Below are 121191 nucleotides of genomic sequence, written 5' to 3'. Positions count from 1 at the left end.
ATATCAACAAAAGTGGGATCAGCCCCCCCAGGAGGGAAAAAAGTCTCCAACAAAGGCTTATGTTTACATCTTGTCTTCTTCTTTATCCACAGATACAGCATTTATTAGGGACATTAATATGTACATCATTGCAGCTATTTGACATTTAACCTTCTGCTTATCAACAGTTTGTTTAACAATGCATAGAGTCACTCCTTTTTTTTCTAAAAGTGTCTAAATAAAAGGCTTGCTGCAAAAAAGAAACTATTCATGTCTGTTTTAGTCAAACTTTTTTGACCGTACTAAAAATGACCACATAAATTGAAATTCACCAATCAGAGTTTTAATCTAGCTGGAGTTTGTTTTGAACTCCTGCTTTAATATTAATCATAAAGTCACAAATATCTGCTTTGCTTATGTCTAGACATGCTTGATGATGATTGCCCCTTTTTTCCATGAGGTGATTTAGTTGCCCAGCAGTGGTACAACACTGCCACCTGCTGAACAAAGCAGTGCAACAAACTGGGAATAAGTCAACAGAGTGGGAAGGAAAAATAAACTATTCCCCCAAACAGTCAGATTAAATGTTTCCCCAACAGGCTTGTTTATCAGACTAAATGCATCTTTTAAAATCAACTTTGAAACAGTTGTTTAACACACCCTAAATTAAGACCAGATTTCTATCTTTAAAGTGTTTCTGTTTTCTTTTTGAAAGGAGGGGTCTGGTATCAGATTCTAATCTTACACAATATTTGACAAACAAACAAATTAAACATGTTTGTTTTTCATCCTTATCAAGTTAAAGAACCGAGTTAATAAAATAAATGAAGTTGGGTATAAAATTCAAATGTTTGAATGGTCTATACTGTATTGTACTGTAATGTAAGATTTTTTCATCTCTCAAACTTTTATATATTCTTTATTTAGATCAGTTTAATGTTCAACCAGGGTGCAATGAGTTTTTTTTTATGTGTTGTTTTAAAAAAATGTATAGTGTAATGATGTGATAGTTTAAAAAAAAAAAAAAAACATCTTTTGACAAGTTAAATATCAACAAAAGTGGGATCAGCCCCCCCAGGAGGGAAAAAAGTCTCCAACAAAGGCTTATGTTTACATCTTGTCTTCTTCTTTATCCACAGATACAGCATTTATTAGGGACTGGAAATATACTTTTTTGTTTGAAAAATGGAAGGTTGGTCATTCAGAGCTCACATGTTTAACTGGCTTTCTCTCCAAGTTAGAGACACAACAGGAATTAAAGTTCTCTTAGATCCCTGCTTTGTTGCTTTGTGTGTGTTTGTCTGCTGGAGCCAGTTCTTCTGAGGGTTTTTTCCTGATAAAGGGGAGTTTTTACCTCGACTGCTGGCAAAAAATTAAAACTTGGAAGAATTGGTTTATTAATAAAGAATAATGAGAAGAAGAAAGTTTCCCAATGAATCTGAGCAACTGAAATATGTTGAAAAGCTGCAGCTGGCGAAGATGTTTATGAGCAGAAACCTCAGGATTATTACGTAAGGACACAGATTAATATAATTTAAAACCATGCAGCTGGTGGTTGTTTTTTTTCATTCAGTCTCGTATATAAAATGTTTGTGACGGTAATATTCAGCTCTAAGGAAATCTGATTCCAGTATCTGTGAGGTTCTTTCCTGAGTTTACTGTGAGCCTGTTATTTATAAAAACAGATTGCCTTTTTATCATTTATACCCCTAGATTTCAATCCAGGAGTTAGAGTATCACCTTACATTCAACCAGACACCCATGCTGGCCTGTACTTCAGGCAGTGATGTGACATTTCCAGAGAACTTTGCAGGCTGTGAACCAATGGAAATAAGTGACTGATGCCAAAGAGAGATTGATTAAGCTCCTTTTGGCCCAGCAGGGAATGATTATAAGCACATATTTCTACCTAAACTATGGTTGGGAGTGTTAAAGAGAGAAATCAGGATAATATTCACCTGATGTCATCTTTGTTAACAGCATGATTACATTTTATTACAATTGAACTATCTACGTAAACAGTTGTCTATTAATAGAAATATTGTTTACTGCTGGAAAGAGACAGAAAAATGTTTTACGTCAAGCAGCTGACAGAGTTGAAAGGCAACTCATTGGTCCGGGAAGTTATGGTGAAATGGCGGAACCATTAAAAACAGAATAAATCCAGTGGAAAATAAATTTGTTCCCTTTTTCTGTATTTGCTTTTGCAGTCATCTGCTTTAGTAATAAAACTCAGAGAGAAATACTTTTTGATCTTGTTAATGTGTAAAAAAGTCACATTAAAATTGATAAATTATTGATTAGATGTAACATGTATTTTAAATCGAATGTAATTTTAAATGATTTAACTTTAAATTGACACAACATGAGTCAAATTATACAGTTATCCTTAAATACTTGTAATTTAAATATTGGCTCATAAAGATGTTTCAATTTTAAGTTGATCATCTGGAAAATCAGTAGGATGGCTGGATGGAGTGTTTTCAGAGGCTGAAGTTGAGATAACTAATGTCTGACTGGTGATTTCTTTCTAAGGGGAACATTTCTAGAAAGCTGAAAAACTGGAAAAACTTTTCCCTGGAGTCTTCTTAACACTTCGAAGTTGTATAGAATCCAGCATCTTAGCATGTGGACTATAAATCATACACCTGTGAAAGAATGGGTTGATTTCAAGATCTCAGTGAAATCCTAGTGTGGTATCTTAGTAGCATGTGACCTGTACTGTACAATGAGGTCAACAGATGATGAGCCATATAGGCCACAGTTTTATGCCACCAACTTTGTGGGAACAGTTTTGTAAAGGCTTCTTCCTTTTTAAATTCTGCACCAGAGAACAAAGAACGGACCTGATTATCCCAAATTTAAAAAGCACCTTTCAGAGACAAAGCTCTGTATAATATAAGCTGTTCAAAATAGTTCAACAAAATGCATTTACAACATAAATGCATAACATTATGAGAAAATAGAGGAAAAATTATTTTCGTTAGGTTTTTAAATCACTCCACAGATCAAGTTGCAGAGCTAAACAGTTCACTGGTGGAGGAGCCACATGATGAAGACCCCTTAGTTTTTAACACGGATATTCTTAGTTTTGTATGGAAGACTATGATTCTGTGTGTTTGGTTTAAAGCTGAGACACATAATCAGGAGCCGGGTCATATATTGAGATATAAAGGTGAGATAAGGTGCTAAGAATGCTGATATGAGTTTATTTTTTAGATTTAGTACGAAGTCAAGCCTCTGCGCTTTGAATAGCTTAAAGTTGGGAAGTAGATTCTTATTCCAGGATGGTAAAAATACGGAAGACCAAGAGTGTCCTTGAAAAAGAAAAACAGTAATTTCAAATGTAACATTTAAATCATGCAACTTGAAATCCAATTTCAAAGCATTTTCTTATTATGCATTTTAATTTGAATTCTTAAACAGGAGTTGTAAATTGTATTTATTAATCCAATATTAAATGCCAGAATTTAATATTGAATATTAAAAAACAAATACCTCTCCTAATCACACATTTAAAAATATTATTCCTCATTTCATTTCTTTTTATCTTCCATTTTCAAATCCTTTTGGAAATTGCATTCTCCTTTTGCCCTCCCCTCTCCATTTAACATTTCCATGACCCTCAGTGTGCTACAAATTCATAAATACAAAACGCGCAATTAGAAAATGCTTTTCAAATAGCATGATTTAAATGTTACATTTGAAGTGGCTGTTTTTCTGTTTTAATGACTCTCTAGGTCTTCCATATGAAAGGACATTAGAGAAGTCTTGATAATATGATAAAAAGAAAACAGAATAATAGAAAACATTTGTGGAAACCTATAGTTAGGTTACAAGAGTAACGAATTATCTGTTATTAAGTCAAGCTGAACTTTTTGTTTTATATTCTTGAAATAAACCAAAACAGACAGAGAAATCTGCTGATTGGAGTCGGGAAAGGTTTGAGTTTGCAAACAAAAGCATTCAGAGACCTGCTGTGCTTATGTTATACTAAAATGACTCAGAAAACTATTTTCCTTTTTCACTTTCTCCCCTAAAATCTGGCCAAAAATATGAGAGGCTTTTATGTGGTCTGCAGATTTATTAATGTTTCACTGCACACAGTGCAGCGATGACATGACAGCTACTTGAATCTAAGGCCGGCGTCTATCCAGAAGCCAATGTGCAACATCTGTGAGAAGAAATAAATGTCACCAATTGAAGTGTTTAGCAGATTCAGAACAAACAGAAATATTCAGCGTCTTTGACACATCATCTGTAGATATATACAAGTTAAACACAGAAATACTGCAGCTGTTTCAGCTAATTCCTTCAACTTTAGCTCCTCAACCACAGAAAGCAATAAAGGAAAGGCTAAAGGAGTTTGTTTTTCATCTGCCTCTTTGGGATTGCTTTATGAATGTTTTACAGACACCTCATGCAAAAACAGCAGAGTTTTTCCAGTCTGAGTAGACAAGGAAGCCAGTGAAAGTGCTGTCAGTCTTGGTGCTAGAATAAAACCCATTATACTCTGTAAGAGCCACCTGGACCCACACCTGATCGCTGGGGACGAGGTGCAGCAGTGAGCCGCCAGACAGAGATGCCGGTTTGGGCCAGTTGCCATAAAACTGAAAGTAAGACGCCACAGCATGACCGTTCTTCATCAGGTCAAACTGCAGGCTGGCGCGATACACAGTGGCGTGCACCGCAAAGTAGTAGACTCCAGGGACTTTGCAGGTAAAGCGTCCTGTCTCTGTGTTGTAATCCCCCTGTTCGTTGAGGAGGATTGTGTCAAAGATGACGGCATCGCCAACATTTTGAGGTAAAGACTGACCCTGAGACAGTTTGACACTGAAAGCTGATTTAGGAGCCACTGCACACTCTCCTGGCTGGCCCCTCTCCCCTTTTTCTCCAGTGTAACCTTTATCTCCAGTTAGGCCTCGCATCCCCGTCTCACCTGGAAATGAAAAGGAGTATAAACATGAGAGGCGAAACCTCACAGAAATCATCAACACTCCCCAAAAAAAACATTACCTAGCTAGCAGAAGTAGGGGAGACTGCAGATGGTTCAAGCTATTTTTATTTCTTTTCTCTTAATTCCTCTGAGTAAATTGGGCCTAAACAAACCATTTCTTTATATATGTATAAAATACACATCTGCTTGCTAACTGCCCATATTATTTAGATATCATTCATAAAAAACAAATATGTCACAAATAACCCCTTCCCTGTAGGCAATCTGGGATGGAGAGCTGTAGTGTTTATGCAACATGTCATAAATCTATTTAATAACACTAATCATTATTTGTCTTTTGTCTCAATGAGCGCTTTATTCTGAAAACTTGTATTGTTTATAAAACTTAGTTAACAAATAAACTGTCATTTTGGGCTCTCTGAAAAGTCCACATAAATAGACGAGCTAAAATGACACAAACTTTAAAGCTTTTAGAATATTATTATTTAACATCCCAACTGCACATATCAAACAGAAAAAAATACATTTAAAAAAAAATATATATTTTTTAAAGCTTAGATAGTCACGATTCTGCCCTTTGTGGACTTCTGTTTAAGTTTATTTTTGAGTTTTCAGTTACATTTTGATTTATGTCATTCTGCGTTTATTTTTTTTATTGGTTTCTTTTCGATTTTGTGTCTTTCTAGTTGCTTTCTAGTTCTATTTAAGCAGTGTTGTATTTCTTGTGTTACTCTCTGTTGCCCCCTTGTGCCAGTATCCTTTCCCCTTTGCTCCCTTCTAGTTACTTCTATCCACACCTGCACCCTATCAGCTCATTAGCCCATTATTTTCTGTCTCCCATATATACACCTCCTTTGCAGTTTCTTCTTCTTTGTGCTTCTGTTACCATTTACATCTAAATTAGAAAGGGGCGTGTTGGTTGCGCAGTGGTTAGCGCATACGACCCATGTACGGAGGCCTCGGTGCTCAATGTGGCCGACCCAGGTTTGAATCCGACCTGTGGTCCTTTGCTGCTCTCATACCCCCTTTTCCTAGTGTCGTAAAATCTCAAAAAATTAAATAAAATTGGCGAGAAATCATCCCTGCCTCCTCATCTCTGCATTTGTGTCCTCAACTAACTTTTACTAAACCTGACAAAGATATCTTAAATCTTTCTTAAACCTTTCAAACGTTAATACGTTTTAATGGAAGTCCTCATGAAAATAAGGACAGTTCCTTCCCAAACTTCCCTTCAACCAGAGTCTTATATGGTTTTCTTTTTTTAACTGGGATTTGTTGGCAGGATAACAATAGAGTATGCAAAATAAGAAAAGCTCAAAATCCCAAGCAAATGTCCATGTCCATACACACAAATGGACCGGGAATATTAAGTCTAAGAAAATGTATTGTATCTTATTTTAACTATAGAAAATGAGAAGAAAAGCATGTTGGGTAGCTGTCAAAAATAGTGTCTAAATTCTTTTTTACAAAAAATCACATATATTCACTGGGTAGAAAAATTCCTCACCTTTAACAAAAATTATTGCACTAATATCTAACTATAAAACCATTTTGTCTGAGCCTGCTTCTTTTTTTCTAGTTTGCATAGAGGCACCTATGAGCAGGAATCAAAGCCCAGGACCTTTGGACTTCCACACTTGTTTAGTTTTTCTTGGTTTTGCTTTAAAAACAGCATGTTTAGTTCACCCCAAAAAGATTTAGATAGGTGCATCCCCAGCACTGCCCATCACTGTGCTGTGGCGTGATTTAAAGGGTTTTGGTGCTTAAGATACACTATTTCTCTGTAGACACATCAGTATTTTAACCCCTTAGACTTTGTATTATAACATTTTTGTGGATATTCATAATTTAAGTTGGCATATTCTAATTACTACTGCATTGGAACTCTGCAAATAATCATTTCCGTTACAGCAAATGTATACAATAACCTATAGAGATTTTCAGACAGATGAACTTTGACCAGCATGCACATCATCTGCTGCTTTCCTCCATAAACAAAGGACACCTGTTTTCATACATGGTATGTTCTTACTGTGCAAACACCACACTGATGCTTTTTTTTGGCCACAACCTCTTTCGATCAATTTAATTACACTGAATACAAAGCAGGCTTTTCATAATGGCTGGGTCTGTTGGTTTTCTATTACTCTGTTGCCTCTTGTTAAAATTATGCACCATGTGGAAATATATATATAATACAAAGCAAATCAATATACAATTTTTTAAATTTCTGAGCAATCTGAAAAGTGTGATGATCATCTGTGGTTGTAATAGACAGAAAGGAGTACCTGGATCCCCCCTGTCTCCCTTCTGGCCTTTCTCTCCCGGAGCAGCGTCCCTCCCATCTCTTCCATCTCTTCCCGGCTGACCGGGACTGCCATGAACCCCAGGAGAGCCCGGGATGCCAGGGTGGCCAGTGCACAGACTGGGAGGGATTTTATTGTCTTCCAACTGGCTGGAAAAACAGACTTGTAGGGCGATGAGGGAATATAACAAGGCAAACAGGCGGAGTGAGGTCATTGCACTGGAGTGGCTAAAGAGTAAAGAAGTAGAGTTTTAATCACTAATATGAAAGCTATCAGACAGCTTTAAACATATTTAAACAAAATAACAGTAGAGCACAGAAAATATTGTATTGTAAATACAATTTTATGATAATAATAGCAGGAGGGAGCATGCTAGTATAGAAGAAATTCCATGAACATGTCAGGCAGTTTGAAATGGAAAACTTTATTGGCATGTCATTAATCATAGTTAAAACAACTACAATAAAACATGTAGAAGATTCTTCTAAGGAAATATGCTGAACTCCAGCTGTTAACTAAAACGAGTGCTGCTGGGGAGTTTTTCTTGGAAAACAAACAAATATTAAGCATTTGGTTATAAAAGGTCTTACTTTTTTTTTTTTTTTTTTAGATAAAAACTTTGTATTTGAGTGTATGGGTAGTATGATGTTGTGGGGTATGTGTTGTATCTGTGGCGGTAGAGCTTACAAACTAAAACATGACAAATAATTCTGAGGATGCAATCTTCCATCCTCTATAGAACCTCCTATTCCAGGTCTTTGGATCCAGTAGTTCCAGGTTATCAATAGACAACACCCTAAAAACACCACCAGCACTTTGCAGAACTAGCACTGAGACACCATGCATAGGAGAAATTTGAGAGAACCTCACACCGTAAATTCTGACCTGGATTTGAACCCATGAAATTATACAGTGCAGCTGCAGTCAAGTATAATTGACCAGATATTGAATTTATATATTTTATTTCCTTTGGTAGAACTAAGCACATCTAATTTAAAAAACAAACAAAAGAAAATCAATTATAATCATAAATCTAATACAGGTGATTTATGGGTCACAGGTTTTTATTCTTTTTAACGTGTTTTAATTATTACTTCTGGGGTGTTTAATACTGCATGCCTACAGACTATTAGGAAATGATTAAATTAAAGTTAGACTTCCTCTGTCCTACTTTTGCATGTGGATAGGTATTAACTCATTAGAGTTAAAAATGCTGCAGAGAAGATTTCACTATTCTTCTTGTTTTATTCAAATGTTCAGTAGGGAGTTTTGTTTAAGTGTTTCACTGTGTTTTTATATTATTATGTGGATTTCAGATATTTTAATAAACCTTTAAAGACAACATTTATAGGGCTTCCTATTATGTCACATTACAGCCACAAAGCTTTAACAAGTTTACTGGGATTTTGCACAGCTTTCCAAAGCAAAGCATTCTGCATAATTATTATTAGGTGGGAAATGATTCATGGTTTTTAACTTTTAATAGAGCTAAAACTGAGAGTGCATTTGCTTTCAGCCTTGCTGACACAATACCTTTCAGAACTATGTGTTCCAGCCATCACAGTCTTAGTGGGTTTATGTCTATGGCAGGTTTTTAATCTTGGCTCTTGACAACATCTTAATCTTAAAGGTCTTGGTTCTTGGTGGTCTTTTCTCTAGATAACTGTTTTTTAATGTAAACTGTTATTTTGTAGCTCTGTCTGTTGGTTTAGGGTTGTTGTCCTACTGGAATATGAACCTCTGTTCCAGTCTGAAGTCCTTTACAGCCTGAAATTTCTCTATCAGACCACTCAGGTCTTCTGGCTCCAGCCTGCTCTGCATAACTAGAACCAGAACTAAACATGGAGAAGCAGCATTTAGTTCCTTTGCTCCACTTATCTGGAACAAACTTCTAGAGAACTGTAAAAGTGCGAAAAGCCTGAGTTCCTTTAAATCAAGACTAAAAACAAATTTGTTTAGGATTGCCTTCGACTGTTCTAGTTAAACAGTTCAACTGAAACATCATTAGTTCAACTTTTTAATTTTCTTTAGTCTGTTCTATTTTGTTTCTGCAGTTTTATTTTTTTTCTACTTGTTTTGATTCTGTTTTATTTTTCTATATTTTAATCATGTAAATCACTTTGCATTGTCTTTGTACTGAATTGTGCTATACAAATAAATTTGCCTTGCCTTACCTTGCCTATTGTTTGCCCATTGTTTACCATTAATTCTGACCAGTTTCCCTTCTCCCCTATAAAGAAAAGTATCCCAGAGAATCACGTTGACCCCACCATGTTTGTCTGTCTCCTACACGCCCTACCCTGAGACCTTTAAAAAAACAATCTTTCCTCATTTTATTACTTAAGTACTCTGTTAACTACAGCTAAAATTGGATCGTTTACTTAACGACTGAACATTTACTTCGATTTACTGTTAGCAGTGTGCAAAATTTACAGGAAAAGTCCAAACTGCTAAATCAGCATCTTTACCGCCTAAAATATGGATGTTTCATTCAGAACATCTGCACACAAAGAAGCATGGAGGGAGACTAAACTGGAGAGAAACAGTGAGGAAAAAATGAGGGTGGGACGAAGAATCACACGTCAGCATTCCTGGCAGCAGTAGAGCTCAGACAAGAGGACAAACACTGGAGAGTTGGAGCAGCTGTAGACCCCAGATAATTAGAAAAGGGAATGTTTCTAATGAAATCATAAAAAAAGGGGATTTTAAAATGTATTGATCATAAATATAATGTTAATCACAGATGCATACAGCTCATTTAACTAATACAAATATCGATAAAGCATTAATGTTTCCAGAAAGAGGAGTAGATTTTAAACAACAGTAAAGTGAGAATCAGTGCAGCAGTAGGTGAGGGTGCATATAGAGAAAATTCTGCATTTGTGCTTGTTTGAATAGATAACTAAGCACCATTAAATCTCTTGAGACTAAAAAGAGAACCTACAGACCTGTTTGAGTGACTTCCTGTTACCTCCTTGCTACTTGCTTTTTTTCCCTACAGATAGTCAATATGTGTTATTGCTGCAAAGTTAAAGGGGAACACCGTTTTTTTTTTTACATTGGGCCCTTGATTTTAGGTTATTGCATCATGTTCTATTCACCCATATGAGTTTTGTGTCATTTGGAGCTGTTCTAAAGATATTCCATTAGGGTTATATCCAAGTAACGTCTTCCTATGGGCCACGAGTTGAAGGCACAAACTAAGCTGTTCATAATTTTTCATTTATGGTACCCCAGGATTCATAACATGTAGGCGAATCACTGTCCCCCAGACATCTGTGGTTATATTTTTCATATTTATATCTTTTAAAAACGAAGCGTCACATATGTTATCCAAGCGCGCCGGCGGTTCGCTAAACTGCTGCTAGTTTCACTCACATGCCTGGAAGATATCTAGTGCTACTACCACAGATGATCTCTCTCTCGTAATTGGAATTGAACGATTCAGATTAGCTCGTTGAATGAATAGAAGGGGTAGAGCGTAGCCGCCTGTGGCCAGGGCTGCCTGTCACAACTCCAGTCCAGCGCGCGGATGACTTCATACACACTCTGCTTTGTTTTATAAAAATATAAATATGAAAAATATAACCGCGGATGTCTGGGGGACAGTGATTCGCCTACATGTTATGAATGCTGGCGTACCATAAATGATAAATTATGAACAGTTTAGTTTGTGCCTTCAACTCGTTGCCCATAGGAAGACATTACTTGGATATAACCTAACGGAATATCTTCAGAACGGCTCCAAATGACACAAAACTCATATGGGTGAGTAGAACATGATGTAATAACGTAAAATCAAGGGCCTAATGTAAAAAAACGGTGTTTCCCTTTAAAGATTCCAACCAATCAATCATCCATGTTCGTTCAAGTGGAGGATAACAAACTGCTTTTGGTTTTTTAATTTTATAACTAGAATGTATGTAATTGCCTTCTCCTGGCATGAAAAGGAGCCACTTACCAAAGGAAGTTCTGTTCGGACTTTTTAACAAACCATACCTGCTCTGGTTACCACTATATGGGCTTTGACAGCTTATAAATTCAAGGATTTATCAGTAATCGGATTACAGTTTGCTCCTTAGAGATGTAAATATGTGAATTGGACTATTAACATAAACCAGAAGGTCATCTTTCATAGTTTAATTATTTCAGGGGTCATAATCTGACATTTTTAACAGAAGTGTACTATAACCATTGGGCATAAGGTGTAGTGCAAACTATTTAAAGTGTACTAAACAAAGAGATTTAATTTCATGTAACTTCTATGCTAATCAATTAAAATATTTAACTATCACACTGATAATAAATCTGATATGAAGTACATGGGTATAGAATGGTTTGTTTACTAGACCATAATAGAAATGAGGTGGCAAAGCGAAGCCCAGACATACTGGGAACATTTAACCCCAACATATGAGGAGCTGAAAATGACTCAGAATACTGTAAAATAATCTCAGCATTAATTAGGATAATTAAAAGTGATTCCCTGCAAATGGTTGTTATGAAATAGATAAAAGTAACAAAACATCACTGCTCTAAATGAAAGGTATATCTTAATATTTGTTTTTGTATTAAGGATAAAGAATACAGAATGGACATGGGGACTTATTATGATTATATGACCGTAATTACATCATTTGAGTTCTTTGTGCTAAAAATTAGCAAATAATTACATGTGTTTGCAAAACAGAAATCACACAGCAACAGCTATTGAAAAGGGTTTGGCAGAGAGCAATCATGTTTCCCGTTTGCTGCTGAATACTTAGAATATTTTACAGTTGTTCAGTTTATATCAGGAGGACAGACTTCTTTTCTCAAAGCACATCTAGGTTCATTCACCTTGCAGATGTGTTGCTAGTTTCAGCTCTTAACGGCCTGATGGAAGTAAAACAACTTACCAGGATTCAGTGCAATCTTGCTGCTTCAGATGGTGTTTGTGAGTTGAAGAGAAAAACACTAAAAAAATAAAAAAGCCCTTCTCTAGACCTGAGAGTTTGGCTGGGAAAAACTGAAAGGAAATGGTGATGAGATCCAATTAGAAAGCTGGGGTCAGTGGGAGAGGTGGAGCCACGGTGGGGAGGAGAGGGAGGAAAATATTTGATGTCTATTCAGGACAAACACATGAGAAAGCTACTCACAAGGGGATTCATACTTCTTCACATTTGAGCTCATTATTTAGCCAAAATTAATTTTATATATCATATATGAAAGACAAGGTTTGTCAAAATGTCTTTTTAGAAGTTAAAATCTATAAAGTTCCTCTGAGTAAATACTTCTCAGTTATAGCTGCAACACATTTGGGGCATGTCTGTAAGACTTTTGCACATATAGAAACTAAAATTTTGCCCACTTATTCGCTAAAGCACTGAAGTTCTGATAGTTTCGAACGACAGTGTGAATGAAAAGCATTTTTTTAAGTGTGTTTCACATTCCCATTTGAACTAAGACACTCTATTGCAGCTCTGCCTGTAGGATTAAGGTATCCTGCCGATATATTAGCAGGTTTTCCTTTAGGATTGCCCTGAATAAGCTTCCAGCTAACCCCTCCACACTGCAAAAATTTTTTATCTAAGTGAGTCACTTTTTCTTAAAATAAGAGGAATTTTTTCTTGAGTTAAGCAGCAAAGTGAGACTCTTTGCCAATGGAATAAAACTACTCACATATTAAATAAGCATTCCAAGTGCATAATATATCAATCATTAAAAATACTAACTTCATTGGCTGATAATCTTATTTACCTACTCAAATTAAGGGTGAATATCATTTTCTTATTTTTACTTTTCTCTTATTACAAGCAATTTCTACTAACTTTTAGATACTTTTTCCAGTGCACAAACTCTGGTCAGCTTCCATGATGCCATGTTTTATCAGAGGAACCCTTTGTTCTGGTTGTTGTGAATTGTAAATATTGTATGACACATAAAAAACATTTCCCTGTTGTTCAAAGAGCTTAGTTGTGGTCTTATCTGACCAGAGCAGCCTCAGCATGGTTTTGTTTGAAGATATTTGTAGAGTGTACAAATATAAGCTTTTCTGCTGATAGTCTCATTTGAGTTTTGGACCTCTGCAGCTCCTCCAGAGTTGTCTGGGACACATTGATTGCCTTTCTGAGTAATGCTCTCCTTGCAATATGTCAGTTTGGGTGAATAGTTGTGCTTTCATAGGTACGTCATTGTCCCATACTCTCCGTTTTCAGAAGAGCTGTCAGCTAAGGAGAGGGACCTCCTTTGTTCGTACTGCAAGGGTCAGAACCATACAGAATCCTCTCCTGGCCTGACCCTGGATCCTTGCTTCCCCGAGCAAAGCAGACCTCTGCTCTCAACCTGGACCTACAGAGAATGTTTTTTATCGAATATGCACCAGAAAGCCCTATACCACAGCTGCACGAAAGCAATTACCCAAAGACATCTTCAGAACCGGCCAGTCTGCATCTGAGCAGAAAAACTTTAAGAAAAAGCCCCCAAGTGGAGGACTTTATACAAACCTCCAATTAAAAAACAAACTGGTGATCTCCAGTGGAAGATTTTACACGGTGCCGTCACCAGAAACTCGTTTTTATTCCGTTATTAATCGAGGTGTTTTAAACGAGTGTCCTTTCCGGTCTATCTGAAAATGTGTTCCATGTTTTTATGGAATGCACAAGACTAAAGACAATATTTAGGCTTTTAATTAGTGTTTTTGGTCTTTTTGGGATGGTTTTTACAAACGCCCTTTTTATACGTAGGATGAGTTTGCCAAAATAGAAGAAACAAGCCAACGGCCCGACTTTTTGATTTTTTAATCAGTGAAGCAAAGATGCCCATTTACCTGTCCCGTAGAGACAGGGGACAGAGGGACCTCTCCTTGATGACGTGGCTCTGTGGAAGTACAACGTAAAAGCCAGAATAAGACTGGAGATTCACTTTCACAGAGCCACACAGAACATGGAGGATTTTATTCAGCTGTTCATAAAACAGCATTTTATGTACTGTGTCAGATGAAGGACAACTACAATTTAACAAGCTTCTCATTTAATGATTTTTAACTGACACTCGTTTTGCATCAATAATTGTTTATATGTTTTTTATATGTTTTGAATTGTGTAAATTAAGTGTTGTTAAAAGTCATTTTCAGAAGATGGTTTGATATACGCTCTATCAGATCTGTAAAGCTGGGTTTATGTCTGATGTTAGGATAATTATCATTGAAGATGTGTGAGTTTATTAAACCTTGGTATTGGCTGCAGGTTGCGTGTTAGAACTGATATTTTCCACAATAGTTAATCAAATTAAGACAGTTCCTCTGTCTGGATATACAGTTATAATCTTCTTTCTGTACGTGGCAAAGATTTGGAAATTAAAGGGAAACGGGGTCCTTCAGCAAAAATAAAATGTAATATTTTGATAAGGCTCGAGCCATGGATGTCTACTCATCTGCTAAAGTGTATGATGTAATGATGTGATGATGTGGCAGACTGGAGATGTATAAAATGCCTTTTTAACTGTTAATCGGGGCCACTTCCTTAGAGGTGAGCCCAGAGGTGAGCAGCTGCCATTCTGTAAACTTTAAGCAATATCTCTGATCTGAGTAAGATTAAAATTTCTATCAGAATCTGTTGTCATGTCTCCTGGTTATTTTATACATATAAGTTATGAAGTGTTATTTAAAGAGTTGTCCTGAGTGATCTCTTCGCAGGGAAAAGAACCGGAGAGATAGAGCGTCAAAGTGCATACGCAGAGCCTATTTTTAACACTGACATTGACTTCTCTGCTGCGATTCTTACTCTTCATGATGCTGATCAGAAAACTGAATTTTGCAGTTTTTATTTTTTATTATAAATTATTCAAAACCAAGTGTCCAACGTCCCATTTGTGTTAATTTTGCTCATAAAATCCTCTCCTAAATCGGGATACTTTGTGGTTGTGGCTGTAACAGAATAGAAAATATGGCGCAACACTGAATACTACCCAACTGTAAAACAAAATGTAGAAAAGAAGACATGGTTACTAGGAAGGGAAGGGTTAGGGAGGGATTAGGAGCTAAAGAGGGGAGGGTGATAAACAGAGGAATTGTTGAGATGTTGCATAATGAAGATGGGGAAAAGCATTCAGATCTTGACCACAGAGAATTCACAGGGCTGTGGTCAAAACAGATTTTTCCCACAATGCTCTGCTGCAGATGTTCTCAGTGTTTCATAAAAAACAAAGACAGTTCTATGAGAGAAAAAGATAGAGAGAGAAAAGAGGAGAGTATGAGACATACACACACTTTCCTCTTTGCTAGGCAATTTGTTTGGAACAGACGGTATCTCCCAAACTAAAATCCTTATCCTAGTCTTGCAGGACTTGGACTGCAATCCTCTTTTCCCCATGTAATCCTTCAGAGGTGGCGTGAAGTTGATAAAGAATGAGTCTATAATATACTTTTGGGGATGAAGCTGTAGTTTTGACTGGTTTTCAGTTTACGGGCCAATAAAAATATATTTTTTTTGCTCTTATCATCCAGCCCCAACTCCAAAAGAAAGCAGACTGATGCCAAATCTGGAGGCGCTGTGAAGCATAAGATGAAAGGATATTGAGCTAAAGAACAGGAGGGAGTCATCAGTTTGGGATATTTGTTTATTTAAGCATTCATTATTTTCTTTCCATTGCTGAACTGAACAGTTTCTTTAACCAAGGTCTGATTTACTGGTGATGCAATACAGTATGGATGTTTTAAAAAAAACTTAATTTCTTCATCCTTGTCAAGAAGTCAAATGTCCTTGTAAGCTTTTAAAGCTGTCATTTTTAACAGCTCTTAAAGCTTTCTAAAGTTACTCAAAAGTTCTGCTTTGGGCTTTTGATGGTTTTCTCTTTTTCCTTTCTGTCCCACTATTGTTCCCCTGTATGTACTCATAACTAAGAAATATGAATACAGTGAGCCAAAACTACATGTTCGGTCTAAATGTATTCAAAGTAAATAAACGTTTAATAATTATTTTTGAGTACCCGACATGAGAAATTCCTCCTGGTGCACCTCTACTCTAAACTATGCATTTAATTACCTAATCACTTCTTTAAATAATTACTCTAACAATGATAATCTCTGAGTTAATATGAATCACCAAACTGGTTTCTAGTTTGAAGGATGAGCCTTTAAATCAGGAAGGTCAAACTTAAGTCCTCAGGACCGCTATCCTGCAACTTTTAGATATATTCCTGCCCCAACACATTTTAATCAAATATAATAAGAATCCTGCAAAGGGCCTAATTGTTTAATTCAGGTGTTTTTAAAGCAGACATGACACCGGCCCTCAGGGACTGGATACCAACATCTCTGCTTTAGATGCTTTTTAAACTGGTATTGTAGCCTACTGGACTGGAAATAAAAGTTTCATATATTAAGGAATAGGAACAACAATGTTTTACTTCAGTCCACTCTTGAGAATATGTGTAACATAAATACCCTACCTTCTGATGTCATATTGTTAAAAATTTCAAACTGTGTGTTCAAAAATAAATGTAATGATTCAGAAGAGAGGGACCCAATATTATGGCAAGACAGACAGTGGGATAACTTAAAAAGCATTTATTTAGGCAACAATGGGCTGCGGGTCTGCAGCAGCAGTGGCTAGGGCGTCCGAGGCAAGTAACTCTGGGAAACACAGGTTAGTGACAGTGAAAACCTGATAGAAGATGATCTGAATGCATGAGTCACTAACCTGTTTTAGAATTCAGACTGTGCCCAGTGAATGAGGTTAATACCAGCCGGCCAGCTGACAAGACCCAGCGCTTGATACACAGAGTTCCAGACACCAAAGCCTTGAAGGACACAGAACTGACAGGAGATCAGAATTGAGCAGATGGCGAAGGAAGGACGGCTTATTCAGAGGGCGAGGTCAAGAGGCAGATCCAGGTTCAGTCTACAGTCGAATCCAATAGAATTCAAAGACAGGTCAGGCAAGCATATCAGATCAGGGGCAGGCAGGCTCAAAGGTCCAAAGACAGAAACGGGTCAGGATCAGGCAATCGGAAAACACTATTAGTAACGCTGGAAAATTCTCAACACCAAAGGCTCAAGAATAATCTGGCACTAATGACCAGGACCAAGCACCATAATAGAGGCAGGAGCAGGTGGATCATATGAGCAGTGATGGAAAAACAGGGCAGAGTTAGACAGGTGAATGAAATGAGCAATTAAGCCAGCCATCAGAGCTAAGATCATGACAATAAATTCATCCATTTAATCAGTTTAGGCATGTTTTGCTAACCTTAACCTTCATCCTATTTAATAAACCATCCTGAATCCTCAGTCTCCTTAGTCTATGCATTAGGAAGCTGCTCCTATTATAGTAATGGATCTTCATTGGAGAAGACTATGCTTTTGGTTTGGTTAGGCTCGTCACTCATTTCCATGTTGCCAAAATTTTATGTTTGATTTATTGCATGTTAACCAGAGTTGAACTGGCTATCAGGTGTACCTGGCAATGCCTGGAGGGCAGACACACAATTTTGGCTGTCGTAATGTAATAATGTAATTCAAAGATTTTTTTTAGGATATCTTAATAAAGCATTTAAGAATAAATGTAATCAGCCACAATGGTATATGAGGCAGAAAACATGTCCTTTCTTACCTCCTGCCCTTACTATAAGCTGAGCTGATCAATTTAGTTACAAAGCAACAGCAATTGGAGAGATTTCTCCGCATTTTCTCTTTGCGTCTCTGGAAATGCATGATAAACTGTGATGAGACAGGGGGCAAAAAAGCGCAGAGAAAAAAGGCTCAAAAGCCTTTAAAACGGACGCAACACAAAATGATAATATTTGCTTAACCTCAGTGCAACAGCTGGATTCAGAGGAGGAGGAGGAGAGAAACATGACCCAGCAATGACAGACTGAGGAACAAGGAACTAGGTACTGATGTACAGTAACAAAACATTTAATTTTATAACACTTGCAATATCAGAATGTAGCACTGTGGGAATTTTATAACAAAAGATAGACACAGAAGGTTGGAGCCAGAATTCACGCAGATAGACTTAAGTGATTTAATAAGTATTTGACTGCTAAGAAAGTCCGTAGTTCAGCAGCAAGGGCTAAATGGCTGGAACCTCTCTAGAGGGAAAAACACTGGTTATTGACCACGCAACCCTGATGGATGACGATAATGTGAGTCACTAAACTGGTTACAAAGATCAATCCGAGCCCAGAGGAAGGAGTGGTATTCATCCGGATGATTTTCCACACCGCACGGCATACGCCGCCCAAAGACTTCCAGCAGCCAGAGCCAGGAGGGCTGCAGAGCCAGCTGATGAGGAAGGGCAGGAAGGAGAAGCCAAAACCGGTGTTGATGAGATAGCAGAAGTCCAGGCCAGAAGATCAGAGATCCAAAGAGGTACCGTAGGGAAATCAAAGCCATGGTCAGGAGATAGATCCAAGGTCGTAGTAGGCAGAACTGAGAAGGACTCCGAAGACGGGTCAGGCAAACAGATCAGGACCGGGGCAGCGGTCACAGAGGTCTGAGAGCAGAAACTAGTCAGGATCAGGTTAAGAGAATAAACAAACTGGGTATGCTACAGAACTCTCAAACACAGCTCAAATAATCTGGCACTGATGGCTGTGACCAAATAGTTTAAGTAGAAGCTGGAAGAGGTGGTTCAGATGACAGGTAAAGAAAACTGGGTGGAGCTACGCAGGTGGATGGAATAAACCAATAAATTCATCAGTGCCAAGATCATGAACGTTTCATGTACAGAGCTGATGTGTTGTGTATGTTGGGGGCATTTATTTGCTTTGTAGATTTTATATCCAACTTAGTTATTTTATCTAGATATAAAGCTATTTATTTTATAATATAATGATGTAGTGTTAGTAATACATTGGTAACATTTATTTTGTTTCCTTATGTATTAATTACATTGATTTAACATCACATAACTTTTTTTTAAAAAGGTATTTTACTTTTCAGGACATTTTTATTTCACTTATCAATATAATCATTTAATTAAAGACATTGTTTCAGTAATATTCCTTTGAAGTGTTGCTACTCTACCTTCTCCAAATCATTTTACTAAACGAAGAACCAACTTTCCAGAAATGAACCACAGATAAACAATACCTTTATAATAAAGTGAAAACTATTGTTTGAGCACAAGCTTTGTTGTGTTAATGTTAATGTTTTCCTTCAAATATCCACTGGATATGCAGTAACAAATAAAAAAAATCTGCTCTTAATAAGACTTCATACATTTTTATTTTAAAAACTGATTTATAAATGTATTTATTCTACATTAACCTATTATTGTATTTTTTTGTCTTTTAAATACCAACATTTTAAACAGGTTTATATATTTGTCTATTTGACTACATCATTTTTCAAATATGAGATATGTTGAACCACTCACCAAATAAGTAGCCATTTTACCAAAATGTACTTTTCCCTTTACTCATTTCTTTAGAAAAAACACATCATAATCTATAGATTCGCAGTCATCCAGGTCATTGTGAATTTTAATTTTTTTGATTAATCATGTTAGTTTAATAATTCATTTTTATTTTCTCTGATTATTTGTGTTGCCTTTATGCCACCCAAATTTCTTTTCTTCTCATATAAATATTCCATTGAGTTGTGGTGCTACTGAAATGTGATATATAGATAAACTTGCCTTACCTATTGAAGATGCTTTACCTCTCATCCAAAAGGCTTCTAATAGTTCTGAATATGCTGGAAGAAGCTTATAAGTTTTAGTCAAAGTTGTCAGAGTAACTGATAATAGAGTATTTATGCTACTATTAGCCACTGCATTTTATTTAAAACATTTTCTGTAAGATTATGTGGCAACTTGGAAGAACTGAGCCAGAGGATCTCTGTTGGAGAGTCTGAGCAGTGGAAATCATCAGCCCTGGGTGATTAACTTTGCCTTATCTCTCAGCCTCCTCTTGTGTCTCTAAGTTATCGCTTATTTGTTTGATTCATTCCTTTTTTTATCACCCGAAGATTGAATTTTCCCTGTTGTCCCTCTCTGTATGATTCTGCACAAAGTTTAAGAAATTAAATCAGAATGTGCCAAACCCACATATTTTTGTAGAATTGATAACTTCAAAAGTGTCTTTATAGATTTGCCTAAAAAGTCCGCCCTAACCCCTCAATCGCTACATAGAGTGGGGACTATATAGTGGACTTTATAGTGAACTCAGTTAACTGGCCAGTCAGACAGATAAAAACTACTTTTTGCTCCCTGTTGGTCACGTGACTCCACTAGACATTCAGATAAAATCCTCCTATAAAATGGACTAACACCCATATTGTGCTCTACTAGTTAGGGAGGACTTTCATACAAATCAGACATTTGCAGTTGATTCTGAAGTCTTTACACTTTACACACTCTATAAACCACTGAATGGATCAGAACCTCCATACATAACAGATTCCTCCAACTTGGAGGAGACCCAGGAGGATAAACTAGAATCACTGTAGGGATTATATGCATCTCTGCTTGCCTATAATCCTCTTGGGATCCCCCAGAATGAGCTGGATAGTGTAAAAGTAAATGAACTAACATGGTGACTGAGTTATTTTGCCAGAGGTATCCTTTACATTGGGAAAATCCTTTAGGAACTGAGGACACACCTTCCAGCCTCTTAATAAAACACTTATGCTGTAACACATGCAAGCAGTAAGGAAAAGGACCTCATGAAACACATGGATCTGCTTAATGTTTCAACAGAAAGTGTGGTTTCCTGGGAATGTTGTGGGCTGGCAGCTCTATCACACATCAGCACAAAGTCCTTTGAATTCCCGTCACCAGGCTGCATTCAGGAGCCTTATTAGCAAGCCCCTGCTGAGGGCCTGAACTGCAACGCAAGTTAGGACATGGATTTAATTAGAACCACCAGCCTCAGCACTTTTAGACTCCAGACACTTTCTGGAAGACTCAGAGGATGTGCAGCTAATTTTAGCAAAAGAGATAGTTTAAGCTGCATTTAGTGGGTGTTTAGGAAATTGGCCCTAAACTTTTTCCTCGATTTTTAAGAGCGTGTAAAAACAATTTTCTAGATTGTTGGGGAAATCTTGGACCGTTTTCAGGACTTTTTGAAACTGTATAAGAACACCGTTCTTTACTACTTGTTTCTTAAGTTTTTCTTTATAACTATAGGAACTTTGTTTTTTCATCCATCCATTTTCTGACACACTTAACCTCAAGTGGTGCCCATCTCCAGCTGTCCACAGGCGAGAGGCGAGGTACACCCTGGACAGGTCGCCAGTCCTTCGCAGGGCAACACAGAGAAAAACAGGACAAACAACCATTCACACAGACCTAAGGAGAACTTAGAGAAGCTAATTAACCTAACCATCAGGTTTTTGGACTGTGGGAGGAAGCTGGAGTGCATGGAGAACATGCAAACCCCCATGCAGAAACCTTGGGCTGGGAATCGAACCCACAACCTTCTTGCTGCAAGGCAGCAGTGCTACCCATTTTCATACTTTACAATTATAATTTAAAATTTCCAGAATATCGTAACCCAATTTTTAAAATTTCTAGAAAGCATTGAAGCCTGGTTATCTGAACTCCAGCTCTATATCCAAACAGCTTGACATTAAAATGTACCGTTTTCCATAGCAGTTCTAATTTAGTAAATCATAAAAACAGATTGTATACCTTTCCTGGATGTATCAGACCGCATTACAACAGTTTTGCAGACTCTTTGCCTTGGAAACCTTTTAACGTTGTAGGAACCATGTTGCAGACTTATAGAGAGGACATAAAGACCAGTATAGTTGACTTTAACTACTGGTTTGAAAACCAGTCTTGTAGGGATTTTCAAATTTTGTAGACGTCCTTATTTGCCAGACTTGAAAACGTGCAAGGCAAGATTTATATTTTCTTATATTTTCTAGATGTATCTCTTACTTTCCAAGGTGGTGCAAAATTTTTTTTTTTTACTTTTTATGTTTATGCATTTAGCAAATGCTTTTATCCAAAGCGACTTACAAAGTAGACACAATTTTACAGGTGTCAATTTAACAAATTCTCTAGAGAAAAAAAATCCCTAGTCAGAATCAGTGGTGACAGCAAAGACAAAGAGTGCAAAAAGGGTAGTAGAGGGGTCCAGAGGTATGGGTAAGAGTTAGGATAGGAGATGCTCTTTGAAGAGGCAGGTCTTTAGGAGTTTCCTAAAGATAGACGGGGACGCTGCTGTTCTTGTAGCTCTTTGTAGGTCATTCCACCATCTTGGAACAACACAAGAAAACAGTCTGGATTGTTTTAAGCTTGGTGTAGACACTGCTAGACAATCCATTGCTGACCTAGTTGTGACATGAGCCTTTAAAGCAGACGGGAGTCGTACCCTTAAGCACTTTGTAGGATAATATCAGGGACTTGAATTTAACGCTGGCAGCCAGGGGTAACAAGTGAAGCTCAATGAACAGAGGGTTGACGTGAAACTTTTTGGGATGATTTACGGCCAGACGCACCGCCCCGTTCTGGATCAACAGTTTAATCGTACAGGCTAGGAGACCAGTCAGGAGGGCGTTACAATAGTCAAGGCTGGAGATAACCATAGACTGCACCAGGAGCTGGGTAGCATGTTAAATTAGGTATGGCCAGATATTTATGTTTAGTAGTGTGATGGAGGTAACATGATCTTTAAAGGTCAGCTGGTCATCAAATCATGACCAAGCAAAAAACTTGGGTGTCTTTTTAAGACTTTAAAGGCCTTTTAAAGACTACTAAGGGTGAGTTTTCCTAGTTTTCAGTGCTGTAGGAACAGTATGGTCAAATAAAAACAAAGGAAACTGTTCCAGACTTATAAAGACTGTGTAAATGCCATTTTTCATCTTTTATGAAACATTGAATCTCGGTTCTCTACTTTTAAACTGTAAACACATATTTCCCTGAACTCTTAATAGCCTAAAAACTGTGGTGACTCAACAGCAAAACACTGATATCTGGATGATTAGAAACATTGTAGAACCTTGCTTTGCTCACTTTACAGGCCTACTTGTGAAGAAAAAGTGCAAATAAATTAGTTTTTAAAACCTCACAGAAAGTCAATTGTCCAGATTAAAAACCTCAAGTTATACGGTAAAAAACTATTTAGCATATTTTTCAGTTTACTTGCCGTAGAAATGAGTGACCCAAAGGAAAGACACGGACAAAAAAAAGAGTAAAGGCGACATGTTTATTATTTAAACTATCACTTAAATAAAAAAAGTGCATAGAAAATAAACATGATTAGAAACTTTTTTTACATTATGTACAACTTTGTTACCTAATTATACATTCAACCAAGTAGTTTGTGGTTTATTTTTCACGGTGGTGGTTTTCCTTCACTTCACTTATGTGTAGAACACTGTTAAATGGGAGAACAAATGAATGCTGTAAGAAGACCCTTTTTTTTGTCATTTCTTTTTTAAATTACAAAAAGCAGGAAGATGTTGGTATAAGACAAAGGTATATTCAAGGCATAAGCAAACTGGCCCATTCATGATCCCTCTTTGTCCACATCCTACTGTAACCCCCATCCTGCCTTTTTCTTAACACTACATCCCATCTTAAGCCGTCTATACACAACAAAATTACAAATACAGGTTAAGTACTCATACGCCCTCTCCGAAACTGAAAGGAACGGTTCCACACGGATGCTGTGGAAAATAAATAAATTAAACTTTCTCAATGTCAGCATTTTGAGTTTTTATAAAAAAGTACATCCAAAGTAGAACCAAAGCTTCGGAGGAGAGAAAGGAAGAGGGCCAAAGGAGACAGGAAAGCTGTTCGAGGTCAAGAATTAAAAACATAAGAAGCCATTATGGTGGTTTCTTTAAACCCATGGTCTGTCTGCACAAACCGAACTCCAAATTTTACCACATCAAGTAAGCCGTCTGAAAAATCCCTGTTAAAAAAAAATCTGAGAAGCATTAAAAGAAAAAAAAAAAAAACATTCACTACAACAACCAGAAAAATAAACCCAAACGTCTGATCTCAAGAAGTTCACAACCACATTGACAGTTACATTTCTTATCACATGAAAAAATGTTTTATCCCAGAAAAATTTTTTTTTAAAGAAACTGCAGCGCTCCTTGCTGGTGAAGGATTCGCTCACAGGCACAGCAAAACTGGTACTGGATATCAATATACAAAAAGAATGATGCACGTTAGTTTTATCTGATAGTACTGTAACACAAAACCATTATAGAGTACACTGAAACATTGCTAATAACCGTTATAAATCCATTGTTTTGCTACTGTAACTAAGTTTGTCTGTCCATTCCATATATTTGTATAGATACAAGAACAAGAAAGTACTTTGCATGTTTCCATATACTGTTGAGTATTTATACTATAATTACAGATGATGAAGGAGAAGGGCCACTGCTGTGGCGTGGTAAAATGTCTGAGGAGACAACAGAAGTTGATGCCTTATTGTATATATATATCCTGTTGACAGCAAAAGAACCTCGACTTATTGTTTACTGAGAACTCTGACCCTGAAAATGGAGCTTGTATGAAGAGAAAGCCCTTAGCATCAGAAACCATTTCTACCAGCAGTACTGGAGGAAGCCACCTGAGCTGAACCAGTAAGAACCACCAAATAATTCCCAGTCCTTGAGAATAAACCACTGATGCCGTTTGAGGTCTTCAATAACAACCAAGAGACATAACTCGATTAAATAATAATGATAATTATGTTTTTTTTTTAAAGCAGCTGACCAAGTATCAACACCATCACAGTTCTGGTGATGTGAAGGAAGAACATACATTCATTGTTGACCTTAGCAGCAGAACCCAGCGAGCCCAGAGGCGGCATCATGGGATGCAAACGCACAGGGGGGGCCTGTTGGGAAGGTGAGGGCCGCCGGTGTGGTCCCTGCCTTCACTTTTTATTTAGCAGAGAGAATCAAGTGCACTTTGCTGGAGCTTCACAATGAGAAACACCCGTCAGAGCCAGGCTCACACAAACTCTGGGTTTATGTTCTGTGCTTCTGGTTTCTGCACTTCTGTCTGGAGAAAGAACTAAAGTTCTTTTTTTATTCCAGATGTCTAAACAGTGCCCGTTAAACAGTTCAAGTGCAAACCGTCTATGATTCGTATTCTATTTTCGATTCACCAGAACAAAAACAACAGGGCAGTTGCTGCTAACGGCCTGTAGGTAGGTCATATAAGAAAGTCAGCTCGAATAGAGGAGGGCGACAAGTTGGCAAAAAAGAAAACGAAACATGGAGACTGGCTTCAGGTTTTTAAATATTCACTCTGGGACACGAAGGCTTGCGAAACATAAAAAAAAGAGACCAAATGATAAAATTCTTATCTGAATGCTGGTGAGCAATGAATGCTTCTTAGTTTTTCCGTTATTGGCTCAATGGAAATGTGACGAGTGCTGCTGATAAGAGTTAAAATAAAGGCACCTCTTTATTATCGACCAAGTCTACAGAGGGACACGGTGCTTTGCAGAAGAGTTCACTTTTTCACTTTTTGTCAACAAACAACAAACCTAATGGTATTTGACTCATATTGCAGCCAAAATGAGGAGTTAACTAAGAAAGGTTTACAAATTAAAAAAATACCTTATCAGTAAAAAGGGCCCAGCTACAAACCTACCAACACATGGCTGTCCACCTTAACAGGCCACCTTGCATAGAAAGCATTGATTTGAGACGCAGCCAGAAAGCCCATAGTGTCTCGAGAGGAGGACCCATTCAGAAGAAGGTGCTCTGATTGGATCAGATGAAAAGCCTCAATAATTCAGTTAAAACGCAACAAACACCTTGAAACATGGCAGTGTTTGCATCACACTGCTGGGATTCGTTCCTCAGTAGGAACAGAGAATCTGGTGTTGATCATGTAACGTATAACGCCAACTAAAAGGCAAACCAATCAAACAGACTCTCCTCATGCAAAGCTGCTAGAGACTTGCCCCTAATGACACCAAGACTAAAAGTAAACTGTTTCCTTCTGACTTACGAACAGCATAGGAGGCTCAGCCATCACAGCTTGCTGTTAGGAGACAAAATGTGAAAAAGGAGTGAATCCGTTTGCAAAGCACTTTTGTTGAATTTTACAAACATGGATAGCTTATTTGTTAGTTTCCAATTAGCTGTGAGCCGGTCGGCCTCATGGCTGATCAAAGGAAAGCTTCAATAGCAGCAGCCTGCGAGGGGAACCGCCTCTCAGATCAACGTGGTGTAGAGACCATAAGGCTGGAGAGAGGAGATATAGATCCGCTGTAGATCCACAATCTAAGCTCTCTCAAGTGCATAATAATAGTTCACATGACGGCCATAACCAGTAGCTACAACTGGGACGTAAAAAAAAAAAAAAAGGGAACAAAGTAAAAAAACAACTAAAAACATCAGCTCTGGCCAAATGGCCTGATGAAGATAAAGAGCTACTGGTGGACTGAATTAAATGGGAACCAAACCACAGACCAGTATCAGTCTTTGGAATCAAAGAAAAACATTCAGGCTCCAAATTTAAAAACAAGCAAACAAAAAAAAAAAAAACTTTGTTTAGGCAGTGGAATACGAAACATATCAGCAAAGCATTAGTGTTTGTAAACCTCTATTTCCTACAAAAATGACAGTAAAATAAATATGAATTTTTAAAAATATAAATACCATCGTTAAGTGCTATTCACTAGTGAGTGCTTTAAATTTTTTTTTTTTTGTAAAAAAAATATACATTATTTACATCGTTTTGTTTTACCAAAAGCAAGCATGATATTTCCCTGTCTGTGGTAAAAAGACAGATAAACAACTAATAGTAATAAAACCTTTCTCCATAATTAAAGGTCACAAGAGGCCCGACAAGAGAGGGGAGGGGGGAGGAAGCTGCAGGAAACTTCAACTGAGAGGGGAGGGGGGGTTTGGTTCTCCTGCTGCTGTGATTTAGGAGGTTTAAACATGTCTGATAACAGCAGACTTGACACTTCTATCGGTTTCCTCCTGCATTATTCCAATGAATCCCTCCCCCCCCCCCTAAAATAATGAAAACAAATAAAATTTTAAGCACGTCTATTCAAGCACATCAGTAGGTTTCTCTGGTCCCTTTGGCTGTCAGTCCACCAGAATCTCTAGCTGCCTCGCTCTCTCAGGCCAGAGGCTTGTTCCAATCAAACTCAGATTCAGTTCAAACCAATCAGCTGATGCTGAATCAGAGGAAAACCTTTTACAGCAATGGTAAAAAATAAACGTTTCTCTTATGAACAGAACTCTTCTTCCCTGATGTCATGTTTTTTGTTTTTTTCCTGTGACCACTGCTCCCCCTAGTGTTTCCATTTGTACAGCTCCTATCAGGCTGTGCCTATTTACAGGGTCAAATATACACTTCACAAACTTTTACTGGGTGGGGCGGGGAGGGGGGGTAGCTCTGAAGGCATCAGGGCACACTGAGACAAGGAGATATGCATCAATAACACTGAAATAAACAAAAAAACAAACAGGGTCCTAATTTTAAACTCCAATAGAAACAAAAACAAAAATCTGTTTCAAGTCCCTTCAACAAATTGCACTTTGGTGTAAAAATGGATCCAAGTTCTTTGATTTTTTTTTTTAAATAATTTCCTTCAAAGTTCATATTAGTAGACCATAACATGTTTTAAAAAATTAAGGATTGGCCGATGTAGAAAATAAGAATATGAAGGGGTAACTATCATCCAAATATAACAAAGGGTAATATTGCAACGTCGTATCTCTTTACTCACCTATCGAGGTGAAACTTTCAATGCCGAATATAAATTAGACAAAAGGAGGCACAATATGTTTGGATTTCTACATATGGCCCTTTCTGCACACACGGTGCGACCTGCAGCTGCTATTTCCTGCCAACGCCTGCAGCAGCAGTTGTCATTTGTAGCTTAAAACGTAAACAAGCAGGAAGCTTGGAGAAGGAGAACGTCCCGATGCTCAGCAATCCCCCACCTGTCCTTCCGACGGGGGGGCGGAGCTGTCAGTTGAGGAACTTGCGGCATCTTTTGGTGCCGCAGTTGCAGGGCAGCTTATTGTTGGCGTCTTCGATAGGGAACTTGTAGTCGTACGTGAGCTCCTCCCCACAGCAGATGCGGCGAGAGGCGAAGATGACGATGTGCTTCTGGCCGTTCACGGCGATAACTCGGGAGTAGCAGTTAGGCTCACAGGAGTGGTTGATGAAGCGGGCGGCGTTGCCGTGTACTGTGGCGTCCACCACCTCGTACTCATCGATGCGAAACATGTAACAGCCTATCCCCTGATGAGAGGACACAGAGGACAGGTTTTGGGTATGCTTTATTCATCAGAAGACATGGAATGTGTTCCTGAGTCCTACCTTTCCGTCGTAGTATTTCTCACGTTTGTCGGTCAGCACGGATCGAATCACGTTTCCAGAGTATTCGATCACCATTTCTCCGGCCTCAATGGTTTTTTTGCAGAAAAGCCCACGGCCGTGAATAGGCGACCTGCAGGGGGAAATAAAACAATTGAAATTTTTGCCCCGTCACAGAGTCAAGGGACACATGTGCTCAGGATAACTTTAGAGCAAAATGAGAAAAGGTTGTTTTTCCAAGTCATTAAGAAGCCTTTCCACGTTTCAGACCGCAGTATGGTTATATTTAAAAGCGTAAACTTTAAGCTTGAAATAGGCTTGTTTTCATAGATTTCCCCGTATGCAGAGGGGGCGTGTCCTTGTGTGTTTGTATTTACATAATGGGTAAGCCATCTTTTGTTTCCTGTGTTATTGCCCCCGCCCTTCAAGCGAACAGCGTGGTAAGTTGGCTGTTATTAAGGCAGCACACTGACCGGTGTATCAATATTCACTGAAGATGGACACTGCAAAGATTGTAGGAGACGAGATGAACCGTGGGCATTACGCCGAGAATGTTCTGAAGTATTTCTTGAATACATGCAACTGGATTCTTTAGCAGCCAAGATACACATTGCAAACTTCCGAGATGACATCCAGAAAAAAGACTCGTGCAACATAGAACAGAGAAAAACGTGCTCGTTCTATTTACTTAATTGGAGGCAAAAAGATCTGCAAAAATACCTTTCTCTTTCATAATCTATATGTTGTGTTTATTCTAAAAACATTTGCATTAACTATTACAGTGGGTGTGGCTTCTCTGCGATGTAAGTGAGCCTCATTACCACACCCAGCAGCAGACGGTGGAGAGAAGGGCTACATTTTACCCCATTTACGCTACTCTCTGAAAACCGATCCCTGCCGAGCTTGGATCAGTTAACCGCCCCGCGCTTGGTCCTTTGCGACCATTTACACACGACGCTAGCACAGTTTCTCTCCTCCTAGTGATGATAATGGTACTACCGCTCCCTAGAGATAAACAAGCAAATTAAAAGGGTGACACCCGTAACATTCAGGAAGTTATATTTGTGTTCATTGTGATATTTTTCGTTTATGCTGAGAGACAGGCGAAGAAGGCAGCCTTTGGTGAATTTACTTGACAGTTGACTTTTGGGAATTGGATACGACTAACGATGGCCTAATCAGGGCTTACAGAGGCAGGAAAAAATGACGGATGTTGAGGTTTATGATACTGCTAAGTACATCACTGGAAATCGTGTGGTACGGCAGGGAAGCTAGTATTTTTATGAATGTCTGAAATTTCATGATTACGGAGGCTGACTGTAAGGAGATGACGCGGTCTGCTCATGCGCTCTTTGTTATCTGAGAACTGAGCCAGTGCTCAACCACAGAAAGCAATACTGATGAACTAGTTCCATTTTAGAGCGGTTCGGTTGAGTCTGGCGCAGTCCGGTTCAGTTGTGCGTGCCATTTATCTCGCTTACCGTGCACGGACAATCTCTGGGCGTTTCAAAAAGGTAGTGTAAATGGGGCTTCAGATTGAGATTTCTCTACTTGAGTCTCTTCAAAATGCCTTCTTTCAGATAGTGTGGACTCTACAAAATAATCTGATTTCCATGTCTGACATCATCGGAAGGGCTGCTCAGTGGTGCAGTGGGTAGCACTGCTGCCTTGCAGCAAGAAGGTTCTGGGTTCGATTTTCCAGCTTCCTCCCACAGTCCAAAAGCAGGACTGTTAGGTTAATTGGTTTCTCTAAATTGTCCTTAGGTGTGAGTGTGTACATGAATGGTTGTTTGTCCTGTGTGCCTCTGTGTTGCCCTGCGGTGGACTGGCGACCTATCCAGGGTGTACCCCGCCTCTCGCCCATTGACTGCTGGAGATAGGCACCAGCACCCTCGTGACCCCAATTGGAACAAGTGTGTCAGATAATGGATGGACATCATCGGAAGGCTTGGAAATCATACTTTCCTAAAGTAGTGAAAAGGCCAAAATGCCTCAGAATGTTGAGTTGTGAGTTTCCATGACTGGTTACATTTTGCATTGCACAATTCATTTAGAGTGAATTTAAGGCCTTTTATTGGGACTTATTGTGTCTTTCTTTATAAGCCCCATTATTAGACAATATGAGTCAATATGTGCATAATTCTTGCAAAGCTGTCCTCTAGTCCTGTTTAAATATGAATAGCAAATGGTAGTTTCTAACCTGTAGACTCCAACCGTTTCTTTGGAGGTTGCTTTGAGCTGTTTGAACCTCGCAGTAAGTGGCAGCTCCATGGAGGGCCGCCTGAAGGGGCAGCATGAGAAACAAATGTTAAGTTAGTATTCTTGTCCATTGCAGCATTATATCACTGAGAGCTAAACAGGGGCTTACCTGGCAGTCCTGAGCTGCCCTTCCTCTTCATCTTCCTCCTGAGGACAGTACTCAGGGGGCTGGCGATGTTTAGAGGCCAAGAAGTTGAACATATCAAATACAGACCTCCTGGTGGGTGAGGAGGGACACAGTGTTTGAAACAGTATCATAAAGACCACATGCATGGCATAATGTATTTCTTACAGTTAACTGCAATAGTCTGCAGAAAGGCAATTTCTGTGCATTTCTGTGTGGATTGCTTTTCCCACCCAAACATTTTGTAAAGTGAACGTTGCATATCAGTTCCTGTTCTAACCTGTGGTGGACTTCTGCGCGAGCTGAGCCGTGAGGGTTGAGAGGAGGTTCATCGGTTTCCTCTGGCTTGTGGAAGCGGAACCGGTAGCTTCGGCAGTGTCTGGATCCATAGAGCTGCTCCAGCAGGAAAACCACAGCTTCATGGACGACGCCGAGCATCTTGAGTCCGTTCACACCTGAGAGTAGAACAGAAAAGACCCTCACAGTAAAACAGCAGCCTTCAAGTGAGTGAGGAGATGTGTTTTCTAGAGCAATATATGAGTTTTGTGTTGCCAGCATCCTCAGTTACCTTCAAAAGAAAGCTCTTTAAGTTGTGCATTGGAGCGAGCCTCCTTCACCTTTTCTGTCACAGACTTCCAGGCTTCTGTAGAAAGAATTGTGAAATCTACATTTGTCAAAGCAAAATGGCAAACACGACACCCAAAGTAAGGGTGGGCTCCCTTGGCTGACCTTCAATACTTTCACAGCGAATGTGGAAGCCTTCCTCGCTGTAGATTTCAAAAATGATGCCTCTTTTGGGTTTGCCATCCAAGCCAGAGTCTGTGCTGTTGCCGTCCTCGTCGGGTGGTGAAGCCGCTGGAAAGGACCCAGCTTCTCCAGCTGCAGGGAGTTTGTCTTTTTCCACCTTTTTTCCTGGTACGGCATGTCCTTCAGGGGTCTTCTTCTTCCCAAACAGGCTGGAAATAGAAAAATAAGGTGTTAGACTGTATGTTAGTATTTACTTTACAATCTAGAATGAGGAACTATACTCACTTCTTATTGGTGGCCTTCTCCTGAGGCCTGCCAGTGTCCATTGGTTCGGGAGAGTCCAGTTCTCTAAAGCAAAGGTTTAAAAAACTTCATTTAATTATTTTCTTACTTCAATCTGTCATAATAATAAAAGCGGAGCACCTTAAATAAGTATTCACACCCTTCTGCATGGGACTTTCCACAGCTCTCTTTCAAAGGATGGCCTCTCACCAAACATCCATAAAGGTCAGAATTGTGGAGTACACGTAGGGCTGTCACGATAACCTCACAAATTAAATATCACGATATCAAGAAGCTCACCGCGCTACAAAACCATCCACCGCCATCACCGCATCTTGGGACAACAGTTGAGAAGGATAAAATGGCAGCTGCACTGATATCAAAACCAAATGTTACTTCGCCCCTTTGGGAGCATTTCGGTTTTCAGCCAAATGAAAAGGAGGAGCCTGACAATTTAAATGAGGCAATTTGTAACACAACGAATTTAAGGGCTCATCTAGCTAGCTACCACCCAGCTGTTACGGTGCGGCTACCGCCGCCTCCTGCCACACAGAGTCGTGGGTCGGCTCATGTCGGTGCCAGCCGACACTTTGGAGTTGGCAAAGCCTTTGCTGGAGTCGCTAAGTAAAGCAGAGACAGTGACAGACTTAAACGTCTCACAGCCGCTGTTACACAGTACCGGGTTGTAGAGATGGTGCCATTTTCCACTGAGGAGAAACCTGCATTCTGGTTGCTCCTCTAATGAGCGCATCGTCCAAGAGGGTTTTCAGTGTCGCTGGAAATGTTGTCACCCCTCTCAGATCCTCTCAAACCGCATAAGGTTAACAGGCTGGTTTTACTGGCCCGCAACAAGGACATAGCTGAGCTTTAAATCACCGTCTTGTTTGTTTGTGTGTGAATTAAGAATCATGGCACCTGTTACATTTAATTTTGTATAGGTGCACTTAAATAAAAAAATAACAAAACGGGCACCTGTTTTTCTTTTTTAATTAAAGATGCTGAAGTCAAATTTGCCTTTAAAAGTTCAGCCTTATTCTGAATTTTGTTAAGTTCACTCGGAGAAATGAGGCATATCTGTGCCATCACTGCCCTTTGATCTGCATTCAATAAAGTTTATAAAATTGCCATGTCTTTTTTAATAACCTTTTTTAATGTTTAAGTGCCATTTTTCAAAGGAAATGTTGCCATGTAGATGGTAATTTAACAATATAGAAACAGATTTGCAAAATAGATTAGAAAAAAGATGGTGCAATAATATCGCATATTGCAATATTTAGCGTCCCTGAATAATCGCAGGGGGAATTCCTCAACCGCGACAGCCCTAAGTACACGACTCCCACCTGAGCTGTGGCTCTGCCCCCAGCTCTTCCAAAGTAACCATAGGCCTCTTTGGCTGCTTCTCTGATTAATGTGAATCTCTGTGGCTTTTAGAGAGCAGCTGCATGTATACAAATATTAAATTACACAAATAAAGGACCACTATCAACTATTTCATTGACTTTTGAAGTGGATTTACGTGACTTTTATTAAAGAGGTAAATATATATTCCACAATTTTCCTTAAATATCACAATCACATGCTACTTGGTGTTAAGGGCAGATTAGACTTCTGCAATCACACACATCAAATGTCACTTGGGTCTGGTCGCGAACCAGTTTAGCTGGTATGCTTCAGCACCGTCGATATGGAATTTCTAGGGACACACAGCAGTTTCCTGCCAAAGCGCAAGGGGGAGCCTATTTGAGAACTCGCGACAACTTCGGCGGATGGTCACGAGAACTTCGGTGGCACCGGTTTATCTTCCAAAACAACAATAGTGTGTCTGCAAGATATCACGGTCACAGAGATGCATCTAGAGTTGCTAGACATGGAAGAGGAACAGGTTCTGTTAATGGAGTTGGCAAAAAGACCGATTAACCTTTTGTCATATTTGTCCACTGTAGTTCTTCCTTGGTTTTTAAAAATGTCGTGGGGCTATGCCTCAGAAGCATAAACTGGCCTTTAGTCTACCACATGTGACAAAGATCAAGGCATTGTAAATAAGATGACAATGAGGAATGGCTCACCTTGGGTTTGAAGATGGCAGCTGTTTCCCAGGGTTGCTGTGACATTCATTTGCCTGCGAGGCCTTGAGCTTCTTCCCACTGCTGATGTCTGGACTCTGTCTGCCCCTCTTTACTTTCTTTTTGCTTTTATCCGCACCTGAAGCTGTGTCTGAAGCTGCTGTTGTTGTGTTTGTTGGTTTCTGGTCAGACGCTTTGGGAGCAGGATTTGTTCTGTTACTCTGGGAATGCAAAGAGGACTGTTTCTGTGTGAAAACTCCAACAACATGTCCCTTGTTGGGGCTCACATGAGGTGATGGGCTGTTAAGGTTCTGACTGGAATCCGTGCTCTGCGCTCTGCTCACAGGTTGAGACTGATGCTGCAGCTGGACGTTACCACCTTCTGTTTCTCCGTGCTGGTTGACAGCCATACTTGTCGGTAGGACACAGATGCTGCTGGCAATAGAGGTCTGGACAGGGGAGGCGAGTTGCGACACGAGAGGAGCTCCCCCCGCTGGCTGAAGGACCATGGGCTGATCCGACAGTCCCAAACCATGTGGATTTGCTTTAAAGCTGAGTACAGGGGTGGAGAAAGACACCGAGCCTGGTGCAATAAGCCCAGCAGAGCCGCTAGGTGGGACGGAGACCACATTCAACACCGACTGGCTGGGACTGAGACCAGCGACTGAGCAAGGTAGGATGTGAGTGGAGGAATCGTGGCTAAGGATGCCGGTCTGAGCAGGACCTGGAATTCTCTGCTGTATGAGAGCAGTGGGATCCAAGTACATGACGCCACCGGACTTTGGCCTCTTGATGATATTTGGGACTTTGCGGTGAGATGTAGAGATGGTGCTTAGCTCAACCAGGCTGCCAGCTTGTCCAGGGATGCTGGCAGTGATCTGCTGGGAAGACAGGTTGATCAGAGTCATATTAGGAGGGCCCACTTCAGACGGAGCCAGAGCCGGCTGGCTGCGGCAGCGAGCTGGTTTCTTGTTTTTTCTTGGCAGACGAGAGATGGGCCTCTTCTTGCCATGAGAGGACGCAAGGACAGGAGGGGAGGAAGTCAGGGAGGAATGACTGGAGACTATGGCGACGTTGGGACCGAGCTCATGAGGTCGACCAGCCTCTGAGACCAAAATAGGGGATTGGTCTGACGGCTGAGAGGGCAGACCGATGAGCAGTCCTGAGGTAGTGCTGGGTATTCCCGTCTGGAAGCCTGCCTGTGTGGATCCGGGGAAAGTGTGAATCTGAGAGGGGTGAGGTATGGTGCCCAGGACTTTTCCACCAGCTGGGAAAATTGGCTGGGCAGGAGATAAGCCACTATTTAAGCCTCTGGTGATCGTCATGGGGCTCAGCACGGCAGACGAGGTAGCTTCCATCACTCCTGCTGCACTGATTTTCTGGGTGACGCCGTTTGGCACCGTCTGAACCAGGTAGAGTGGCTGGAACTGCTGATTGACCACAATGAGCTTATCAGGGCCTGGTTTGATTACTGCTGGGCTGGAAACCTGAGCCTGGGAAGGTCCTGGACCAGGGACTGGACTGGGACTGCCTGCAGCAGCTGTGGCTAGGTATTTCTGACCCTGAAGAGGCAAAGAGGGAGAACTTGGCAAACCAGAAGAGACAGAACTTCTGCTTGCATCCTGGCTAGCAGACGTTTCAACCCCCTGACCAATAGCAGGGCTGGAAATAAACTGGTCTGAAGTCATTTGGCCCTCTGCAGCCTGCGCCTCTCTGTTTCCCAAAGCAGGTCCGTCATGCTTATTGTCGGACGGTGACACACTGGGACCCGGAACTTTCTTATCACCGTTCTTTTCACCGCTGATATTTTCTGCGTCAGAGTTCAAACCAAGCATGGTGCTGTCTGAGGTATTCGAGATGAGGCCACTTGCTGAATGATTCTGGCTGGAGCTGACAGACGGGCTGCGCGTCGTCAGAACTGAGAGGTCTGAGGGTAGCTCTAGAGGAAGATATGGTTCTTCAACTGATATGGAGCTGTTAACACTGGCCTCCACCACCCCTCCGCTTTCTGCGCTAGGCAGCGGTTGAGAGAAATCATCAAACAGAATGTCCTTGCGCCTATTTAGGTCATAGGACTCGTCCAGCAGCAGCTCAGAGGACGACGGCTCGGATTGTTGACCCAGAGTTGGCAGCGACATGGATGGCGTGTTTAATACAAACTCCATGATATCTGAAGGCAAAATGTTACCACATTCATCGCTGTTGTTGTTGTCAGAGTCAGATTTGAGCAGGTCTGTGCTGAGGGAGAGCTGGGCCTCAAGCGGATCCTGACCCTGGTTCTGTGGTTGGGCTTTGACGCCACCACTAAGGGGAAGACAGTTTTCCTTCTGGTTCTTTCTGCTTTCTCGTGTGCTCCCTGATCCGCCACTGCTGTTTTCAGCCTCTTTGCTCGATTCATGGTGGTCAGTTTTGTCGACGTGTCTTTCTCTGCCTCTCCTCTTGGGGGTATTTTTCGTCGGTGTGGAGGAGGTGGTAGCTGTTGTGGTGGTGGTGCTGGTAGTGCAGACACTCGTGTCGCTCTCAGAACCATCATCAACGCCGTCAAGCTGACCGATTTGCTGTTTGCCCAAGGTCCTGATAGGTACAAGAAACATAACATGAGAGCCATATAACAAGTAAAAAAAACACCACAGAGAAAGATCAGACAATTTTTGGATTGCAAGTCCTGACTGGTGATTGGCCAGTTGGAGACTTGTAATATTTCCTCAAATCACAAAATCACTGAAAAATGTTATTAAATAGAAATCAGGATTTTGAATGGCTTGTCTAGACAGTTTGGTCATTGAGAAAAAGAGAGCCAGACTTTTAGAAGATAACAGGAAGGTTAAATGGAATACAAGGAAGTTGACTGGTTTTATCCTTCTGAGCTTTTAGCGTTTGTGAAATAATCTTTTTCTTTTTATAATGAATTTCATCAATATCCAACTCATAGTAGTTGTCTTATCAGACCTCCTTGCTCACATCCAACTTAAATAAAGTTTAGGATATTATCCAGAGAGTAAAATTATGTTTCTTTTTGTTTGTTTTTTAATGAAGAGGTAAGAGATGTTTTTGAACTAGAATATGGCGAAGCAGTTTCATCTGTTGCCATTTATTAGCTTGTATCACTGCAATGCTTTGGTTAAGAGGAAAGTGAAGGACATGACTCGATTTTAAAGAGTCTCTGCTCTTATTTGGTGTGTATTTTGTGCTGGTTTGATGCTGGGTTGTGGCTGTAGAGACAACTCTTGTTCATAGGTTGCTACTGTGCTGTGTATTTACGTTTTACATCTTTTATTTTATCTGGGTATAACTTTAGCTGTGTTTTGCACATTTTAAAAGGTTTGTGCTGGCTCGTAGCCTAGATTATACTGTTAAATCTGATATGATACATTTCTATACCCTTTGTCATTAATGCATCAGTTATCACTGTTGATGTTGAGTAACTATGACAAGGTTTCTTAAAAGGTTCCCCCTGGGGCTAAAAGTGTAAAGACAAATCAGAATCAGTTATAATTGGTTTCAACATTAAAACTATCATGATTGGTGCTTCTCTATTAAAAACATGAAAAACTAAATGAACATTTACAAAAAAAGTTTACTAACAGAGTACTCAGCATGTCCTCTTCCGTTTTCTCCTGAGCCCTTTGCTGTTGCTGTTCCTCATCTTTCAAAAAGCGCTGAAGTTGGGATCCTCTTCCCAAACAGTCGTCCAAGCCCTCTATAGACGGGAGGCCATGACCGGGGTTGATTATTGTCCGAGTGAAGTTGTAGTAGTAGGAGTCTTTACCCCTGTTCTTCATTCCACCATCCTCATCTTCTCCACTGTCTGCAGATGAAGATGAGGTGCTCATATCATCTGCTCCATCCACCTGCCCCTCAGCTGATTTCTTCCGTCGGCCAGTCCTTCTCTTAACCACAGCTCCTGCTCCGTCGCCGCTGCCATAAAAAGGAATGTCCTCCTCGCCGTACGAGTGAACGCCGTAAAATGGAGTGAGTCCAAAGAACATGTTGGAACGTGCCCGAGCGCTGCGCCGTGGGTAACGCCTCTTAGCTGAGCCTGAACCATCGCTGTCATCTTCATGGTGCTTGTCCTCCATGGCTCTGTCATGGTCGTCCTCTGGGCCTTCCCCATCGTCCTCCTCAGTGCACTGAGAGAGTAGGCTGTGTTGGTCTCTCAGCCTGTGGCGTGGACGTTTTTTACACATCACATCTTCTTCTGTCTGAGTCTGGGTGTCAGACTCAGAGCTGTCGCTGCTGCTGGCAGAAGGTGAGGAGAACAGAGTGGAGGGGGGAGAGCGATGGGTCCCCTGTCCAGCAGGGGAGTTGGTGGAAGAGGTGCTTGTGGGACAGGAAGATTGCCTCCCATTGGGGTCAGTCTTTAAATCGGCCTTGAGTGGAGTGTGAGAATAGAGTTTAACAGGTTTCTTCTTTTCTCTGGAGGTCGCCGACAGCTGATTGGTTATCTGTTTGGTGTAAGGCTGAGTGGAGCTCACCTCACCTCTCTCTAAACTTATCTGCTGGAAGCTTTCTGGAGTGCTGCTGTACTTCCTTTCTACGACAGGGTAATTTTCTCTGCTCTTTGCAGACAACCTGCCCTCTCCGTGGTTCTGCTGCTTCTCCCCCTGAGGCTGCCCCTGGGCTTTGGTGCTGTTTCCAAGCGCTGGAACTTTGCTGTTGTAAGAGCAGGAGTTTGTAGCGTGCATGTTGGAGCCGCCTGTGGTTTTGGCGTTGTTGTTGAGAAGTGGAGCTTTTTTGTTGCTGCTGTTCTGATGGGTCTTTTCTCTGTCTCGATCTTTGGATGCATCTCTGCTGCCTGTTGATTTGACTTTGGGGTGTTTGTCTTTGGCAGCTGAAGCAGCACCTGGAGAGGTCAGGTTCGAGCTCCGTTTACCAACATCATCTTCCATCGATGTCCGTGACGATAACAGAGACTTTCCTGCTGGACCTGGAGAGTAATCGTTTGATTTCAGTGTACTGGATTTCTGTGGGGAGCCTGATTTTCCTGCGATAGATTCCTTGTGGAGTGAAGACGGTGTGATATTTCCAGTGGCGCTGCTACCCTCCTTCCCTGAGCTGGGCTTTTCTTTTGATGGGAGGATGTTGGAGGGTGCAACGGGCCGGTGGCGAGGCAACAAGCTTAGACCATCTTGGTCTTTGCTTCCATGCTTCGTCTGCTTATCAACCTGTTTGGTGCCTCCACTCCTTTGCTGACCTGAGAGAACAGCAGTTCCCACCGGAGGAGAAGATTGTCCTAACCCCACAGGAGCCAATTTTGGACTCTTGCTCTCACTGCCAGTCCGCTTAGATTGACCTTTATAGCTGGAGTCCTTAGAGGAAGGTCTAACCTTGTCAGAATCCCTGCCTGATGATCTATCTTTACCTTGACCCAGGTCTTTTCCTGTTTCCCTGCTGTGCTGTCTGTGTTTCTCAGAGTTCCTTTGCCCCATATCTCTGTTAAGAGACTTAGATCTATCTGAACCCTTGGAGTTAGGGTTTTTGAAAGATGTCTTACTCTTATCTGTTTCTTTATTACCCAAGTCTCTATTTGTAAGTTTCCCCTTTTCAGAATCTCTTGAGGAGTCTCTGCTTTGTGGTCTTGGAGCCTCAGATTCTTTCAGACCCGAATCTGTGCCTAAAACTTTTCTCTTTTCTGACTCTTTGGCTGAAATGTCACCCTTGTCAACGTCTCTTGGCAAAAGTTCTCTGGGCGATCTGCTTTTATGCAACTCCTTGGGTCCTTGGTCTCGATTTGTCGTCCTTCCCTTGTCTGCATCTCTCAGACTTTGCTCTCTCGCTGCTTGCAGCCTGTTTCCGTCTGTGGAAAAGGATCTACCTCTATCCCCATCTCTTTGGACTGGATTCTTCTTTGAGTCTTTGATGAGGTGTTTGGATTTCTCTGGGTCTCTGGCTGGGGAGGGAATGAGAGGAGGAGGTGAGGTGAGGGGTCGTGACAAAGTCTGCGGTGGGGTGGTCACACCTCTCTGTCTACTCAGCTGGTGGGGGGGAGGAGAAAGGGAAGGGGAGCTGTGACGTCGGGAGTCAATGTGGCGAACGCTCTGGTTCTCCAGTGAATCTCCAACAGCCTGGCTTTGGGGCAGCGAAGTTCTCTCTAAAATGAAAGAAAGGAAATGAATTATTAGACTCTCCAAACTATTTATAGCTATGTTCCAAACATAACACAATATGCATGTTTGTACCTGGAGAAGTCACGTGCTTGGGGTCTATGGAGCGCTGACATGGGGGGTAGCTGGGATGTCGGTTTCTGGTGTAAACCCTGAGCTTTGGGGTATTAGCCGGAGAGAGGTTTTCAGAGCGTCTCGGTGACTCAAATGGATCAGGGAAATCTGTGAAAGAAAAAATAAATAAAACACAAAAAATTCAAATACTAGCATTAACTTTACTTAGACAAACTTTTTTGTCATTTTGTATACACAGAGTGAATACAAACCAAAATTGCGATGTATACAGTTTTTCAACAGTGAATGAGCATTACCATTTATAAAGTGCAGCAATGATCAGAATGTACACATTGTAGGAGAAAAGGAAATGCCAACTTCAAGTCATGGGCATTGATATGGAAATGGAAATAATGGAAAGGTTCTGTAAGTTTTGCACTTAGGAGTCTCAGGGACTCTCTCTGCCCCTTAATGATTGCTTTTGATTACCCACATTCATATAATGCAAAATATAATAAAGTTGAAAGTCTTCTTCCATTGAGCACATGTGGTAGGTAACTTGCATTATGATATATAAACAGGCCTACTTGCTCTTTAAGCTCATCACTCACAAAAACAATCAGGAATGTTATAAAAAAAAAAAAAAAAGATATCAGAGCAAGTAATCTAAGTGTGAACCGTACACACTGTAAACTTCCACGCATCTGAAGATACCAAGGGAAGAAGAGCAAGGATTATTTTGCTAATCGATTAATCTGTTGATTATTTTGTTTTTGATTAACTGATTAATAATCGGACACCAAAAAGGTTCCTTAAAGAAGATTTTTTACAGAATTAAATAAAGTACATATAAAACTTTCCCACTTGAGGACTTCTGGATAAAGCATAATGACTCTATCAGCTAAAGGCATGTTTTAGAGTCTCTATACTCCAGGTAATGATTAATTGATTACTAAATTAGTTGAGGATTATTTCAATAATCAATTAATCCAATTAATTGTTTCAGCCTTAATTTCTACCAGTTCATGTTGCAATGAAAGCAATTTAAACATTTTTAAATACCATGTTAATGGCTTGGTATTAACTTGGTATTTAACTGTGCTTATATTTGCCATTAACAATTAATCAAAACAGTTTGGAATGCGCAGAATTCCTGTACAGATAAAGTACGTTTTTACCTGTTATAGGAGGAGGGCTGTGCGCAATTGTGCGATTCTCCTCTGGACCCAACACACTCTTCATCTCAGACTCTGCCACTGGGGGGTGACAAACTAATATCCTGCAGGTGTACACACAACGCTTTCGAGCATCTAGAGTGCTCCAGTATACCCTTGAACACCTAAGGAAATATAATAAATGAGGTAATATCAGTTTTCTTTTCAGTTCATTTCTGTCCGTCTCTGATAATAATGAGCTGAAAGATAAAAAAAAAAAGAAAAAAAAGAATCACTTACTGGTATCCAACTGGGAAGAGCTTACGTTTGCAGTCTGAGAGTTCAGTCAGTATTCCCAAACAGTCAACCGTCATGGAGCCTGCAGTGATGATGTTTGAGTCAGTGTTAAACACACTCTGGAGTTGACATTAATGTTTAATTTTTAAAATCAATGTTTAGCTGCTGTTCGTCACCTATTATCATGTGGACATTTTCAGGCTCCAACCCTGCCAGCCACTTCCTCCTGAGACTGATTCCTTCAAAGTCAACCAGGATCCTGCGGGTCACCTCAAACCCTGTCACCACCTTAGAAAAAAGTACACACAAGAAGAGGTGAGATGTAGGGACACCATTTAATTAAATTACAGCTCCATGTGTTTTGGAAAGGTCTCTTAACAGCTCAAGTTAAGTCAGAATATGTGGATTCAGTGTTACACTAAAGTAAAGACCAGTGATGAACTAATGCTGCGTTCACAAGAAACGTGATTTAGTCTGTGATGCTTGTCCACATTGCAAGTCTGCAGCATGTAACACTTCTTTTTGCTCCTGTTCCTTCATGATTTTAATTGTTACATGAATGAGTTCTGTTTTATTTGACTTCCTGCCGCCCCCTCCATCAGTGCCCTCATAACATAACAACACTAACACATAGCAAGCCTCTCTCTGATTGGTTGTTGGGGCAACAGTTCATGTTTTCGACCTCAGGCATCAGCAGCTGATGCCTGAGGTGAGCATTTAAGCACATCAGATGCTTAAATGCTCATGAAGCACTGCTCTAGCTTCTCGAAATGCCCTGTGGAACCTCTTAATGCTCCTTGATGTGCTTCAGCCCTACACTTTGAACCGCACGAACAGCAGGCTTACATGCAAATCGTGTTAAGTGTGAACGCAGCATAAGGCAGCTAGTTGTTTGCATTAAGACAATGTATGACGCTTCATTAGATTAAAAAGCTGTATGTTCCAGGACATAGTGAACGAATTCCAGGGTCTGGGTTTAGTCTTTTCCTTCAGTCAGAGCTTCCAGTATAAGAACATTATTAATAAATCTGCAGAATCGCCTCACATCTCCTCTCTCAGCAATCACTGCATCCCAAACAGCCGCCCACAATACTTTCTCTCAGCGAGTCGGTGTCACATATTCCTCTATCCTGCTCTGCAATGACGTGTCCTCTCCCCACAGCAGAGACAGGAGCTCTTATGAAAAGTAGCTTTAGCTGATCGAGATGTAGCAGCCCGCCGTGTTAAATTGTGACCTAACGCCATTACAAAGATGCTAAGTGTATTTAGTTAGATTCCTATGTTACTGAAAAGTAACTAATGCCATTAATCCCAACACTGCTCACAACGATGTGCCGCCTAGTGTTCCTCCACCACTTAAAATCTTGATAAAATACACTGATTTTTCAGGTTGTTATGTAAGTAGGGCTACAACTAACGATTATTTTGCAACTCGATTAATCTATCGATTATTATTTTTTTGATGAGTAATCAGATAGAAAGGGTTCCTTAAAGAAGATTTTTTACTAAATTAGACCAGGTGAAACTAAAATGTTTCCACTTGAGGATTTCTGGATAGAGCATATTGACAAACAAAAAAGTTTTTTTAGACTTATGTAGCTTTTATTATCATTTTGTATACACAGATTCCAATTAACTGTTTCATCCCTAAATGTAAGAAAATGTTCAAAGGTTTTCAGGGATATCTGTAACTATCCAGGGTACAGTCCATACCTCTCCTTTACTGAGATCCCTGTGCTTTGGACAGTAGACCTTCCTGTCTTCCAGGAAAACGCAGTGGCTCTGGCGGGCACACATGAAGTGGTAGTTACTGGTGCAGGAGGTGAGGCAGCAGCCCACAGTGGCCCCGGTCTTTTCACACCTCTCACAGTTCTGAACAAAAAGTAGAGCAAGTTATTGACGTCTGCAGAATACAAGCGATTAGCGAAGAGCAAAGTGTCTCACCGTTCGCCTTCCCCTGTGAACAGCCGTGTGAACATTTTTTAAAGCGCCGTCGTCGTCTTCAAACACCTCCACAGACCAAAGAGCGCAGTTCACGTGAGCCCACTCATTCTGACCGATATAAAGCAGCCTGCCGCAGTCCTAGAACAGAAAGCAACGTCTGCAGGTGAAGACTCAGCCCTTTTGATGTTGAACGGAGCATTAAGATTATTCGCGACTTACTTTGGTGTTCTTATCTCCATAATGGAGGCAGAGAACACACTGCCTGGTATCAGTGAGACCTGAGGGAGGAGGTGGCGGCTCAGGGGTGTCCTCATGGTCTTAGGAGAAAATCAAGCCAAAAACAGAAGGAATGTAATAAAAAAAACAGCCCCATTGGAATACTTTAGCGTGCTGTTTGACTTACCTTTCAGAAGTTTAGGTGGTGGAGGTAGTGGAGGAGGTGACGCTGGCAAATCGAGTTCCCCTAAATTCTTGGGCTGTGGAGCTGGGATGATCTTTTTCATGAAAAAGGGATGAACGGCACGGCTAAGCTCCTGTCTCTCTTGCCACTGTGCGTAGTTGTGGTCCAGGGATGGAGGAAGGACAGCGTTGGGAAGAAGCCCGCTGCTGGTGAACAAGACCACACAGAAACAACTTTGTGTGACACATATGCTTACAGTGCTGTATAGCTGGAGCTTTAATAGTTAAAATGTCCAACTAAGAGCAAAGATGAGCTTTGAATATAAAATTAGTTAAAAATATTTAAGTATGAAGGAGCCTTCTAAGTAAACGAAGGCTGGATAGTGATTCAACAAACTTGCTGCTAAAAGCTCTGACAAATCAGAACATAGAAAACAAGTTTGCATATGAAGGGGATATATTGCCCCAACAAGGAGAACATTTCAAAAATAAAAGGAGAGGCCTTAAAAAGTATAAAAAAAAAAAAAAAAGACCATCTAGGCGTAACAGATTAAAAAGGAAGAAAATTATTGATGCCATTATGTAACCTCTATGTAACAGAGCAAGCGATTTTTATCCCAACGTCCATGACATGTTTCATATTTAAACTACTGCCGCACAGCTGTTGTTGATGAATGATGCAGTGGTAGCTAAAAAAAATCAACTAAAAAAATCAGGGAAGGTTTCAGACAGCTTGAACAGAGCAACGAATCCAGCAGTGCGCCCAACCATAGATGTAGCCCCATCAGTTGTGATAGATGTCATTATCTCTGCAGATTCCTTTAGAGTCCCTGGTAACAACCTAGCAACCGTGGCAAACCATGCCCAGCAATCAGCATGTATAAAAAAATGTTCCCTGCATACTTTTTATTTTATCATTATGAAAATACACATTGGCCACTCGTGATCAATTATTTGAATAGTGTTTTTTAAAAACATTTTTTTTGTCATAGCCATAAATAGGTCTACATTGTAAAACTTCTTGGGATCGACTGAAACTCCGCCCACAATCAACTGGTAGACCGCGATCAACTGGTTGGGTACCCCTGCTCTAAGCTATCGCTGCATTTACTAAGTGTAACCGTTTTGTTTTTCCACAGAACAGCAGCCTGATGACGCTAAAATCTGTATATAAATAACACTAGAGAAAAATGTTTCTTTAGACATGTTTCTGCTAAGCTGACTTCTTTCCAGCCTTGGTGACCAGCAAAGGAGACATCAAGAAACGATACCAGCTAATAACAGCCCCATGATATACTTGCTAAAGTGTATAGCACGGCTGAAATAATACATAAATCAACAGTCGAAGCCAACGAGTAAACAAAGTATAAAAGGCCATCAAAAGAAATGCCTTAGAAGAGCCAGAGAAGTAGCCTGACGTAGTCCGACTCAATTCTAGTCAGAATATGAGTCTGATACTGCTCTATAGAGCTGTGATTATGGGGCGTGTTTCGAACGAACCAGGAAAAAAAATGCCTCTGCACTCAATTGGACAGACCTACAACCAATAAGAGCAACGGAGTGCGTGACGTATGTTAAGCGAGGCATAGTTGTTGTCCACAAAAATCAAAGCGTGCAGTTTCACGCCTAGAATAAGAAGATGAGACTTGATTGCGTTTCTCTGTTCCTCTTTTAAAATTAATTTGCTGTCGATATCTTCTAGAACAGACCTAAAAGCAGAATCTACTCACCTAAACTCTCCAGCGGCAGCCATTATTGTTGTCACCCAAGCGCGCATTGGTCACGTGGTTGATAACGTTACTGTTGGTCATCTGTCCATCATCGTATAAAGCCCGCCCTGACAATTTGATTGGATCGCCTGACAGTGGGCGATAATACTCGCGCTACTATGGAGCAGAGCCAGACCGAACTTCCCCTCCCCTGGGCGGGACTAAGTTCGGAATGGCACCCAGGCTACCAGAGAAGATGAAAAGGTGCAGGAAAGCTGACAACTTAAAAGTCCGACAGGCTGGAAGGGTAGGTGAGCAAGAAAGGCTGGGTAAATAAAATAATCAAGAAAAATCCTAGCTGAACAGCAACAAAAAAGGTCATTTGTTTATTATTGCGGCACATCATCATAGAAAATCTGTCGGACGATGATGATATCTGTAGACAATGTAGAATGTTGTATGCTCAAGCTAATACCCTTGCTGGTAAATATGGTGCATGTACTGATGTAGTAAAAGTGGAACTATCTAATGCATATTGTACCTCTCTGTATACTGCTTACCTGTGGTCTACATATAAATAAATAAAAAACAGCCTGCAAAGGAAACAGGTGGCCTGTAATGATGCATTGTGGATACTTTTGAAATGGCCACGATTGACTATTGTGAGTCAATACCTTACATGTTGTTTTACGAAAATGTATGTAGTTTTATCTGAAGGATAAATGCTACTGGCAATTCAATTTTATGTTCTCACTTACCGACGTCACGCGTAGAGTGATATGATGCCCATTCCTGTCTCCCCCTACGCTCATATCTAATTAATAATTGGTGTTTTCTGTTTTGTCTTCTTTACTTGTATTGTTTTATTCTAATTTTATATATTTATTGGACCATGAGTCCAAAACATATTAAACTAAGATATATATGAAACATTTAAGAACTGTCAGGAGGAATGTTTAAAAAAAAAACAAATTAATATTGGATATCCCAACATGGCACAATTATGAGTTGCTACAAAAGTCCCTATGAGCTTTAAGTAATAAAAGTGGACCACTCCAGTATTAGGATGATTCAGCTTTAAGAAAACAACAAAAACATATGTTGCTCATTATTTTAATAACTACAGAGCAGAGCTTCTTCGAAACACTGAAGGGCTCAAATTCCAGCTGTATTACTTGTCAAACCTTCTGCCTCTGTAATTACAGACCTAACTTGGAGAAGAACTTTAACAAATTATAGCGCATCACACATTTGTTAATACCACAGAGACGGAAAGCATAGGATGCCAGGGGCCTTAGCTCAAAATACAGATTTCCAGACTTTATTCCTATTAGTATAAGATTTCATTTGTCTCATTATGAAAGAATGTTTTCCCTGATTTAATTTCGGTGCTTCCTGTTTTAGCTTAGCACGACATGTTCCTATTTAACCTCGAAGACAAATGACAGTTTATATAGTAGTTAGCAGGACAGGACAAATACCAAACAGTGTTTAATCACTATGTTTGTTAAGTTGGGATAGAAACTCACTTGGCAGAGACTTTTTGCCTTTCCCAGAACCTGGATTCTTTCACTTTGAACCATGGGAAGATTCGATCCATTTGCTGAAAGGGGAAAACATTCAGTGAAGTTTAGATGTCAGTACAGACATATCTGCTGGGGCCAACGTCGTCAGAGATCACAACACTTAAGCTGGACAACTAAATGATGACCCTTTTTAGAACATGAGGGAAATTGTTTTAAATGTCAGTTAAGTTTAAATTTGCAGAGGCTGTGTCAGTGCTGCCAAACTTAAGTTAGTTTAGGATTCTTACCCGAATAAAGAACGATTTGAGCATACAGTTTGCTCTTCTGCTTTCAGGCTGGCCTCCATCGCTGTTGATGGCCGACTGAATGATTCTCACAATGTCATCACTGAACTCCACCTGGGAGACGGAGGATAAAAACACAAGCTCAGTATGACTGTAAAGTGAATCATCTCTGATGATCGCACAAAGATCTAATGAGCAGATCAAAATGTGATCTTCTTTTAATCTGAAGGTTGGGCCAGTGATGATGGAGGTAACTACTTATTCGTAGATATCTTCCCAGAAGTACTTTATAAAACTCTCTTCTCTCTTCTTTTTAACCATCAAGCATTCGGATACGGGGATCATCATCCCCAAAATGTGCTTTTAAAGGCAAAAAATAATAATTCTTAGGGGATTATATTCTGCAAAGAGGACAGAATGACTGCACCATATTGAGGGAGGGTTGGATGAGGCTATGTTTTAGAAGATCTCACTCAGTATTAAGTATTAATGATGGATCATGGCCTGAAGCTAACAGCTGAGGTCCTGGGGTGGTCTAGCTTGTCTCCAGAGCTAAACCCAATTGAAAATCTTTAACAGAACCTGAAAGATCTAGAAAAGATCTATGTGAGGGAGCTGACCAAAATCCCTGCAGCAGTGAACAAACCTTATCAAGCCCTACAGGTAACATCCGATATCTGAAGTTGGAAATATAGGTCTCTTTTTCCAACTAATTAATTACTTTAAAAAAAATCATTTAATTCGGGTTTCCTTGATTTTAGTTTTAGATTCCATCACTTACAGGTGAGGATTACCTATGATAAAAAGGAAAGAGTTCTACGTGATTTGCAAGTAGGAAAACCTGCAAAATCCGCAGTGTATCAAATACAGAGATGAAAAACTTACCAAAGATTTATAACAGCCCTGATCCATCTTCTTCTCAACAGACTCCAGGTCTGGAGGGGAGTCACTGGGAGGTGTCGGGGGAACCTCTGTAAGGACGGGAGGATCTGGGCCCTCGGGGGAACGTCGGGATGGAAGACTCTCCTCTGTTTCTGGATTTAGCTCTGGAGGCTTTACCGCCTGTCGCATAATAAAAGCAACATTCACCAAAAATTTCAAACAGCTCATTCTACAGCTCTCTTAATATATATCCAGATTCACTCGTCCAAAGTCCACGTTTTTGGTGAGTCTCACCTGTCTGTAGCGTAGCAGGTGAGTGGATGTGCGCGAGTTGAGCAGTGCATTGAGCACATTGCGGATGCAGCCCTGAAGCTCCCTTTCTAGCGCTGTCCTCCACTCGGCTGGGTGGCGCTCAGTGCATTTGATACAAGTGTAAGAAACACTCTGAGGCAGCTTTGACAGCAGCACAAAGGTTTCATCTGAGGGGGCGGGAAAATGCCTGATTATTAAAGCCTTTTTCCTTCGGTTTACAGTCTATCAGCATCCAATCAGGATTGCCTATCCAGATACTGATGTTGCTTTATTAATATAAAAAATCTCCCTTTACTTACCTGTAAGATTCTCACATTTGGTGTGAACCCATTTTTTGCAGCGACTACACTCCATCTTCTTGTTGTCACAGTCATCGTCATCAAAGCACTTATCACACAGTGGGCAGAGATTCCCTGGAGGAAAGATTACAAGATGCTAAAATATGTTTTAACAGCATTTTTTTTATCCCATCTAGAGCGCTCCCTACACCTTCCCAAACCCAGCATTAAAACCTTCAAATTAAATCTAAATAAAACTATTTGGTTTTTGTAATCTCCGCTACTGTAGGGGCAGTATTTTGATATTGCTGTGAGTAGTTGTTTTCCCCCTCATCGCAGTATATACAGTATTTACATGTACGGTTTGATTGAAAGGAAAGTTATTTGGTTGGCTGATGGTGTGGTACATTTACATACAGTTAATCAAAAGAGTCAAGTACGCCTGATGTTAAGCGAGCAGGGATTAGGTCGATTACACACAGAAAATGAGGGGAGGAAAATAAAAAATCTCATACAAATGTTTTGTTTAGCTTCTTTGACTTGCATCGTGAAGTAATTTGAGTACATTCCGGTTTCTCTAAATTATCTAAAGGTTTATTTAACCACATTCCAAGCTAGACAAAATAAACTTTGATTCTCAAGCATAAAAGCCACAGAGAACTGGGATATCATTGCATCATTCTATTATACTTTTTTATTTTTACACCTTTTTCCATTCCTTTTTCTTTGGATACATAGTATCTTACAGTATTTGAGTTTCACTAGTTTAGTCAAAAGTTTTTAACAGATATTAGTTTGACTTGGAGTTAAATCTACCTTTTTAATATATTTAAAATGGAAGCAGTTTTGAATTCATTCTATATGTATGCTGAGTTAACAGTTTGACCAAGTTTTGAGCTTTATTTACATCTTTATTTGTTGCCCTAACACACAGCCAGATGGCCGTGTGTTCACAGAACAACAAAGAAGAGTATGACAATTACTTTGATCCTTGGATATACAGTTATTGATATATGACAGAGGGTTGTTTTCCACTCTATGATTTGCTGCTGCCACCCCAGTTTGTAGAAGCAAAAACTGGGCTAAGAAAGCGAGCATTTTTTTTTTTATTATGATAAAGGGACATTTAAAAGGAAAATATAATAAATAAATAAAATTTGGATGTCACCCCAGTATTTGGAAAAAGTCTAAAATTCCCACGCCTTCAGTTTTTTTCATTTATTGGATATTCCTTTGTAAGTTAATCTATGGGTACATGCTCCTGTCTCTATAGGAGTATGAAACGAGTATTTTTTTCAACATGTAGATGGAGAGGAAGCAAATAAAAGCCAAAGGCCTTGAAGGAGCCTTCAGTTTAACCCCACCCCATCTTTCATAAAAAAAAAAAAAAAACAGCAGAGTAAAAAGAGAGAATCATAATTAGATTTTTATGGTCACATTTTATTTCAGTGACAATGTTAGATTTTACAGTGTGTGAGATTTGCATTGATTTATTTTTCAGTGTTTTAATTTTTAATTCAGGATATGACAATGTTAAAAAGCCAAATCTCTTTCGGTTCCAATGTAAGCAGCTTAATATAGACAGAAACATAATTATCAGTTTCTTTTATCTCAATGAGATACAAGCTATTAAGCATGAAATGTTGATTTTTGTAAACAAACATATCCGTTTTAATGTGGTATTTACTTCCCAGTGCAATTAGTTTGAAGGTTGGATTTTTCAGAATTTTAATGGTGAGCTTATGCAACTGCAGTAAAAGGATTTTTACACATCTTAACAGAAAGGTCAGGAAATATATAGGCTTCATTATCTGATACTGAAATTAATGATTTATTTTATGTCTACACTGTTACAGCAGAAGTGCTGATAGGTGATTTTCTCTTACCTTTAGAAAATAGTTTGGCACAGTCGTGGCACATAGAGAAATCATGTGACCACTGGGCATCCCAGGACTTCCCGGGTTTCGTGGCTCCACAACTCTTACAGCGCACACACTTGGTACAAATCTGAGAGGGAAACCCATGTGAGCAAGAAGTCTAAAGCGCTTCAGTAAAAAGTGTGAATAGTATGAAAGTGGCACCGTGATGAGAGGAAAAATGTTTCGACAGACACTAACTAGGAAGGGTCAGCTAGATGTGAAGTGGAAAAATCTTGAGAAGTCAAGAAATGAACCAACAGGTGGAGGGAAAAGAGGATAGGAAAAGTGTGACATTTGTCGAGTAAGGGGTGGGAGCGCAGAGAAAAATGTGGATCCATTACCCAGACTCTCTTTGTCTTGGTGGGTTTGCTGGGGTAGTTGGGACCCAGGCACTCCGGGTGATAGCTGTTACGGCACTTATCACACTCTAGCAGCTGCTGCTACAGTGGAAAAGAACAAAAGGAAAATATTAACATTTGAATAACAAATCTAGCACTGATAGCTTTTCTTTTTTAAAGTTGTTCATACAGGAAAAAGATGTTTCTCATTGGCCTTTCCGATTGAGTTTATTCTATCCAGTACTTTCAATTTGTTTGATTTAATATCTAATCCTAGGAGATTGTTGAATATTTTAATTATTATTATTATAAGTTTAGATCAATTTATTTAACCAAAACTGCAATAATTTTCTTAAAATTGTAATATTCACGGGACAGCGCGACAGGAATGTATTTTCCTCATATTTCTAGCTTTAGGGCCATCAGTTCATCATAATAACAAAAAAGTCAGATTTTTTTTTGATTTTCTTCCTACCTTACTTCATATTCAGATGATTTCATATTTTTTACCTAGTATGAAGTAAACTAGCGTTTCAAAGTGTATGACTTCGGTAAAAAAAAAAAAAAAAAAAAAAAAAAAAAAAAAAAAAAAAAAAAAAAAAAAAAAAATATATATATATATATATATATATATATATATATATATATATATATATATATGTACATCTTCTCTTTTAACTGTAACCTTTAGAGCAGTGGCTTCTTCCTCTCCGAGTGGCATTTCAGCCCAGTTAGGCACAGGACTCATTTCCCTGAGGATTAAGACATTCCCAGAACAGCATTTATCTCTGGTAAAGCAGCCTCCTGACTGACCAGAATATTGGATGGACATTCCCTGGCTTTTTACATGTAATGATGAATTAATAATCTAAAAATTGTCTCCAATCATAAAACAGATTGTGAAGGCCTATACTTTGTTACCTGAAATACTGGTGGACTATTTATTTTGTTTTCCCATGTCACACAAAACATTGTCTTAAAATACAACCACAATGTTGATCCATTTCTCTAATGTTGTAAATGTTACCAGAACATCATCGTATTAGCTATATATATATATATATATTTTCTATAGGGTATGAGAAGATCTGAGAAAAAACTTCTGTTCTTGCACAGGATCTCTTTTAAAATAAATAATTGTTCTGAACCTTCCAGCACACATCCTTCATCTTTTATAAAGATTGACACATAACAAACCAACCCATTGATAAGAGGTAATGGATACAGAGGCTTCATTGAGTCGCTTAGATTAAATATGTTCACACATGCAAAACTCACACTGTGCAGATTTTCCACAGCGTGTGAGTGCAATAATATAAGAATGGCAGGAAGCCAGAAAGCTGATTAAATGTAGCGTGCTGGCAGGACTAGTGAGCATCTTTCCTTTCAGGAGGTTCCCTACGCTGTCAGTCCACTCAGTCTGCTTTTGTCTTGAGCTTTAGACTCTACTAAAAGGCTTACTTTAGCTTTCTGGTGCTGGCGCCCACAGGCCTGGCAGAACCGGCAGCGTCGGCAGCACCAGTTCTCAAACTGTTCTTGAAGGGGGCGCTCTGACTCCCCCAGACAAAAGAGATGGAATGGTTCACAGCACACCTGGCAGAAAACAAACTGGGTTGGGGGGGGCAATGGAGGTTAGAATTAATACACAGAAAATGAATGTAAATAAAAATCTTAAAACATTCTTTTTTTTTTTTTACTTAAACTGGTTGCAAAAGTAACCTTGAATGTTTTAAAAACAATAATTGGGATTTTATGCAATGGAACAATAAAAAAATGTGCAATACCTTTTTTTTTTTTTTTTTTATTAATTTTACTTTGAGAAAAGCTTTTGCTTCAATTTATTGCAGCAATTCTGAAATCAAAGCATTCTAATTGTGATTACAGCTGCCACCTCCTGGTCTGCATGATGCTGCCACCACCATGGTTTTACCATAGGGATGATGGGATCAGGATGCTGTGCAGTGTTTTTTTGCCAGGCTTTTAAAGCTACAGTGTGTAATTTTCAGCGACATCTAACGTCCAGACTGCAGACTGCAGCAACATGAACGTCTCCCCCCCACCGCTTCTCCCCCCCCAACAGTGCGGCGAGCGTTACGGGACAAAATGTCTTCCATGACGTCGGAATCACCTACCTTCTCAAGGGATGAGGTTTGTTTACATAGATAATTTTACAGATAGTATTTAATTAGTCTGTGTAGGGTATAGATTTCATGTAGACTTTAGATAATAAATATACCCGTTATTTTTTCTACGTCGTTGTGACGTTTTGGTGAGCTGCTTTGCATGGTGATATAAACAGACGAAGTAATTGTAGTCATTAGTTTAACAGCGAGATTGTGTTCACTGGAAGAATATATATTCCCCGTTTACAGAGTCCAAGTCTTGTTTGTGGCACGGGGGTTACAAGGCGAGGAAGAGGGAGAGAAAGGGCAGAGAGGCCGGGGTGGGCGTGCAGCTGGGGCCAGGCGAGAGAGGGGAGCCAGCGGGGTGAGAGCAGAGGAGGAAAGGCTTGAAGATCTCCAAAGGAGCCGGAGAGAAGTAACCGAGGTATATATCCAGAAAATTATTCTACAGAAAATTACTGAATCATTACCTGTGAAACGTCAGGGACGTTGCTGAATAAGTATACTGGAGAGTAACAGCATCATCACGCAGCATGTTATTGTTTTAGACAGGTTTGAGCATCCTGTACTCCAAAAACTGCAGTGATATTAGACAATTGTGTGTGTAGGATTAATTACCTGTCCAAGAGAAAACTGGCAACTTGAGCGTCACTTTGAAAACCTTTTTCCTCCATCAGTGACTTCCATCGTGTAAATGCCGTGCCAATGTTGATCCGTGTTTTTTGTCGTTTCTTGTCACTCTTGCGTTTATTCTCGTCGTGTTTCCGCTTCTTAAATGACGGGGGTTCGGTGTCCGCCGCTTTTCGTTGTGATACAGAGTAGGCATGATCCTCCATTCGTCTGATGTTTGGCCACACAGTGCCAAACAGTTTGCAAAGTCACTCACGCCTGCCGCCTTGTTCACCTTTCTTGTTACTGAAGCGCCGTATACCTGCTTCTTCTTCTTCTTCGGTTTCAGGAAGACTAAACGCTTCTCAGGCATAATACTGCCATCTACTGTTCAGTACCGTCTCAGTTCATCTCTCTCAACTTGCCGTAGTTATTTTCGAGCGTAATGGGAGATCTCGCAATCGCTAGTTTGTTGGCTCTGCGCTGCCATAGCGCAAAGATGTCTGCCCCCATGGCTGCAAGACCCGCTCCTATGTAATTATAAATAACGAATTCTAAGGCAACGCAAATATTATGGTTAAAAGGCTGAGCTCATAGGTGATGATAAATAACATAGTTATGTATAATATATTAAATTTCTGATTTTATATCCCTGTAATTATTACACACTGTAGCTTTAATAGATAAAACAGCAAAGTATTTATTTAACCAGTTCGACTGGTTTCTCCGGTGACAGCTCTATATTTCAAAGTTTACTTTATATCAAAGTAAAGCAGGTGCAGTGATACGGTCATGTATCCTTATTACTTCCAGTTCACATGAAAACACTACTTTTTGTAGGTCTATATATACAATCCCAATAAAATGCATTTCAACTTGTGATGTAATGTGACAAAGTGTTATAAGGTAAAATGTGTATTGATATAATTCTATAAAGTGACTCTTTTTGTTACCTCAACATTTCCACTGCTTGCACATAGGAAGCAGAGTACCCTGGATGTGATGGGCACAGAGGTGAGCAGGCTGAGTCCACCAGCTTCCCAAACCTTCTCCACATCATGGTCCCTCTTGAAATCCACTCTGATACGATGCACTCCGTCGCAGGGAGCTCTGGACTTCACCTGGTCCCTAGTCGAGGGAGTGCTCAATGAGTTTAAAGTACTGCTGCTGGTCGGTTTGGTCGTCAGCGGCTTTTGGTGTGGAAGTGAAAGAAGGGAGAGAAAGAATTTTTTGTAATCTACGATAAATATCCATTTCTGAATATAAAATGTCTTTGCGAAAGCTTACCTTGTCTTTTGTTCTCTGTTTTGGAGATAGCGGAATAGTGCGGGAGGTTGACTTCTTTGCTGTTTTTGAGTCTACAACGAACAAGGGCAATGATTAAAGACTTAAGCAGAATATGACAACAGAACAAGTACATTGAAACGTGTATTTCTTTAGGCACTAGAGGTTGGTAGTGACGGACAGAAAATGCTCCAAAGGTAGGAAATCAGACACAGGAAGGTGGTATCAAGGACTACAGCCCCTGTTTTAAGCCCAGTTCTGGGTCTCAGGGCAAATTTTATTACAGGAGAAAAACAAAGTCACCAATCTCTTACCTGTTATGGCTGAGCTCTGCTGCTGTGTTGAGCACTGTTGGGATTTTTTCTTGGGTTCGCTCAGAGAAATCTTGGGTGAACCATCTTTCTTTGAAGGTGCTTGGCTTGGGGTTGGCCATTGCTCTGGGAGTTGCTGACACTGAGTGGACTGTGAGGGGGAGTTCTGGGCTGAAGATGATGAGGAGGAAGAAGACGATGAGGAGGAGGAGGAGGATGATGAGGACGAGGATGAGGAAGAAGGTGAAGACGAAGATGCAGGGGGAGAAGCTTGAACAGACTGGTGTGGTTTGTGCCCCTTTTTACTGGAGGTGCCACTTGTAACTGGAAGCTGTTTGGCGTCTGGAGTCGGCGGTGGAGACTGAGGCTGGGATGAGACCACGCCTGGGGTCTGAGTTTGTTCGCCTGGAGCAGGCGACAAATTGACGGCTGGAGACGACTGCTTGGATAGAGGCTGTTGTTTGGACTTCTCCTCTATCAGCTTTAAAGGGGGAGTCTCGCTATTTTTCTGAGCAGGATCATCTTTTAAAGGAGCGGGAGGAGCTTTGGAGGCAGAGTCCGAACTGGGGGACTTTACCGGATTGATACCCTCTTTTTTCTCGGGAAACTTCTTTTTCTTGTCCCTTTTGCCTTTACCTTGCTTTTGGAGGAACATCTTTGAGGGCATCCACTGCAAATTCTGGCATTTTCGCATCCTGGAGGTAGGAAATAAAAACAAAAAACAAACACTTTACCTCTTAAAAATAGATAAATACTAAACACTACTAAACTATACTATTTCTTTGAGTTTAATATAGAAGGGAGTTCACATTTTTAATGCCGTGATCAGAACTTTGTTAACTTTCAAACAGGAATTTTCTCAACAACACTCTGTTTCCCTAAACGGTTAACCATTTATGTTAAGAGCAGATGTGACATCATAGTGTTTGAGAGCAGCATGATTAAGAAAGGATTCAATGTCTGCTTTTCTGACAGGCGGACCATTAGCTTGTTCTTGATGGATCAACCCATATGCTAAGACTCACTTGCAGCATTGCTTCTTAATGTTTCGGCCTCCAAACTTGGGCTTGTCTAGACAGTTAGTGCAGACGCCGCAGTCTTCTGGAACCTGGCAGCCTGAGCACTGGCCACAGCGACGAGACCGACGGCCTTTTTTCATTGGAGCTTCTTGAACAGCCTTCTGTCGTGTCTCTCTTGGCTTTATGGGAGGAGACTGGGGCTCTGCCTCCTCTGAGCCTGCTACTGATGACTTATCTGTGGGTTAAATAAAGCATAAACACATTAGCATTAAGAGTAAGATATCATACTTTTATGTTTGGGGTTGATCTGATAAAAAAAAATCAGACATAAAGATCAGCAAATCTATAAAACTTAAGAGAATGAAGCCAACTGCTTTTCAAATGAAAGAATACTGATGACCAAGAAATTGTGGGTACCCATTTTGGTTACTCCAAATCTCCTGGGGTGCCAAGAACCTCACATAAATTCTAATTCCCCAAGATGACATAAAACTAGTCAAAAATAACAGGAACAGAGCAACCCAACTCCTCTCACTCCTCCAACACTTCACCGTGTTCTTGCTTCTTGGACGAGTGGATTTCTCTGCCCCTATGCAAATCCATGACTACATGGAAAAATTATGCTAGAAATTCTAAAAAAAAACTGTACTCAGAACAAATTAATCAGCATAAAACCCATTCATATTTATTAGGAGGCGCTTTATAACTTAAGCATTATCAATAGAAACTCTTTTTTTTAAATTTCAAGTTGGAATAGAAGTTGTAAAGAAAAACAGCACCATCATTCCCCATGGAAGATAGGATCTTCTCTCTCTCTTCCCAAGGCAAGGCACTAAGTGTGGGCATATCGTCAGGGAACACGGCCCGATTACGACCGAGAGCCACAGCTGCACGACGACACACATGCTTGATGCGAGGACCACGGACAGAGGTCTCTGAAGAGTCGCTCTCCTGACCCTGCGTATGAACACAAAACATGAACTATGTTGAATAAAGGTGTTAGATGGTAGCATAAATAGTAAAATAAATATAAAAAACATAACAGAAATATGCAGAGAAAGGCTCTATGTGGAACAGATACCAGGACAGTTCTCCACTGTGTCTTCATCTTGGTGGATATGGCTTTTTAGTGAAAGTAGAGATGCAATGAGTATTCAAACTGGTGACTAAAATCTGGACTTTTTAGTTTTATTAGGCAATCCAAAAAATAAATGATCAGTTCTTTGTCTAATAAGTAATTTCAATCTACATCTAGGGATGCCCCAATCTGCTGTTAAGATCAGATATTGGTCCAATACAAGCCAAAAAAAACAATATCGGGTTTTATTGGCCTGCATCTAAAATCTCTGATATTTTCATGCTAATAGAAACATTCTGCTTCTGTCTAAAGTTACTTTACCTCATGGGTTAATATTATATGGGTCTGTTATTCGCATACCTGTTGCTATTGACCGTTCTCTGTTTTAGTAATTTTAGTTGATCAAACCTTTTCTATCATTCTACAGTACAAAATAAGTAATAAAAGCATAAAGATCTTAGTGCTAAGATTGTATCGAGTCAATATCTGTATGGAATGTAGGTATAGTGTTGGAAATGAAATAGTTGTATTGGGACACCCCTAATATGCACAAACATATCATGCTGACAACTCTTTTTAGAGTTGATGCTGGAGAAGTTGATGCTGGGTGATAAACACTAAAAAAGATCACCTTATAGACAGTATCAGAGAGATGTTTCCAAAAATGTAGAAGAGGCAGAGATTTGTCAAGTTTTGTCTGCAGTTTATCCAGGCTGCAGGAGGGTGTGAAAGTGTAAAGCTACACTGGAAAAACAATCTAGAAATAAGTAAGATTTATTAAAGTGTATTTACCCTTAATTTGAGTAGGTCAATTAAATAGTTTGCCAATGGAATGAGTATTTTTACTCTTAAAATAAAATAATTAGATAATATGCATTTAAAATAAGACATTACATGTTTTGATGCATTGTCTTTGATTTGATTTTTTCCAGTGTATGTGTTTGGTTTGCTTACATTTTTTTTAAACTGCAAGTCCTGCTTTAGAGAGAGAGCTACCAGTCTATGCATATGGAAGAAAGGCATTCTGAATGAATAAAAGTACATCTAGTTCTTTTTTCTGTGTGATAAGAATTCCCCTCAAAAACACTTTCTGTGGGACTTTCCTCCAATCTCATTTCAGTCTGAGTACATGTAGAGGTTTCTATTCATAGCATGTAGTCAAAGCATCATTATCGTTATTACTCATCGTTACCTGTGGCTAAATGGGAGAAACAGAAAAATGAAGTAAGAGTTAAGTTATGTAAATGGAAAAAAAAAAACTGACCTGGACCTTAGTTTCTTCAGGAGGCTTCAGCTTATTCTTCTTTATTGCGATGAGCTGGTCTTTGGCCTTCTTTAGTAGTCCAACCAGTCGCTTGTCAGTCAGAGGGTTCTGTCCTGCTTCTGTCTGCACTGGGACTGTGTGTCTGGCCTGCTGCCCTGGAAGGCTGGCTGTCTGCTGGTTAGATGTACTTCGTTTCTCTTTTTCTTTTTCCTTCTCTGCTTCCTCGACCTCTGTCCCTTTGTCAGACAGTCTTCCTTTCTTAATGTGGCGACTTTTAGCAATGGACATTGAATGGGCTCCTCTGACTTCTAAGGAAGCAGTGTCAGAAACTGTATCAACTGATGTGGATTTCTTTCTCCCAGGCGTCTTTTTGGGAGCAACCGTGCCTTCTGAGTCCCTCCCATCAATGTTAAACAAACCAGAAGGTGCATTTGGGGAGCCATCAGGAGTGGACATCTTAGCTCGTTTCTCCAAATCTTTCCTTCCATCCCTCTTATTTTCCTTCTCCTTCTCACGGTTTTTCTCACCCTCTCTCTCCTTTTCCTTTGGAACTGGTTCTTGGGAAGTTGATGAGCATTTTTCCTTCACAGCATTCCCACCTCCTTGCCCAGTGTCCTGAGAGCTCGAAGGAAAGAGAGGGAAAAGAGGGGAAGAAGCGGATGATGATGTGTTTGACAAGGGGGATGGGTTTCCTGGTCCACCTCTTCTGGTGTCAGGTGTTCCTTGCGAGTGCAGACCCCGAGGGACATTGGGGAAGGTGAAGGGAGACGTTAAGGCATTCGTGGATAGTGGACTTCCAGATACCCCCTGCAAAGAGCTGGGGTTACTGCTGGAGACAGAGCCTGTCAGCGCAGACACCTCAGAGGCACCTTTGATTTGGATGCTTCGTCTTGTCATGGGGTGAGAAGGAGACCGTGGGTGGCCACGATGTGTTCCCGGTACCAGTCGTCTCCTGCGCCGCAGTGTTCTGCTGGAACTAGGAGGCGTCTGGTGAGGGGACAGAGAGCCGGGGCTGCTCCCTGAAGAAGACTGCAGGGTAACTGACTCAAAGATTCGAGAGTGGGCCTCGCTGGGTGTGAAGCGTGGCGCTCGGAGCAGCGAGCGTTTCTGGAGGGGTGCATCAAACCGGGATGACGAGGGGTGTTGGTGGTGCGAATGGGGATGAAGGGGGGAAAACAGCCGGCCTCCTGGTCCTGCTCCAGCACCAGGGGCCGGAAATGCAACTGGAGCAGCTCCCCCTGCTCCTGGGACACCTTGAGGCAGCAACCCCACGTCTTCGGGAGTAAGAGGTGGAGGACGAAAATTGTCAAATATGGGCTTTCGAATGAGGCCCTCCTTGGCATACTTAGCAAAGGAATTGGAGGGGGATGTCCAGGTGAAGGTGGCCTCCCTCAAAATTGAGCGACTCCTTTTGTCCGACAAGCCTGGCAGCCCTGTTGGTACGGACATAAACTGTGGGATGGGATGAGGCATCCATGACGGCTGAGGGTGGTGTTCGCCAATAGCAGCTGTGCTGGAGGAAGCAGATATTGGTTGTGGAGCAGTGAGGAGAGGAGGATGTGGGGGTGAAGAGGGGGAAGAAGCTGTGGATGATGCCTGCTGCGAATTTCCAAGGGAAGAGGAGGACATCAGTACCCCTGTCGGTGGGCTAATGATAGGCTTTTTAACTCCTGCCGTTCCCGTCTCTCTCACCCTCTGTTTCTGACTTCCTCGGCCAGTCCCCTGTGCTCTTCGACCCCTCCGAATTCCCTCTGCTAGCACATGTTCTGGTTCAGACGGAGGTGTGGTAGGCCTTGAGCTGTTTAAAAGACTGGCCTTCCTCTCTCCCTGTGAGGAAGGAGAGTCATCCTCTGGCTCTGATAGAGCTTGTGTGCCCTCAGAAACCTGGGAGTCCGACGAGGAGTCATCCAAGCTCGGGGTGCTGGACCTGGAAGATTCTCCTGAGGAGAGCTGCAAGGAATGCTGTGATACAGCACTTGAACCACAAGATTGTGCACTATGGCTAAATCTCCCATTGGCTGCAGTGTTGGTGTTAGTGCCCAGCAGACCAGAAGCTGTTGTTGGGATGGCGGGGACGGGACTAGGAGATGACGAAGGGACAGATTCGACAGGAGCAGTTGCTCCACTGCTAGTAGCCACCGAAGTAACAGAGACAAGGGCAGGAGAAGGGGATGAGGAGGTTGTGGGCGTAGGTTGGGCAGATGCAGCAACAGTAGGTGGAGATCCAAAAGTGCCCTCATCCTGAATGAAGCGCTTGGGAGTTTTAATGATGCGAAGGGAAACAGTACTGACAACTGGCATGATGAACTGCCGGATGTTTTTGAGTTGGGTCTTCCTGATACCAGCCTCGCCGCCTCCTGACCCTCTCCCCACAATTCCAACAGCTTCTTTCTCCAGTCGCTTCTGTGCTCCTTTCTTAGCACGCTGCAGCAGTTGTTTGGCGATGGTTGCATCAGTATGTTTGGAAGGGGCGACAATTCTAACTGGTTTTCTGTGCCGTGGGCTTTTCCTGAGGCCTACTGGCCTACCTGGCTTAGTGGCAGACGGAGAGCTAGGTAGACTGGAAGAGTCTTGGCTTTCGGCAGCATCCATGTTCCTTACGTTGGGCTGCTCTGTGCTGTGTGGTTCCGTGTCTCTGTCCCCACCTCGCACCCTGAAGGCCTTATGTTTTCCTTCCCCGCCTTCCATGGAGGCAGACAGCTGTGCTGCAGCTGCTGTTTCAGCTTTGAGCCGTTCGACTGATGGTGGTCGGCCACGTCTGCGTCTGGGTGCACCAGGCAAAGTCTTGAGGCGTGACTTGAGAGGGGTGGTTTTGGTCTCTGTCAGCCTCTTCAGGTAGCTAGCTTTGGATTCACCCCGTCCTGCTTTGGGAAGCTTTGCCTCAGTGTCATGAGGCTGCGCAGAGCCCCCGGGCAATCTCTTGTTGCCCTTTCTGTCCTTCTCATCCTCTGTATCTGTACCCAGCTCAAATCCAGCCTGCCTACTGTCCTCTGGAGATGCATGGCTGCCAGTACTCCAAATTTTCTTGCTGCTTGAAGATGGGGGTCGGCCCCTTCGTTTCTCACTTGTGCCAGGTGGCCTCCCAGGCAGCCTTTTCACTTTCTCTGCGGGCCTTTCAGGGCCATCAGGTTTCACTTGCGTTGGAGAGGGATACGATGAGTCAGGCAGTAGACTGGCAGCAGCTTTTTGAGCAGTGAGAATTCGTGGTGGACGGCCTCTGGGCTTCTTCTCCTGAAGGGGTACTCCTTCTAATGAAACAGAACAAAATACATCAGACACCTAGAAGCATCTGGGAAATTGCTGTAAACATTGTGAAAAAAATCATATCTATAAAAATGAAATCTATTTCACTTGCAAAAGGTTTCTACCCTTTTTTTAAACCAATTTCCAACCAATTGTCTCAGATTTGAACGGTTCGTGGTCCTTTTTGAAATATAAAGCAAATAGGTTCACAATGAACCGTGCTTACACACAGTTTAGGCTTCAGTACTGAAGCATGCAAAAATACCACCAATATATAGATAAAAGAATAAACAGACAGTTGGAATCTTAAGGCAATTGGGATGCGGAATAAAGCTAGAAATTCAAATATTTCTTCAATTTTTGGTTTTCTTTTTCAATATTATCTGGACCTGGGAAAAGCATAAACCAAATTCAGAGTGATCTGGAACCATGTTTTAAGTCTAATTTACTATTACCTGAAGAGGATGATGACAGACTCTGTATTTCTGTTTGTTCTTCAGATGGACCAAATCCTCCAAACACTTCATCCTACAAGAGAACCAAAACTGCTTAGAAGAATCATTAAAAAAAATACCTTTAGGTTCAAGGACTGTTATACAAGATTAAAGATGTATAAGCAAATAGTCTATTACAGAACCGTGAGATCTGCGTTTGTCAAAAAATCAGGGGTGATCAGATTCTTTGGGATCCTCTGAGCTCTGCTACTTTTAACAGGGGATATGTCTAAGAGTGGAGGTGAGTGTGTCTTTTTATCATGTTTATTTATAGAGGTGTGTGGCAATGCAGCTGAGATCTTGTTGGCCCAGTTTGGAGAGAGGCTGCTCTCAAAGTGTGTGCACACAGAATCAGATTGACTCTGCACTACCTTGGAGTTACATCACCTTGCCAATGGTGCAGATATCATTGAAAAGAATTATGCAGACTGAAATGTTTTTTTTTAAAGCTAGAAAACTGTCCTATATCTGTTCTATATATAAATAAACTGCAATGATACAGAGTAAATAACGCTGTTTGCCCTGGCAAGCAACATTAATCTGAACATCTGACACTCCACATAATGCATTCAAGCATCTTCTCTTTACACTTCTCTCTCCTTATCCCCCGCCTCGCACCAATGCCAGTATCCTCTCTTCTCTCACAGCAAGCTGCTCCTACTCTGTAGTGGTGATGCAGAGCTGATGGGAGGCAGAGTACCAACAGTAAGGCTACAACTTGCTGAGATAGAGTAGAGAACATCAAAACATGCTATTCAGGAAGCCAGATCCTAAAGCCGACCGCTCAGATCCCAAAAAAAGCACACAGGAACTCCGGACATATACTTCATGATACTACTTATACCATGGGATTTGCAATAAATTAAATAGAATTAAAAAAGTAGAAGCACTCTTTGACTGAACTGCACATCAAGATGTAAACAAGCACAACATATGACTGAGGATGCGGGGGAGGAAAGAGCAACCAAGGCAGGCGCGCACACCAGAGTGACGACCCGAGAATTGCAGTAGGAGGATAGAGAGGAGGCAAAAAATGGAAGAGAGACAAGGAAACAGCATGATGACCACCAACAACAGTTGAAATCCAGGATAAAAGGGCTCCAAGTTTTCAGCACACTTGTATGAAAACCTGCCAGATTCCAAACTAAACAGGCCTCCTACCATCAACAAGATCTTTCCTTCAGGCCCACTACATACAGCACAGCAACACTAGGCCTGCTGTTCGCTCCACGGCACGGCATGGAACTTGTGCACTTGTGACATGGAACAAGTGCACTAGTAGATAGTAGTGATGTCACACTTGTTTGCTTGTTTGCCTTGCAATATGCACACTGGAATTGGGATAAAAAAGACATGGTTCCCCCTTTCTCCTAAAATATTCAGTTTTTCTAGAAGAATGGTTTTCAATGCATCACCCTTTCACCTTAAAGGAATAGTACACCCAAAACATGATTAGCCTTCATTTTCTACTCACCCCCATGCTGAACAACACTCTGGAGTACTTTTTTGATATCTCAAATGCATCTGGAGATGCCGGCTTCCGTAGCGTCGTGATCGCGCATGTGCGCGCTTTCAGGAAATCCTATACACTACTGTTTATGCTCTAAAAACATTCTAAATGACTTCGTTTCGAGTAAATTCTGGATGCTACCCACTCAGGACACTTGGAATACATTGGACGAGCAGTATGGAGGAATATTGAAATGTTTTTTGTGGACTTTTATGGACCTTTCTGCCTCGGGCACCATAGACCTCCATTATTTGAATGTCAGCAGACAGCAAGAAGCCTCCCAGATCTCCAGATGCATTTGAGATATCAAAAAAGTACTCCAGAGTGTTGTTCAGCATGGGGGTGAGTAGAAAATGAAGGCTAATCATGTTTTGGGTGTACTATTCCTTTAAGTCTTTAGCAGTTTTACTTCCTGCTGCTCTGCTACATCTTATCTGCCCGACATTACATGACATAAATCACTAACAGTTTGAAAGATAAAAAAAAAAAGAGCGTGAAGCCGATTCATAGTGGGAGCATGACTGTTGGTTTCAGGAGATGTCAGGGGGACTGTCCCTGATACTTGTGAGGCGGATGGGAATTAGGTTGGAGGTACGCCTTTCTGTATCGTTCTGATGCTGCTTTTACACTTTAAGAAACAAGCTGGACTTTTATTTTAAAAATGTTGAAGAGAAATCACACTGACTGCAGATAAAAGCCAATATGCTGATTTGAGCTTGAAATCTTCTTCAAAGGTGTGAAAGTTGTTAAGCCCTACCAACCCACACATATCCAACAGAAACCATGAAACTGATCCTCACCTGCTCTGTGTTATAAAACTCTTGCTAAGGTAAACACCATGCAACAGTAGCAACGATCATCTGCCATATAGTGTAGTAGATAGAAAGAAAGAAAAAAAACAACCACAGTACAAACCAAATCTTAGGTTAGCAGTAAACTCAGTTGTGAGAAATCCATGAGAGAAACCTCTAGGATGTTTAGTTTAATGTTATTCTTGAGTGGAAAATCTACTGAAACAAGAAAGGCAATCTCATTCCATAACCTGCAAAAAAACGCAGAATTGCAACACTTGCACTGCAAATCATCTAACACTAACAAATAAATGTTTACTATGGACAAGAAGCTGCAAATAAGTCAGAGAACTCGCATTGTGTTTGGTAGAAATAAAGACCTAAGTCTTCAAGTCAAGCTCAAGCCACAAAATTCACAACTTAAGACTTTACTTTAACTCGAAACGCAGGACTTGAGTCTGATGCATAATCTAATACCAATTTGACTGGACCTAAAAACTAACCAGTAAGTGTAAAGTACTGATGTTTTCCCCTTGGAATTACTATAGTCTGTACATATTTAGTTTCTATGCCATCACGGATGATTCCCAACAGTCCACATCCGTTAGAAAACCAGATGCCAAACAAGTCTGCTGGTATTTAATGCAACCTTAAACATGTATTTACAGTCAGTAAGCCACATACCACAACTATGACAAAATGTTGCAACAAATTTCTGTTAATATGCGCCTTACAAATGTTCTTATCTCATCTTCTGTTCATCAAGGACCGGGTTGTGATGGACACCAGTCTCAGCAGAGACTCCCAGACTTCCCTCTCTTCAGACACCTCCTCCAGAATGAGGCACTCCCAGGCCAGCAGAGAGACATAGTCTCTCCTGGGTCGTCCCCTGGACCTCCTCCCAGTGGGATGTTCCCGTAAAACCTCCCCAGAGAGGCGTCCATGGGGCATCCGACTAAGATGTTCGGGCTGCCTCAGCTGGCTCCTCTCAATGTGGAGAAGTGGCTCTACTTAAAACCTCTGCTGGATGACAGAGCTCCTCTCTAAGGGAGAGCCCAGCCACGCTGCAGAGAAAGCTCATTACAAACACTTGTATCTGGATACCTTATTTTTGCTCACGATACAGATTTCATGACTATAGGTGAAGGTTGGAACGCAGACCAACAGGTAAATGGAGAGCTTTGTTTTTTGGCTCAGCTCTCCCTTCACCACAACACACTGTTGCAGCATCAACATTATAGCAGCAACCACTCCAATCAATCCATCTCCTGCTCCATTCTCCCCTCACCGGTGAACAGAAAACCAAGATACTCAAGTCTCTCCACTTGAAGCAGGAGCTCTCCTCCAACCTGAAGGGGACAAGCCCGCCTTGTCAAGTTAAGAGCCATGGCCTCCAACCTAGAGGAGCTGATTCTGCGAGAGCTATACATCTGTACAAATAAAGGCTGGCTGGGTTCATAACACCAGTCTAGAGTTCCTTTCCTAGCTCAAATAGAGTTCTTACTGTTGACCATGTGAAAAATTAAGGGAAAGGAGCTACAACTTTATGTATTCTGAATCAGCCAAACTGGATGATATGGATAGTCATTCCAAAAAAAGTTAAAAAACAATCCACTGGACTAAAACAGTCCAGTGGATTGTTTTTTGACTTTTTTGGAATGACTATGACCTGGATGACTGGCATGCTGTGGATAGCTTAATGCTAACAAAGTTAGCGGATCAGCTTCTATTAACCGCTTACTGCGAATGTCACAGGCTGGATGAATGCTTACTGCTTTCTCCAAGACATATATACAGACTACAGTAGTTCTTGAAAGTTTACACACCCTTCTAAAATCATCTGCCATTAAAATTAATTGAAACTGACCCAAAAAAAAGGACATTCTGACAATTTGAATATATATACACAAACAATCCTAATAGGGCACCTAAACTACAATTACACTTTGAGGTGGTCACTGAAATCAGGTGTTTTCTGGGACCATTTATTTATTTATTATTTTTTAAAATGAAATAAAAAATCAATATTTAATTTTACTTAATTACGATTTTGTATTTTTTCAATTACTACTTTTTGAGTTTCAGTTGGTTATTTGAATTACAAGTGTAAATGTATGATTTTCTTCGATGGGACTGTATGTAAACTTTCAAGCACAACTGTATGTTAAAACCACATCATACATTCTATCATACCTGCAAAAATATCTTGCCAATAAAACAAGAATACAAGAATATTTTCAGGGATGCGATGAAAGAAAATTACTTGTAGCATTTCGCTATTGATAAGGGAATTAGATTTATTTTACTAAAATTTGTATTTCTCATTTGTTTTCTCTAAATTCCTAAAGGAAAAAAAAACTCCTGCATCAGACCAAAGCATAAGGTGAACATTTGCTTTTTCCAGTGTCCAAACACTGTACATGACAGCCTCCAATAGGCTCTTGAGCGCACCCATGGGGAGATCTCCTGTTCCTGCAACTCAGAAATGAGGAGATGAGGACAGTTGGTGGACAAAAACAAACTTACTGGTGGTGTGTTGCACTGTTTCAAAACACAGTAACCCTGACAAAGGATGACAGACACAGAGTAGAACATCTACTCCTTCTCAAAACAAGAAGGCAGCATGCACTCAGGTTTTAATCAAAATAAAGACAAAGATAACACACCCACTCCTGATTGCAATCAGAGACAGGGACAAAGTCCAAGGGACACCCCTGCCCCAACCACCGCCAACACAAAGGAAGAGAAAGACGACACAATTGCCGCTTTTTCCCAGTCAGACAACTCCAAAAGCAGAGGTGAAAGCTCCTTGCCCGCCTGCTCTAGCAGAATAAAGCCATGGATTGGAGGGTTTAGGACTAATTCGCCCCCCCCCCCAGAGCTGACCCGTTGGGAGGGGAGGGTGGGGGTCGCTCAACACCCTTTGATATCCCTGTCTGCACTCTTTCAGTCGCTGCACTTTGTGAGAACTAGAATAAAAGCAGACACAAGGCTTCCTGCTCCAATCCACACGCTGTCTTGGGAATGGGTAATCGGGTGTGGGGGTCTACCATTTAAATAGGCCAAACACCTGCCGGACTCAAGCCCCTTCCACTCAAGCACACCATTTATCTTAAAACCGCTGAGGCAAAGGGATATTTAGGTGGATACGTTCTGTATGAAAGATTAAACTTTAATAATAACATGGGAGGCGAAAAGATGCGGCAGAAGGCCAGATAAAGAGGAGCAGGACAAAGAAGAAACGACGCAAAGTTTGCTTGGAAAGGAAGAAAAAACCAGGGGGGTGATCTTATTTACAAAAACATCTACATGTTCAGTGCTCACATAAAACAGATAATAACAGTTTGCAATTTGCTAAGATCAATGCCATAAAATCCCTCTGTGCATAGCAAAGCAAACAAATGCCTTCATTTGGGCAGCAGAAGCCAAAGGGCAGCCTTTTGAAACACTTAAATAGGCTTAGAAATCCATTCCAAAGTGGCAGCTGTCAGAAGAAAAGTTGCTCTGCCTCTCAGACAGGGCTGTGTGTGTGTGTCTAAAGTAGATTTTTTTTTTTTTTTTTTTTTGCTTAAACGAAGGCGGGAGGGATGCGGCTGGCTGACTATTCAGGGTTACCCCATGAGCTCAAGCTCTTGCAGTGAGCCTGGACAAGCCTGCCTCGCTCTGGTCAGGAGAGCACTTAACACCATTTTTCTTTTTTTTGGTGATAAAATCACTAGGCTATCTCTTGCACTAATCTATATCCAAACACTAAAATGTTACATCCAAGAGCATCTCTATAATCATATCTGCTTAGATTTTTATTACTCATAAAAAAAACTCTACATGAATGAGTTATAATACACAGTTTAGGATTGATACAAAAATAGTTATCCATCCAATAAAAAATTCTGATTAACATCAATTTTAAATTTTAAAAATTTTTGAAGCACATTTCTATAAAGTTCCTAGCAGTAGAAAGCTGTCAGCAGCTTTGGACAGATCACAGCCTTGCCTTCTAACCTGCATAATGACATAAGCATGTGTGCACATTTCTGACTTTTATTGTGGAACAATATCGTTCTCATATGATCTGTCAGTATGGCTAGAAAGTAATATAAGTTTAGCAAATGTACCACTAGATACAATGCCTTCAAACCTTTTCATGCATAAGCTTTTCACTGAAATATGAAAGCTTTTAAAATATGACACACAGAATATTGGTTAAATGAATTTGACTGATCAACAATAATGATTTTAATGTAATGCAATTGGATTGATTTGTTTTGCTGTATTTGTTTACTGACCTCTGTTTGATTGTTTTGTTGAAAGGTCCAAAAATAGATTTTATTAATTTCATTTCATTACTTTATTTTATTTTTCTCTAAAGTTATTTTAGTAGTTCAACTGGGGTAGAATTAAATGTTGATTTATTTTTTCTATAAACCAAGCTGATAAGAAAGCAATAGTATTAACCCTTTATAGGGCAAGTTAGTGTTCTTGATCGCTTGCATACCCCTTACAAATGGAGCCCCCCATCCCTCAGTGAGGTCTAGAAGCACAATCTTATTTTATTTTGGCATCTGACCAATTAGATGAGCCCTTGAATGATATATTAGCAACTGTAAATTAAGCGGGGGGGGGGGGGGGGGGGGGGAGGTTAACAAGTCAAGAAAAAAAAAGGTAAAAAGGTAATTGATAAGTTGAAAAATAAAGTTCAAAAGTTAATAGGCCTTGTTAACAATTATATTTAGGTTTATAAACTAAAAAATGTAAGTGCCGGTATCAGCATTAATGCCTCTAAGGTTACATTGGACCAAAACAAAATGTTTCTTTCACTCTCAGAGTGTTTTTCATGAATTTCTTATAGAAGCACTTTTGTTATTTTTCTTAATATATTCGGGTAAGTTGGCGTTTCTTACTACATTGACATTTATTTTTGCATATTCAACATATTCATATTTTTTTATGTTACAAAGGTAACAAATCTTGTCCTGGATTCCAATAACACAATTGGCTTGAAATTTGGATTTTCTAAGTATTTCACTGATTGCCCTATAAAGGGTTAAAATAAATATATGTTTTTTTTTTTTATCAAAATATCTAATCTATTGTACCTTATTGTTGATCTCTCGGTTAAAAACAGGCGATCTATCCAGCTCTAAACCTGGTGGTAAACATTCCCACTCAGTGTACTCCTGCAATGAACGCATGCTGCGCATCATGAGGGAGGAAGATGGTAGTTCGCTTACACGAACACACCCCCACATCGCACACGGTCCGTCTGCAAGGGGCTCGTTGTTATTGTAGCCAGCCCTGCATGCGCACCGTCACCAGCAAGCCTCATTCGTCCGATAAAACATGCCCACATCCTCCTAACCCACTGGCTATAGGTATATCCATAGTCTAGTTTATAAAACCACCAGCCTCGCCTCGAGTAATAAACCAGATATTAGCTCCGTACTGACTGTACAGAGAGGGGGAAAACATGTCCACCTCCCATTTTCCTATGCATCAGCAATAGCCCCGATAGCTAGCGTGGCGTACACTGTAGCATGGCAGCTCTTAGCTTATCCCAAAACCATTAACTTCTGTGTAAAACTTGGCTTACTAAACCCCTCTTTTTGCTTCTACTCGATTGCGTAGGGATGAACTCATGGAAAGTAGACTTATAAACCATAATAACAACATAAAAATAAACAACTTTATCACGGTGTAGTTTTGGTATACAAACAGCTAGCATGGAAGCTAACCAGGCGGACGTCTTTAAAAGGTGACCACCTCGATGCAGTTAGCCCTTTTAAGCTAATTTTGATACCACCTGGCTATTTAGCTGCTAAAGATTAACTCATGAAAATATGTGAACGGGTTAGATGTGAAGTGAACAAGCACTCCAGAAATACGCTACACGCAGCTAAATTCACGTTAGCTCATCACAAACCACAACTGTGCTCTCCTTCTTTAAGTTTAAGCTTACATATATATGCATTACACAGACATTAATAAGGAATAAATGCTCCACCTGGGTGTTTAAACGCCAGTTATCAGTAGGCCGGTAAAACATATGCTTAAATGGGACGTTAACTTTTACATTGAGTGAGAATGTATTCTCAAGCCTGATGGGTCTTTCTCATCTGAGTAACTAACTAGCAAATATTATTTAATAACGTATAGTTAAGGTGTATAATAGCTTGTGTTTCTTCCGTATGTTAACATGAATGTGGGATGTAATTAACAGTGTTATACGGGGGTTTCCCTGCTGTGGTTTTGGCTAACACAGTAATGTTAGCTCCATCTAAACTGTGTGGAGGTAGCATTTCTCCTCATCCGAAAAGAAACTTTCATTCATATAAACGATTGAGCTAAAATGTAGAGTTAGTGTGTTTATTTAAAACAAAACCTTAAAAAACTATAGAACAGTTGAGTTAAAGGCCAAAAAGCTCAGTGAAAGTTAACCGAGCATCCTTCCAATGACAAGTTTTAAGGGGGCTGTAACCGTTAGCTCTTCTCCTCACAGGGACCAGGCGCTCCGCCAACCGGAGCTTCCTAAACCCGCTGAGTGCTGAGCTTACCTCTGCACTACTAGAGTCGCTGGATTCGCCCAAAACATCCCGAAATTTCTGCAGGTTGCTCCTGATAACCGAAGAAACCTGTAGTGCAGCATCAAATCCGGGTCCGAGTCCGGCGGCGTTTGGCTGGGCTCCCGATACGCTCCGTAAAAATGCGGTAACCCTAACACGGCCCGCTCTCCTCCCGGTACCGGAGTTGCTGCTCCCTCCGGGCCGAGCAGGGAACCGCCACCGACAGCTGTGCGCCATTTTACACTCTCTGCCTGTCTGCCCCTATGATCAGATACCTCGGTGTGGGCGGTGCATGCACTTCACATAAACAAGCTCTATCACAGCGCTGGTTCGTAATGACGGAGTACGCTGGAGTAGCCCGGACAATGCATTTTCCTCGCGCTCCTATTCATGATCTGCATGGCTGAGCTAATTATGTTCAGGGGTTTTGTCCGGCGCGAAAGAAATCCACATTTAAATCATTGATCAGAGATTACAGAAGAGGATTAATGCCACTGAAAAAAGTTAACTGATTTAAAATTTTATTTCAGTATAATATGAGAAAAAAAAATCAGAATTCTGACTTTAATCTCAGAATTCTGTCTTTAATCTAAGAATTCTGACTTTCATATCGGAATTCTGACTTTTTTCTCAGAATTCTGTCTTTAATCTCAGAATTCTGACTTTTTTCTCAGAATTCTGAGATTAAAGTCAGAATTCTGACTTTTTTTAAGAATTCGGACTTTTTTTCACAATTCTGACTTTGATCGCTGAATTCTGACTTCAATCTCAGAATTCTGACTTTTTTTCAGACTTCTGACTTTTTCTCACAATTCTGACTTTTTTCTCAGAATTCTGACTTTAATTTCAGAATTTTAACCCTTTTCTCAGAATTCTGTCTTTAATTTCAGAATCCTGTCTTTAATCTCAGAATTCTTACTTTAATCTCAGAATTCTGACTTTAATCTGAGAATTCTGACTTTAATTTCAGAATTCTGACATTTTTCTCAGAATCCTGTCTTTAATCTCGGAATTCTGACTTTTTTCTCAAAATTCTGGCTTTAATTTCAGAATTCTGACTTTTCTTAAGAATTCTGACGTTTTTCTCAGAATTCTTACTTTAATCTCAGAATTCAGACTTTAATCTTGGAATTCTGACTTTTTTCTCAGAATTCTTAGCCTAGTAAATTAGCCCCACCCACCAGTGGCCAAAATCATTTTTGCCTGTGAGTTGTAAATAATACCTTTTATCTCCCATTTAGTCTGGTTTATCAGGCTACAGAATTCTGACTTTAATCTGAGAATTTTGGATCTTACTGTAGATGGGCACCATGAAGGAAGAGATGTGAGAGCACGCAGCTTCACTGACAAATATGCGAGTTGTTTGGGAGGGTCAGTAACACATTGGTGGAAAATGACTGAATTAGGTGACTTTTTATGTGCCTGAGGGGTCCCCAGTGATGCTATTTCATTAATGGAAGAGCAGAAGTTGATTAAAAACAGAGAGCTAGTTTAGTCTCTAACACAGACATATCTACGGCCTGATGCTAACATGTTTGTTAGCTGTCAGAATTCTGAGATTAAAGTCAGAATTATTATACTGAAATAAAATGTAAAAATCAGTTAACTTTTTTTCCCAGTGGCCCTAATCCTCTTCTGTAAGAGATAGACTGATAAGAACCGTCGAGTGGCAGCGCTTTTCAAAGTTATAAGTGCAAGAGGAAGGTTGTAGCCTACCAAAACCATAACACTGATTGTATTTTTTATTTTATTTTTTTTGTATTCTGAAGTTGAATTGTATAAGCGCCCATTAAAAAAAATTTAAATAAAATTTATCTAAATTGTAATTTTGTCTGAAAAGGTCAAACCTTTCAAGACACTTTTCGTTACTTCATGGCAGCCCATCGTAATTAGTTATATAATTAATGGAGACTCCCAACACACCAGAATATATATCTGCACATTTTGTTGTGATGTTTCATACAAATTAATTTAATTAAAAATATATTAATTAAACAAATTAAATTAATCAAGAGTAAAACACTTATAAAAAGGAATCAACATATCTGATTTGTTAGGGAAAAAATATGTTGTGAAATAGACATAGATACAAAGCTGGTTGCATATTCTGGTATTTTAAAGACCCAGAAACCATAGATTCTACATTTCTTTTCCTCAAAAAAACCAACATTTACAGAAGGTCATGTCTGTTTGATGCAGTATATTGACTAGCTCAATGGAAGAAAACAACAAATATATAACAACAAAGATTGTATTTAAACAAGAAGTCTCACTATATATATATATATATAGCATTGTAACTCTGGTGCATTTGTGGGCGATCAATTCTTCACCTAAAAAGTACTTATGGTGTATCTAAAAAAAGTTTGCAAGATTTTTTGCATACACTAGAGGTGTTTCAGCCTTCTTTTTCTGCGCTTCCTCTGCCCCTAATGCGTTTTGTGGTTTAGTACCTATTTCTAACAAAAATGCAATGAACTCTTTAATTGCAGTCATTTTATGCCCAAGATGATCTCCTGAATCGAAAGTAAGGGGTATGGAGGACCAGAGGAGTCATTTCAAATATATAATTAGAAATCCAATTTGAGAAGCCTTTTCTGGTTGCATATATTAAATTTAATTTAAACTCAAATAAATGTTAGTTAATGAGTGTTCATGATTGTATATAACCTTATCTATACAACATACTAGTGAAACTGGAGGTTAGATACTTGGTAATATAGATGACAAAAACAGGTAGAAGTAGTGGAAAACTAGATTAGATCAGGACAGGTTGAAAAGTAGCCTACTTCAAAATAGGCACTTTGTTAATTAAAACAGATTTTAGATCAGTTAGATTACATTGGACTACTTATTGTCAGGCTCAGAACAAGTGGATGTAATGTTTGAGGCAGACAGAGATTTCTCAAAAAGTTTATTACAAAACTGATCTGCAGTGAACGGCATTGGCATTTAAGGCAGAAACCTCTGCGGAAGTAGAGAGTGTCTATCTGGTGGAGGATGATAATGGACATGTGAGTAACTAACCTGGTCTTATAGTTCAGTCCGTGTCCAAGACGTCCTGGAGGTTGGAGGACAGGCAAAGCCAAAGCCGGTGTCGAAGATCTGCATGTTAGTCAGAGCCAGGAGATCAGAGGTCCAAAAAGAAATCCAGAGGGGTGTTAGGTAGTGAGTTATGAGATGAGGTGGAGGCTTTGAGACGTGTGTCAAGTAGTGGAGGGGGCGTTTCCGCAAAGCACGTATCGAGGCCTGTTTCATTTAGGGAGGAGTCCAAAATCGATGAGGTCCAGAGCCTCGCACCCTGCCATACCACATGACCGCTTTTGGAAGTCTGTTTTTTTCCTCCCTTTATAAAAATGAGTTGATCCATCAGTTCTAACAAATTAAAGGGCAAATTCAAATTGTTGTGTTTCATCCAAAATTCTGAAGTCTTTTGTTTGTGATCAATTGAAATAGTTACTCTATTAAAATTAAATCCTTTCCAAATATCAGTCTTCTGGGGGGAAAAAAAGCACTATCACTGCTACTATGATGGTGATAAATGACACAGTTGTAGCACTTGGTGGAAAACAGTCCTGTGCTTGAATTTATCCTCTGAATATCCACCTCATTTTGGGGAATTCTCACTTATTTTGCATACCCAAATGGAAAAGCAAATAACTCAGGAACTGTAAGCCCAAATTACATGTGTGATACATTATTTGAAAGCTAACATCTTATAGTTTCTGAATATATACATAAAAAATTGATAGAGAAAAACACCTGTGCTGCATCAAGCCCAAACTGCATCAGTTCAAACACGACTCAAAGTTGTTGTTTTTTTTTTTTTACCAAAAATAATAGGTCTTTTTTGAACGGTAGTTATTAAGACATGCTTGCTTGTTGTGGCTGCTTTGTCATGGTACATTTTGACATGACCTTTTATTGGTAAACTTTTATTGGTAAACTTGTGAGGAAATTACAATTTAAATTGGGTTACTTCTCTTTTAATAAGGCCTGTTTTTAGTTATTTATTTTTTGGAGCGAAGAAGCACCTAGTCTTTATTATGTACCTGTCATTTGAATGTAAAGTTAATGTATTTCTGTTCAATCTATAAATTTGCTGCCTCTTGGCCAGGACTCCCTTGAAAAAGAGGTTTTTAACGTCAATGGGATAAAAAAAAACAATTGGATAAAAGCACAATAGCACTGAACTCATAGAGAACTTCAAACTTCAAATTTTCTTTAAAAAAGAAGTTATGCTTTTTTCCACATTACCCCTCTTATTTCCAAAATTAGGAGGTATGGCGTTCTTAAACATCCACCTGATCGCTGGTGTTCTGTCAGATGAGCATACCCAGTCACACAAACATACCCATAGTCAGAACCCGTTTATCCCTATAATTTATCCCTTTAGTTTTGTACGAAAAACTACCTAAAAGGGCGTGTATTCCTTTAGTCATGTACAAAAAAAATATTTTATTACTTACTTTTTGCTGTTTTTTTGAAGCATATGGCGATCTGAACTGGACTACATCCTAGATGGTCCGCCAGTCAATTGCAGGGCCACTCAGAGATGAGTGATCAAGCTAACATGCAGGTTTTTGGACTGTCCAGAGAATCCCAGAGAAAACCCACGTAGACACAGGGAGAGCATGCAAACTCCACACAGAAAGGTCCTGGTTACCGGGATTCAAACCCAGAACACCACACCACCGTGGTGCCCCTATTTTACTCAATTCTAGTTAAATCAATGTCAGTTCACTTGAATTCAAACCTATTTAATTCACTTTGTTTCAATTCAAAACACCAAACTGGCCCCTCTTTCTTAGAAATATGTTTTGTATCATATTTAGAGAAGCCTTTGACTAAAATACAAGGAAGCTAAAGATAAGGCTCAGTGTTGTTTATAGTGTTCCTCTATTTCTAAGGAATTCTTCTTTGTTAATTAATCTCCAGATATTCTAGAGGAGTCCCTAGAACAAAGTTGGCCTTCTTTATCAACTTGTTGAGCTACTTAAAGTAATATTCTCTGGTGCTGTTACCTCAGCAGGGTATGACAGAAGAGATCAAACTCTCCACATCAAACTCAGAGCAGATATGCAGTATCTCTCTGGAAGCACTGATGGACCAAAGCTTCCTTAAGACCTACAGGCCTGGTCCCTTCTTGGAGACGCCTTCAAAGTTGCTTCTCCAGTTGAGCTTGTTGCGCTGGTAAATGCCAAGGTATTTATACTCCTACACCCACTCTTCAGCCAAGATGGTAATAGAATCAGACGTGTTTCAGTTTCTTCTGAAATCTACAACCATCTTGCTCGCTTTTTTCTTTTACATTTAGAATCAAGTGTAAAGAGAAAAAAAAAGCTACAGTGACAGTATTGTGCCCTGTGGTGCTCCTCTGCTGCGGACTACCTGGTTAGACAGTTGACCCTTCAGTCTAACAAACTCTGGTCTATTTTTCAGGTACTCTTTGATCCAGGCAATTGAGTCCCCCAGGGTTTCTCACAAAGTAAGTCAAGCTGATTTGTGTTAACTACATTGGAGGAATCAAAGAACACGATCCTCACTGTGCTGTCTGCCTGTGAGTGGGTTTGTTGTAGCAGGTGTATGATGTATCTTCAAATCCAATTCCACAGCAATAAGAAAATGCAGGGGGTCATGATAGCCGCTTCCTTGTTTGCTGACATTAACCAACAGATGTCACTCTAGGAACTTCATGATGTGGGATATCAGGTCAACAGGTCATTGAGGGGTGCTGGTTCAGTTTCCATTGGTGCTGAAATAAGCCAGAAGGTCTTCCATATAACCATGGAGATGTGTATAACAATACTTAAATGCCTGCCATCACCAGAGAGCACTATAAATATTTTCTAATAAATGGGTTATAGCACTGTCATATGGAGTAGATCTCCTTAAATGTGACTATCATCAATCCAACCATTATTTGTTTTATTGTTAGTCATGTTTTTTGCCATTCTTTAGTTGTGAATCCAGCAATAAACTGCAGTGACCCTCCCCCTAATAAAAAATAGCTTAAAATGAGCTTTGCTTTATTTTCTTTTGATTTGGTGTCTTTAAAGGATATCTATATAAATCTATATAAATAAGGGTTTACGTACCCTCCTATTTTGATAGACCAGCAAATTCATGGAAAACTTCCAGGCTTTCTTCTTTTATGTATAATTGCAAACAACGTGCTTTTCTGGGGCACGTTGCACAAAAGCTAGATTCCGAAATTCCAGGATAAGAGATAAAACCAGGCTCAACTTAGCGTAATGAGGGCATCCTGGTTTCCTCTGTTCCACAAAGGCCAAGCCAAGCTCCATGGGTGCTATTATTATCAACAAGGTGTAAATAGTCAACCTAAATGCGGGTCTGTAGCTTTTTTAAGAGATCTGAGGTCGAACACAGATTAATTGAGTCAGTAAACAATATTAAATTGATTAAATCCATAAACAGACTAAATTACACAGTGCTTGACCGCTTCTCTTAACTGAAAATGTCATAATTTAAGAAGTTACTTATTTTTCTTCAAATGTGCAAAGAAAAAAATGAAAATGAACAGTGGAAGCAAATGTGGGAATATATGCAGATTTTATTGATTTATTTATTATATCTAACAGTTTAATTTTTGCATTTGTAGTGGGAAAATGGCAAAGATTTTTGTAGATGTTGTATGTCTCTAGAGATGCAGATTTTGGACTAGAGATGCATCAATGGGATATTGATATCAGTATCGGTCTTGATATTTAAGAAAATTCTGGCTCGGGTATGGTTGACAGTCCATTTCAGAAATACATACAAATTGGGTTAAAAATTTCCTGAACAGCAGAAAGGTTTAGCCCTCTATGGGAATATATCTTTGATTATTTTTATTTTTTCTGACACTTTTTATGTTTTTCTACGGTGACCTTGAGTGTCCAGAAAGGCGCCTTTTTAAATAAAATTTATTATTAATATTATTTATTAAATACAGTCAATTTAAGCCCTCACATATGCTTATTTGTTTTCAAGGTGGAATTATTTCTGTTAACACAATTTAATGTTTTTGTTTCATTTCTGATCTTATCTGAAGTTGCATTTTGGGATGAACACCTACATTGATATACATTTTTTTTTTACTTGTAGAGATGTATTTATGACAGTGTCTTAAAAAATCAACAGAAATGCTGATAATATTAAGGAAACCAGAGTTCTGGTATTGGAGAAAATTGGAATTAAGTTGGAAATGAAAACAGTGTATCTCTGTTGGGGACAGATACCTTTAGTGAGCATGGTATAAATTGTTATTTACCCATAGAAGTTGACTGACCTTAACCCCAAAGAAACTATTGAGCATTGTCAGGAGGAAAATGCCAAACACCAGACCAAATCTGCAGACAATATGAGGGCCACTATCAAAGCTGTCCTGAGTTTCCCCACACTACACTGCCACAAAATTCTGGCAAAAAGCTTCAACCAAGAATAGTGTATTTACTTTCAACATGGCTTTACCTTTCCATCTTAAAATCCAGTTTTTATTAATAATATGTAATTATCTTAGTCTTCTGAAAAACCCCATTGTATTCTTCTTTAGCTGTAAGCCACATCATCATATTAGCTGAAATGAACAATAGAAATTCATCACTGCTTAATGAATCTGTAGGAAACTTTTTGAACTGAATAAACTTTTCTTAATTTTGAGATTTACATATATAACTCCACATAACATTAAGTAATGTCTGCATCATTAGATAAATACCTATCTCAATTAGTAAGCCAGTTGCTGGTTCTGCCGTTAAGCTTTTATACCTCTTGAAATGCAGGCTGCCTGTCATGCTGCCAAAGCTTCTGTTCTTTACAGCAAATAAAGTACTGAACACATCAAATGGCCCAAACAAGTCTAATCAAGTCTTTTCAGGCCCCACCACCTCTTTGTGCTTAAAAGGGAACACTAAGAAATTTAATCTTATTCTATGGTTGTGCCACTACATGCAAACAAACCCCGCTCTTTGCCTATTTTCTGGTGATTTTATTTGTTCAAGACAATTTTTTATTTAAGACGAAAAATATGAAAATTCTATCATTATTGTAGTAAAACTAAAGCCAGCTTAACTTTTCCTAATTCTGGGATACGCTGAAGTGTCCAACATGGTTACAGACTGCACAGTGGTCTGAACCATTGCCATTTAGAATCACTATGTAGACTTTGTGTTTGGATCTTCAAGGACCAAAAAGATGAGGAACTCAAGTTGAAGGAGTATTTTTTGTAGTTAATAGAGTAACCAAAATAAGATTTACAGATTAAACTGTTGATGTCCAGTGAATAAATTATTCTGGACTTAATATCTTCACTAAAATATTAAAGAAAAGTAAAAATTTCAAAAACCGTAGAAAATAGTTAAAAACTGAGCAAATCTTCATACTTGATCTCTGGGTCTGAATTTCTCATATACAAACAGAAATCTTTAATCTTTAATTTTATGTCAAAGTACTTTGTGGAAAACTGGAAAACTTACGTTTTGTTCTTTTTCATTTATAATACGTAAAAATATTCAGAAAACAAAGGCTCAGTTTATACATAAACAACTGTTATATTCACAAAACCACTACATTTCTTTTATAATTTATATAAGTTTTATTATTCATACTGTACATCCAAAATAATCTTTTAGTCACAATTCAAACAAAAACATTGCATTGTAATTCAAATGAGATGATTAAGATGGTTAAAAATTAAATCGAAATCAGAGCATGCTAATAAATCCTCTCCTCAAATTTGAATAACTCTTATTTAAGGTGAACCTCTTCGATTTCAATTTTACAAGTCTTCTACAAAGCTGCTTAATTTTACAGAAACTAATTAGTGTGAGTGTGTTTAAAGGAGTAAAACTAAACTGCTGACATTTAAAGCAAGGCTCTGGGTTTTCAGCATCAATTCTAGTGGTCAACCGGCAACCTACACGTTAATCCTCTACACTAAAATGCTTAATTAGGATCCACCAGTGAGCTGGCAAGTGCTTTTATATGTTTTACATCCTCCAAGGTAACTATAACAATTTTAGTTGCTTTTTTTATCCAGATTAAAGTGATTGTGAAGGTAATTAACTTCAACTTGAGTCCAGTCAAGTCCAGTGAAACAAATAACACAGACAGATGGACTCTGTTACATAAATGTTGTTAAATGTTCTCATCTGTTTGGATCAAGAGGACCTGAGGAGGAGCCTAACCCCTCTCTGAAAATGATCCATAATTTATGATAAAAAGTCAGGCAGTCAAATTGTCTTGGGAAGCTTGCAAAAGCTCTGAAAATCCAAGAGGTTTAATTGCTGTCAATAATTCCAGTTTAAGATTTGTAACAACACCATCAGGTCGCATTTGCAACTGCTGTAAGAAGCCGCTACATTTTCAGTTTACATAATTAGGAATCTATAAATCTACTAGTTATGAAAAATCCATGCATTTGTAATTTATTATTTTTGGTTCTCTTCATATGACTTAAAATAGTTGAATTCCTCTCATCCAACAGGAAACACACTTTTTGTTGGATTTTTTGGGTGTGGTTACGAGGGTACAGTGTATTTCTTGTGAATCAGTGAATCTGAGAGAGTCCTAATGGTTCATGAGCTAAATCTGTGTCAATTGATTTGACCACCTTTTGAGTTTCTGTAAGCTTGATTTAATTAATGTATGGTTTTAAAATCTAAATACAATGTTTTAAGGTCTTTAACATCAAAGAAGTTAAACCGGACTGTTTTTATTCAAAAATATCTAAATTATGTTTGACTTAAGCTAATTTTGAGCACAATGAGCCTGCTAAGATTTAGCCAACAGATCAATTATATGTAGTATTTGTGAACGTTTAAAGGCAGAACATAGTATATTCTTCATCCAAACACTTTCATCAGTATTTTAACCCATGACTTGCCCTAAGACACCTACCCTACATAATACAAAAGTTAGATGGGAGTTCACCCTGAACGGATGCTTCTGGCTCTGAATCCCACTGCGGTTGCCGTACAAGCAGGAGCTGCATCATCCTGCAAGGGGCTACCCCAACTGGGCACTATGTGAGGAACACAGCTACAATTAAAGTAAAAATTTGCATGGACTGTTTTCACAGAGAGTTACAATTAAAAAGGATGCTTGTCAGAAGGGGCTAATTCAAAAGCAGCTAGAGCAGAGAAGTAAGAATAAATCCACAGAGGTAAGTATGGATTTGCCACTGAAGCAAAGGAGCAAAAACAATAGTAGAAGAAGAGTCAATGATCTTCACAGCCGAAAGTCTGGGACTACTAGCCGCTGGATCCCAGCTGCTGCCTGTCCTGCCGATGCTGTTCCAACCACTGTAAGATCTGCTGTTTGAGGTCCTCGTTCGGCTTGATCTGGTCCATGGTGAGAGGACTGCGGTTGAAAGGGTCTGTTTGGTCACTGTGAGGAGGATATCATAAACATATTCTCTTATTTTAAACCCAAGAATGTACAAATTGACAGTTTAAGAGTTGGTATAGTAAGGGAAAAAGAGAATGTGGTACTGAGTAGAGTAAATATAACCATAGTTCAGCATCAAAATATCTGTAAGCATGAGACAGGTCACAATTGCCATTGAAATGATTTTAAAAATGGTTAATTAATTTTCAAAGAAACTTCCAGAAACAAAATGACAAAATACAAATGGTTGCTGTTTTTTTCTAAACAAAAAGAATAATAACAGAAAAGTTTTTTTAAGGCAATACTGAAAATTTTGAGTGCTTTTCTCTTTAAATTCTCCGTTTATGCTGAGAGCCTTTGTGCAGGAAAAGAGCAGTAACTTTCTGAGCAGAAAATGTAAAAAGGTAAGAGTCGATACGTCTTCATTCACCAAAAACTATTTCTGCCCAATGTTATAAAACAATGAGAATATTTGTTTGGAGAAAAACAACCACTGAAGCTGAGGGCACAACAGATATCATACAACACTAAAGACAGAAAGCTTGAGCAGTGAGTCAACAGCCAGACCATAAAAGCAATGACAGATGTTGTTTGGCATAAGATTCTTCAGAGAAAATGGTTGTTTTAAGATAGTTCAGGTGTACTTTTTATTTGACATTTTTCAGAAAAAAAATTCTGCAGATATATATAGATCACGTTACTAAATAAATCAACAATTTGGGAACAATAAACAGGTTCCACAGAAACTCCCCCCAACCTCTTACCCAAATTAGTATAAAAAAATAAATAAAGAAAAAACACTTCTTTTTAAGTTAGCAATAGTTTTTTTTATGGTTTACTAAATGACTCATTTATATTCGGTCCTTTTAATGATGCGGGGTTTTGAGGCAAACAGGAGTGCTGATGCCTGCCGTGTCAGGATACCAATGCAGGTCAGCACTGTAAACAGGTTTAATAATAATAATAATAAATAATAATTTAACTTTATTGATCTCACAGTAGAGAAATGTATCTCTGTTGTTGACCCATCCCCTTGGGGAGCAGTGGGCTGCCATTGTACGGCGCCCGGGGAGCAGTGAAGGGTTAAGGATCTTGCTCAGAGACACAGAGTGCAGGCTGTGGGGATCCAACAGGACACTTGCAACCTTCTCAAAGCACAGGCGCACTGCTATAACCACTAGGCCAACACTCCCATTTAAAACATTTCCACTAAACTCTTCAGAAATCTTGATATTTTTGATTTCAAAAATTTCACAGTCATTCATCACTTTGATGAAAAGCAGACAGATCTCAGAGTACAACCCCAGCTATATCCCTGGATAGTGTTCAGGTCTTCCTGGTCCTCAATCTGAGGCACCTTTAGTTCAACTTTACTGTTCTTAGCTGTTAGGGGTTTTTCCTTTCCCTTTTTTAACATCTACTTCAGCCAAACACAATAAGACAAGACAACAAACCTGAGGAGATGTCTTGCAATGGTGGATCGATCAACAGTTACATTGGAAGAGGGGAGGAGGACAGGATCCAACATCAGGGTGGACATAATAGGGTCCAAGAATTCATCTGGGGCATCAGCATAGGTTTCCTCTTCTTGCTGCTGCCTATCAGCATGGGACTAAAAAGAAGAAAAACAATCTATTAAGAAAACAAATATTTCCTGCCGTTGTCATCGTTGGCTATTCAGATTAACAATGTTTTCCATTTCTGCCATTCTTCCAAGTAAAATGATACCTTAATTTTATCTGCAAGGAGGCCGAACGCCACAATCATGTCGCCGGGCTTGTTGATCTTCTTTAGCACACGAACAGTCTGGGAGAAGAGTGTAGGCGAGTATGAGCGTCCATCCTTTGGGACAGTGGCACAGAAGTTCTCCTCATCACTGCAAAAAACACAAACAATTGATGAGATTTTTAGTCTAATTTATTTTCCTTCTAATCTTGGATTTCTACCTCACCTATAGAGAAAACATAGATAATTTAAACAAATAATCTTTAATTAATTAGAATAATTTAGGAGCCAAATGTTTCCAACATACCCCAGGTTTAGGTAGATCGTGCAGATGTCAGAAACGAGCTGCTGCGGCTTAAAGTCGAACTCACTGAAGTCCTTGACTTTAAGTGCACCCATTTTTGGACCAACCAGGTGCTGCAGAAAGTAGTTCAGCATGGAGATGATTCTCTCAGCCAGAAACGGGTGCACAAAGATACCCTTGATTTCTGAGAAAGAAATAGAAATAGAAGAAAATAAGAGAAGGACTTTATTAAAACACAAACCACAGGTTTACTTCTAACAATAACTCTAAACATAAGGTCAAAATCATCTAATTTTAAATACATCTTTAAAGCTATTTTAGCACTTTCAGTTAGAAACTTGAGAGAAAAATGATTAAAAAATAAAAAAACATAGTTTAGGAAATACCTAAACTACAAATCAACCATAGAACTTAATAAATATGATGATCATTGCTCATTCTTTTTTTTCCCCTGTCGGATGCTTTTATTATTAATCCCCTGAAAACCTTGAATCCAGCATCCTTGCACTTAACGGTGACTAACCACAATATAATGGCGAGAAAAATCAATATAAATTCAAATAAAAACCAACAGTATTAGTAATGCTGCAAGCTCGTGTGCTCTGAGTCATTACTACTAATCTATCCCAGTTGATTTTCAGACTCAGTCACCACTGGTATTCCATTTCTTTAGAACAGGGGTATCAGGTTCTAAACAATAAGGACTTAGGGCTGCCAGTGATTATAAAATCTGTTTGAACTTCAAAAATGAAAAAAATTTTCTGGTTCAGCTCTTCAAACCAAGGATTTGTCAATAACCAACAATTCTGTAGGAAATATATTTTTTCCAAATACTTTCCCAAATTATTTTTCTACAGGAAGTCATTGAAAACGTATACATCTGTTTTATTTATGTATCTTTGTAGGTATCAATATTATCAGAAAATGGGTGCATCTTAAAGATCCTCTTGAAATCAGAGTGACTGACAAGAACTTCCTCTTCAGGTTTTGGGGTGTATGAGTGGGGTGTATGGGCTCCCTTAGTTTCATACTTGTGTATGAAGCACTTTCAGGCTAAATTTGAAACTTTGTTGAATGTGGAGGTCAATATATGGAGTGATTAACTAAACACCATATTATTTCATGCAGTAAGTCTTTCCTGCCTGACCTGAGGTCAGAAAGGCCAGTGTGCCAATAGTCTCATTGGACATGATGTTATGGAAGCGCCCCAGTTGTCCGAACATCTGCAAACTCGACTCTTTTTCTCTTCTGGCATCAGGGGCCAGGTTCTCCCACTCCCCTCTGTCACGCTCCAGCTGCAGAATCTTAATTTTACTTAAGTACTAAAAGAAGCAAACAAAAAAAAAACACAATGTTGAGTGAAAAAATATCACATAGAACAAAAATGTTCAAACTTATTGAGAACTATTTTGTATCACCTGAATGGCCTCATCCAGTAAGAAGATGGCATCATTCATCAGCAGGTTGAGAAACCGGAGGAACAGAGGGGGGTTCATGGCCTCCAGGTTCTCAGATGCATAGTTTGCTAAATGCTGAAAAAAGTAATCCCAGAGGAAGAAATAAAAATAAATAAAAGATTAGGCTACACTCAAAATATTCCAATATACATATAGCGGGTACGGAAAGTATTCAGACCCCTTTAAATATGTTCACTCTTTGATTCATTGCAGCCATATGATAAAAAAAGTTAATTTTATCTCTTATTAATGTACACTCCACACCCCATCTTGATATAAAAAAAACAAATGTAGAAATTTTTGCAAATTTATTAAAAAAGAAAAACTGAAATATCACAAGTATTCAGACCCTTTGCTCAGTTTGAGTAGAAGCACCTTTTTCAGCTAGTACATCCATGAGTCTTCTTGGAATGATGCAACAACTTTTTTTACACCTGGATTCTGGGATCCTCTGCCATTCTTCCTTGCAGATCTTCTCCTGCTGTTCTGTCAGGTTGGATGGCGAGTGTTGGTGGATAGCCATTTTCAGATCTCTCCAGAGACCTGAAGTTACCTGATGGAGGGCTGCAGTGATAGTTGACTTTGTGTAACTTTCTCCCATCTCCCTACTGCATCTCTGGAGCTCAGTAACAGTGATCTTTGGGTTCTTCTTTTCCTCTCTCACCAAGGCTCTTCTACCATGATTGCTCAGTTTGGCTGGTTGGCCAGGTCTAGGAAGAGTTCTGGTTGTCCAAAATTTCTTCCATTTGAGGATTATGGAGGCCACTGTGCTTTTGGGAACCTTGAGTGCTGCAGAATTCTTTTGTAACCTTGGCCAGATCTGTGCCTTGCTATAATTCTGTCTCTGGGCTCCTTGGGCAGTTCCTTCGACCTCTTGATTCTTGTTTACTCTGACATGCACTGTGAGCTTTAAGGTCTTACATAGTCAGGTGCGTGCCTTTCCTAACCAAGGTCAGTTAGTTTAATTAAACACAGATGGGACTCCAATGATGGAGCAGAACCATCTCAGGGAGGATCAGAAGACATGGACAGCATGTGAGTTAAATGTGTCACAGCAAAGGGTCTGAATACTTATGACTATTTGATATTTCGGTTTGTTTTCCTTTTTAATAAATTTGCAAAAATTTCTACATATCAGTTTTTTTTTCTATTAAGAGGGGGTGCTGAGTGTACATTATTGAGAAATAAGATCAACGTTTTTAATTTTATCAAACGACTGCAATGAAACAAAGAGCGAAAAATGTAAAGGGGTCTGAACACTTATATTTATATATATATATATATATATAAATAAATAAAACAATTAACCAGATCCAGGTTGAATTATTCATAAAATTCTGCGTAACATCTGCTTTTGGGTTTTAACTGGATACTGGGAAAGCAAACAACTAAACTAGTAATCATTTCAAAAAAATCTCTTAAATATTAGGGTTTCTACTTAAAACTTGTTTGCATCATCCCACCCACTTTTGATTTTTTTAAACATTGAGATGATTCAATTTAAATTTAATTACCTTAATGCTCTCTCTATAGCTCTCTTTGCCCCACATGTACTTCAGAATCGGATACATGGGTCTCCTGTAGTTGAATTTCTGTTCAAACTGATGAGGATCGCCTGAGTAAAAACAAGCAGAAAGTCAAAAAGCTAGATTTGTTTCACCTTAATCAGCTTCTCATCGTTTCCTGTTAGGAAATGCAGAGAAACATCAAAATCCACCTTACTACCCTACAAATATTTATAGAATTATTTACTAACTAGATGATAATGCGAAAAAGATCAAACTAATTGAAATGTGATTTTACTTACCTGTAAATTCAATGTCAACAAACACAGTGATGAGGGCCTCAGCCAGCTGAGGTGCATGAACATAGGAGCAGAAGACTCTCTCTCTCTGGAAAACGATTGGCTGAGCAGCACCAGGAGCCAGGGGCTCCATGTGAGGCATCACAGCTTCTAACACCTCTGCTAGCTTTGCTCTTAAATGAGGATTCTTCATCCTGTTGCACAGTTAAAAGATAAGCAATGAAGTCAAAGGCTTAAAAACTGATAAATACTTGCTCACCTACATACATGAACATGACACGGTTTGATAAATCGATGAACAAGTCTTCCAGGACCATTTTGATTGGCAGATGTTAAAATAGTGAAGTCTAAGCTTTCCAATGATGCGACATTTTAAGAAAAACATTGATCAAATTCCCACATTTGACTTGTTCAAATTCTAAAAAGCCAAAAAGGAGTATTCAACGAATGCTTTTCTTAAATGTAGAGAGCAGAGCTGCAGACATTGCCACAGAGCTGCTCCAGCTGCCAGTCAAACTACAACCCAGCTCCCCATTTTATGACCAAAGGCGAACCTCTCAACGTTTCCCATGAAGACTGTTATGAAGTTAAGGATCTGCTCAAGACTTTCTGCAGACGTCTCCAAGACATCGTCCGCAAAGCGTCGCAGGAAGATGAAGAAGTCTCCCATGTTTTCAGCAAAAAACTCTAATAAAAAAAAAATAAAAGAACAGAGTTACCCATCACCACTGCATTCTGGAACTTCTGGCATTACCATAATAACGCACAGCAGCAGCTATTTGAAAAATCCTTCACAGAGCTGACATACTCATATCATTTCGAGGTCACTCTACTAACTCTAACCTACCAGGTACATAGCAGAGCATGGAGCTGTGCAGGGATGCCAGAGGAAAGCTGAGTGCTACATGTTCGGGCCCCTGGTTTCCCATGCTAAGCTGAACTAGCAGAGCAGCAGTGGAAGCTTGGAGGTTAAGGCAGCATTGCAGCATGACGGGCTGTGTAGTGGCAGCTTTGGTTGACAGATAAACCATCATCAGACGCTCAAACTGCTCCAAGAGCTGCTCTGACATGGGGCTGCCAGCTCGCTGGGCATCCTGCCATGTCACCTGGAGCCGGTGGAGAGACTGGTTCATCTTGACCATCTGCTCATGCAGTCTGGAGAGGCAAACCACACAGAGGATTTAACAACAACAAGCGTGACGGGAATGTAAGTCTGGTGTTAATGTGAAAGCTGTTATTTAACAAATACTACTTTTGTTTAAACAACATACTGGTAGTCATTTGTACCTGTGAAAGCCAAGATGCAGAGTGAGCTGTGTGAAGATGAGGTTTTCAGTCAGTAGGCTGTAGGATTGTGCAAACTCAACCTGGTGCTGAGGAGGCAATGGGATCAGGCAGGTCTCCTTGTCGAGACCTGGGAAAGAAACACTTATCCTTAATGAACAAACACCAGCTTTATGAATTCATTCACAACCTTTGAACCTTTCCTCATTTTACCAGTTAAGAAACACAAACCTAAATGTATTTTATTGAATGGGATCATAAGTAATGAACCAACGCAAAGTGATGTTAATTTGTAAAGTCGATGAAAGATTCAAGGCTTCCATTTTATTGCTATAGATATCCTCCAAAGTGTTTGCATCTGTATTCAGCTGCCTTTACTCTGACAAACCCAAATAAAATCCACAGAAGTCAACTGCATTTAGCCAACTAGTAACTAAAAAGAAAGACACTGCTGTTAACAGTCCATTATTTATTATTCTGTGGGTAACTGCTGCAATCCGAAAGTTGTGGGTTCAATATACTCCTGAAAAATGTTTCCCCACTGATCTACGCATCAATGTTTAATTTGGTCTGAAGGGTAAATCTCTTTGAAATGGTTTAACTGCATCATGGAGACTAAGGAGCACAGCAAACGGGTCAGAAATAAAGTCATGGATAGGCTTAAAAGGAAGGTGTGGTTAAAAAAAATGATTTAACAAGCTGTGGATTTCTCCCAGAGCACCGATTAATCCATAATTAGTAATGAGTCTGGCACCACTGCAGATCTACCAAGATGTCGACACCTACCTACACTGAGAGGCCAGGCAAGGAGAACATTAATCAATGTAGTAGCCAAGAAATCCAAGGAGCTGCAGAGATCCACAGCTTAGATCAAAGCTAATTTATGCTATAGAATAAACAAACATTTGTATTTTAAGCTCATTCCACTAAACGATTGTGTGGTGGTTCATATAGATTTGTCATAAAATCCCAAATACATAAACGTTGGTTGTTATGATGCAGTGTGAATGTGTAAATGCTCAGGGGAATATGCATTTATGTATATATTGACCTCTTGCGTGGATGTTGCGGTTTCGCCGCTCTTCTTCGCTCACATCTTTGTGCGCGCAGTAAGTGGGGTTAAAAGTGAGCAGCTTAGATGAATGAGGCTTGCAGAAAGGCTGGCAGAGTTTCAGGAGAACAGCGCCCAGGTTGAGGAAAAATGCATCCGAGGCATACATTTGGAAGAAGATCTCTGGCATCTGGTTGGCCCAGATCTTAGCTCGGCCTGCATTGGCCTGCAGACAGTTGCCGAGCCAGGTGAGCAGCAAGTGGCGTGTTTCGGCAGACCGCTGCAGGAGGGTTTTCATGATCTGGTGCAGTTTCTCGTGATATTGACCCATGAACTGCAACAAAAAGAAGGCAAAGTTTAAATTCCTTTTTTATAAAAAAAAAAAAAGAAATCCAACAAGACTGATAGATAAAAAAATACCTGGTGAATGTTGGCCTCCTGGACCTTTGTCTCCTGGCCACTGGAGCGAGAAGGGTTCAGGAAGTAGCCATGCCCCTCTACAACGCCTGGGGTTTTCAGCAAGCAGGATATATTCAAAACCATCCCCAGCAGGCTCTTCTGGTAATGCAGACCATTAGCTGGGTCTTTGGGTTGTATGTGCTCCATCAACACCTGTAGGAACCAAACAGGACCATGTTAAAGGACCGTTTCATAATAATGTGGGCCAAATCAGGTAGAGATAAAATGTGATTTTTTTTCCTAACCTTTGCAATATCCTTATTGTGGCTAAAATAAAGGAGGACATCCAGATAGAAGTAGAGCAGAGGCTGGCAGAGGTCCAAGTCTTTAATGCGCCCCTGGAAGATATCAAAGACTGGGACTATCACCTCCTCAAAGGTACGCACCTCCTGGTCTGACAGCAGACCTGCAATGACCTCTTCTACAAACTCAACCACCTCCTCGGGCCCTAAAATACCAGGAACACATGGGAAAACAAACATTGAGCACAAGTGAAGATCAAAGCTGAAACAATAAGAAATCTTATCCCTAAAGCTGGACCTACGTGCTGCAGTGAAACCTTGGAGCAGCAGGTCGAGCAGCTGCTCATAGATATTCTGATTGACGTAGATCTCTGGAGTGAGCAGAACAGTTCGCCCGTTGGACACAGTCAGGTTCTTGCAGCGGACAGCAAATGAATGTAACTTTTCAGGAACCTTTGTCAACTGGAGCAAAGATGGAACAGAAGTGAGTAAGTTAAGGAGACGATTGGTGATGTTTATGTACCAGCTACAGTAAAGAGCTTGTTGTTGTAGTTTACAAAAAAAAAAAAACACCTCCTCCTTGGCTCTCTGGTAACAAGCAAAAAGGTAAGGGATGGCACATTTTTCTCCTGCATCCCGGTCAGCAGAGAGGTTCACTGCACTGCAGGATGTCATGTAAATGAGATGGTTTCCTGGTTCTAATAGCAACAGGCGGTTAAACACAGCCTAAAGAAAAAAAGAAATAAGAACACATTTAAGCACATTTTACTCCATAGAATTAATCTTCTATAGTCTTAATCAACACGGTATATAAATCTTTTTTGTATTCCAATATGGCCACATTTGTTCAAATTTAAACTTCCTAATTTTTTCTTGCTGTATTGTTTTTTAATTCTTGTTTATTGTGTTTATTGTTTTGTTTTTATTACTGATAGATGTGTATACAAGTGTTTTTGTTTTCCTATAGCTTTTGCCGCTATAAGCTAGGAAGTAACATTTTAAAGACAATGCTACAAAACAAAATGCAGAAAAATTGATTATATTCAACCTTTTTAAAAGAGCTGGACACTTTGCTATTTCATCTGTTATTTCCACTTGCCATTGGATTAAAACCTGCTTTACTGACCGGTTCGAGGAGAGTTTGCTCAGAGATATCTTTTATTATAGATCATAGTCTGTTTTCACTATAGTCAAATTACAAATGTGGATCAGAATCCTTTTACATGGAAGCAGAGTTTGGTTAAAACATCTTTACAAAATACCATACGAATTATTTCAATTATAATGATTTTTTTTTTTTTTTTACAAACTGTCTCTATAATTCATCAAAGATAACTACCAAAATAAATAAATTCATATATTAGATGTTCAATATGTGGTGATTAAATATTTTCTGGGTAGGAAATGAAAGAAACAGGGGATGACATTGAAGTGATTTGGTACAGAATAAGGCTGGGACTTGAGGAATAGATTAAATGGTCAAGCTGCATTCATTAGAAGAAGAGAATAAAAAGAGAAATAAATGAATGAAATAAAATTATCTTTTATTTCCTAGCCTATAGCAGCAAAAGTGATAGGAAAACAAAAACAATCAGATACAAATATATCAGTACTAAAAACAAGACCCTCCAAAACAAACAAGAATAAAAACAATACAGAAAGGAAAAATTATGAAGTTTAAATTGGAACAAATGTGGCCATATTGGAAATAAAAGAAATATTTATAAACTGTGTTTTCCATATACTTCAAAAAAATTATAGTGCTTTATAACCTGCTCTATGTTGTCCATGTCCAGCCAGTCCTGACCATCCAGATCTGCAGCCATTTCTTCCAAGTAAACACACCGAGGAGGGATCCCATTACCTCCTCTCAGACTGGGATCACCTAGTGTGAAAAAAAAAAAAAAACAGAATTTAATGAAAGGCAACGTAGAGTAGAAATAAATGTGTGTTTTCCATTTTTCACACCACAGAAATATGTTTTATTAACCGCCCATCCCAATTTGAATGATTAAAAACACAATTAAGCAAAATTAAACCTACAGCTAACCAATAAAATCTGCACTGCCTGGCCTCTATTAAGTATACCTGTTCAATTGCTTATTGGCACAAACTGTTGATGCAGGAAATACCAACATTAATGTCAGAGTGGGCTAACTGCCATTTTAAGCATGTCAGTATCAGTCTAATAAGAAAAACAGGGCACACCAATATTTATTGTGATGTAGTTGTAGTTTTTGTTTCAGGATAGACACTGACTGATGTAGCTCAGGGTGGTGGGATTTAAACTGAAGCAGAGAAGCAAGCAGGTCTGCAAAGGCAATGAAACCTGATATATAATATTAATAAATACAGGCTATCTGCCATAAAGGAAGTATTAATATTGAATATCAATACTGGCCCCAGGTGTTTAAATCTGTTCATCGCTAGCACAAACTCAGCCACCAGCCATTCACATGGAAGAGACTCAAATTATTAAGACATCAAATGAGAATACAACTTGCTGAAGAGGGGATTTAAAGGGCACTGCATTTGTTTCAACCAACATATGAACCAGGAGTAGAAGCCCAACTCTGTGAGCAAAGTAGAGGGAAATTAAGCCAGAATTCACAAAAAAACAATACCTGATGAGATTACCATTTTATACAGCTGCATCCAAATATTATGCTCAGAAAATGGCTTAAAAACAGTCTAAGTTGGCGGTGCTATCAGTTAATTGTTTACATAGGGTTCCATAGTACCAATCAAGGGTCATTTAAAAGGTATGGAGGACAATATTTCATGTCAGGGGGGATCGTCTAAACAAGTGGTCCTCCTAATTGTCAATCATTCTGGTCATATGTTTACGTAAGGCCGTCCTACGTGCTCATCCCGTTGGCTATTTTTTCTGCACATGCGCACTTTCAGGCATAAATGGTGGGTGAGCTACGGTTTCAGATAGTCATTGAAGCTTACCTTTCACACCGAGGTTCTCTGAAAATGGCAGAGGGTCGTAAAAGAAAAAGTGTCTATAAAATGAATGAGAAGAAAAGAAAGGCCTCAGAAGAGGAAGATATATCCCAAAATGCTTTGCACGGAGAGCCCTCCTCACAAAGCATTTGTTGCCATAGGCTGTTGCTACCCGACAGCAGTGACTAATAAAGATGGCGATCCCTGCTCTATGTAGTGATTGAGGGATTCAGGGGTTAGGGCGGACGTTCAGATACAGTAAGATTGTATGAGCTATGAGAACAGCAACTTTTAAACGGAGCGTGCACAAAGAGAAATTGTCTCACGCATTCTCTCACACGTGTTTAATAGGTGTTTCCTCACGGGAGCAGGTACAGGGTTGGGCATGTGCATTTTTTTTTTTTTAAATGGTGAGGGTAGGTCTTTTAAAAATTTTATGAAAATCCTCCACTATACCTAAACATCAAAGCCTTCTGAGCTTGTTGCTGACTATGTCATCCTTTGTGATCATAGTGCACCGATCACAGAGATGGAGAACTACTATTGGTGGGAATAAGCAAAGACAAAAGGCGGGTTGGGGGGGGGGGGGGGGGGGGGGGCATACATTTCTCGAACATTATGACTCATTTCTGAGCAGCCTGAGTGATAAAAAGACCCAGCCGGCTCAAAGTGAAACCTTGTAAGGATGGAGGTCTTAAAGCATGGTGACTCATCTCTTCCTCACTGGAAGGTTGGATTTTGATTTTCAAGATATTGAGCTGAGCTGCATCAAGTAACGTCCCTGGAGGAAAGTGGAATCCACAGCTATTTATAATCAGTAGCGTCATCAGCAAAGCCTCCGGTTTTCAACTCCCCTTTTTATTAGAGAGACAGACCTTCAGGGAAGGCCTCCTTTACTGGCCTTTCTCTGCCGATATCCTTTCCAGCTGCATGTAATGTAACGTTTCAAAAATATAAAAGAATTTAAGAATATGTCAGAAAAAATGGGACGAAGTGACTTCAAGAAACATGATGTCAACATCATGAGATTATAAGAGATCATTTTTAGAGAGTTAAAAGTAACTAAAACCCTTAAAATACAAAATGTTTTTGCCCATTCTGCTTGATATTTGGAAATAAAAACATCTTTGAAAGATTTGAACGCTGCACAGCCTTGTCATCTCAATCCAAATGGATTTTCTCTGTGCTGTTGAGTATAATATTTCAAATTTCCACATGACATCACAGCCTGGGTTCATCCAAGTTACAGATGGCAGCTAGATCATCAGCTTATACTCACTGTTATCGAGAGTGATTAAAAATATCCTCTGGATCATGTGGTTGACATTGAGCTGCTCACAGAGCTCCTGCCGGGACCGGAAGGAGCGGCTGATCTCTGCCACGGAGTCATCGTTGTCGTCGACACTGTCAGAGACAGAATTCTCAGACTCTGACTGGCTGTCTCCAGAGTCCTCCGCTATACCAGCAGAAAGAGAGAGACTAGTGTTAAAATTATTTGCGCACATTTGTCATGGTGTTATATTGTGAGATAATATAGTTGTGAGTTTTAGTATCTTTGCATCTAACATTAGGTATGAGTATTTAAGGCAGGTAGAGTTGCTAATGGATTGTATAGCTGTTTTTAAATTGTAATATAAATATGTAGCATAATAATTTGATACTGGAAAAAAAAAGACATTTCGAATCCATAAATAAAGCTTCACATTCATGGTACTGGGCCCTGTCCTGATGAAACTGCACAGAGGTTTAGATAAAACAAAGCTGGTAGCAAGCAGATACTGGATGGAATAAAAACAAAGAAGCAAAACCAATCAGCAGTCATACAAAAGTCAATATCTGCAGTATGAAAAGCATATATCCCATCTGCAGACAGACAAAGCCTGTTACACTTCACAATTATTGTATATTTTTCACTAAAGGCCCAATTCATACATATATATATCAGTTTGCCACAGTTTTACTCTTTTCCCTCAAAAAGTAAAAATAAGTTTGCAATGTGGTGATTACTGTTATTCAACCGTTCTACAAAAAGAAGAGATCAGAAAAGTACACTGCATCACATCTGTGTGCAACATTCAGTGTGTGTATTTTGTAATGAAGAGTCTTTTAACTGTACTCACAGGGCGGTTGAGCAGACTGCTGTTGTGGTTTTTGGCTTGATGCAAACTGCTTGGCATCAGCCAGTGAGCTAAAGAGGGCAGCAAAGGGGTTGCAGGAGATGTTGTGATTATTGTTGCCCTGGTCAGTCATCTCACCGGGGCTCCACTCCTACTCCATTTAAGATCCCAGCCTTAAAAGGAGAAGCGGAAAGCAGATATAAAAATGTGTTCAAATGATTGCATAAGATGTCACATTGATAATGTCATATTCTCACTTTTAAAACAGGATTAAATAATGCAAAGTTAATAAAATATAGGGGAAAAAAATAGGTCATGCATTTAATCCTGTCGCTTGCATCACTTCTGTCAAAGAATGAGAGGAATGTTTTTCTTCTTTTATGTTCATTTTAATTATTGAATCAAAACTAAAGGTGTACAATAAACCCATTATACTTTATAGTCCTTAAAAAATTGGATGCTATCAAGATGTTTCTTTGAAAACGTGCCCTGAGTCTGAATGTAATCAATATTGACTGGCTACTTTTAAAACAACAACAACAATCTTACATTTGTTGTTGTTTTTTTCTGGTCAAATAATCTAAGGTCATATTAATCGTTCTTGAGTTTGGTTAATAAACAACTATACATCAAGTGAAATCCTCCATTATCTTTAAATCTTTAGCATGTTTGTTTAGCCTCACACCCATATATACTGCAGATTTCTATGTCTGCAGTGTCCAGTTGTGTTACTAAGCACTTACATTATAAATAAAACAACACAATTAAATTTCTCCAGTAATGTAACATAACTGTATAAAAAACCTATCCAATCAGGATGAACCTTGGAAAATGAATCATACCTCATATTTCATGTGCTGGTTGGTTCATTTTCAGATTTTTTCAATAAGCTTTGGGATTCCTCTCATGACCACCACAAATATTAGTTTGTTTTATGGAAATGCTAAGTGAAACAAAAAGATGCAAATGATTCTGATCAGGAAAAAAAAAAGAGTATATATACACACACACTTTTTTTTTTGGGATATGTATAATTCTAAAATTTTGATTAGTAAATCAACCTCATTCAGACTAGATGAGGAAGCCATTGAATTTAGGATATAAATTTGAGCGGGCCATTCAAGCCTATGAATACAATTTGGTATGTTGAACTGTAGCTCTGTTTAGAGTTGGCATTGTACTGGAAGGCAACACACTGTTCAGTGTTTGCTGATGGCAACTGGCAGCATTGGATTAGGAATTCTAAGGTATAAGAAAAAAAAGGCTGATTATGTAAAACACATTAAATCAATTAGTAAAACATTCTGAGACAATGCATTATTTTACTTCCACTTTTCAGTGAAATGTGATGTTAAATGGTCAATCAGATTAAAAAGCCAATAAAATACATTCAGGTTTATGTATGCAGGTTTCGGACAGCTTGCGTAGTTCTGCAGTATTTGAAAACGTTATTAAACGTCTTTCCATATCAGGTGAAAAAGCTTCAGGCCTCTGTTATGAAAATGCAAAATATCGCAATTAACTAGATATGGTAGTTTAAATATAATTTCATGTTCTGAGAAATTGCAAAGGCGTTGATGTAAAAAAAAAAAAAAAAAAAAAAAAAAAAAACAATACAAAGAATGCTAACTTAATAATAGTAGTTGGTAAAATATTTGCTGGAAAATGACAAAAGCAGAAAATAATAAATTAAAGAAATAACTGGTGAATAGATTAGATGTAAAAACAGAAAATAGATAAATAAATACAGAGTAATTGGTGAACCAGATCTGATAAACACTGTCATTACCCCACCATCCTGCTCACCTGTCAGCAGATTAACAGACCTGTTACGATATGATTATTAATCAATTTAAACATAAACGCAAACGCTTATTCCATCAACCATCCGATTAACTTCGTGTTACTCTAAAAATGGCATTACAGCAACAAACAGTTGTGTTCGCAAAAGCAAGTAACAGTTAAAACTGCTTAGCTAACTGGTTAGCAGGTAGCTAGTTAGCCCTTACATTGAGCAACAAGCTAAACTGTCAGGCAGTCTTCAGCGTTCGTTTCAATTGTCGACAAACGCATTTGAGGTGTTTACAGTTTAAATAATGGGTGCAGGCAATAGAGACAGCTGTCGTACCTGTCTGGCAAGCAGATGTTATGGAGTTTCAGAATTAGAAAAAATGCTACAACGAAGCCAAAGGGGCAGTTCCTTAGTAAATAGAAAATGCGACGTCATCCATGTGCGACAGGAGGGGATACCCTTATCAGCAGCTTAGTAACGTTCACATGTAAAGTGAAAAAGTAGTTTAAGTTTTGGGTGGATTGTAAATAAAGATGAAAAAAAGCAACTCAAAATAGATTAGACTGATAAAAGTAGGGCTTTCAAGTTTTGATCTGAGCTTGGAGTGAACTTTGAGGCTGACAAACAAATCACTATTTTAAATCATGACCTTTTGTTATTTTTATTCAGTCAAATGGCTGTATATAAAAATGAACAGATTCTTTCCCTTAAACCATCTTCCTAAATTTGTTTGATACCACCAGTTTCCTTTACGATTCGATACCGAGTAAAATAAAGTCTGGTATTGGCAAAATGATTTATTTTGCAAATACACCTTATGTGTTTGTTAAATGTACAAGATAATAAAACTGCTTCATAACAATGGTTTTCAAACTTGCTCCTCAGGACCCACTGTCCTTTATGTTCAGGTGTTTCCCTCCCTTAATAAACATGTGATTAACAGGCCTCTGCTGTCCTTAGTGGCTGCTGGGGTGAAATGCAATAACCTGCAGGAGCCAAAAATATTTAAAACATAAAAAGTGAGTTCAATCTTTATACTCCCCATGTTTTCCCACGTTTTTCCCACGTTAATAGTGCATTTAAGTCCTACTTTCCTTTCTAATTCCATACATTTCTTCCATAAAACATAATAGAACATATCAGATCATTCCTGAATACATGTCAAAATTGTAATCCTGCTGAAGCCTTGATATCTTTTTTGTCGATGTAAAGATGTAGTTGTAATAATGTTTCTGCATGAAAAGACAAGAACCTGAATTCCAGCAAAAATACATGGTTGAAGTCATTTTAAAGATGTATTTCTTAAAGGGAGCAAGAAGCAGAAAGAGCTTTTCATAAAGCTATGTGGGGAAAATGAAGAACTCTTCTCTGGGGCCAAGAACCCAGCTTGGGTACAGAAACCCAAATTTCTGCCCCTTTTTCATAAATAACATAACAAAACCCATGTAAAGACTCATGTAATATTCCCTTTTCCTTATGACAATACTATATACTAGATATCATTTGTGATCCAGGAATTGCTATTGTCATGTCCTGTATGTACTAGAATGATTCTGGAGAAGATGGGGCTGCAGGGAAAGGTGAGTCCCTTGCAGGCCAAGAAAAAATGGGACCACCTAAAAAAAAAAAAAGTACAAAGTATCTAAGTTTTGCTTTTGCTTTGACAAACAACGAAACACACATCATCAAATATTGCTGTTGAGCTTTGAGTGTTGTATTGTCTGTCTATAGGACTACAAGTTCCCAAAGTCAGGAGGAGTGAGTGGAAACCCACTGCTGCTACTTGGCCCTGGTTTGTCCAAATGGACGACGTGTTAGGATAGAGGGCTTCCAACACACCCCCTGTCCTGTATTCTTTCATCCCCATGTACACCCCAGGGCTAGGTGCAGCAGTGGCTGACCATGGAGAGGAAGAGACAGAGCCAGCAGCCAGAAAGTGCCCTAAAAGATGCAAAGATGACAATAGAGAGCTGCTCGACCTGATCAAAGAAGACCTGACATTTCAAAGGGAGGTGGAGGAGAGAAGAGTACAAGAAAGGATGGACAGACTCTTTTTGATTATGGAAAAAATAGCAAATAAATTAGTTTTATTTTCCAATTCTGTTTAAAATATATTAAGTTCATGTGAAAGTGATTTATTGATGGTGAGTCTTCATCGTTCATTCAACAAATGGTCAAATTTTTCAAACACATTTCCACCAGAGGTAGATAGAGTACCCACAAATGCTACTCAAGTGTAAAATGACTTAATCACATTCTTACTCAGGTTAAAGGGAACAATTTGTTCTTTAAACATATTACTCCAGTCAAAGTAGAGAGAGTATTTGTTAAAAAGCCTACTCAAGTACAGAGGAAAAAAAATCAATAATTAAAGTATGTAGAATCACTAAAGTTACAGTACACCGTTCACTGTATTACACTGCAGGTATTTTCCTAGTTACGCAAACAAAAACAATGATGGAATTTACTTTACCTGAACATGATTAATTCTCAGCATCAGATATCTATAATATCTGTAATATAATATATACATATATATTTATATACACACCTGGGATCATAGCAAGTTACATAGGGAAGTGTAATGTCTGCTAGGTGATGCATCTTACACTGAGTGATGGGCGGAGGCAAAAGGGGAAGGCTTGACCATTCAAATTTATAGATAAGGCTTCCGGCCTACTTATTTTCACAGACCTCGAAGAACCCAGTCCAGGTAAAACATTTCTTTGGAGGACGCAGCCCCTGAAATAGAACGCACCCCATGTCAAATGGTTTGGACTCATATTAAGCCTGCAGTGTGTTTATATAATCAGCAGAGGGTGGCAACACACTGCATCTCTGTAGGAGCCTTTTTTTTTTGTCAGATGTGATTTCTCCCAATAGCTTTATAACTTTATCAAATCAAATCCCTTCTTTGACCAAAAAAATATATCATCAGTGGACCTAAACAGTTTATTGCTTCTCTGACTTTAAAACTAAGCACATCGAAAGATCATAAAAACACTTTAATTTGGTTTTAATGCACTCTTTTGGTGCGACATCTTCCCAAGGCCTGCATGATTGGCTGGATTAACTTTGAGTGCATTCAAAATAATCCTTAATATGACACCTATGGTCCCAGATCCTAGGAAAATCCTGAATGGCGTGAGAAACCATGTGGGTCTTTTGGATAAGTCAGGGGCAAATCTGCGGATGTGTAAAAGCTAAAAGAAAGTTTTAACAGACAAGTTAAGACTGCATGTCATACATTCATTCAGTTAACCTTATCTAAGCACTACTGAGTAGATTCCTAAAAACAACATAGGGCTAATTTAATTAATAGTCTAAGCAAGGATATGCATCAAAAGCATTTAAAGTGCTCTATTATGAAAAATATTTTGTTCTTGTGAGCTTTAATTGATGTATTTGAGAATTAAATTAATGCAGTACAGTCCTACCCTTTCAGTGCAGTGGTAAAATACAGAAAACTAACCTGTTTTGACACAGCATATATCCTCTCTAATTAATGCACAGCAGTAGTTTTGATAAAAGAGAAGCATGCAGCTGATGTCTTTTTTAAGGGCAGATTTTCCAATTGGTTTTACATTTTACAAACAGCCACTAAGCGTTCCTCTTAATGCAACCATCAAGAACTGTTTGTCCTGTTGTCCTGGTAATGGAGTTTAATACTTACTCATCATCTGCCCTGCACTCAGTTCATTTTTGCTAAACTAGACATTATTATTTAGCCAGGGTTTCATCTGAACCATGAATCTCATTAAAGCTTTTTTAGACATGCCATGTGAGGAGTCGTACTGATGTTGGTGATTCAACATGTGACCAATCAGATGTTGTTGTTTTTTTTATTTTGGGAATAGAAAGAGGAAAAAGGGGGGGTTGCACAGTGGAGCAGTTGGTATCTCTGTTGTCTCGCAGTAAAACAAATGTTCTGGGTTTCAATTCCGAGCTGGTTTTTTTTTTCCTGCACCATGTTTGAAGCATATTCTCTCTGTTTGTGCTTGGATGGGATCTCTCCAGGTACTCTAGCATAACTAATGGTTGATTGGTCTCTCTGTAATGGCATCGAGTTGGAGATAGTCCCCATTAGACTAAAGGTTCTATTTCATCCCTACTGACCGCCAGAGGCGGTGCTTCAAGCACTGAATGATCATTCTTGCGCATGCGCAGGTCGAGTATTAATGACAACAAAGTCAGCTGTGACCTGCCGGGGACCCACGTGACTCTATATAGTCACGTGGCACCCGGCAATCAATCCCTTTTTGTTCTTCTCGCGCGCAGGTGTGTTGAGTACCGGAGTGTGGTCGTGTGAAGCTGGTTGCTTCTGTGTATACCACTAGTTTCCTGGCTGCTTGTTGCTGGTAGCCCCGTGACCGGGTTTGGTCGGAGCTGCGGGTAAGTCTCGCCCTCCAGGGGCTGCACAAGCTGCTTTCACCTTACCAGATCTGCGGTGACTGGTAAGTTTTCGTTCTTTTCTCAGCAGTAGTTTACTGTTCGCTTTGATTTGCCACGTTAATTTTGTGGCTCTTTTGACTCACGGTAGCGTTTCTGCTCGCGCTGAGTTGTTTTCAGTTTGTTTGCCTAAGCCCACCAGTAGCGTTTCTGCTCGCGTTGGGTTCTTCTATAGTTTGTTTATCTACACTCACCAGTGGCGTTTCTGCTCGCGCTGAGTTGTTTTCAGTTTGTTTGCCTAAGCCCACCAGTAGCGTTTCTGCCCGCGTTGGGTTCTTCTATAGTTTGTTTATCTACACTCACCAGTGGCGTTTCTGCTCGCGCTGAGTTGTTTTCAGTTTGTTTGCCTAAGCCCACCAGTAGCGTTTCTGCTCGCGTTGGGTTCTTCTATAGTTTGTTTGCCTAAACTCACCAGTGGCGTCTCTGCTCGTGCTGAGTTCATCTTTAGTTAATAATCGATTTGCTAGTGGCGTTTCTGCTCACGCTGAGTTTGGAATCTCTGCGGGGGTTTTCCTACAACGAGTCGCCAGTAGCGTTTCCTGCTCGTGTTGACTTGTCCTTGGTAGCAGGCTGATCACGCCTTTCAGCAGTATGATGCTGGATAATTTATGTTGCTCGACCTGTCTGGCTCCACTTCAGCCGGATGACGGGCATGACTTGTGTCCCTCCTGCCTCGGTGTGGAACATCTCCGGGAGGCGCTGTCAGATGACGCTTGCCCCAACTGTCGCGTCATGCCCCGGTCGGTCAGACTGGATCGGTTGGCTGCACTGGAGCAGCCTACCGACTGGGCGAGCGCTTCGCCGCGTGCTCGTTTGCCGATGGAGAAAGCGGTGTGCAAACGATCTACTGTGGCTGCACCTTCGGTACCGACGAAGCGTGCTAGACGGACCGATGCAGGGAGGTTGTCCACCAGAATGGATCATCTCACTACTGAGCTGGCCCAAATGAAAGCCCTCCTCCAGTCCTTTCAGACTGCTGGTGATCGCGGCACGGCTCTCCCTACCGAGCAGGATGAAACGTCAGTCAATGACGACGATGCTGTTTCTGTGGCGGCCTCTGGCACCCATTTCTGTGAGGACCTTCCGGAGCTGGGCTCCGGGGCCTCTGGGTCGGACTCCATTGCCTCCCAGGAGGATACGGGGGAGTCTGTGACATCCGCTATTCGAACGGCTCTTGCCCGTTTACAGATTAGTGTTCCTCAGGCCCAGCCTGCGGCTTCCAGCGCCTTCTTTAGGCGCAGTAGGTCAGAGACTGCCTTTGTGGTTCCTCCCTCGGCGGAGTATGTGCGGGAACTGCATGCTTGCTGGTCAGACACCAAGGCGTTTTCACGTCTGACGACGGATGGCAGGGTCCTGGCAGCTATGCAGGAGGCACCCAAGGTTGGCTTGGGGCAGATGCCAGCGGTGGAACCGGGCATTGCCTCTCTTATAATCCCGCCTGATGAGGCCTTGCGGCCCAATGCCCGTTGTCCGCGTCCTCAGTGCCGTATTACCGACGACCTTCTCTGTAAGGCCTATGACTCTGGGGCCCGCATGGGCCGGATTGGGAACTCTCTCTCCCATCTTATGCTGGCCCTGTCTTCCTCCTTGGAATCTGTTCCGCTGGATCATGCCACGCAAGGCCTGGTTGATGCATCTCTGCAGGCCTTTGCTCTTATGACGAGGGAACTTGGACGCACACTCTCCACACTGGTTCATGCTCGCCGCCAGGTCTGGTTGGCGCAGTCACCACTAACTGAGCCTTGTAGGAGGACCCTCCGGGCCCTGCCTGTGGTCCCGGGGGAGCTTTTTGGTTCAGCGGCACTGGACGCCTTGGACCGTACGGCTCAGGCCTCTAGAACGAGGCAACAGCTGGCAGGGCTTCACAGACGTGATCGCCAGCCAGTAAGCACCTGGGCAGCTGCGGGTCCTTCACGGAGGTCCTTAGTGCCTTCTCCTTCTCCCACTGAGCCCCAGGGTCTGTTACCAGGTCAGAGATCGGTCCGGGGACCTGCTCTAGATCGGAGGAACAGAGCTCGAGACCAGGCTGGGACGAGGTCCTTTCATCCCTTTCGAGCCGCGCAGTCTGGCCGGCGTCCTCCCGGGCCTTCGAAGGGCCGGGGGACCCGCAGATGATGCCTTAGGGCCGGCGGTCGGTTATTTTTCCCCGGGACAGCTCAGCTTCTGGGCTGCCCACACCCCGGACTTGTGGGTGTTGTCCACCCTGTCCCGGGGGGTACCGTCTTCAATTCCGCCGCCGGCCACCTATCCCTGGCCGGGTCAGGATGACTGTGATCCACGACCCGGTGAAGGCACAGGCACTGAACCAAGAAATCTGCACCTTGCTGGCCAAGGGTGCTATAGTGCCTGTGGACCCCCTGCTGGATCCAGGGGGCTTTTATTCCACGTATTTTCTGGTTCCGAAGAAGACCGGGGGCCTGCGTCCAGTCTTGGGCCTCAGAGGCCTGAATGTGTACTTGAAGGCCATGCCCTTTCATATGCTGACCACCAAGGAAGTGTTGCAGGCGATTTCCCCGGGCGATTGGTTCACTTCCATAGATCTCACGGATGCTTATTTTCACGTTCCGATCGCTCCGCCCCATTGGCGGTTTCTTCGTTTTGCTTTTCAAGGGAGGCATTTCCAGTTCAGGGTCCTCCCGTTCGGACTTTCACTGTCCCCCAGGGTGTTCACCCGATGTGTTGCAGCGGCCCTCTCTCCTCTGCAGGCACAGGGATTGAGGATCCTCCCATATCTGGACGACTGGCTCATTTGTGCCGCGACGTGGGACCAGGCGGTTCGAGATACTTGGTTAGTGCTCCATCATGTGGGATGCTTGGGCTTGCAGGTGAACATGGAGAAAAGCAGTCTGACCCCCTCACAGGAGACTGTCTTCCTGGGCATTGCCATGGATTCCATCTCAATGACTGCTTGCCCGTCACCCCAGCGGGTGGACAGTATATTGAGCGTGCTCCCGGAATTCAGGCGCGGCATGGCGCTGCCTCTTGTGCGGTATCTTCGACTCTTGGGCATGCTTACAGCTGCGTCCGCCGTAGTGCCCTTGGGGCTGCTGTCATTGCGGCCCCTCCAGATGTGGTTGAACAGCTTGAATCTGGATCCCACACGGAACACTCATCGTCTCCGAAGACTTCGGGTGGGGCCTCAGTGTCTTCAGTCTCTGTCCCAATGGAGGGTGAGGTTGTTTATGACCACAGGGGTCCCGCTCGGTTCCCTCCCGTGTCGTCGGGAAGTTGTGTTTACAGATGCATCCTCCACGGGCTGGGGTGCAACCTGGCGGGGTCAAATGGCACAGGGGACATGGTCCCAGCGGCAGGGCAGGGAACACATCAATGTCCTGGAGTTACAGGCTGTGCTTCTGGCTCTTCAGAGCTTTCTTCCAGGCTTGCGGGGGAAGCACGTGCTGGTGAGGTCAGACAACACCACAGTGGTCTTTCACATCAACCACCAGGGGGGCACGAGGTCAAGGAAACTGTTGTGCTTGACTCAACGGCTTCTGACCTGGGCAGCTCCACGCATAGCCAGCCTCAGAGCAGCCTACATCCCAGGGCCGGAGAACGTGCCAGCAGATTTTCTATCCCGTCAGAAGCCGCTTCCAGGGGAGTGGAAGCTTCACCAAGAGGTGGTGGAGTGCATCTGGAAGGTCTTTGGCAGGGCGGACGTGGACCTCTTTGCCTCAAGGGACGCATTTCACTGTCCCCTTTGGTTCTCGTTGGACAACAGCAGCCCTCTGGGCCACGATGCTCTGGCACACGACTGGCCCAGGACCCTCCTTTATGCCTTTCCGCCATTCAGCCTACTTTTTCAGACTCTCCTCAGGGTACGTCAGGAGGGGCACAGGGTCCTGCTGGTGGCCCCCTACTGGCCAGCGAGGACTTGGTTTCCTCTACTGTGCGAGCTCAGCTCCGGCTCGCCAATGCGTCTCCCCTCCAGGAGAGACCTTCTTTCCCAGATGGGGGGTCAGATCTTGCACCCCGAACCGGACCGGCTCCAGCTCTGGATTTGGCCCCTGCAAGGCCGGGGTCCACCTTCTCAAGATACACTGGGTCCATAGGGCATACAATGGCTAATGCATGGGCGCCGTCCACGCGAGCTGTCTATGCTAACAAGTGGACGGTCTTTGCGACCTGGTGCCGTGATAGAGGGCAGGACCCGGTGCAGTGCTCAGTTTCTGACATACTGACCTTCCTGCAGGCATTGCTGGATCAAGGACGGTCCCCATCTACCTTAAAGGTGTATGTGGCTGCCATTTCCTGTTGGCATGTTGGGCTGAATGGTTGTTCTGTGGGCCGAGACAAGGATGTTGTACTGTTTTTAAGAGGTGCTCGGCGTTTGCACCCACCCAACCGCCCTGTGGCACCGGCGTGGGACCTTTCTCTTGTGCTTGAGGCTCTTCGGTCCCTCCCATTTGAGCCCCTGGCGTCGGCGGACCTCAAATGGCTCTCACTGAAGACTGCGTTCCTTTTAGCTATGGTTTCCGCAAAACGTGTAGGGGAGTTACAGGCTCTCTCAATAGCCGAACCCTGCTGCCGGTGGAATCCTGATGGCTCAGGCGTTACACTGTGGGCTGATGTAGCATTTATTCCTAAGGTATCACTGCCAGCAGGCAGCACCCAGCCTCTCCATCTTGCCCGGTTTGACTCCGGAAGTCCCTCTGAACCACTGTGTCCTGTCCGTGCCCTTGAGACATACATCAATTCCACGTCATCCTTCCGAAAGACAAATAGCCTTTTTGTTTGCTACGCTGGCTCACGGAAAGGTCAGGCACTTTCTAAGCAGCGACTTGCACACTGGGTTGTGGATTTGATCTCCAAGGCTTATGCCTTGCAGGACCGGCCACTGCCGGCGGGAGTGAAATGCCACTCTACAAGGGGCATGTCGACATCGTTTGCTGCTATGACTGGGGTGCCATTGGATGTTATATGTCGTGCGGCCTCCTGGAAGTCACCTAGTACCTTTACTCGGTTCTACAGGGTGAATGTGGCTGCGCCCCATCCGCTTCAGGGAATCCTCGAGCAGCATGCCTCTACATCACATTAGGTGGGTGGTGTAGTCGTTGTTCCTTGAATGTTGCTGATTCCTCGTGACCTTGTTGATATGAGTCATCCAGTGCTTGAAGCACCGCCTCTGGCGGTCAGTAGGGATGAAATAGAACGAAAGTTACTACCGTAACTACGGTTCTATGAATCCCGGATGACCGCCAGAGTGCTTGGTCCCTCGGAATCTCTGCTTTCGCGAGAAGATTGAGGGATTGATTGCCGGGTGCCACGTGACTATATAGAGTCACGTGGGTCCCCGGCAGGTCACAGCTGACTTTGTTGTCATTAATACTCGACCTGCGCATGCGCAAGAATGATCATTCAGTGCTTGAAGCACCGCCTCTGGCGGTCATCCGGGATTCATAGAACCGTAGTTACGGTAGTAACTTTCGTTTTCACAGTTAGGCGTGGTTTCTCCTTGCCCTCTATTTGGGACATTTACAGCCAAGTGGTGGCAGTTGTAATAAATGAATCACACCACCTTGGAGACAAAACAAAACTGGAAACCCAAAATGGACAGTCACTGTTTGTTTGAGCTAGTTACCTTATCAGAGAGTCTGATACCAGAAACATAGAGATAGTAAGCCTGATGTCAGGACTACCAAAAATAAAGATTTGCACAAACAGGTTTATGGTTCAGAATTAACCTGATTGCCTTGACTCAACCTTAGCTTAAGTTTGGTAGGAGGTGCAAATCAATTAGAATGTATTCTCTGCTTTCCGTTACGTTATGTGTTCAGCAGAGTCCAATAAAAGGGAATGTGTTACCTGTGCTACTGAGTCAACACTGCTATCAGCCAAGTTATTTAGTGTAGATTGTGACCCACATTTCTGTTGCTTATTTGTCAACCTTTTTGTTTTGATTTTTGAAACACTGCTCAACACTGGGATATGGATTAGTGATTTAGTGATAAACTTTTTAGCCTTAAATTTTAGCTAAGATTTGTAAATATGGTCTCTTTTTGCCTAGGATAAATTTTAGTTTTTAGACATGACCAAATAAAAATCACAGGCCCAAGTATTTGTTTGAAATGCATTTATCCTAGAAGCACCAACTTTTCATTAAAGATATTGTATGGATCTGATAGTTTAGTGAAATTAGCTAGTTGGACTGCTGTACAAACTCTTCTCCATAATATCCCAAGTGTTCATAATCAGCAAAAGGCCCATGTATGAAAATAATTTCTCTGCCTCTTGAACCACTCTAGAATAATTTTAATCCTATAAAATCTGACTGCTGTTGGAATATTCCCATGAGAGCAGGAAGGAAAAAAAATTCACTGATGGAAGTCTGGCAATTCAGTACATTTATGCAGTTAGATAACCTCATTCTTTGGACAAAGATTGTTGAATATAGACCTGACCAGATGCAGTAAACCTGCATCAAACGGCCAGCCCCACAGGCCTACATGTTTGGCAGGAAAAATGATGGGATGATCCCTTAATGCTCCAGTAAAATTTTTTGAAACGTTGAAATTGCTCCTTTTTTAGATGTATATTTAATGTTAGCCTATTTTATCTGTTTTAAACCCAGTTTTGATGCATGGCTGGGATCTTTGTTCTGTTTGGTTAACAAAGACTACATCATGGTTTCAACAATCAAGCCCAAACGATTTCCTTTAGATAAAAGGAAATCAGAAAAAGTTCAGGAACCACCAAGATTCCAACCTAACACAAAGTAGAAGTTAGCAGTAAGGAGAGTTTAGCTTCCAAATTGGCTGAACTTCCTATAACAAAGAAACAATTCATGCAAAACTGAATTCAGCTCAGTTTAAAATTTCAGCTGTCTGCACAGAGAAGTCAAATATCTTCTGCAGACTAACAGTCTTACTTGGCCAAAATGGAAGAAAAAAAAAATTAAAAGTACTGCCATGCATGGTGTTGACAGCATAATGCCCTTTCTTAGTACAGAACAGCTAAGTGGATTATTTGCGCAAGTACAATTGGATCCCCAACAGAGCAATGAACCAAAACCCACATCTGACTGGATTTTGTCGATGGCCCTCAGCTACTGTTGAAACTGTATGAACTTCAGTACTTCACTGACATGAAGTCAATCAGTTAAAAAAACTTTTCCAATTTTGATAACAAAAGGGGTAAATTATGCAGAATTTTCCAAGAGCCATTGATTGCTACAAAGCATCTGTGGTTTTCTTGAAACTTACTGAGCAACTTTTAAGCAAATACTACAGGAGGCCTGTCCATCCAGAGAAAAGCCACTAAATTAGACTGAACTGTTTTCTTGCATAAAAAAAGTAATAAATGTTTATAATATTCTGCTTGGAAATATTAAACTAAAAGTATTAGTTTTTTGAAAGTTGATACCTCAATACTGACTTCTTGTTTTTTGTTTTTTCCCCCACAATTTAAGATAAAAAAATTGTATCTCTTTGCATTCTTTGCAATGTAAATGTGATGAGGAAACAGTCAGAAATGCTAGGAAAAAAAAGCAGTTTATAACTGAGTGGATTGAGGTTACATACAGCATAACGCATGCCAAGTACAAATTCAGGAAAGGCTTTTAACTAGAAAACAAAGTGTAAATTATATAAAAAAAAAAAATACATTACTGTACATTGTGTTAACAAATAACTTGAGCAAAACTAAAATAATGAACACAAACTTTACATCCAACTTAGTGGAAATAAATTCAGTGACGCTGAAATCTGTTTGATCGTCAAGTTGAATAACCTAAAGGAATACTTTGCACTGAATTCTAAGTATCATGTAATTATTATACTGTCTTAGTATAATAAACAAAATAAGAGACAGTATTCACAGTCTTTAAGCAGGTCTCTGCAATCCTTTCCACCTCGTCACAGTTTAGACCCAAGAAGGCTCAGCCTTTACTGAAATGTGCTGCAGTAAAAAAGTGTCTCTTCAAAAAGTCTTTGTTCATGTCCTTCATCTCTTGGAGTCGACTTCATGGCTCTTTTTTCATTACTGCTCAGTTTTTTTTTTTTTTTTTACTTCATGTTTCCCTGACCAGCAGTCTCTGATCCTCTGCACTTCATTACTTTCCATACTGTGCCCCTTTCCCCAGTCTTAGCCAGTCTCTCCAGGGGGACTGCACTTTGTCCGGATTACTTTCTGAAATCCAAGAGGAAGAAGAGGAGAGCTGGCGTGTCCAGGTGGAGGTCGTCCTGCTGGGTCGTCGGAAAAACGACAGGCCGTTGGAGGTGGGCTTCTTCTGGAGCTCCTCTGTCTGCTGCTGCGACTTCAGCTGTTGGTTGATGACGATCTGGATGTCATCCTGAGGGAGAGAAAGGAAGGGGAGAGACTGAGCTTGATGGCTGAGTGGGATATGATTCAAAAACACAATGCTTTCAACGCCTTATTAGACCTTTAGCATCTGGAAGACTACCAGCATTGTGAAGTATTGGCAACTACAGCAGTGCTACTCCAGCCAACATGTTAATGTTCTTACTGCCAGGGAAAACTAATTTACCAGCAGTTTCTAATTATCGATTGCCTCCCTTTAAAATACTGTGGGAGCCATCAGGAGGTGTCATATATACATAATTGTACCATTGAAATTGAGCCGTTTCATTTGCTTCCATGGCCACAGGTGTAATAAATCCAATGACTGAGCTTGTAGACTGATAGGATGGCCACTTAACAAAAGGATTCCATAATTCCATAATTGTTTTTAGGTAATATAAAATAGTAGAAATTATGGGAATGAATGCAACTTAGCCATGAAGTGGAAAAATATATGAAACCACCAAGTTCAGAGCATGAAGTCGACAACTTTTTGCAGTGTCAGCAGCTACAGATGTAACCATTGAATGGGTTTCCACAGCCATGCAGCTGTATTGCAAAGTTCAGTGCAAAGAGTTGGATCCAGTGGTTTGAAGCCCAGCATCAATGGACTCTGTAGAAGTGCAGACATGTTCTCTAAAGTGATGAATCACGCTTCTCTACTTGGTAGCCCAGTGGATAATCCTGGGTTTGGCGGTAAGGGACTTTCCTGACTGTATTGTGTCAAGAATAGAATAGAAAAATTGGTTGCAGAGATTGCACTAAGATTAAAGCCCTCCCTTTGTTTATAATAAAACAAGTTTAGCTTGTTGCCAAACCAGTAATCAGTTGTGCAGCGAGAATTGTAATTTCCAATCTGGACCATGCAGAGAAAAGAAGCAGCATAATTATGGGTTCCTGGGAAAGTATAATTATGTCACTGCATTAATAATAATAATAAAAAAGGAATAATGTGTGTTGAAAGGGTTTATACTTATGGACTATAGCCTGAAAAGTTTGCTATCCTGTCAGAAGGCTCAGCTAAGACTGTCCCAGTCTTAGCTAAGCAGGTCTATATCTGGACTTCTTTAAGATGTCTTGCACTAAATTTAGATGGTGACATTTATTTTTATGTTTACACAAAATTTTAGGTCAACTAAACAAAGGTTCACTGGAACATAAAGGTATGAATGAATGAGTTGAATGACTCCTATTTATGATTTATGTTGATGTTACTATGAAAGCAAAACTGAAGAAAGTGCACAATCTTTATGCTTGTGTGCCTTCTAGTTAAATATGAGTTACTTTGCTTGAAGGGGTCTAGTAACTATAACTTCCAACATTTCTGCACCACAAGCTCTCTCTAATTGAATGAAAAGATTTCCCGATGAAATTATGGTGCCTTGTTAGCATATCATAATTTATTTCTTTGTTTTAACATTATTTGTTAGTAAATTAAGAGCTTTGTGTATATTTATCATAACAAGGTGCATGACCAGGGATAAAATATCGCACATGCACACAATGACTAAACAACAGTTATGAAACCAAGCAAGGCAGCTACTTGTAACGGAGGTTCGAAAGAAAGGAGGAAAAGTTTAAGATGAAGTGTGAAAAAGCACAAAAAATATTTATTACCAAGAGGAATTAGACCAAAGTAGTGATTATAATACAATATGAACATTTGTTTTTACTGAAGTGGGAGCTAAGGCTGTGGGAGCAATCAGATTTTGCTGCAAAAATTGATTTTTCCTTGAGTAAAAGCTGCCAGCAGATGGCGCATGTTTATCCCTGCTGATCATGCCCAGTGCAACATTTTTTCAGCCTCTAAAAAGGACTAAGAAAACAGAATTGTAATAAAATATTGACCCATATTGTTTTATTTAAAGTTGAATATATGATTTTTGTGGGGGTTTTATGGGAAGAGTAAGGTAATCACTGTACTTTTAAATTATGCAGCCCTTTTATTCCTGAAAAAATTAGACAGTTTTAACCGTGTTTTACTTGCCTACATCTAATTAGATCATGAGTAAAGTTGGAAAAATTCTTTTCCCCGTGTTCTATTGCCTGTTTTTCAACACGTCTGCCAGTGTTTGTAGTTCATTGAACTAATAAACTAACAGTTTCTGGTTTCTTAAAGCATCAAAAGATGTTAAAAAAGGGTTTAAATATAAATAAAAAAATATATAACTAGTTAAAAATATTTGAAAAGTTCACTTTACCATTAAAACGAGTAATTTGCAAGCTTTAGCTGCATGAAAAAACAGAATAAACTTCTGATTTTGGATTTAGTCTAGTTCAAAATATGTAAGATATGTTTATTAAAGCATTTTTAAAGAAAAATATCTTTGACTAAATGACAGTAACGCCAAACATCTCAGTCCCACTGAGACTTTAGTTTTTTTTGTTTATTTCTAATTCCTTATATGTTAAAAATATATCCATGATCCATTTAATGATTTTTAGGAAATTATTTTTTTATCCATTTACATCTTAGTTTCAAAAAGGGTTTTAACAGCAAACCTTTTAGCTGTAAACAGATAAGCTTCTCTACTTGAAAAGTTGCTTTCAAGTTTCTGTATTGTGCTAATAATATGAAAATGGGATTAACTTTAATCTTTGAATACAAATAAGGAAATGTAATCACAGAAAATTCAATCAGCGTTTTGATCTGCATTGTTTCCATCAATGCTCAGACGCTCAGACTAGGCAGCAGATGGTTCGGCTTGGCATCGTCACTCAGCAGCCGCGGACATCTGCTGCTCATGTCCACCCAATCTGCTTGTAACTTAGTGACGATCCACTGTGATTCACGCCGTTGTTTAAAAAATACAGCCAATTTTATCATCTATGTTTGAGAATCTTATGGAGCTGAAGTGACATCAGAAAGACTAAAAACAGAAGATTAACTGCAGCCTGAAAATGAGCTCACCTGCCAGGCCTCCAGCTCCTGAGACAACTCCAGTTTACGTTGAATAGCTTCTAATAATTGGTTGTTCAAACACATCATGTCGTTTTTGCTTCGCACCAATTCAGCCTCCATCATGTTTTTCCTGTTGAGAAATTGCAAAATGTTCAGTTAATCAGGATTAGATTGAACACACCTAGATCTATAAAAAAGAACTTATCTTTTCTAAACTACATGTACAGTACAATCTTTAACAATCTACACGTCTTCAAAAATCTGCCGCCGTTTTTAACATTCAAAACACAAAAATAATTGAATTTGATAGAAATTTTATGTAAAAGTTTTGAAAAAAAATTTTAAGTGGAAGGATAAAATTGTTTTTTTTTATTCCATAAGAATTTTACAAGCAATATTTTGATTATCAAGATATGCATTTATATTCAGGTCTCATAGCCTGTTTGTCTTGGCTACTACTCTCATTAACGAACACATTGCCAAACAGGTCTTCTTTTACTTTTTATTGCCGGATGGCAACCAACTTAAGGTGCGTTTTCTGCCACCTACTCGACTGGAGTGTGGTCATCAATTATCTCAGAGGGAAATTAATAATACATACCTCAGTGCTATGCACAAATGCACAATCAACAAACAGGTCAGTTTAGCTTGGTGATTTTGTAGTTGTTGCACTCTTTCTATTTTCTACAGAAAGCGCTGTGAGATATTCATAGCTATTGTTCAATAACCTAACTGTGGTGGCCTGGTGGTTAGAGAGTGGGGCATTTCCATCCTGGAGAGGCTACAGGACCGCTGGTTTGAAACTTGTCACTGATATTTAAAATGCTTCCCAGGTGCTGCTAATTGTGGAAGCTCCCTGCTCCCTGAGAAATGGTTCAACAAAGGCAGGGAACATATTTCCCAGTAGTACTATTAAGGGACATTTCTTTTCCTTTTTTTCAAGGTTTTTATGCCGCTAACAGCTAATTTTAACAATCAAAACACTTAGGCCTACACAGATAACATAGATTTATACAGAGAAAGAAATAAGTTTGTAAGTTTTTACTGAAAAATATCTTTAAAATAGTGTTTTTATTTGACCCTTTACGACTTAAACATTGTTTGATGAGCAGACTGACACCTCAGCAGTTCAGCGCCGATGCATCTATAAGCCTGCAGCCTATTTTCTTTCATTTACTTCTAGTTAGAAGTTCCTGCACTGTTCGGCGGATGTGACGCCAAGTGCGTCCGTGCTAAATGTGTCCAACCTAACAAACAATTGAAGTGTGGTATTCAAAATGGATTTTCTAGATACTCAGAAATGACCGGCATGCAGCTCAACACTAATTGCAACTCCACGTAAGGTGATGAAAGTAAAAACAAATATTTTTTTAATTGTCAAGTACAGTATAAGCGCAAGCTACGATAACGAGCAGCAGTGCTGCAGTTCTGTGTTTTAGCAACAAGCTGCAAAAATATGTGTTGTTTTTCAGTCTCCTTAATGAGACTTGAAAACAACCAGACTAAGTAGTTCAAAAAGATGAGTTATGTACTTGGCAATAGCTTCATCCCGATCTCTGATGGCCTGCTGGACGAAGTCCTTTTGATCCTGTATGCTCTGCAGCTTCTGTAGTAGCTCGCTATTCTCCTGCTGGAGCCGGATGTTCTTTAGAGAGAGGAAAAAAAATAAATAATCATTGAAGGGTAAGACATAAATAAATAAAAAAAACAATCTATTGGAATAAAGACATTTTAACACAGAATTTTTATTATTAACTTTTTGCATAATATATCTATTTAGATTTTAACAGCAGTTAAAAATCTAATTACCGTAGCCAAAAGATGAGTAAACTTAGACTGATTTGATGCTTCTGTGGTTTGTTTACATTAAAGTTAGAAACTTTAGGATGTTAGAAAATAACTTTCACATTAAGGTCAGAACAAAAAAGCTTTTTAATCACAAAACCCTCGATACAACACAAGAACAGCGGGCAAACAGTACAACTGCTGCTGCAGTCTAGCTCTGATACAATGGCCCGCCACAGGCAATGCCCCTCCTTATCCATCAGTGGTTACCTGATCCCTCAGCTCCTGTGCTGTGCTCAGATTCCCACAGTGATCGGCCACCCTGTCCTCAAAGCCCAGATTCACCTCCTGCACAGACAGAGACATTAGCAGGGAGGTCAGGTTTCAGACACACTTGCACAACAGAAGGGGGTTTCTGTGGTTTTGGTCTTTACAGTCAAAAAAACATAGGTGTGGCTGGTTATTTAGTTACAGTGATAAATGAATGAGGAACAAAAGCAGTGAGACTCAGGTGGATGATTGGATTTGCATTCTAAAGGCAAAAAGAACCCGCTACCAGATCATATTAGACGTCTGCTTTCAATAATCAGTAAACAAGTTAAATTAATTCATATTTTTATAAATCATCTTTCACAAATAAGAAACTCAAAGAGCTTTACATAAAAAACTAACTAAAAAAGATGGGAAGAAAACAATAAATACAAAAGTCACTTATTGATTTTATCTAGGCAGTCAGTTAGTCAAAAATTGACAAAATAAAAAAAATAAAATAAAACTTAATATCCTTAGCCTAAGGATTGCAATTTGAGGATTTTCAATGAAGAATGATCAATTCCCGAAATATTAAGTAAGAAGACATTAGGGCTGAGAACTGAGCCATGATGAACCCTACAACTGCCTCTTCTGGCATTAATTGAATTGTACAAAAAGCAAAAGATCTATCAGGAAATATACATTTTAAAACCAAAAGTTTGAATAATTAGTTTATTCTACTGGTCGGGATTGTTTTATGAACAGTATTGATATCGGAGGCTATTCAATAGGCTAATCAAAACTAGAGATGCAGTGAGAAAATGGCTTTGATCGATGACCAGCCAGTCAGAAAAAAATTAAATGAAACCAGATTTTCTATCCCTGACCTGTGAATAAATTGCACATAAGTCCTACCAGAAAGGGGCAACAGCAAAACTCAGCGTTTTGCATCTGTGAGGCATCAAGATTAGTATCAGAAATGTGTATTTATCATCATAAGCATATGGAACAACAAGGGGGTTTTATAGCCTAGGACACGTTGAGACTTTAATTCAGCATGAGAACAACACTCGGTATAAAACAGGGAGTTGGAGAAGTTTCTCTGCTTTGTCCTTTCAAGCTGTCAAGCTTTGTGTCTAAAGAAGTATGATGTGAATTTAGATGAATATTTGACTTAAGGAAAGCTGCAAATCTTAAAAATCTGAGCTCATCCTGTTGGGGATGGATACAGAGAATGTGGCTTTAGGATTATAGATGCCCTTACTGTGCTATCAGCTAATTCAGGTCTATTTTGAAGTGACAGTCCCCACTGGAGAAAAATCCACCAGCCACCACTGCACAAAATTTTGTGCATCAAATTCATTAGAGACTTTTAAATATATGTGGAAGAGGTTTGAGAAATATGATCCCCATAACTTTATCTGATTGAAAAATACATTTTTTTGCACTATATAATATTTTTTTCATTATGATACAAAGGGGCCATCTAAATGCCTTTGATTGGCGCAGCCGAGAGGAAGAGTAAATAACCGGGATAATAGAGGACTAATTTGTGGTTATTTTCCCTAAGGGTAGACCTTTTAGAGCAGAACATTTGCTTTATATAGTCATATTGAGGTATTGTGTATGCCTAAAAAACAAAATGTGTAATCTAGTGCTAAAAAAAACAGCAAAGCAAACAAATAAACCTGAGTTTCAGGAAAAGCTTGTTTACTCATAAACTGCAGCTTGCATGATTTAGTCACAAAAGAGCTCCTTCTTTGCGTGTGCTGTCATTATATGCTTATCAGAGCTTAGACAAGGTTTAAAAGAATGCATTGAGCTCATCCTTTCCTCTTTGGATTTGAACCAACAATGCAGCCGTTCATTGCTGTTTCCCTGTCCTGGCCCTCACCTGGGGACTGGATGCAGGTGACAGAGTTTGGGCCACTCCCTTCAGTCGCTGCAGAATGGCAGGTAGGTCATCCTGTTGATCCATGACGTTCGATTCGCTTTGACCCCGGGTCAGAGGGAGCAATAACTGGAGGATGGTGTCCATTTCTTGAGTTATCTGGAGACAAAAACATATGAATCTTTTATCACTACATGTTAGATCAATTGGTACCTGTTGAAAAAAATCTGGTCCAGCTTGTGGAAAGCAAACATATATGAAGTTATCAAAAGGAAATCTATAAAAGATGCATAATGAGAGGCAAATCAGTAATTGTCTTTTGTTCTGTTTCCTTTCTCTCTGCAACACACTGTATTCTCAACACTTGAATGACATTCAATATTTACACAAGGGGAGGTAAGACATATTACCGAGACCTAATTTTAGCTAAGCTGGTCAGATGACTGAATATTGTTATAAGAATAAGGAGTCCATCTTTATAAGAGGAGTCATTAAAACTGGCCAAAAATAAAATGTTTAATCTGTTTTCTCAGCTCATAAACCTGAACCTAAAAGCCCAAGACCATCTTCTTTAATATGTTAGGAATATGAAGAATGAAAAACGTAAAAATATTTACACAATGGAAAATAAGAGACAGGATACAAAGTGGATGACGCAGAAGCCTGGTTACATATCACATGATCCTGCTCAGATGTACTTTGGCATGAGTGTGAGGACTCATCAACCTCATCCCCTTTCATTTAACATCTATCCACACATAAAGACATTTACACCTTTGGATGGTGTCAGAAAAGTCACACTGTCATGTAGAACTTGTCATATTACCCTTTTCTGCAAAAGACAGCTACTTTTTCTTTATTAGCTACAACACATAGGTTGATATCCAAAACAGGCCCATATTGACTTTTTTTTTCTCCAAGATCTCACAGCAAAGGATTTTTAGGAAATAGATTTTTATTCTTGGTGGTACTTTTGGAGAGTTTTTACTGAAAACACACATGACGCACTTCGGGCAGGAATACTACAGAAACACCCACTTGCTGGGCTCCAAGTGCAAATACAGTAAAGTCAGCCTAAACAAAAATACTGGTGTCTCTTTAGCTCAGCATTTGACCAGATTTAAAGCCTCGCTGTCCAGGACAATTGTGTTTACTGTAGTGATTAAAGAGAGACTGTTTTACTTCAAGGAAAAGTCTCACTGGATAGGTTCACTTGAGTATACAGGCTGTCATGTGCTGTTCAAAAGTCAACAGTTTCTCAGTAGGCTAATTGTATAATATTGTATTACCTTCAAACAAACCTAATGTGATACTTCAGGTCACAATCTCTCTGTCATGCTTCTGGGTTGTTTATTGAAAACGCCAACAGCGTTTTTTAATGTTACTTCTGCAAAAAGATGCTGGTGATCTCTGCAGGGCTATAGGTTCTTTAGTTTTCATCTAAAGAATGATGTTTTCATGCTCTAAAAAAGTTTTTTTTTGGTTAAGAGAGTGAGTGTATTAGCTGCTATAGCTTTCTGTCCTTCTTAAATTATTTTTTCACATTGATAAACCTTTGGTATGATTATAGTGATGTAACATGAGCTGGTGGAGAAAGATCATTCTATGGAAAAAAATTTGGGATGTTTCATTTTATGTTAAAACATTTAAATGATAAACCAACAGACGCAGAATCTTTTTGTGGAGACAATCATTCAAAGATTATCTATTTAAAATCGATTATTTTAAGCAGTTTTATGCCCCAAATAGCATTTAATGTATTGTCTAATAATATTGCCAGCATTCCCTAAACTAACCTCATTAAGGCAATTATAAAAGGATTTTCAGTTGTAAAAGGGAAATCAATTTAAAGGACCTTTTTTTTTAAGACATTTATTTTTTGTAGTTGTTCAAATATGAGCTACTGTACCTGTTCTTTGCTGACCCCCCAGTCTGCCGCTTCCAGCTCTGACAATAGAGAGGCATCAATGTGGCTCCTGCTCTCCTGCAGCGACACCTCCTCCTGAAGCTCCTCCACCTGAGCTTGGAGCTGCTGTGAACGGTCCCGTGCCACCTCCACCTCCTGCCATGCATCTCGGAGCTTAAAAGAAAAAGAGGAATGCATGATTCCAACAATGTTTTTGGAAAACATGAATAATAAAAAATAAAAATCACATTTGCTCTCAGAGTCCAGATCCCCTCTGGTCTCAGTGCAGGAGGTGGGAAACAAAATGATCCTAACTAAATTACCATCTCTGTTGGATAATGTCTACCACCCCATGCATGAAGCTGGTGCTGAACTGGAAAGCTCCTTCGCTGACAGACTGCTGCACCCTAAATGCATCAGGGAGCGTTATCACAGATCCTTCCTCCTAGCAGCTCTAAGACCCTATAACCACCACTGTTCCCAACAACCACAATAAGTGTTTACATTTATTCTTTTTGCACAGTTTCTAACTTAGTCAGATAAATAACATGTTACTGTCATTTCATTTTTTCGCACTTTTCTGGTTTTGTGGCTTTTCTTCTCATATCCATTGCTGTAAAAAATGTCCACAGCTGTTATTGATTTTTTTTATTCTCCAGATAAAGAGTATTAAAACACTGTACAGTACAATGCTCTATTTGTTTTATGTTCCTATCTGTTATTTATATACACTTTTCTAAGATGCATTTTGTGTGACCACTTCCACTATAACCTTTTAATGCTGTAAACGACACAATTTGCCCATTGTGGGAAAATAAATGCATTTTGTATTCTATTCTAATAGGTCAGTTTTTTGAATTGGAGCTGTTCAGTTTTCAAGTGACTTTTATTTAACAAGAAATCCTGATCGGCCAGATTCCAGCCTTGAGCCCAACATGAAACCAAGCGAGCAAGTCAGGAATCCAGCTTTTTGGGTAGAAGCTACAATAGCAGGGATGAGGAGATTGTTTTGCAATTCTTTTAACAATCCCACTGAAACCCTGGTGGCTTGGTAGAATGTAGAGCATTGCTTTAAAACTAAGGCTTTTATTTATCTACCAACATCGTTTACCTATATGACATCCCCTAAATGGAGGGTTTTCATAGCTGTAAGGAAAGGGTGGGGGATATGCTTGCTGTGTTTGAAGGGTTTAGGTATCGGCATGTGTCTCTGTTTGTATACCTGCTGGCTGTGCTGCTGGTTGAGTTGGTCATGCTGGGTTAAGCACGTTTGTAAAGAGGCCAAACTCGCTTTCAGCTCAGCGTTTTCTCGACTGACGCTCTCCAATCGTTGCTCCAGCGCCTGCTCCTTCTGTGTGAGCCTCAACACCTGAAGGAAAAATTTACAAAAACACTGTATGTTATCGTCTCATCTGCTACCACAGACTGAAGGACTGAAAATAAAGTAAAGTGGAAACATTCTTGCTTCAGAAACAAGGGAAATATAATTGTTTTGATAAAAAAAAAAAAAGCAGCGAGGAACAAAATAAAATAGGAGGAAGAAGTTGGAGGCTTAAAAATTACCTATAAATGAACCTGAGGAGTGATTACAATGGTGTCCAAGATGTATATACACAGTATATGATACAATCATATCAATGTTTTAATAATTTTGGGATTAAAATGGCATGTCTGAGCAGTCCTATTAGTCCTCATCCACAACTTTTCTAGGCTGAGGAACATTTTCATGGCGGGTTAACCAGCTTTCTGCAGGTTGCAGCCATATGACCCAAAAGTCATCCTAAGCTTTATGCAATTTGTAAAAACATTAAAGAACAGCCACCCACATCTCTCACTCTAGACTCAAATTTGCAGCTGGAGCAATTTGACTAATTGTGGGGCACTGAGGTGGTAGCATCACACTGATGGTGTGATTGGCTAAGTAGTAAAAGAGTATCTATCTCCAAATTTAACAACTTTTTTTTCAGTCAATGGCTACATGGTTGAAACCTGGACACATTTAGATATTTCAACCTGATCTAAGAACCTAAACTCAAACAAACAAGAATAAACCTTTATCTGAGCTGACCTAGAGGCTCTTATCCATGTATCAGAATGGATGTTTGTACATATTTGATTCTGATTGAAGATGATAAAAAAAAGCTTAAAGTAAATCCAAAGTTGCGAATCCAATGAATCCATGTTTGCCCTTTTATTTTCTGTCCTAGCTTTATTTAAATTCCTACGATTTATTCTGCATTAGCTGCTCTTCTAATTGTATTAGTTTTCCCTGAGCTTTCTGTTGTCCAATGACACAGAGGAGGGAAATAGCTCTACAATATCGACAGATTTCATGCTATTTTTTTGCTCCCTGTCTGCTTGACTACAAAACACTTTAATCCTGTTATTGGAATGAGTCAGAAATTTATCTGCATCCACCTGCTCCTTCATGGCGCTGATCAGCTCCTCATCCTGCTGTCTGTTGTTTCCTCTGCTCTGCTGGAGCTCCTGTTTCAGCGCCTGCAGCTCACTGGTCATGGCTCTCTCCACCTCCATGGCCTTTGGAATCACAGAGGAAAAGACCAGAGAAGGGTTTACAAAGGAGAGCTTGTAGCTCTTAAAAAGCAAGAAGATTTATTCTGCATTTTCTTTGTATTGTTTTATTACCTGATTCAGGGGAAACAAACCTATGATACCAGGGA

The 121191-nt window shown here is 40.1% G+C and overlaps 4 protein-coding genes across 8 annotated transcripts in view; all 4 read right to left on the bottom strand.

The window, feature by feature from the left end:
• Positions 1 to 2956: 2956 nt before the first annotated feature.
• On the bottom strand, positions 2957 to 12247 carry c1qtnf5 (C1q and TNF related 5). The gene is made up of 3 exons (XM_038283968.1): positions 12141 to 12247; positions 7225 to 7469; positions 2957 to 4918 (listed from the first exon to the last, which is right to left on the bottom strand). The coding sequence occupies exons 2-3, from the start codon at positions 7454 to 7456 to the stop codon at positions 4398 to 4400; spliced, it is 753 nt and encodes a 250-aa protein (XP_038139896.1). The 5' UTR covers positions 7457 to 7469; positions 12141 to 12247; the 3' UTR covers positions 2957 to 4397.
• Positions 12248 to 23368: 11121 nt separating this feature from the next.
• kmt2a (lysine (K)-specific methyltransferase 2A) lies at positions 23369 to 71785 on the bottom strand. Its single transcript, XM_038283997.1, has 34 exons — positions 71449 to 71785; positions 62558 to 62630; positions 58860 to 62107; positions 57297 to 57474; positions 56524 to 56752; positions 55502 to 56193; positions 55191 to 55261; positions 54857 to 55093; positions 52633 to 52779; positions 51175 to 51273; positions 50801 to 50921; positions 48936 to 49049; positions 48619 to 48803; positions 48328 to 48504; positions 47446 to 47556; positions 47162 to 47235; positions 43928 to 44130; positions 43744 to 43841; positions 43525 to 43662; positions 43294 to 43452; positions 41757 to 41868; positions 41584 to 41662; positions 41308 to 41468; positions 40151 to 40297; positions 37557 to 40062; positions 33975 to 36545; positions 31912 to 31974; positions 31609 to 31835; positions 31448 to 31522; positions 31160 to 31334; positions 30865 to 30972; positions 30697 to 30777; positions 28500 to 28629; positions 23369 to 28421 (listed from the first exon to the last, which is right to left on the bottom strand). The coding sequence occupies exons 1-34, from the start codon at positions 71692 to 71694 to the stop codon at positions 28146 to 28148; spliced, it is 13311 nt and encodes a 4436-aa protein (XP_038139925.1). The 5' UTR covers positions 71695 to 71785; the 3' UTR covers positions 23369 to 28145.
• Positions 71786 to 80038: 8253 nt separating this feature from the next.
• On the bottom strand, positions 80039 to 97474 carry ube4a (ubiquitination factor E4A (UFD2 homolog, yeast)). 5 transcript variants are annotated; one of them, XM_038283999.1, is made up of 20 exons: positions 97367 to 97474; positions 95242 to 95411; positions 94401 to 94577; positions 91945 to 92057; positions 90746 to 90898; positions 90475 to 90634; positions 90176 to 90378; positions 89892 to 90083; positions 89472 to 89805; positions 88424 to 88550; positions 87984 to 88291; positions 87691 to 87823; positions 87140 to 87330; positions 86847 to 86947; positions 85294 to 85407; positions 85023 to 85197; positions 83879 to 84059; positions 83575 to 83722; positions 83301 to 83458; positions 81711 to 81846 (listed from the first exon to the last, which is right to left on the bottom strand). In XM_038283999.1, the coding sequence occupies exons 2-20, from the start codon at positions 95369 to 95371 to the stop codon at positions 81711 to 81713; spliced, it is 3234 nt and encodes a 1077-aa protein (XP_038139927.1). In that variant the 5' UTR covers positions 95372 to 95411; positions 97367 to 97474. The 5 variants fall into 5 exon arrangements, with proteins under 5 accessions (XP_038139931.1, XP_038139927.1, XP_038139930.1 ...); XM_038284002.1 differs by lacking the exon at positions 97367 to 97474 and adding an exon at positions 97248 to 97266; XM_038284001.1 differs by lacking the exon at positions 97367 to 97474 and adding an exon at positions 97045 to 97176.
• Positions 97475 to 109422: 11948 nt separating this feature from the next.
• Positions 109423 to 121191, bottom strand: part of si:ch211-235m3.5 (BICD family-like cargo adapter 1) — a 19792-nt gene continuing 8023 nt past the window's right edge. Inside the window, exons 3-10 of the mRNA XM_038284023.1 lie at positions 120929 to 121048; positions 119733 to 119879; positions 118514 to 118684; positions 116608 to 116763; positions 114732 to 114809; positions 114209 to 114321; positions 112686 to 112806; positions 109423 to 109766 (exon numbers count right to left, since the gene is read on the bottom strand). Of these exons, the coding sequence (XP_038139951.1) occupies positions 109527 to 109766; positions 112686 to 112806; positions 114209 to 114321; positions 114732 to 114809; positions 116608 to 116763; positions 118514 to 118684; positions 119733 to 119879; positions 120929 to 121048 (1146 nt within the window). The 3' untranslated portion in view covers positions 109423 to 109526. The remainder of the gene's footprint in view (positions 109767 to 112685; positions 112807 to 114208; positions 114322 to 114731; positions 114810 to 116607; positions 116764 to 118513; positions 118685 to 119732; positions 119880 to 120928; positions 121049 to 121191) is intronic.

Source organism: Cyprinodon tularosa, unplaced genomic scaffold (genome assembly GCF_016077235.1).
Source record: "Cyprinodon tularosa strain WSP-4 unplaced genomic scaffold, ASM1607723v1 ctg198, whole genome shotgun sequence".
Taxonomy (NCBI): Eukaryota; Metazoa; Chordata; class Actinopteri; order Cyprinodontiformes; family Cyprinodontidae; genus Cyprinodon; species Cyprinodon tularosa.
This window is presented reverse-complemented; position numbering and strand designations above follow the sequence as displayed.

Coding starts and splice junctions, on each gene's coding strand:
- c1qtnf5 (XM_038283968.1), bottom strand. CDS start 7,456: ATGACCTCACTCCGCCTGTTTGCCTTGTTATATTCCCTCATCGCCCTA. Junction 4,919..7,224: donor GGGAGACAGGGGGGATCCAG/GTACTCCTTTCT, acceptor TTTCATTTCCAG/GTGAGACGGGGATGCGAGGC.
- kmt2a (XM_038283997.1), bottom strand. CDS start 71,694: ATGGCGCACAGCTGTCGGTGGCGGTTCCCTGCTCGGCCCGGAGGGAGC. Junction 48,505..48,618: donor ACCTGCTACGCTACAGACAG/GTGAGACTCACC, acceptor ATTATGCGACAG/GCGGTAAAGCCTCCAGAGCT. Junction 41,869..43,293: donor GGGATCTCAGTAAAGGAGAG/GTATGGACTGTA, acceptor CTTTTTTCTAAG/GTGGTGACAGGGTTTGAGGT.
- ube4a (XM_038283999.1), bottom strand. CDS start 95,371: ATGACTGACCAGGGCAACAATAATCACAACATCTCCTGCAACCCCTTT. Junction 90,635..90,745: donor ACCAGAGAGCCAAGGAGGAG/GTGTTTTTTTTT, acceptor TCTTTGCTCCAG/TTGACAAAGGTTCCTGAAAA. Junction 88,292..88,423: donor CTGCATCTTGGCTTTCACAG/GTACAAATGACT, acceptor TTGCCTCTCCAG/ACTGCATGAGCAGATGGTCA.